Genomic DNA, 144,179 nt, shown 5'->3' with positions numbered 1-144,179 from the left:
TGATACCATACAAACTGATTTGGTTCCAAATATAAAGTTGCAATACGTACCTTTTGTGTGCTTTTCACATTATTGAGATCAAGAATTGCTCCATTTTTAATATTTATGTTGCGGGATTCTTGCCATAAAACTTCCTCATATCGATTTTTGGAATATGGTGGGTCTTCGATCCAACATTAGAGTCTATGAAATCATGATTAACATTTCTTTTATTCGCATCATGAGTTTCCTTTACTACCTTTTCACCATTAGTAATTATTTCTTATAGAAAATTTGTCAAATATGTCTTCAAATCTATCTTCAAATTGTCAATCTTAGTTTCCACGCCCTTTATCTTAGATTCCACACCATTTATCTTAGCTTCTGTTAGCTTTTGTGAGAGTGAAATTTGTTGCACTTTGTCTTGTTTGATATATCATGTAGCATTTCTTCCTCTTCTTCATGAGTCATGCTAGAGCTTTTAGGTTGCTTGCTAGGTGTTTGCATTTCCTTTCCTTGGGGCATCAATTACCAATAATAATGCTCTACTATGCCCTTTGAGTTACTTCAAAATAATTTTTCAAACTAAGCTTAAGAAAAAATTTAAAAAAATCTACACACTTTTTTTCACTTTGTAGGAGCTCGATATTGCCTCTAATGTATCTCTGTAATTTCCGGTCATCCAGTTCTGAAATTGCAACCTGCAGTAGCCCTCTATTTCCTCTTTCCAATGCCACCATTCTGATCCGATTTAGATTCTCCAAGGAAGAGTTATCCCAAATCTCCCACAGTGACCTGATTATAGACTAGTTCAGTAGAGCGAACTTGTACAACGTGCCACATGTCCCTGTTTCAACCTTTGGCTTTGAAAAATATATACAAGAAACTACAGTCCATCCTCTTTCTATACCTTCTTACGAAATTTCAATCCACTACTCAGAGAGAAAGTTATGACAATTTTCCTCAGGTCACCTGTTTGGAATGTAATTCAGGAGTCTGCAAGAAGACCAACTTCCTCGGATCATATCTCCGCAAATATAGCACGAAAATCTCTGAAATTCGGTCCCGAGGTTCAATACAATTTTATCTTAAATGAGTTTTTTTTCGCTTTTGAAACGTCGCAGAAAAAATTTATAGTGAAAATTCCACGGTGACATATTTGGAGCAGCGAAACCCTAGAATCTAAAGATCTGATACCAAATGTTATGAAACCAGCTCACAAAAAGATAGAAAAGATAGATCAACGCCTTAGAATTTAGTCTCTTTGAGTGGGAAACCTCCTTTACATCACACAAATGAATTATTCTTTCATGATTCAAATGACAAAACCTCCTTTCTATATAGAGGAGTCTAAGGAGTCACAATATAACACTGCCGACCTAACAATAATATAAAGGCACAAAAATAACAATAGAGGGATTCTATGGGGCACAATAATAACAATATGGGGACAATAGGGGCACAACAATATTAATAAGGCATACAACTACAATAGTAATGGGGTAATCATTAGTATTATAGGGACCTAACATAGTTGTGTCCAGAGGATTCTCTCATGTGGAGGGAATTGATTATGAGGAGATATTTTCTCTAGTAGCAAGTTACTCTTCAATCAGATCTATTTTGCCACTGTCAATGCAAGTGGGATGAAAGATACATCAAATGGATGTGAAGACATTATTGCTCAATGGTATGGTTGAGGAAGAGGCCTATATTGAGTAGTTGGGAGGATTTGAGACCTTCAATAGAGAATCACATGTGTGTAGACTCAATTAAGCATTCTGTGGACTAAAACTAGCAACACGTACTTGGTACCCCATAATTGACAACTATTTTCACTAGGTTGGGCTTCACAAAAAGTGAAACAGATGAAAACCTTTACCATATTGTGGTTGAATGTAAATTGTTGATTATAGTATTATATGTCGATGATTTTATTCTAACAAGTGATCAGAAGCTGATAAAATCTTGTAAAGATGATCTTGCAATAGAATTCAAGATGAAGGACGTAGGGCTCATGCGTTACTTTCTTGGTATGGAAGTATGGAAATGAGATGAGGAACTGTTTCTCTCTCAAGGAAAGTATGCCAACGAGATATTGAAGAAGTTCCACAGCGAGAGAAACAAACCCATGGAGACTCCTCTAGCAGGTAATTACAGGAAGGAAAATGTTACTTTAGGTGAGGTAGTGGAGGCTACAATTTATAGACAACTTATGGGTTCACTTATGTCTTTTGTGAAGACACGACTGAACATGTATTTTGTAGTTAACTAGCTTAGTCAAGCCATGGTTAATCCAACAAAACTTTATTGGAAGACAATTAAACATGTGTTGAGATACCTCACAGGCACCACTCAGTTTGTTTTTTGGTATAGACAGACTGGTGGAGTGAAGATTCAAGGTTTCACAAATGAAAATTGGGCAAGGATTCCATCCAACATGAGGAGAACATCAAGGGGAATATTCATTTTTGGGCCAGTAGTCATTTCTTGATACAAAGGAAGCAGAGATCAGTTGCAATCAATTCAGTAGAAGAAGAGTACGTAGCTGCTAGTCAAGCATCTTGTGAGGCTATCTGGATGAGAATCCTTGCCGGGTTATTTGGTCAATAGATGGATCCTACAGTGATTTACAATGACAATCAAATCTATATCAAACTCTCTAAGAATCCTTTTTTTCATGATCAGTCAAAACATATTGAAATTCAATATCACCATCTACGAGATTGGGTTCAGAGGAGAATCATGTCACTAGAGTAAATTCCTACAGGATCAAGATGCAAATATTTTGACAAAGGCATTGTCAAGATGAAAATTTGAGTTTCCCAGAGGTGGGATCAAGGTAGCAGACAATACCTTTCTTGTTGAGAGAGTGTGTTGAAAATGCAACAAGAAAATCCTAATTTAATTTTTTCCTTGAATTAAATTAGGAATTAAATTGTAATTCCACATCTCATGAAAACTTGTAATAGTTAACCAGGTTAATCGACTTAGTTGGCTCAACTAGTTTGAGTTGGGAGTCTAACTAAAGTCATGTAAAGTGTCTCCTATTTTTTAGGAGACCTGGTTAAGTTTATTTTGAGTTGTAATTATTTAATTCAATTTAACTAATTTAAAGTTGGTTAAACTAGTTCCAACTGATGGAGGAATTAGTGGGAGATCTAGTAGTGGGGCATAACTTGCAGTATACGGGTGTAATCAGCACTGATCAACAATTAAAATAAATATTCACTCATAATTAACTCATGCATGTAAAATGAGAAAAAGACCCAGTTCAGAATGGAGTTGGGGGACAGTGTACTATCAGTTGTATAATCATCCAAATTGTACAAATGGTGCATGAAATCAGAGGAATATCTATGTGGATTGCGCACTTCATATTTGTAGAATTTCCCAATTAAATATGGGCTAATTCCCAAGGGAATAGCATAAGGAAATAGGATCTTGGAAGGTAGAAGAATTGTCTAAGAATTGGCTTGAGATTGTCTGGGAAGTAGTGAGATAGATAGAGATAGTGCAGAGGTTGCTCTAGCTTGAGAAAAGCATTGTAATCTTCTCATATTTTCTTATGAATGCAATATATAGATAGCAGGGGTTTTTAGCTGTGGGTTTCCCCAGCAAATTATTATGTTATGTGTGAGTGAATTATTTCTCTTTTATTCTACATGATTTCATCGATTGTTTATTGTTTCTGCTAATGAGTACAGTAGATTCAAGTCAATTGTTTTAGCATATTACAATATGAAGTTTGAATCTACAAGGAATTTCTACAATAATGTCTATTGGAAGGCTCCTTGATCTCTTACATGGTTTATGATTGAATATTTGATATATTTTATGCTTTGATCTCTTGTTTTCATTTTTCTTTGTATGCCTCCTCTTGGGGCATCAAGGGAGGAAGGTTGAAAGTTGGAAAGGACAACAACGAGGATCATCATCAAGCATTTCATGAAAAATTATGATCTTTGCATCCTTTTTGTATCTATGATTCAGTCATAACATAGGGAATTTTTTCATTTATTCGTTTGTTTGTTTCTAATATTAGTTTATGAGCCTAGGGAGATTTGTCTTGTCTGTAGGATGAGATTTTTCCACTAAACATGGTGTCTAAAAATTTCAATCTTTTTTGACTTGTTCAAAACCTTAAATAAATAATATAGTTGTGTTCATCTCATCAAGATGATTCGAATGATATAAATTTTTTCTTGATCCAACCTCTAGATTGAAACTTACAACCACTTAAAATTTAATGTCACATCATCAAGCCACCATGTGGCATCCACATGGTCCCCAAGTGGCTCCGACGTGGTCATCCTAGTCAGCCTCTCACTACCACTTGGCATTCTAGTATTAGCTATCGACCCATTCATCTCCCAAGGTGATAACTCTTCACCACTCATAAATCGTTGACCTATTAATGGTTGCATGTGCACATTATCGCATAAGCTAGGCATGAGGGCCAACGAGTGTGGGCCCTTAGTAGGCCACATCACCTTGGACAATACAGCCTCAGTAGAAACCATGGCCACGAGACCTCCACAACTTGGATAAACTTTATGTTTCTAAAGGTGAGTGGTTGAAACTGATTAGGGAAGCCCATACCTGCAAGGTTGTAGGGAATCGTTTTGTTGAGAACATAGTTACTAGCTTACAAAGGTATTTTTACAAACCTAGAATGTAATAATGTGTAGAAGGCTCATTAGAGGATTTATACTTTGTTGTATCAACAAGCCTAACAACAAGAAACAGGGTCTATAACATTCCTTACATCTACCCAATCATCCTTGGGAATAATTTCAATGGACCTTGTGGTAGGTTTACCAATAACCACAAAGGGACCTGACTATCGATTTGTGGTAGTTGACAAGTTTAACAATAGGTGCATTCTCATGCCTTGTAAAAAAGACCATGAGAGGGTAAGAAACAACAACCTTCTTCTTTGAATAAGCCTGGGTGTACTTTGGGATACGAAGGAGCATCAATTCAAATAGGGACACCATATTTCTTAGTGTGTTTTGGACTACATTATGGGAGAAGATGGACACGAAGTTAAATAAATATACAACAATCCATGTGATAGATAGATGGTCAAATAGAAGTTACAATCAATAAGAAGTTAATACGGCTTTTGAGCGGCCAAAATCAAATGCATTTGAAGGCATAGGATGGAAATCTAGTCTATATACAACACTCTTATGACATATTGCTCCGCAACATTTATTAACTGTGAAAAAAACACATTGAACAATTTACACAACTCATGAACTTCACACTTAGATTACTTCATAAATGAGGCATAAATACATATAAGATAATTATACTATTGAATAGTCTTTTGGAAAGAAATGCATGAAAAATTTATCTAGATGTAATGTCTAAAAGAATGTATATGTAACTAAAATGTCAACCCAAGTACTATGAATATAGCGGGTAAACATTTGTAAATGGGAAACACTCTAGCTTACTTTTGACATAGAAAATTGTGAATTTTTATGTTATTTCAACTTCAGCTATGAGAAACTCATATTTTCTTTTAGAATTTTGGTTTGCAATAAAAAATATATATTTCTAGGGAATTGTCCTGCCTTTGTAATCATTTTTGTTTTTTATGGACATATAGCTAGAGAAAGTTGGTAGATACTAAATGCATATACATGAAAATTTCAAGCAAGTATAATGAATGACCTTAGTATCCATCATGGTTTGTAGAGATGGTAATTGATTTGGGGAAAAACATTATGTCATCACAATCTATACAGGTTTCACTCAAACTTGGACTATTTTTGGTGAATTTTCAGACTGAATCACTATGTTTAATCATTTAGTGAAATAGGGTAAGACAAAAGAAATAGTGATTTCTCAACACTTTCAGCCATCCACCAATTTTCATTTTAATGTGATCATTAATGAGTTTTCTAAAAATATAATTTTGAAGAGGATGCAAAGATGAAGTATTAAATGATTTTTCAAATGATTTGGCATTTCGATTTTGAAGTTATTGATTTTTCAATTCAGGTAATTTTTCATAAGTCTAAAAATAAGCAGTGACACATTTTAGTATAAAATTATTAATAAATATCATTTCTTCATGAAAACGAATAAAAGTTATATCATTCAAACCCGGATTCAAATTTCAATCCAATGGTACTAAAGGAGTTAGCTAACTCCTAAATTTTGCATCAATTTGACTCCTATGAAGTAGCTATTTCTTGAAAATCGCCAGATTTTTTATAATTTGTGTTGACTGACAACTCTTGGCTGAAGAAATATTTTGGCTGAGAGTTGTGAAAAAACTCTCCGGAAAGAAAATTAAAACTCTTGGCTGATAGTTTTTGCAAATATGGTTTGTGTTAATTTTACAAGTTTAACAATTTAAAAACTCTCATCCAAGAGATTCTAAAACTCTAGCCGAGAGTTTTAGCAGAGAATCTTCCCTTTCACAGACTCTCAATCGAGAGTTTGGGCAGAGAATATTTCCTTTCCCATAATCTTGGCTGAGAGCTATATAAACCCTCCAAGAAAATTCTTAGTTGAAATATTTATAAACATCGTCCGAGAGTTTGGGTGGAGAATCTTTTCTTCAACCGTCGAGATTATTTTATCAATCGATGCACTTTTTAATGTACAATTATTTCAATCAAGAGGTGTATAAATACTCAGCCAATATTTTCAATGGAGACCAAAACAATCAGATTGTGAAGTGGAAAGTGTGAAACACCAGGTTCACCAAGTTCATCTTTGGACAACAACACCAAGTTCATATTTGGAGAAAATTTCTATTGAAGGTAATAGAAACAGTTTTTTTTGTATGGGGAAAAAGGAGATGACTATTTTTTCTTTTTGATTGAAAGAAAGGGCCTTTTTTTGTTGTTTTCCTATGAAAAATAAATATTGTTAGTAAAATTGATAAAGCCTTATGAGGAGGGGGTAAATCTAAGATTATTTTAAGAGAGCTTGTGTTTCCTTTCATTTTAGAAGTGAACCGTTGAATGAGTTGATAGTTACACCTGTATCCGAGAAGATATATAGAAATTTATTTTAGATTAAATTATGAATCACCATAAAAAATTATGTTTTGAGATATTTTGATTTGTCTTGAATCATGTGTAGTATTAAAAGCTTGAACTAACTTGTGTGTTTTTGGAATTAGATTTTATATTTCTAAATTTAGGAACATGGGAAACTAAAAGAATTGTAAATGAAGGTATGATTGCATTAGAACTAATTCAAAGGAAAAAAATGAGAAAGTAAAATAAAAGAGGAGAGCACTAAGGAAAAATAGAAAGACCAAACAGAATGTGGATATATCAAATAGAGAGCTGAAAGCATATGTGGAGGTACCAAATAGAGAACTTGAAGAATATTTAAGGGTACAAAATAGGTAGTTTGAGAGAAATGTGGATTTATATAGAAATGATGACGAAATGAGAGATGTCAAGGAATTTGTTAACGATAATATTGATACTACTGGTGAGTCAACTAATGTTTTACATTTTGAATAAATTGTTATATTTAGATTAAATCATATTTCAAGGTCATCATTATGATTTATTTTATTAATGTTCAATGTACATACACATTAAGTAATGAATACAAATTTATATGTTTAATATGCAAGTACAACGTCCAACCCGCAACAAGATCCTACCACATCCAGAAAAACACAAAAATTAATTGGAAGATATAAAATAAATGTCTTTGATGAAAATTTTCTAGAGAATATGGATCCAACTAAAATGGAAGAAATTGGGCCATCAATGAAAGAACAAACAATTCGAAATAAAGAGAATAAGGTGATCAAAATGTTTTTTCAAGGTAAATGTATCACAGAACAAGCTAAAATGTTACATATACTTTTCAAACACAAATCTTTAAGAGATATAGTTCAATTACTTGGTATTAATGATTCCAAAAAGGTGTGGGTAAATGAGTTGGCATTGAAAAATATAACATCATCCCTTGGAACACCTGCAAAAAAACGATCTCGAGATGGAAAAGCTTCTCATAGAGAATTGATAACTGGTATTGTTAGAAAAGGAACTGCATCACATTAGTTGTCATCGGTGGCAGAAAGAATATACAAAAAATTAACAAAAAGTTTGTGGAGGAATAAAAATTTTAGGATTCGAGTAAATGATAAAGATGATCTTCCATGTTGGTCTAATATGTGTAGGAAATCCTATCAATACAGACTTTCATATAATGTGAGAGTAAGGGTGAAAGAGTTTTTGAAATTTAATTTTTGTGTGTTACCAAATAAAACAAGATGTTGTGCAACATCGTATATCTATAGTGCATTATGAAGATCATCCCAAATAAATAACAAAGGTTAGTCAAGTGGAGCTATTTTAGAATTTTATGGAAATTAAAAATGGCATGAATATTTCCCTTGGGCCTTACCACATTTGTGAAGCTTAAACCATGGTATGAAATCCTATGACTATTTGTGACACATTTTTTTGTTGATACCATGTACTGTTCCAATAATATTATGATGAATTTCTAAAATTTGGTGTAAATAATTGGTCCAATGATCTCCTTCCTCAAGTGTTCGTGAATTTGTCTCTAATATATTATGTGGTCGAGAAAATGACCAATTATTTTATAAGAAAGAATGTGTTAGTCTAAGAAAATTCAAATATTATTCTCATTTGGAACTCTTTGATGCTAAGTATCCCATTGATTTGAATGATTTGCAATTTTCAAATATCATTGTGAAGTGGGGAAGATATGAATATATTACATTTGTTGTCCTTGTAGATTCAATGTTAACATCAAGAAAGATTAGTTTACTTGAAGATAAGATTTCTATGACATGTTTTATGGAGAATTTTAGGGATAAAATATATAAATATATTAAGCACTCTCATACAGTAAAATGGCACGAGTTACATTTCAAACAATCACGTGATTTGTTCCCAAAGGGAACAATATTTTCGGTTGCTTATTTTGCTAAGAATTACACATTCGCTCCACAAATGGAAATACAAAGTGAATATTATCATTAAGACCCGGTCTTTATACTCTTTTAAATTTTGTATAGGCATGCAAAGCTTGGTATCGATGGATCTGATAGTAATGAAGATAATCATGAAGTGATTAAAAAGTATCATTTCTGCATCAATGATGATCATATACATGATACATGTTTTATTCAACATTGTCTTGATGTTCTTTATAGAAATTTAAAGGAATGACAGATCGCTTTTAAAGAACATTGGGTATGGGTAGATGGATTTGTTGGTCAATTTAAATAATTGTGATCATTCCTCTAATTGTCTCACCTTCATAGAAAAATTAGCATTCGTTATACATGGAACTTATGTAACAACCCTGGTGAAAATTTCACGTAATAAATGTTAAAAACAATAACCACATATGAATGGGACACTTATTCCATGTTGAATGTTGGAAAAGACATCCTAGCGGTGTTCATTTGGTTGTTTATGGCTAAGGAAATTGGCAAAGACAAAGGCTAAGGCATTAAATGGCATTTTGGCACAATTATTTATGAAAACAATGGAAATTAGGATAAAAAGGAGGTGAAAGGTCACATGTTTCATGTGAGGAGGAAAATGAAGGAAACTAATGGAAAATGAAGAAAATAGAGGCCTCATTCATAAAAGGGCTTATGAGGATCAGTTGGTAACCTTTTGTTAGTTCAGTGTTGGAGCTCTCTCTCATACTCTTGAATACTTAGAGTTTTTCTTCGAGCACTCTTGGAGGGTGTGACATACTTGGAGTCTTAGAGAAAGAAGGCAAAGGAAGAGTACAAAAGGATAAGAAGGCATTGACATCAGCAGCTACATTAGATTTTCTTGCAGGTACTGAGTTGCATGTATGACTTTTTAACTAGTTTGGACATGCATGGCATATGCATGTGGATTGTTGGTCGGGATCTCTCATTGGCTTCGAGGATTTCCTGGATTGCCTAGCCTTCCCATTTCTAGGATAACCATGGTGATTGTGGGTTTATTTTCATTCTTTTGTTTTGGTTGGTTCTCATGATTCCTTATATTGGGTTGAGTTATTAGTTCGTGGAATACCTGGTTGGATAAACGCTCTAGAAGCCCTGTAACAACTTGGGTTGAATTACTAGATCTGGAAGCCTTGGTTGGATAAATAGTCTAGAATCCCTTGTGGGTTGAGTTACTAGCCTTGGAAGACTTGTTTGGACAAATGCTCTGGAAGAATGAAGACAGTTGTGGGTTGAGTTACTAGTCCTGCAAGACTTGGTTGGAACGAACACTTTGGAAGCCCTGGAAGGCTTGGATGGAGACAAATCTGATGATGGTTTTGTGATATATGACCATGAGGTGAAATCCGTTTTTGATGGGTTGAGGTGGATGGCATCTGGAAGCCCTAGATGAGTTTTGATTGATGTGGTCTATGAGATCCCACATTCATGCTTGGAATATGGCACGAGGGTGAATGGTTGAAGAGATATTTGGCTCAGCCATTCTACGATCGGGTGGAACGTGGTAGTCCCATCTCTGGCTGGTTCATTGCATTCATTAATGAGAAATAATTTCCCTTGATTTCCATGTATAAATGTAGTGATGTATTTATGGATTTGATGGTTTTTATGTTTATTCTATTTCTGGTCATATTATGTTGATTATTATATTCATATTTTATGACAGTAGCTATGTATGGCTCTTAGCATGTTTTTACTTGTATGTGAATGGATAATGTGTCTATGACCTAATAGATGTTTTTACTTGTATGATATCTCTACACTTAGCTCTGTTATTTAAACCTTTAGATTACATGTCAATGAAATGTTTGACGAAATATCTATCGTGGATACTAGGGATCCAGTCAAGGTCTTAAATAGGTATTTGATTTAGTACTTGAGTTTCCATGTTACTTCACTAATTTGAAGAGATGGATCAGTTTTGGGTAGTTTCCTAGGATCTGAGCCTAAAAAAGGCTTAAATCCTGGGGTTGTTGGCACAAAACTGACAATTTTGGTCCACAGTCATTGGAAGGCAGGCCTGTGAGAGAAACTTTAGGTTTCTTGTTGCTCCCTTGTCCATAGCATGAGAGCGAATATGGCCCAAGAGACCTAAACTAGCAGTGGCACCCAGGGACAGCCTGTTTGAGTCGCTGACTTATCCTCTAACGGTTCTTTTGATGATGTTGGATGTCTGTATAGTGTGTTTCCATCAGTTCCACTTCCTTAAGGTGACTTAGGAGTTCAAACCATATCATAGTGGCCCCTTGTCGCATGTTTACCCTTGTTTTCCAATGGCTTGGGTAGATGTGGGAGGAGGGGTTTACTGAGTGGCACCATAGCATGGTTCACCCCTCGGATTGGATGGACTATGTGATTGTCATGCATGCATGTTAGTTGCATGTTTTTCTCTTACACTTATATGATTATTGCAATTGCTTGATGTCGAATTAAGGTTGTAGTATGGTTATCATGGAGAATTTGTTATTGATTTAATGAAATGTATTTGAAGTGAGTATGTGACTCATTGTGTATGGATTATATGTCTCTTACATATTGCTTTCATGGTAACTACTTACATCCTTGTATGTTAGGTTACATTTTTTAATATTTGGACTACATATATCAATCTTGTAGGTTGATTACAAATGTTCGACTACATGAATTTATGTGTAGGTGTTGTTGATTTGGCATTGCTGATGCATACTATTTGTTGCATGTGGAAATGGGTACAACAGAGCAATTATTGTTGTCATGCCTGAGGTCATAGCATGCATTGTTGATATGGCCTTGCATTGATGACTGGATCCTAGCTAGAGTGATGTTTATGACTTGATACATTTAATTGTGTATGTCTATATGTTGTTATGATTATGATATACATGTATCATGCTAATTTGGTAATCTTGCAGACAATGTATCCTCCCCAATTTATGCTAAGGTATGTGATTTATTGTGATTGGTTTATCTAACATACTATTCCTCGCATGAAGAAATATCAAATTGCTAGCAAGATGATTGACTACAGAGACTCTCCCTACGAATCAAAAGAAAATTATGGTGTCAGGAACCCCTCTGACTTGGTAGTTACATTGAGAATTTTAAAGGAGGATATAAGGAGTTCTAAGGTAGATAATGACATAATCATGTAGTCATAAGAAAAGTTAGTAGAGGTAAATGTTGTCATACTTCACATCTTGTTGTATTTGCAGTGACAAGGACCAATTTTGATCAGTCATGAGCAAGAGGAAAAAACCAATGGGGCATGTGGCAGCAGGTCTCGTACTAGACACAGGTTAGATATATCTTACACCATCCAAGATGTTAGATTGTTGGAAAATGTGGAGAGAAGAAGGGATAGACACATGTATGATTCTAGTTCTGATTCAGATAGGCACTATGATCGTCATCGGTATGATCCTTACAGGAGATGTGATAAGGGTTATTTTCCATATGAAATTAAGAAATCAAAGCCACCTACTTTTGATGGGGAAATGAAGAAACCACAAGATGCAGAGGCATGGCTACTTGGCATGAGGAAGTTCTTAAGGTTGCATGATTATTTAGAGAACATGAAATCTATAGTGGCTACCTTCAGTCCCAAAGGTAAAAGAGGACATATGGTGGGAAGATGTGAAGAATGTCAGGTTTATTCATGGGGAATATTTTCCTTGGAGTGAGTTTAAGCAGCTATTTAAGAAGAAATATTTGTAAGGAAGGTACTTTGATGATAGAGAAAAAATAAATTATGAACGAAATATCAGTTCTATGACAGATGATGAGTACACTAGCAGGTTACTAGAGTTACTAAGGTATGTGCCTTACCTCACATAGGAGAAGGATAAGATTTAAATATTGATTATTGGACTGCTGATTGCATTCAAAGACAAGATTGAATTCGATGAGCCTAGATCATTGGAGGAGGCCATTCAAAATTTAGAGCATTGCTATTAGCAATCAAAGTGTAGAACTGAGACTAAGCCAGATTGGAGAGATAATGAAAATAACAAAGGAAAATGGGATAAAAAGTGAGCAAGGTCACACGGTACATATAACAAGGAGAATGTTACACCTCCTAAGAGGTTCAATGCACAAAATAGAGGACAGGGACATCGAGCTGAAGAGAACAACAAGGATGGAAGCTAGAAGCCTATAGAGTGTTGGAATTGCGGCAAAGACCATTGCAAGAGAGATTATCTACAGAATTAGGGTGGTAGACCCTAGATATACAATGTGCAGGAGGCGCAGACTGTTGGAGATGTAGGCTAGAGTATTCCTCGTATCTATGTAGTCGTGGACAATGGGAAAGCAAAACACAGGCATCTATCATTGAGGTGGATGGTAAGACTTTTTATCAAGTTATTTCTATTTTGATTGACTTTGGATCTAATTATAACTATGTTATTCCTAACTTGGTGGATAAGTGTGCATTGAATAAGGATCTGCATGCAGAGTCCCGGTTAGTGTAGTTGGCTATAATTACGAAGAAGTGATTTCATCATTGAGTAAGAGCTTGCGTATTTGGCTTAAATGGTATGCATACAGTGACCTCAGGAAGGTGATCTTTAGGGAGTTTCATACAAAACCATATTTTAGGTCATCTAGGTTACCAGAAGACACTCACAGTAGTGAAGAGATATTTATATTAGCAAAATATGAAGAGGGATATAGCATATTTTGTGGCTAGATGTTTTGATTCATCAACAAGCGAAGGTAGAGTGCAAACATCTAGGTGGACTTCTTGTTACACTAAAAAATGTCACCATGGCTATTTACAGTTAGTATGGCTCTATCAACAATCATGCTATCCTCTTAGGCAAGTCTTATGCCTCTGCTCTCCATGTCAAACTCCAAAAAGAGAGAAAGTCTTTATAAATGTATTTATCTCTGGGTACGCAGGTTCTTTCAACCTTACCTGCGGGTACGCACCCAATGTTCACAAAAGCTGCGTCCTTGCACGCTTTGTATGTAAAGGGGCAGGTGCGTCCCCCTGTAAAGGTAAAAATGCGCAAGTTTCATCTTTAAAAAGTTACTTGTGGTCATTTCTAGAGCATTCTAGAAGGTTGTTCGACGTGTATTGAGCGCCTCCAGATGGTTCATGTACCCCTACCAAAGAGGAACTTATCCCATCAATAAGGGAGCTATCCCATCCAAAGAGGGGATTATCCCATTGATGGTGGACCTGTATAACTTCCTCTAGATCACTATAAATACAGGCATTGGGCCAGAAGGAGGAGAGGTTGAAAGCTAAACATTTCTAAGGGTAGATGCTGCAGGAATTAGGACTCCCATTTAGAAGCTTGTGAGGAGAGATTTCCATCTTTGCTTGTTCTAATTGGAAGTGGGTGAGCTTTTTCAAAGTAAAGGAGAACTCTTGATGGACCCTGGGAGGGACTTGCACAACACCAAGGCTCAGGTTGTAAATGTTCCTTTTGTTTCCTATTAATGCAAATGAGTCCATTCTTCTCAATAACTTGTTATTTATGAGTTGTTTCATGTACTCCTTGGGCTATGTGTTAAATATGTTTTATTCTATGAGATTATCAAGTGCTATTTAATCGTTTGATTGTTAGTGGATGCAGGTTTCAAAGAGAAGGAGGAGCTCATCCGGATCAGCGGGGCTGGACTGCTACAACAACGTTGGACTACAGGTAGGATCTAAACACTTGATTTCTTATATAGTAAATGCATGTTTAGAGAAGGATTGCTCTTGTTTGTCTTGTTTGTCACTAGAGAGTCTTAGGCTCCTAGGGAGGTTGGTTGTGTCCGCCTGACAAATTGGCGACTCCACTGGGGATGAAATCCGAACTTACAGAAGATGAAATCCGAACTTACAAGGCCCTATTCCAAGAATTCCGCGATGTGTTTGCCTGGTCTTACGAGGAAATGCCAGGAATCGACCCTGCCATTGTTGTTCATGAAATAAAGACCTACCCGGATGCTAAACCCGTCCGGCAACGGTTGCGTCAGATTCACCCTCGGAAAGCGGCTGCGATTAAAGCAAAAGTCGAGAAGCTGTTGAAAGCAGGTTTCATTTATCCAATCCCGTTAACGGATTGGGTATCGAATATTGTTTCGGTCAATAAGAAAGAAGGAACAATAAGAATCTGTATCAACTATAGGGATATAAATCGAGCTTGTCCAAAAGACAACTATCATACGCCTTATATCGATCAAATTATTGATGATTGTGCCGGAAGTGAAATGTTTTCCTTCATGGATGGTTTTTCGGGCTATAATCAAATCAATATTCTACCTGCCGACTACAGCCAAAAACGACATTCATTTGTCCATGGGGGACATTTGCTTATTGCAAATTACCTTTTGGACTTAAGAATGTCGGGGCCACTTTTCAACGGGCGATGTCTTATGCATTTCATGACATCAAGCACATTGTGCAACCGTACCTCGATGATTTTCCTGCTCATTCTTTACATCGAGCTGATCACCTTGTCCACTTATGAGCAATCTTTATGAGGTGTAGGCATTATCGAATTCGGTTGAATCCCCACAAGTGTGTTTTCTGTATAGAGACGGGTCGATTGCTGGGATTTGTTGTTTCAAAAGCCGGCATTCGCGTCGATCCCTCGAAAGTCGAAGCTATCATCAAATTGCCTCCTCCTTCGATTTTGCGCCAACTCCAAAGTTTGCAAGGGAAAGCGAACTTTTTACGCCGATTCATTCCAAATTACGCCGAGGTCACTAAAGGTTTTACACGGTTGTTGAAATAGAACACTCAATTCTTTTGGGATGAGATTTCCCAACAATCTTTTGATGCACTTAAACACGCGTTGACCCATGCACCGTTGTTGCATCCTCCCAACTACAACCAGGACTACTTCCTATACCTCGCAGCCTCGCATTCCACCATTGGAATGGTGTTAGTTCAAGAAGATGAATTCAGAGCGGAACATGTGATATATTATCTTAGTAGGACATTGAACCCCACTGAGCTAAAATATTCGCATGTGGAGAAATTGGCCCTGGCAGCCGTTCAAGCTGTCCAGCGTTTTCGTCACTACATTCTTCTCCGTAAAACTACAGTCATTTCGGATTGCAACCCTATGATTTATATCTTGAAAAAACAACTGCTAGGGGGCAAGTACTCTAAATGGATCGTTATCCTGCAAGAGTTCGACTTGGAGTTTGAGAAGTCCAAGTCTAAGAAATCCTTAGTTTTTTGCGGAATTGATGTGTGATTTCCCGCATGCTGACACAGAAACTGTGGCAGAGGAGTCCATTGCGGACGAATATTTGTTTCTTATCAGTACTTTAGATCCGTGGTACGGGGATATAATCATCTATCTCCAAACCCAAACCTTTCAGCCTGAAGCTTCAAAGTCGGAATGTCGAAAAATTCGGTTTCAATCCCAGGAATACAAGATTATTGGAGATACACTTTATCGTCGGGGGGCAGACTTAGTTTTTCGACGTTGCTTAACTCACGAAGAGGCTGAGAAGGTTTTGAATGATTGTCACTCTGGAGCATGTGGCGGTCATATGTCTGGGTATGCCACAGCTCAGAAGGTGTTGCGCGCTGGCTATTTCTGGCCATCTATGTTTAAAGATTGTATCATTGCAGTCCGGAAGTGCCACAACTGTCAAGTGTTTGATCGCAAGATGCGCGCACCACCTGCTCCTCTCCACCCTATAATTGCCGTTGGTCCATTCGCCAAATGGGGTATCGATTTTATTGCTTGTAACCCTCACTCGGCCGGGGGGCATGCGTATATCATCCTCGCGGTTGATTATTTTACTAAATGGGCCGAAGCGATGCCTACATTCGACGCAAGCGGCAAAACAGCTGCAGTTTTCGTATTCAATCATATTATAACTAGGTTTGGTGTCCCAGAAGAAATCATCACTGACCATGGAAGCCATTTTAGAAACATCATGATGACTGAGCTTACAAGCCAGCTTGGTTTGCGCCACGATAGCTCTACTCCTTATTATCCGCAAGCCAACGATTTGGTTGAGTCTATCAACAAAGTTCTGGTTATCATGATCCGACGAACCATTGGTATTCATCGGTCGAATTGGCATAACATGTTATTTTCAGCGCTATGGGCATACCGAACCTCAGTGAAAACTTCAACAGGGTTCACTCCTTTCCAGCTAGTTTATGGCTTGGAAGCTGTGTTACCCATTGAATGCGAAATCCCATCACTTCAAATGGCTGTCGAATTACTTCCAGCTACTTCCGAAGAGGAGAAGCGTTTATTATACTTAGCTAAATTAGATGAGACTCGACGTGACGTTGCATTGGCAATCGAGACTCACGCGAAGCGAATGAAAGCTCAGTATGATAGAAATGTGACCCCTCGAAGTTTTTCGGAGGGAGACCTAGTGCTCTTATATGATCAAGCTAACGATAAGCTAGGTGCTGGAAAATTCGTTCCTATGTGGCATGGACCCTACATTGTAAAGCGAAAGCTAGCAAAAGGGGCTTATGAGCTGGTAGATTTTGATGGGGACTCTTTGGGTAAACCCAGAAATGGACTTTACCTAAAGAGGTATTATGCTTAAATGGTGGGTATGGAGAATTTTTAGTTAGGTTAGGTTTTCTTTCTAGCTAGTATGTTTGTTAGTTTAGTTAGTGTGCTTAGCTTAGAGAGTGTGTTTTTCGTCGTTATTCTGGCTTATCTTGGTTTTACTCTTGATATTGCAGATGTCGACGCCTCTCCAAACATACATTGGATTTGCTGATGGTGCTTGTCGTAGTACACGGAATATCTCTTCCGCAGCTTGGGTTATCTATTCGCCCTCTGACGAGTTAGTTTCTATGCATGGGGTAAGCCTCAGTCAAACAACAATCAACATTGCAGAATACAGTGCAGTGGTTGAATTATTATCCGAATCTATTTCATTTGGAATTCGATGTTTGATAGTGAGGTTAGATTCTGAACTTGTTGTATTACAGCTTAATAGAGTATATGCCATTAGAAATCCTGTGTTATTAAGGTTGTTTTTGAGAGTGCGTCTCTTGGAACGTGAATTTGATTACATTGAATATCAGCATATTCCAAGGTCTTTAAATACATTAGCAGATGCAATTGCTTCTCGAATGTTGGACAGACATTTACGATAATCATGCAAGTAAATTTAAAAACATTTCATCACATATGTTAAACAAGATAAGCCGGTAATAATGATATATATATAGATAGGAGTGTGTCAAAAAATATACATCGTCTTCGATCATAGGTTTAAAAACACCTTATGATCAGCAAAATGATAAGCACAAAAAGTCAAAAATGTCACATGTGTCTACAAAAGTGACCATCCAATCACTGGTGGTGCTCCCTATACGACACCACTGCACGGGCTACCTTACACAAGAACCTCCTAAACGGCCCAGGGACTGCAACTACATAGCGCTGAAGTCTGATAGGAATATCATCTATGGTAGTCTCAGGTATATCCACCGTCAGACGCTCTAGATCCTGCTCCAACTCAGCTACTGACTCTGCAGCCGCGTCCTGTGGAGCCGGTACCGGTGCAACTGGATGTCTCCTCTCAAAAGGCCGGAGGTTGGCTGGGCGCTGTGGACCAACATCTGCATTTTGAAAATTTTTACTGTCAGTTTTGAGACGATATATATAAAAAACAAAGAAAAAAACATATAATTTGAAAACTTGTGAAAAGTAAAGTACCTTTGTCGTCCCATTGTTCTCCTGTCGAAGAACCATGTCCGGATCACCTTGAAAATCTACTCTGGCATACGGAAAGTCCTGGATCGAAAAAACCTGGTCCTCTAACCAGTGAAAGTAACTATCAGGGAATCGAACAACCGCGGCGCCCTCGTCAGGATGCCGGGCCATCACCGTAACCCATCGTATCAGCTTTGGCTCCCGAGGACCCAAGATATCAACAGTGAGTTGCTGAGGGATCAGCATCGGAACTCTCTCTAAGGCAAAGCTCACAACTAGAGGCCCATATCCAAAGGTCTTCAGTTGTCCGTTCTTTGCCCTAGTCAGTTGGCCCTTCATATTGGCCGACACAGCATCACACCAGTTGAAAATGGTGCCTTGGAAACAGTCAATCGCCATCCGCATTTGGGACCCGATGGCAATATGTAAAGCGGCTGCACCGCAAATTCTGGTAACCGTGAAAGCTATAACCTTGAGTTCACGCAGAGAGATGTGTTTGATTTCTACGCCTTTCGCATGATGTTGATTGGGTATGCACCAATCTGCCCGGAGACTAGCAAGGGATTGGCCACTCGGCCTAGTCCCGGCTAGATTGAGTTGCTCACCCCTATTTGGCAAGCCAATGAGAAAGTATATGTCAGAGGGCTCTATCTCGAGCTGGTGCCCTCCGATGTAAAAGCATTGCTCATGAATGTTCCATCTCTCAACCAGCCACTCCAAGAATCTCACCTGAGCCCTCATGCCAGGTATGGCCCAGTATTTATATAGTCCGCATGCTTTTAGGGCATCAATGGAAGGTTGATGATTAATAGCAGCTAAATCAACGTCCTCGTGCTCTCTTTCTCTCCAATCCAACATGGTGAGTGCCCTACACACCAAGAAACAAAGATTAGAATTAGTTTGGGAAAATTCAAATGGTTATTTTTGGGGTTTGGGGTTTCAAATTCCGCCCTTCGCGGGGGACGCACCCCGCGTTTAGGACACAGAGCGTCGGGACGCAGCTGGCCTGAAGGTGGGCTGCGTACCCCGACCTTTTTCCTGTGTGGGAAAAAGTCGGGGGACGCAGGTCACCCTTAGGGCACCTGCGTACCCCGCAGAGCGGATTTTAAAACCCAAAACCCCCCAAAAACCAAAACTAAAACCTAAAACAAAATTTTAATCGGATGAAATTGAAGAGGAGGATGTTGTGAAATACCTGGAAGAGACGGCATTCGATTCTGACGGTCGGATTCTCCGCAGCGACCACGGGAAGTTTCTTGCCAAAAGCCCTTTTTTCAACCTCAACAGTAAAATGGTAAAAATGACATGGTAAAAAGTCTTTTTATAGGTTTTTTGGATGAATGAATGCTAGGTTTGTTCATTTTTCACCATGGAAGGATATTTTTCAATGCATTTTTGCCTATCTTAAACAGGTATGAGTAATGTGTCGTTTTTGTGCAGGACAAAGGGATTTAGAGGGAAAATCGTCATTTTTCACGAACCAAAATATCAGAGTCATCTTTTAAGCCCTTTTCTGACTCCTAAAATATGAAAAGATTGCCGAGCGTTTCTTTTATACTCGTTAAAACGGAATTAAAAGACGGTCCCCTTATAGCTCTTTTCTAACCGTAAAATCAGGAAAAGATTGTCGGGTTTTTGTCGTTTCAAACTCGATACTGGAAATAAAACGACGTGTCCTTGATCGCTTTTTACTTTTCAGGTCAGTGACACTAATTATGAAAGTATTCCTTGGTCGCAAGATCAAGCGGTTCCCCCAGGAATTATTTTATACTTTTTCGGGCTTGAGGGACACAAATCTACGAAAAAGTTCAACTTGGAGTCTTCTTAAGTTTTTCAGACTCTCTAAAATTGAAAAACGCCGAGTTTCTCCTATACTGGACTCGTTAAACATTTCACAGTAAAGGACCTGTTCAATTACAAACAGGAACGAACCACTCCTTCCTAGGGTTCGAATCAAAACTAGGTTGGACTCATCCGAAGGATGAGCTTATAATCAAGCATATGTTATCCTCCTCAAGCTTGTTAAAAATAAAGAGGTACTTGCCAGAAATGGTGGGGGAAAAGAGAGAAGAATGAGCCTATTTGTTATCTTTTGTCTCAGAAGAAATTTTATTACCACTCTTGAACACGACACTTTTCATTCACCTGGGTTGGGAAATCCTTTACCTCACAGTTGATCAAACCACTTTGAAAGTCTTCAGCCGGGTTCCGGGGATTAACTTTGAGTCGTTTATCACCAAACCATCTGTCGTGTCGTTATGTGTTCAAGAGGTCTGCAAGAAAAACTTTCATCTGCAAAATACTTGTCATCCATTTGACCATCCCTGAGTCAGTCCTTACAGCAACATTTCTTCAACTTGAACAATGATTTCGTGTTGTGGGCTTGCCTGCAACGTGTCGCTTTCTATCGACATCAACACATTATCTAGAGAGATGACTTAGAAATCGTCAGTACCTTGAAGTCTGCATGCATCAATGGCAGGTTTCTCGCCTTTGACGTCAGTTTACATCATTGACTTTCGATCAAAGGACTCCGTGAAATGTTCGACATCAACTCATCTATTCACATATCATGGATTGTACTGGGTACTTTGAGAACCATTGACATTACTGGTGGTCTCTCTCACACTTGTTAACAGTTTACATCATCGACTGGTAATCAAGTGGTTTTTACCATGTTCGACATCAACTCATTTATTCGCATGGCTAGGATCGTACCAATTCGGGAAGTAGAAATGAAGACCCTGGATCTAGTTTCCACCATCCAGGCTGCGAGGAGTTTTGTATTCATTATCTAAGTAGACTAATCATAAACAGATGGTTGCGCCCATACTGTGTCTACAAAAGTCTATGATTATGATGTACTGCAAGATCATTCCTATATCAGAATAGTTAGTCTGTTAGTTAAAGTTTTGATCTGAGTATGGGAATGCCTACCTCAGTGATGATATAATATTATACATGTATTTTGTGTTGAAAATTACAGGTTCTGACCAGGCTCTCCACGAGATAATCCTTGAAATGATAAAGCGCTTCACCCTTCCTAGATAATACAAAACCCTAATCTATTTCAGACTTCGCACTTTAGGGGGCAATCTGTTACACTAAAAAATGTCACCATGGCTATTTACAGTTAGTATGGCTCTATCAACAGTCATGCTATCCTCTTAGGCAAGTCTTATGCCTCTGCTCTCCATGTCAAACTCCAAAAAGAGAGAAAGTCTTTATAAATGTATTTATCTCTGGGTACGCAGGTTCTCTCAACCTTACCTGCGGGTACGCACCCAATGTTCACAAAAGCTGCATCCTTGCATGCTCTGTATGTGAAGGGGCAGGTGCGTCCCCCTGTAAAGGTCAAAATGCGCAAGTTTCATCTTTAAAAAGCTACTTGTGGTCATTTCTAGAGCATTCTAGAAGGTTGTTCGACATGTATTGAGCGCCTCCAGATGGTTCATGTACCCCTACCAAAGAAGAACTTATCCCATCAATAAGGGAGCTATCCCATCCAAAGAGGGGATTATCCCATTGATGGTGGACCTGAATAACTTCCTCTAGATCACTATAAATACAGGCATTGGGCCAGAAGGAGGAGAGGTTGAAAGCTAAACATTTCTAAGGGTAGATGCTGCAGGAATTAGGACTCCCATTTAGAAGCTTGTGAGGAGAGATTGCCATCTTTGCTTGTTCTATTTGGAAGTGGGTGAGCTTTGTCAAACTAAAGGAGAACTCTTGATGGACCCTGGGAGGGACTTGCACAACACCAAGGCTCAGGTTGTAATTGTTCCTTTTGTTTCCTATTAATGCAAATGAGTCCATTCTTCTCAATAACTTGTTATTTATGAGTTGTTTCATGTACTCCTTGTTCTATGTGTTAAATATGTTTTATTCTATGAGATTATCAAGTGCTATTTAATCGTTTGATTGTTAGTGGATGCAGGTTTCAAAGTGAAGGAGGAGCTCATCCGGATCAGCGGGGCTGGACTGCTACAACAGCGTTGGACTACAGGTAGGATCTAAACACTTGATTTCTTATATAGTAAATGCATGTTTAGAGAAGGATTGCTCTTGTTTGTCTTGTTTGTCACTAGAGAGTCTTAGGCTCCTAGGGAGGTTGGTTGTGTCCGCACAATCGACTCTTTCCGCCTGACACTTCTACAACTGATCGTTATCCCAAAATGGAAATGGGAGGTCATTTCCATGGATTTCATCACAGGGTTGCAAAAGACAATGAAGTAACATGATTCCATCATGGTCATTGTGGACAAGTTAAAAAAGGTTGCACACTTCATTCCATTGAAGTTTACATTCTCAGCTAGTGATGTGGCATAGGTATTTATCACAGATGTGGTTAGACTACATGGTGTCCCAAAGAAGGTTGTGTCAAATAGGGATGCGAAGCTCACTTCCAAGTTTTGGAAGGAGTTATTTGCAGGTTTGGGCATATATTTGGTCTTCATCATAGCTTATCATCCACGGACGAATGGAGAGATAGAGAGGGTCAACAAGATTTTAGAGGACATGTTGAGGATGTATGTGACACATCAGCAATGGAAGTGGGAAGAGTATCTCCCTTTGGTGGAGTTTGCATAGAACAATAGTTATCAGGAGTCATTAAGGATGAGTCCTTTTGAGGCATTGTGTGGGCGGAGTTGTAACACTCCCATTGGTTGGAGTGATCTAGTTAGCAGGGTATTGATTGGACCAGATATGTTGGCAGACATGGAACAGGAGATGCAGGTGATCAAGAAGAATCTCGAGGCAGCATAGGATAGGTAGAAGAGTTATGCAGAGAGGAAAATGTTGTTCAAGGAGTTCCAAGTTGGGGAATAGGTGTACTTGTGCATGAAACCGGAGAAAATGTCCTTGTGGATTGGCTCATGTGCCAAGTTGGCACAATGGTTTTTTGGCCCCTTCAATATTATTGAGCAGATTGGGTCAATAGCTTATCGACTTATATTTCCTCCCACATTGAAATTCCATGATGTTTTCCATGTCTCTTTTCCTAAGAAGTATGTTAAATATGTTGATCATGTAATTGAATGGCATGTATTGCAGGTGGAACCAGATGGAGAATTCCATCCGAAGCCTCAGTGTATATTGTATAAAACGTTGCTCGTGCTCTGGAACCAAGAAATAGATCAATTTAAAGTTAAATGGAAGCACTTTGGACCTGATGAAGCTACATGGGAGATGGCGGATCAGCTACGAGCCATGTATCCTTGTTTTCTAGTGGAGGCAAAGAAACTTGACATGGTTGTTTGGTATTTTCTTATGCTGGTTTGGTATTTTCTTATGGTGGTTTGGCATTTTCTTATGGTGGTTTGGTATTTGCTTTATGGTGGTTTAGTATAGGCTTATGCTAGTTTAGTATATGCTTTATGGTGATTGATATATTCTTTATGATATTGATATATGTTTTATGATTTTTTGATATATGCTTACACATGGTGTTTAGTATATGTTTTGATATATGCTTTGGTATATGATTTGCAATATGTTTTTGTATCTATATTTCGATCATGTTGTTATATGCACACCCGTGCGTGGATGTAAATACAGTAACGAGTTGTGTTCTAAAGCTCGACTCTGTAGCATGGGTAACATGTTATTATGCTATCATGTGGTTATTTTATCATGATGTTATGATGTCATATGAGTTGGCACTCAATAGGAATTTAATTATAAATACGGTAATGAGTTGTGTTATAAAGCTCCATGAATTGTAAGTCTTCTTTCAGCAGGTTTCTAAGGTATGTGTGTGATTGAACATCGAGGATGGTGTCCCCTAAAGGGGAGGGTTCTGCAATAGCCTCAATGAAAATTCCATGTAATAAATGTTAAAACAATAACCACGGTTGGCTGGGACACTTATTCCAAGCTGAATGTTATGAAAGACATCCTAGGAGGTGTTCATTTGGTTGTTTATGGCTAAGGAAATTGGAAAAGGCAAAGGATAAGGCATTAAAATACATTTTGGCACAATTATTTATGAAAATAATGGAAATTAGAAGAAAAATGAGGTGAAAGGTCACAAGTTCATGTGAGGAGGAAAATGAAGGAAAATAATGGAAAATGAAGAAATTAGAGGCCTCATTAAGGGTTCTAAGTATCAATTGGTAACCTTTCGTCAGTTCAGTGTTAGAGCTCTCTCTTAATATTCTCTCTCTCATACTCTTGGATACATAAAGATTTCCTTGGAGCACTCTTGGAGGGTGTGACATACTTTGAGTCTTAGAGGAAGAGGGCAAAGGAAGAGCAGGAAAGTGCAAGAAGGTATTGGCATCAACAAATATATCAGATTTGCTTGCAGGTACTAAGTTGCATGTGTGATTTCTTCACTAGTTTGGACATGCATAGCATATGCATGTGGATCTTGGTCAGGATCTGTCATTGGCATGCAGAATTTCCTGGATTGATAGTGGATTGCCTAGCCTTTCCATTTCCTGGATAGCCATGGTGAGTGTGGGTTTATTTTCATTGATTTTTTTGTTGGTTCTCATGATTCCTTAGGTTGGGTTGAGTTATTAGTTCCTGGAAGCCTTGGTTGGACAAACGCTTTGGAAGCCTTGTAATAGCTTAGGTTGAGTTACTATTCCTGGAAGCCTTGGTTAGACAAACGCTCTGGAATCCCTTGGTGGGTTGAGTTACTAGTCCTGGAAGCCTTGGTTGGACAAACACTCTGGAAGCCCTTGGTGGGTTGAGTTACTAGTCCTAGAAGCCTTGGTTGGAACAAAGGATCTAGAAGCCTTAGAAGGTTTCGATGGAGACCAATCTAATGATGGTTTTGTGATGTCCAACCATGAGGTGGAATCATTGTTTTATGTGTTGATGTTGACATCCTCTGGAAGCGCTAGATGAGTTTTGATTAATGTGTTCTACGAGATCCCACATTCATGCTTGGAATATGGCACGAGGGAATCGCTGAAGAGAGATTTGGCTCATACATTCTACGGTCGAGTGGAACATGGTAGTCACATCTTCAGTTGGTTCATTACATTCATTAATGAGAAATAATTTCCCTTGATTTACAAAAGCTATTGATGTAATTATGGATTTGATGGTTGTTATGTTTATTGTACTTATGTTCCTATTATGCTGGTTATATGAACATTTTATGACAGCAACTATGTATGGATCTCAACATCTTTTTACTTATATGTGAATGGATAATGTATCTATGGCCTAATAGATGATAAGGTAGCAAATGGCATAATGGAACAATGGTTCACATCCATTCTCAAATAAGTATGAGATCCCTACACTTAACTCTGTTATTTACACCTATAGATTACATATTAATGATTATATGTTTGACAAAATGCCTGTAGGGCTAATAGGGATCCAGTCAAGATCTTGGATAAGTATTTTCTTTATTGCTTTCATTTCCATGTGTTGTTGTTTAGGTATGAACGATTTATTCACCCTATTCTGACATTAATTTATCAATCCGGGTGCATATCCTTTCAAGGCAATCCACAAGGTATATGCAGGGGCAAAGCGCAATCTATTCCGACCAAGGGTTCACAGTTAAGATTCAAAGCATGGCTGTAAGATTAAATTAACTACAGAATTCTAGAAATAATCATAAACAGTAAAAAACTGTAACAGCAAGCATAAACTAGTAAATAATATACACAAAAAGATGCAGAACCTGATCAGAAGAGCGGGCCCAACTCTCTAATCAGGGTTGCATTAGTCACAGAGAAGATTGAAACAGCAAAACAGGTGATACTTTATTAATCTGTAACAGGTGATTACAATATCGATGGGAGAACCCCCATTTACAGGAACAATCTCTCTTTTACACACAGCACGGGAGAATAACATGTCTCCCTGAAACATGGTAATCGCATATTCATAAATATACATCAGTTGGAACAGCACCAACACCAGATAGTCGAGATAGAAAAAAAGGCCCAAGAATAGTTCCAGGGAATCGTGACTCCAGCTACGTGGCCTCCTTAGGGCTGGCCGTTACCAAATCTGTTGCGAAATGCTCAATCGAGGGTTCCTGTTCTCCAAGCTGTGGTCAAACAAGTGTTGTGAATAGATAAGAATCTGTGAATTTACTTCATTAATTAAAATATTCCAGTCGGACAAGTCAGGAGTATTTACCTTATAAGTTTAGCATGGCAAAATGGGTAAATAAGTACAAAAGGGGTTAAAAATGATGATAAAGATGGATAAAAAGATAGCTAGATTCGGTGCCCAACATCTCCCCCCAACTAGTCTTTTTCATGTCCTCATGTAGTCTGTCGTCTCCGCAGGTCTGGATTCTGCAGACTGTAAGTTTCATGAAGCTAGGAGAGATCATATTCAAAGGTCGTCTCTGTTCATGGAACTTTAAACCCATCCGAAAGGAGAAATTTCGTCCCCAAATCCGTTGGAACATCATATGATGGAGTGTAAATTTCTGCAAGCAACCAAATAATAGGAAACTGCAACCAAATCCCCATCCACCGGACCCCACATGTTTGGACACATGCCACATATCTGGGTACTCTGGTGAGCACTTGTGCAAAATTTGGTGCCCGAAAAGGTTCCCTGTTCTGGACAGCTATAGGTGACATCATCCACCTTTTCTGATAGCAATCAAGGGCCTCATTTTGAAATGTAGTTAATTGTTTGACACAAAGCTCAAGGCACCATCTTTGTGTCCTCAACATCCTATCCCTGTTCCCCTTGATTCCCAAAAAGGTGTTGTGTTTAGTGAACATTGTGATTGTCCTCTCATGTTCTCCTCTTACTACAAATCGCTTTGTAACTTGATTGGATTCAAAAGTGTTAAAAGCCTTCTGCCAATGGATCTGATTGAAAGCATAAGAGGTGAGGGCCCTTAAATGAATGTCCCCTACATATGGAACTGGGTTGAAATCTCTGTCCAAATGCAGTAGATACCCATGCAGGTAAAACTCACACATCAAGTGTTGAGTTGGCACGTCATGATTCCTCATTATTTGGAGGAATTGTACACCATCTTCTATCTCATAACTAATCTCGTTTTTGATGTTTTCCATGCAGAATAAAAGAAAACGTTCATGCAAGAATAGAGAATAATAAGAAGCGGGGGGATGACATACCATCACCTCTTGCACCAGATTGAACATCTGCTCCTTATCAGCCTTTATTTTTTCCACTTGCTTTTCCAGCTGCTCCATCTTGAGCTGCTGCTTCGCATGCCTTAATCTCATAATATCTATGTTCTCCACGTATCCAAAGATGGTTGTGGAGGTTCTTTCCTTAGTTATCTTGATCTCATTTTTATAGTGGGCTATAATATATTTCCAATTCTATACCTTAGTTGTTAAGGCATACTCTCGGTCTTCAAACAATCTTTCAATCGGGTCTATTTGAGTGGCAGTCAAGGTTGTGACTATCTGTTCCACCTGAGTTCCTACTTCAACCCTTACGGCCTTGGACTTCCTAGCTTGCATCTTGTATTTCTTTATTTGTTTCTACATTTTGTGAACCTGCTTTCTCAATTTCCTGACTTTCATTTTGAGCCGCATTGTCTCCTTAAACTACAGCTCATATCTTTGTTTGACAGGGAGTCTTTGATGTTCACACAACTCTTCCCATTGCTACTTCACCTGTACTTCCTCCGTTTCGGTAGCTAGAGGTAAATCCTTCGAGACAACTTTTGTTGTGCCAACTGTCAAGATTTCATCCACTGCCTGCTTTTCTTCAATTATTTCATGCTCCACTTCCTTCTCGCCTAGATATTTCGTTGGCTCAATCTTCGAGACCGCTTCGCTTGGTCCCTCCTCTTCGCCAATGGCTATTTCTTCTTCATGCGTGCTTTCTGTGACCGGTTACTGTTATAGACATTTTTGTGCCGTGTAGCTCCAAGCATGAAATGTCCATAAACCAAGGGCTCCTAAGTCCCTAAAAGCGTTGTTCCAACCCCTAAAGGAACAAGGTCGACAAATTACAGCTTCTCCCAGAAGTTCTCTACCAGAAACTGCTCAGAATAAGTCAAAACGGGATCATTTCAGTTGCTCCACTGGCTAGCTGCGTTGCATAGCACCTAAACACACTAGCCGGGTGTGTTGCAATGCACCTAAATGCACTATGAGGGTGCGTTGAGCGTGAAATGACAAATGGCAGTGCCATTCCGCGAGGTGGAAAGACAATGGAAGCTTCCAGAATCTTCTCCTATGACACTTGCCTCACTAAATTCGACCAAGGATGAGTAAGAGGCTTTCAGTCTCCAAGTGGAAGCAAGAACTGACAGAGAGAAGACACTAATCAAATCACAGGCTGACTCATCCTCCTTGCATACATCTATATATGGATCCCTCATCCCAGAGACCCAAGAGGCTGGAATTTTGTACATTGCAAGGAATTGCTGTTGGTTTTGAGATAGATATCAGAGTATTGGGTGATTTATGCTTTGTTGGAGGTGAAGAGGGGCTTCTTTGCTGGGAGGTTGATACTGGGTCAGGAATCATCGGTTGTAACTCCTCCTGGATCTTCTTGTATATCAATAAAAACTATTTGAGTTTTTCCTACATGCTTGTGTATCATTGATGCTTGTTACATTTGTATGGTTAGCTTAAATCTGATCCTAAGCTGTTTATGAATATAGATCCATGTCTTTGTATAGTTTTCTTCTTCTGTGATCTTACAGGAACTTGGTGAAGCTGGGAAAGTAAGGGAGCAGGTAGCTGGAAGCTGTCAAAGAAGAGAGGGATTGGATCAAGGGATTAGCGCAAGACACAGGTCGGTTCTTTCTATCCCCCTCTATCTTTAATTAATAAAGGAAATACAAAAGTAGTTTTCTCTATTTGTTTCTAAGGCAGCTGTCACACCTTAGTGGGATAGAGCAGTTCTAAATAGACACTTTTCCTGATAACAAAATGGCGACTCCACTGGGGACGATTGTCTAATTAGTTTGTTTGTGTATCTTTTGTTGTTTGTTTCATAAACTTATAAGTAGCATTCGAACTGCATTTGCCATAAGAAATGCAAAGCAGACATCTACTGCTTCAATCCATTCACTGGATCTATTTATGATTTGAACAGTTGATTCACAAATGATCTGATTGCCCTTTGTGATAGCTCTTAGACCCTCCTTAGATCTACCCTCTGATTGTGCATTACTGATTGCTTTTACTCGGCCAAAAACCAAAGACTAAACTGCAAACCGTGACCCAGAACCCAGACAGATTCTTGTTTCTGGCCCAGTGCAGGTACTGTTAAGAGTTCCTGCATTTCAGCGCACTTCCCGAAAGGGCAACCTGCGCTGCAATCCAGTTTCTCTATGTTACAGGTGCGCTGATCAGACTAGCCCTGTGCAGCTGAGGTTCTTGTGCTTCATTCTTTCCAGTTTTGTCTCTGTTTTTTGCAGCCTGTGATCAGTATATGCCTGTTTAAAAACCTCTTTTCCTTGCTGTTATTCCACCTCCTTTGTAAAAAAGAACTATAGATGTTTTTGTGTGTTTGTTGAGTCGTTTACAGTTTTCCATTGCAAAAGTAAAATAGTCGTACTGTCGTCCTCTAATTTAGATCTGTCGCAAGTGTCGATTTCGATCATAGGAGAAAGTTTGATTGCTGTTGATGGTCGATTATACTTTTACTTTTGCCTTTGTTCTGAATTTGTGTTTTTCTAGTGTCAAAAATGAGTGTTCATTTAAAAATCATAAAGTGTCATAATCATCTTTATATTTTGATTTCGAAAAGAATCTTGTTTGTGTTTGTCGCTTGAAAGAAAATTCAGATTTGTACATCAACTTTCTTTTTAGCATCAATACTAAGAAAGTCAAAAACAAATAAATGCATGTGCATTTGCATATTGATAGTCTGTTTGGCTTGATTTAGGAAAGTTCATTTACAGTGTGCTCTTTGCTCTTTGTGAAAAGATTGTGTCTTTCTTTTCCCCTAGTAGCTAGAATTTTCATTGCAGAAAAGAGATAAAAGTTTGTTTATCATCTTTAGATTGCATTTTAGGAATCACATCTACATCTCGTGGTGAACCCAAAAGGCAAACTTCATAATAAAGATCAAATTAAAATAAATTCAATGAATCTAACAACGCTTTGGAACTTAACGCACAACATTTAGAGGTCTAGGCTAGAGACGTATTCCGGCGTCGTAAAGCCTGGTAACTGTTGTCCTCACTGATGGTTGGGTGATTCCTCCACTATGAGACGATAAGTGCCAGTACGGACTTATGCTCCCACGTACCGTCGAGTATATTTTGGGAGACCCCTATAGGCTTAAATCCTTTATCCATAGGAAGCCGTGTCTGCCGCCCTATCGATCGCAATGCACTGAACACAACATTCGGGAAGATTGACTACCGTACCATAAAACGTATTCTAGAGTTTTGCGATTGGTTTGGTACTCCCTCTACCTAGATCTCTAGAGCAGTCCCTTTCGTTCCTTTTCAGACTCCTTAACGGAAAAGGTCCATCTGAGCACTTGTCACTTCAGGCTCATTAAAAATCGAAGGAGACTACAGTCATCTTTTGTTTTTTCTCGACTCTTAAAAACTGAAAAAACAAGTTGTGTCAAAGCATCTAAAAATTTATTTTAAACGGAATATTCATTACCCCTTTCCTACGTTGATCTTGGGTTGAGAACATGGAGTCTACCAACCAAGGAATTCCCCTTGGAGGAAATCCTAGTCCCTTCTCCTCTTGGGGAGATGTTGGTGCACCCCATATGGCCACATTGTCGCTTCCAGGACTGACAATTGGTTTGCCTGTATGGCTCTTCTCAACCTCTGTCGTTCAGAACACCACTATTCCTGAACAATCGAATCAGCAATTAGACAAGTCCAGAGTTGCCCACCAGCCTTTACTTCCTCTGATTCTTCTTCTCCTCCTTCCTCTTCGCTTGATGGGGCTGGTAAAGATAAAGTCAAGTTCCTAAGGAGAAGAAGAAAAAGAAGAAGAAAGAGAAGAAGAAGAAGGAGCCAAAGGCGAATGGGGAAAACGAGTGTCGTCTAACGAAAATCCACACACTGCACCGACCAGGCCTAAATCACCATGTGTCATTTGCAAAGGAGACCACTTTCATAGAGATTGTCCTTGCATCCCTCGGATATTAAGGGACTGGTCTCCTAGATTGCACAACCTGGTGTCATCAACCTCTGATGATCATGTTGAAAGCACACCGTCGACTAATGAAAGTGAAGTCCCAGGACAAAAAGGAAAATATAGATTTCCTTGTAACTGTGTGAAGGCGATCATGCCGTCCACTGTTGTCCCTTCTTAGACGAAGCTAAAAGAGTTTTGGATGATCGTCTAGTTTCACCGTTACGACTTCCTCCTGGATATAAAAAACTCTTGCCGAGTCCGTCACTAGTTGAAAATCTGGCTGGCCCGCTCAGGTGGTCGGCTGAAGCACCTATCATTAAAGATAAACAATCTGGATCCATACCAGAAGAAAGTCAAAAGGTCGAGGTGGCAGTTGACCCGGTCTTGCCTCCAGAGGTTTCATCTTCAGATGATACAATCACTGAAGAGAACAAGGATGACACCGTCCAAATTCTTTTCGTAAGCACAGACTCCAACGAACATGGGGGAAATTTACCCGTTCCTTTACCGCAGGAAGGAAGTTCGTCAGATTCGTACTCAGCCGTCTATTCGGTCCCACCTCCGAGCAACCTAGTTGTCTCCTTCGACTGGAATCAACTAGGCAGACCCCGTTTACTAGCTAGCATACCATTCCGAATTATCGTCCAAATATATAGAATGGTTATGGCTGGTACCATCATAGATGAGGGGGCTTCTGTGAGTATCCTTTCCTCGACTGCTTGGAAAGTGCTTGGTTCGCCATCGCTTTTGCCTGAGATGAGAAATCTGCTAGGCTTTGATAAAGGAACTAGTCGACCTTTAGGGATCCTTCCCGATGTGCCCATAACATTGAGAGGGAAAACCGTTCACCTGAACGTAATGGTAGTTCAAGGACCCCTAGATTACAATCTACTCCTTGGACGAGACTATATTTATTGCATGGGAGCCATTGTCTCCTCACTCTTTAGAGTAATGTGTTTTCTGCACGAAGGAAGAGTGGTCAAGCTCGTGGACAAGCTTTCATTTCCCGGATCATACAGAGCAAATAGTCATATACCATCCCTGAATGGTATTTTCACGCAAGAAATGTCTCAATCTCCAGTCCGTCCTCCCGATGAGCACGAGTAATTCGGAAGGATATGACTGAAACCCAGGGGGCATGCATCCTGGTCTACTTCGGCAGGAAAACTTCGGGTATAGAGTACTTTTCCGCGGGAGAATATGCCTAGTCTGTACCCCCGTCCATGAGTGGAAGAGGGGGTTATTCTAGTACAAGATTCTCTTGTCAAAATTATGAGAGTTGGCGAGCGCCGCCACTCACCTTTGTTTATCTCGGTAGACATCGCCGAAGAAGTGTTTTGTTTGCGCCGCGAATAAAACAATCTTTGGGTAACCTGTAAGAGGTAGGCCTCTCTCGGTAAAACAAATGTTTTAACGGACTAAAGAAGGGGTAACCTTGAAACTTTGTTTTATACCTGGGGGCACGCAAACCTTTTGGAGTGCAAGAAAAGAGCGACTATTTATTTTTTAAATTTTTAGGACCTCTAAACCTTTAAACTCGTAGGATTGGTCATATCCTAACTTGCATAAAGAAAGGATGTGGGGCAAAACTCTAAAAGTTGTTGTTTTTATATGAGACATTCTTATCATACGACTGGATTAATCGAGCAGTGTTACCGTGAGGTTCAAGCTCGTTAAAAAATAAACCCGGACCGAGCAAATGTTTCCACCCGCGTTTAAGCTCGTTAAAAAATGAACTATTCCCCGATAAATAACCACCGTGAATGTAGTACTTCAGCCATTAAATCCTTGGTCGTGTTTGCACCGTCACCTCCACTTTTACACTGGCCGATCATTCACCTCCATTTGATTGTTTACCCATTTTGAGGAACAGCTGCGAAGAGTGATTTCACTAGCCATCCTTGTGACACTGCCATGATTGAAAAATTCCAAACCTTACCTGGAATCAGTTGCTACCCATTTTATCACTCGTTCCTCAAAAGACGAGTCTCCTTTAAGCTCTTTTCAACTGACTCGTAAAATATGAAAAGATTGCCGAGCCATTGGCCTCTCCAGCTCGTTAAAGGGACAGGAAGTGCTATCCCTCCTCTAGATTTTAATCTTTTTGGACCTGAGGGATGATTACACAAAAATATCGAGCGCTTGTTTTGTTCGGCTCGTTAAAACTATCGAAAATTCATCCCTTCTGTATTGTTTTATACTTTTTCGGACTTAAGGGATTAGATGACGAAAAAGGAATTTTGGAGTTACCTTTACGTACCTTTTCAGACTCTCTAAAAATGAAAAGGACCGATTTATATTTGTCGTTGAACTCGTTAAAACGATTAATAGCGACAAACTTGTCTTTAGACGAGAACGAGTTTCACTATCGCTAGGCTCGTTAAAACATAGCGATGGGTTTGCCCGAAGGGAAAATTATAGAACAAGCATATGTTATCCTCCTCAAGCTTGACAAAAATAAAGAGGTACTGGTCAGCAATGACTGGGGAAAAATTGGGAAGAAAACTCAAAGAATCTTTGTTGGTAGCAAGTCGCTCTTGAACATAACCCTTTCACTCCGTGTCCGAGTCGGGTTGGGTTGTTTCATTCACCGGTCACATCACCATGGTCACACCATACCATCCACAATTGGGGTTAATGCTACCAATCCATCACATAAGTGTCACGGACATGTTCAAGAGAAGTCATCCAGAGAAGTCACCTGTGTCCCACCCACTACCATACATTATACTCCATTCTTTCATGACCGTCATCCTGAACCGTATATCATCAGATTGTTTTCACCTCCATCAAAATCATTTGCTCCGTTCCGTGTCATTGATGTGGGATTCATTAAGGCCCTCCTTTGACGGATCACTTCTTGTCGACATCAGCTCATTATCCAAGAAGTTGATCTAGGAACACCCCATTCAGTACTTTGAAACTTGCATGCCTTAATGGCAAGTTTCTCACTTCCGGCGACATGTTTACATCAATGGCCTTCGACCGAAAGATTTTGCGTGGTGTTCGACGTCAAGTCCTTTATTCACACCACGTGAATTGTACTGTAGTACCTTGAGGGTCATTATCATTATCGGTGATTCCTCTCGTGCTTGTTAACAGTTTACATCGTTGACTGGTAATCAAGTGATGTCTTTCCATGTTCGACTTCAGAACATTTCTCACATGGATCGACTTGTACTTCGAGTGAAGATTGGACGAGATTGAAGACCCCGGATCTAGTTTCATCCATCCGGGCTGCGATATATATTCAGGAAAATAAAGACATTAAATGTACAGCATTGCAGCATAGATAATCATCCTACCAAAAGGATGGTGGCTCTATCAGAATCATCAGTCTACAATCAGATGATTGTCTGTCCTATGTACATGAAAATGAATTTATAAAGTTGAGCATGGGAATGCCCGCCTCAGCTAGATCATGAAAAACAGTATGAAGATAATGTATTGTATTGTATCTTATTACAGGTCTCCTCCCAGCATTGAAAGAACTTCGGATCCTCATAATAAAGCATTTCACCCGATTAACGGCCTCATACTTTAGGTGGCAACTGTTATAGACATTTTTGTGCCTTGCAGCTCCAAGCATGAAATGTCCATAAACCAAGGGCTCCTAAGTCCCTAAAAGCGGTTTTCCAACCCCTAAAGGAACAAGGTCAACAAATTACAGCTTCTCCCAGAAGTTCTCCACCAGAAACTGCTCAGAATAAGTCAAAACAGGATCATTTCAGCTGCTCCACTAGCTAGCTGCGTTGCATAGCACCTAAACACACTAGCTGGGTGCGTTGCAACGCACCTAAATGCACTATGAGGGCGCGTTGAGCGGGAAATGACAAATGGCAGTGCCATTCCGCGAGGTGGAAAGACAATGGAAGCTTCCAGAATCTTCTCCTATGACACTTGCCTCACTGAATTCGACCAAGGATGAGTAAGAGCCTTTCAGTCTCCAAGTGGAAGCAAGAACTGATAGAGAGAAGACACTAATCAAATCACAGGCTGACTCATCCTCCTTGCATACATCTATATATGGATCCCTCATCCTAGAGATCCAAGAGGCTGGAATTTTGTACATTGCAAGGAATTGTTGTTGGTTTTGAGATAGATATCAGAGTATTGGGTGATTTATGCTTTGTTGGAGGTGAAGAGGGGCTTCTTTGCTGGGAGGTTGATGCTGGGTGAGGAATCATCGGTTGTAACTCCTCCTGGATCTTCTTGTATATCAATAAAAACTATTTGAGTTTTTCCTACATGCTTGTGTATCATTGATGCTTGTTACATTTGTATGGTTAGCTTAAATCTGATCCTAAGCTGTTTATGAATATATATCCATGTCTTTGTATAGTTTTCTTCTTCTGTGATCTTACAGGAACTTGGTGAAGCTGGGCAAGTAAGGGAGCAGGTAGCTGGAAGCTGTCAAAGAAGAGAGGGATTGGATAAAGGGATTAGCGCAAGACGTAGGTCGGTTCTTTCTATCCCCCTCTATCTTTAATTCATAAAGGAAATACAAAAGTAGTTTTCTCTGTTTGTTTCTAAGGCAGCTGTCACACCTTAGTGGGATAGAGCAGTTCTAAATAGACACTTTTCCCGGTAACAGTTATGCCCTAGTGATATGCTCTCCTGCTAATGTGCCTGTTGGAGTCCCTTCCGGTTCCCTAGCCTCAGGAACCTCTATCTCTTCTCTCCTCTCAGGCTCTGAAGTGCCTGTCACCTGAGTAACATCCACCCCGCATAGTTGTGGCCTCTGCGCTAAATTCGAAGCCATAGGAATGGCAAAATCTTCTTCTTCTTTTTGTCGAGGGGAATGAGTTACCCTCGCTCCTCTTGGAATAGAGGAGAAGGAGAACTGGAATGAATCCTCAACGTTTGGTCTCGAAGTCGACGTTGGTTCTTGTGGATCAGCGCTGACCTCACACCCTAGTTCTCCTGGTGCTTTCACCACGGGTCCCCTGGTTTCCTCAGCTCTAGGCCCTTCTTGTCCTTATTCCTCTTCTTCCATGGTTTCTCTAATTAGAGTGGTCATGACCTCTTCTTCAATCGGATTATCCTCCTCCATCAGCTCCATGGTGGTAGGAGATCCCTATGGGGTACCCTCAGTCGCAATATCGACCAAGTCACCCATTGTCACATGGAATGAGTCGTTAGTGCGGACACAACTGACCTCCCTAGAATCCTAAGACTTTCTAGTGACAAACAAGACAAATAAGAGCAATCCTTCACTAAATATGCCTTTACAATATGAGAAATCAAGTGTTTAGATCCTACCTGTAACCCAACGTTATTGTAGTAGTCCAGCTTCGTCGATCCGGATGAGCTCCTCCTCCTCTTCGAAACCTGCATTCACTAACAACCAAACGATTAAATAGCACTTGAATATCACATAAAATAAAACATATTTAACATATAGACCAAGGAGTATATGAAACAACTCATAAATAACAAATTGTTGAGAAGAATGGACTAATTTGTATTAAAAGGTAAAAAAAAGAACCATTACAACCTGAGCCTTGGTGTTGTGCAGGTCCTTCCCAGGGTCCACAAGAGTTCTCCTTTACTCTGATCAGCTCACCCACTTCCAAATGAAACAAGCAAAGATGGTAATCTCTCCTCACAAGCTTCTACAAGGAAGTCCTAATTCCAGCAGCATCTACCCTTAGGAATGTTGAGCTTTCAACCTCCCCTCCCTTTGGCCCAATGCCTGTATTTATAGTGCTCTAGAGGAAGTTATTCAGGTCCACCATCAATGGGATAAGCCCCTCTTTGGATGGGATAGCTCCCCTCTTGATGGGATAAGTTCCTCTTTGGTAGGGATACATGAACCATCTGGAGGCGCTTCATACACGTCAAACAAGCTTCTTGAATGCTCTAGAAATGACCACAAGTAACTTTTTTAGGATGAAACTCGCGCCTTTTGACCTTTACAGGGGTACGCACCCACCCCTTTACATACAGAGCGTACAAGTACGCAGGTATTGTGAACTTGGGTTGCGTACATGCAGGTAAGGATAAGAGAAACTGCGTACCAGAGATAATTGACTTTAAATGACTTTTCTCTCTTTCTTGAAGTTTGACATGAAGAGCAGAGGTATGAGACTTGCCAAGGAGGATAATATGACCATGGATGGAGCCATACTAACTGCAAATAGTCATGGTGACATTTTTTAGTGTAACAGAGTGCCCCCTAAAGTGCGAAGCCTGTAGTAGATTAGGGTTTTATATGATCTAGGAAGGGTGAAGTACTTTATCATTTCAAGGAGTATCTTGCGGAGGGCCCGGTCAGAACCTGCAAATATTCAACACAAAATACATATATAAGATGATATTATCGCTGAGGTAGGCATTCCCATACTCAGATTGAAAACTTTAACTAACAATCTAACTACTACTCTGATACAAGAATGATTTTGCAGTACATCACAATCGTAGACTTTTGTAGTCACAGTATGGATGCAACCATCTGTTTATGGTTAGTCTACTATATAATGAATACAAAACTCCTCGCAGCCTGGATGGTGGAAACTAGATCCAGGGTCTTCATCTCTACTTCCTGAATTGGTACGATTCTATCCATGCGAATAAATGAGTTGATGTCGAACATGGTAGAAACCACTTGATTACCAGTCGATGATGTAAACTGTTAACAAGTGTGAGAGAGAGCACTAGTGATGTCAATGGTTCTCAAAGTACCCAGTACAATCCATGAAATGTGAATGAATGGGTTGATGTCGAACACGTCACGGAATCCTTTGATCGAAAGTCAATGATGTAAATTGTCGTCAAAGGCGAGAAACCTGCCATTGATGCATGCAGACTTCAAGGTACTGACGATTTCTAAGTCATCTTTCTAGATAATGTGCTGATGTCGATAGAAAGCGACCCGTTGCAGGCAAGCCCACAACACGAAATCATTGTTCAAGTTGAAGAAATGTTGCTGTAAGGACTGACTCAGGGATGGTCAAATGGATGACAAGTATTTTGCATATGAATGGTTTATTTGCAGAGACCTCTTGAACACATAACGACACGACAGATGGCTTGGTGACGATTGGCCCAAAGTTAATACCCAGAAACAGTTGAAGACTTTCAAAGTGGTTTTATCAGCTTTAAGGCAAAGGATTTCCCAACCCAGGTGAATGAAACGTGTCGTGTTCAAGAGCGGTGATAAGGTTCTTCTGTAACAAAGGATAACAAATAGGTTCATTCTTCTCTCTTTTCCCCCACCATTTCTGGCAAGTACCTCTTTATTTTTTACAAGCTTGAGGAGGATAACATATGCTTGATTATAAGCTCATCCTTCGGATGAGTCCAACTTAGTTTAGATTCGGACCCTAAGAAGGAGTGGTCCGTTCCTGTTTGTAATCGAACAGGTCCTTTACTGTGAAATTTTAACGAGTCCAGTATAGGATAAACTCGGCGTTTTTCAATTTTAGAGTCTGAAAAAACTAAAGAAGACTCCAAGGTGAACTTTTTCGTAAATTTGTGTCTCCCAAGCCCGAAAAAGTATAAAATAATACCTGAGAGAACCGCTTGACCTTGCGACCAAGGAGTACTTTCATGATTAATGCCTTTGACCTGAAAAGTAAAAAGCGATCAGAGGCATGTCGTTTTATTTCCAGTATCGAATTTGAAACGACAAAAATCCGACGATCTTTTCCTGTTTTTACGGTCAGAAAAGAGCTATAAGGGGACCGTCTTTTAATTCCATTTTAACGAGTGTAAAAGAAACGCTCGACAATCTTTTCATGTTTTAGGAGTCAGAAAAGGGCTTAAAAGATGACTCTGATGTCTTGGTTCGTGAAAAATGATGATTTTACCCTAAAGTCCTTTTTTCCTGCACAAAAACAACACATTACTCATACCTGTTTAAGATGGGCAAAAATACATTGAAAAATATCCCTTCATGGTGAAAAATAAACAAACTTAGCATTCATTTATCCAAAAAACCTATAAAAAGACTTTTTACCATGTCATTTTTACCATTTTACTGTTGAGGGTGAGGAAAGGGCTTTTGACAAGAAACTTCCCGTGGACTTTGCGGAGAATCTGACCGTCAGAATCAAGTGTCGTCTCTTTCAGGTATTTCACAACATCCTCCTCTTCAATTTCATCCATTTAGAATTCCATTTTAAGTTTTAGTTTGATTTTTTGGAGGGTTTGGGGTTTTAGGGTATGCTTTTCGGGGGACGCAGGTGCCCCATGGGTGACCTGCGTACCCCGACATTTTCGTATATGGGAAAATGGTCGGAGTACGCAGCCCACCTTCAGAACAGCTGCGTACCCACGCTCTGTTTTCTGAACGCGGGGTGCATACTCCGCGCAAAGTGGATTTTCATAACCCAAACTCAAAACCTAACCATCAAAATTTGATTTAATGAATTCTAATCAATATTTTTTGGTGTGTAGATTTCCCACCATGCTAGATTGGCATGAAAGAGAACACGAAGATGTTGATTTGGCCGCAATAGGTCATCAACCTTCCACTGATGCTTTAAAGGCATGCGGTCTCTACAAGTACTGGGCCATACCTGGCATGAGGGCCCAGGTGCCATTCTTAGAGTGGCTGGTTGAAAGGTGGAATATTCAGGATCAATGTTTTTACATCGGAGAACACCAGCTCGAGATAGAGCCCTCCGACATTTATTTTCTCACTGGCTTGCCTAACAAGGGCGAGCAACTGTCTCTATTCGGGACTAGGCCGGATGGCCAATCCCTTGCTAGTCTCCGACTAGAGTGGTGCAACAATCAAAACCAGGAGAAGGGGATAGAAATCAAATACATATCCCGACCTGAACTTATGGTAATTGCCTTTACAATTACCAGACTTTGCGGTGCTGCCGCTTTGCACATAGCCACTGGTTCCCAAATGCGGATGGCTATAGATTGCTTCCGAGGCACCATTTTCAACAGGTGCGATGCTGTGTTGGCCAATATGAAGGGCCAACTGACTAGGGCAAAGAACGGACAATTGAAGACCTTTGGATATGGGCCTTTAGTTGTGAGCTTTGCCCTAGAGAGAGTTCCAATGCTGATCCCCCAGCATCTTACTATTCCAGTTGGGCCTCCTCGGGAGCCTAAGTTGACGCGGTGGGTTTTAGTAATGGCCTGGCATCCTGATGAGGGAGCGGGAGTTGTCCGATTTCCTGCGGGTTACTTTCACTGGTTGGAGAGCCAAGTCTTTGCGATTCAGGATTTTCCTTATGCCGGAGTAGATTTTCGCAATGATCCAGACATGGTTCTTCCACAGGGAGAACAATGGGACGACAGAGGTACTTCATTTTTCACAAGTTTTTAAATTATCTATTTTTTTTTTGTTTTTTATATATCGTCTCAAAACTGACAGCAAAAATTTTCAAAATGCAGATGTAGGCCCACGGCGTCCGACCAATCTCCGGGCTTTTGAGAGAAGAGTACCAGCTGTACCAGCACCAGCCCCACAGGATGCGGCCGCAGAGACCTTAGCCGAGCTGCAACAGGACTTAGAGCGTCTCACGGTGGACATACCAGAGACGACTATAGACGATATTCCTATCCAACTTCAGCACTATGTGTTCGCAGTCCTAGGACCTTTCAGGAGGTTCCTGTGTAGGGTGGCGCGGGCAGTGGTCTCATATAGAGAGCACCACCAGTGATTTTCTAGTCACTTTTTGTAGACACATGTGACATTTTTGGTTTTTTGTACTTATCATTTTTGTCGATCATAAGGTGTTTTTCAACCTATGATCGAAGACGATGTATATTTTTGACACACTCCTATCTATATATATCATTATTACTGGCTTATTTTGTTAAACATGTGTGATGAAATGTTTGTAAATTTACATTTATGATTGTTACAAATGTCTATTTAACATTCGAGATGCCATTGCATCTGCTAATGTATTTAAAGACCTTGGAATATGCTGATATTCAATGTAATCAAATTCACGTTCCAAGAGACGCACCCTCAAAAACAATCTTAATAACACTGGATTTCTAATGGCATAGACTCTATTAAGCTGTAGTACAACGAGTTCAGAATCTAACCTCACTATCAAACTCCGAATCCCAAATGAAATAGATTCAGATAATAATTCAATCACTGCACTGTATTCTGCAATGTTGTTTGTTGTTTGACCGAGGCTCACCCCATGCATAGAAACTAACTCGTCAGAGGGCGAATAGATAACCCAAGCTGCGGAAGAGATATTCCGTGTACTACGACAAGCACCATCAGCAAATCCAATGTATGTTTGGAGAGGCGTCGACATCTGCAATATCAAGAGTAAAACCAAGATAAGCCAGAATAACGACGAAAAACACACTCTCTAAGCTAAGCACACTGTCTAAACTAAGTACACTATCTAAACTAAGCAAACATACCAGCTAGAAAGAAAAATTATCCTAACTAACCTAACTGAATCTCCATACCCACCATTTAAGCATAATACCTCTTTAGGTAAAGTCCATTTCTGGGCTTACCCAAAGAGTCCCCATCAAAATCTACCAGCTCATAGGCCCCTTTTGCTAGCTTTCGCTTGACAATGTAGGGCCCATGCCACATAGGAACGAATTTTCCAGCACCTAATTTATCGTTAGCTTGATCATATAATAGCACTAGGTCTCCTTCCGAAAAATTACGAGGGGTCACGTTGCGATCATACTGAGCTTTCATCCTTTTTGCGTGAGTCTCGATTGCCAAAACAGCGTCACGACGAGTCTCATCTAATTTAGCTAAGTATAACAGACGCTTCTCCTCTTCGGAAGTAGCTGGGAGTAATTCGATAGCCATTTGAAGTGATGGGATTTCGCATTCAATGGGCAACACTACTTCCAAACCATAAACTAGTTGGAAAGGAGTGAACCATGTTGATGTTTTCACTGAGGTTCGGTATGCCCAAAGCGCTGAAAATAACATGTTGTGCCAATTCGACCGATGAATGCCAATGATTCGTCGGATCATGATAACTAGAACTTTGTTGATGGATTCAACCAAACCGTTTGCTTGGGGATAATAAGGAGTAGAACTATCATGGTGTAAACCAAGCTGGCTTGTAAGTTCTGTCATCATAATGTTTCGAAATGGCGCCCATGGTCAGTGATTATCGCTTGTGGGATACCAAACCTAGCAATAATATGATTGAATACGAAAATCGCAGCTGTCTTGCCATCTGCCTCGAATGTAGGCATCGCCTCGGCCCACTTAGTAAAATAATCAACCGCAAGGATGATATACGCATGCCCCCCGGCTGAGTGAGGGTACATGTAATAAAATCGATACCCCATTTAGCAAAAGGACCAACGACAATTATAGGGTGGAGAGGAGCAGGTGGTGCGCGCATCTTGCGATCAAACACTTGACAGTTGTGGCATTTCCGGACCGCAATGATACAATCTTTAAACATGGACGGCCAAAAATAGCCAGCACGCAACACCTTCTGAGCTGTGGCATACCCAGACATATGACTGCCACATGCTCCAGAATGACAGTCATTCAGAACCCTTTCTGCCTCTTCATGAGTTAAGCAACGACGAGAAACCAAGTCCGCCCCACGACGATAAAGAGTATCTCCAATAATTGTGTACTGTTGGGACTGGAATCGAATTTTCCGACGTTCCGACTTTGAAGCTTCGGGCCGAAAGGATTGGGTTTGGAGATAGACGATTATATCCCCATACCACGGATCTAAAGTGCTGATGAGAAACAGAGATTCGTCCGCAATGGGTTCTTCTGCCACAGTTTCCGTGTCAGCACGCGGGAAGTCACACATCAATTCCGCAAAAACTAAGGATTTCTTAGACTTAGATTTTTCAAACTCCAAGTCGAACTCTTGCAGGATAACAATCCATTTGGAGTACTTGCCCCCTAGCAATTGGTTAGTCAGAATATAGATCATAGGGTTGCAATCCGAAATCACTGTAGTTTTACGGAGAAGAATGTAATGACGAAAATGCTGGACAACCTGAACAGCTGCCAGGGCCAATTTCTCCACATGCGTATATTTTAGCTCAGTGGGATTTAACGTCCTACTAAGATAATATATCACATGTTCCGTTCCGAATTCGTCTTCCTGAACTAAGACCATTCCATTGGTGGAGTGGGAGGCGGCGAGATACAAAAAGTATTCCTGGTTGTAGTTGGGAGGATGCAGCAACGGTGCATGGGACAACGCGTGCTTAAGTGCATCAAAAGATTTCTGAGCTATCTCATCCCAAGAGAATTGTGCATTTTGTTTCAACAACCGGGTGAAACCTTTTGTAATCTCGGCGTAGTTAGGAATGAATTGACGTAAAAAGTTTGCTTTCCCTTGCAAACTTTGGAGTTGGCGCAAACTCGAAGGAGGAGGCAATTTGATGATAGCTTCGACCTTCGAGAGATCGACGCGGATGCCGGCTTTTGAAACGACAAATCCTAGCAATCGCCCCACTTCTATGCAGAAGACACATTTGTGTGGGTTCAACCGAATTCGATAATGCCGACACCTCATAAAAATAGCGCGTAAGTGAACAAGGTGATCAGCTCGATGTAAAGAATGAGCAGGAAAATCATTGAGATACGGTTGCACAATGTGCTTGATGTCGTGAAACGCGTAAGACATTGCCCGTTGGAAAGTGGCTTCCGGCGTTCTTAAGTCCAAAAGGTAATTTGCAGTAAGAAAATGTCCCTCAGGGACAAATGAAAGCCGTTTTTCGTTGATCGGCAGGTAGAATATTGATTTGGTTGTAACCGAAAAAACCGTCCATAAAGGAAAATATTTCACTGCCGGCACAATCATCAATTATTTGATCGATATAGGGCGTAGGATAGTTGTCTTTTGGACAAGCACGATTTATATCCCTATAGTCGATGCATATTCTTATTGTTCCTTATTTCTTGTTAACCGGAACAATATTCGATACCCAATCCGTTAACGGGATCGGATAAATGAAACCTGCTTTCAACAGCTTCTCGACTTCTACTTTAATCGCAGCCGCTTTCCTAGGGTGTATCTGACGCAGACGTTGCCGAACGGGTTTAGCGTCCGGGTAGGTCTTGATTTCATGAACAACAATGGAGGGATCAATTCCTGGCATTTCCTCATAGGACCAGGCAAACACGTCGCGGAATTCTTGAAATAGGACCTTGTAAGTTTGAATTTCGTCATCTGTACACGAGGCACCTATATGAATGTTCTCAATAATTCCGGTTTTGACTGAAATGTCAATGGCAATAGTTTGGGAAATTTTTCCCAAATTCAACTCTGAATCAGGATGCTTCATGGGATTCTAAGCGTCCTTGACATATTCAGCTGTAAAAATTGATGAAAAATCATTTTCAAAGTCATCACCCTCAGGTAAAAACGAAGATCTATGATGACGATCTTCCCATGGTAGATCGTCTACACTTAGGATTTCGCGAAGTTGTTCGTCAAATGACACAACTTCAGGAAACGTTATCCGTTCTGAGGTCGATGTCAAAAGTGATTCCTCACGGACCACATTCATTTGGTCGATTTGGGTTGAACTTGAGTCGGAAAAGACTGCATGGCATCATAAGCAATTTCATATGGACTCAAAGGCATTGCACTACCGAATGAGTCTATCTCAGATTCAGATGGGACAATCCAAGGATCATCATAGATAATAGTGTCTGAAGTAATCATATGAATGGTTGCGAATGAAGGGTCTGCGTTGATTGGAGGGAAAGGAAAAGTTCCCAGTAAACCGGAATCTTTAACTAATCCTACACCAACATCCTTGTAAGGGATAGTCGTTTTACCGACATGCTGGATACTCTCTGAAGAGGCTGGGTCGGATGAAAAGTAAGCCAGCTAGTCTATCGTCACGATCTTACCATTGTGTGGAAACTTTATAACTCTGAAAACCGATGAAACGACCGCTGTCATAGCGTAAAACCAACTTCGACCCAAAAGAAGGTTGTAGTCCAGAGGGGTATCAACCACCTCCACATCTAGACTAACGGTTTTTCCTTCAACCCCTATAGGCAAATCCTGTAGAATGTCAAACGGATGGAACCCACGGCCATCAAAGGCCTTAAGAATCATCGAGGATTGGTTCAGTGAAGGAGAACCAAGAGATCTCCAACACTGAATCGACATAATACACGTGGAAGCTCCCTCATCAATTACAGTGCGATGAATAGGCCTGTTTTTGACTATCACTGGAATCTGGAAAGCCATCTGATGAGGGAGACGCGGTGTACTATTTTCTAGATCAAAGATTATCAGGTTCGGATCCTGAACATCAACAACTCCTATAGCCGACAAAAGTAATTTTCTCTGTGCTGGGCATGATTGCAACACTTCTAAAGCCGACATTGCTGAGGGTGAAACAGCTAAATCCTCAACAATGTTGTAATTCTGGGCCACTCTCGCATGTGGATTGAAAGCAGACCTTCGAATTACACCCTTGGCGGGCGGTTTTATTACTAAGTCAGGGTTAGGTTTCTCGATTTGTAGTGGATCGGAACCAGGGGCTGAGGTTGATGGATTTGAACGAGAAGATTCTGCTTCTTTCGATCCATCAACAGGACTTTTACTACCATAATCTTGTGATCGAGTTGCAATCCGTACATGAGACATCATCAATATGGGTTCTTCACTGGCACTCAAGAAGAACCTATCATTTTACTCTCCTGCTTTGGAAATGGATCTTTCAAAACAGCAGGAGTTGGGGAACCTTTAACGATTTTCACAACCTCTGCCCGATGAGGGCAATCTCTTGTGAAATGATCTTCCTCACAAATTAAACAAGGATAGCGACGTTTGCGCTTTTCGTCGTTAGATTCCGACTTCTCTTTTTTCCCCTTTGGAGCCTTGTCTGCTTTATCCTTCTTCTTGCCTTTCTTTTTACCACCGTTTTTTGATTTAGCCGTAGATGACTCTACAGCGTGAATGTCGGCGGTAATTTCAGGAGAAGACTCTCCTGTCGGGGAGTCTGGTAAGGTTATCATTGGAGAAGAATTCTTTGAGGATTTCTTCTTACTTTTAGTATTCACCGTACCAATCATGCCATCAACAGCATGAGACCTCGAAGGAGCAGTAGCGATTTGATTCGACTTAGGAAGATCTGGGATCTTCTCGTGCAACGTACCCGACTGAGTGTAAACTAAGTCAAGGTACTGGGCTTGAGCAATGACTTGCTCCTCAGTAACTACACCGGCCTTAGCTACGTCTTTAGTAATATTCGGTAATAATGATTTTACAAACCATTCAGCTAAGATTTGGTCCGGAATAAAAACTTTCACTAATCGCCGTCGACGTCTCCATTCATGGATATGATCGGAAATATAAGTGGAGGTCGACTGTTTTAATGATGTTAATAGTTCCGTGCCGTTATCGTATCTGACCGGCAACTGAAAATGAGTTAGGAACGCGGTAGCTAACTGACTAAAATTGTAAAAAGAGGCCCGTGGTAACTCAATGTACCACTTGGCCACGAGACCAATGAGCGTACGCTAGAAAAGACGTAAGCGGATCGAATCATCCGAGATGGAATTTGAAGCACACCAGAGGTGGTAAGTCATCACGTGATTGGACGGATCCTCTCCAGACTTACCTTCGAACTTGGGCATATCACTGGGCAACTTATTTGGCATTGGCGGCCAGAACGGAAGATATTGTATTGGATCATTCGTTAGGCGCGTCAAGTCTGGTAAATCCAAAGTTGCGATAAACGGTAATTGTCGATTAGGATCCCTAAAACTTTGGGTCACAAGACCAGTCCTAGAAGGAGGATATCCAGGATAACTTGGAACAAGAATCGCATTCAGGATATTATATCCTCCTGGAAAACCAAGATTAACCGGACCGTACTAGGGTTGTTGAGGTTGTTGATAAGTGTACCCAGGATACGGTTGATACTGGTAAACTGGTTGTTGGATAGCAGGACCGAATTGGTACTGTCCCTGGTACTGCTGATAGGTAAATTGAGGTTGACTTGTTACAACAGTACTTAAACCAGGCTGACCTACAGGCATCTGGACCATGGTTTGAATCGTAGATCCGGACAACGGTAAAGATGTCTGAGGAGTGGTTGCAGAGACAGTAGAAACCGGAGCTGTCGATACTCCAGAAGTAAGTGCGGTAGATGTTGCGGTAGTTGCAGCAGTCGTTTGAGATGGAGTACTAGGTGAAATTGGCGGCTGAGTAACTACCGAAGTTACAGAAGTTTGAATATTTGACTGGACAGGTTGCGGTTGCTGGGGTGAACCAGAAACTACGGGTTTTCCAGTGTGAGGTAACAACTGTATACTTGGCTGCAACACCTGTTGACCTTGTGATGGATCCCACACTATCATTCCGGGGTATTAACCCATAACAGGTTGAGGATACTGAGATCCATAACTGGATTGAGGATAGGATTGATAACTGAAAGGCACAGTTCCCATACCTTGAACATATGACTGACCTTGAGGTGGTTGATAAACTTGACTCGAGTATTGACCTTGAGGTTGATAACCTTGGGGTAAATACTGATACTGGGGTTGACCTTGACCTTGAGGTTGATACCCTTGAGGTAAATATTGATACTGAGGTTGACCCTGGGGTACATATTGAGGCTGGGGTTGACCTTGAGGCATGTATTGTACTATGGGTACATACTGTCCTTGAGGTTGCCCCCCAGACGCAATTTGTGTACCTTGAGGTTGCCCCCCAGGCGTTAATTGAGGCTTCCCCCCAGGCGGTAATTGGCCACCTTGAGGTTGAGAACCGGGAGCTGAACCTGACATCATGTAAATGTCCCCTACGCCCAACGGTTTATTACCATTGTTTCCAGCTAATAACCCATGATCAATGGGTTAAGGAGATGCTCCCGCAAAAGTACCAGAAAGTGACTGATACCCGGAAGGAACAGAAGGACCGCCGTACAAGTAAGATTCAGGAGATTGAGTGAACACGGACAACTGACCAGACATATTTACAGGACTATAAATACCTCCAGGTGGAAAAGGAGTACGAGGTGGAGAAAAACTTATCCCTGAGTTGTCTAAATAATTGGTTAACGAAAGGTACCAAGTAGTACTTCTAGGAGGACTGTAAAAGATAGATTCACGCTCCCTTAGATCAATAGTAGGTTGATCTTCAAGGATAGATACGCCTAATTCTTCCTCTGGAGCAAGTTCTTCAATAGCTATCAAACCAGCAGGAAGATTTTCGGTGATGACTCTTTCTATCCTAGGTGAATTTGGTGCACTAGAAGTTGGAGTAACAGGTTCAGATACTTCAGGTTCTTCGCCTATATCACTAGTATATGAAAAACTACCAGCAAGCTCGGAAACAGCAACTACCTTAGGATTATAACCTGTTTCTAGACCTTGGTAATCTGGATGGACTACCAATGACGATTCTCCTTCTTCAGGTGAACCTACTTTACTGCCACTAGGAGTTACAAGGACCTTTAAACCTTCGTAATGACTTGGGACGTCTTGAGGAGGCTCACCCCGAAGTCTACGGGATTTCCTCAACAATTCGGCCACAGAAACAACCTCAGGAGACTTGCCCCGAAGTTGACGGGACTGTCTCGGTAATTCCGCCACAGTTAAAAACTTTTAACTACTGCACACGCAAACAAAGTAAAATCTCAAAGCAAACCACCTAAAGTCTCTAAAGAACCAAACAAATTTGAATCACACACCTAAAGAATCTAGGGCGTCAAACCAAGCACAAATAGTATCCTTCCGGACCAAAAAAGCTAGTTGGAGATGAAACCCAACATCGCCGGATTCAGTATAGAAGTGGCGGGTGGAACAGTTACCCCGACAACCTGCTTAATGAATAGACCGGCACAAGTCCCTCCACTTTAACCGTCTCGAGTGAAGTGAACCCCCTGGAAAATCCTAGTGAGTCTAGCCGACGTCTGCTCCAGGTACAGTGGGATATTCCCTCCACCGTCACCTCGGTAGAATCCTAAAGATAATGGTCACTAAGGTTACCAACAGCAACAAATGCACCTGGGGGAACAGTCTACACTCCGACACCACGCAAGGGCAGAGTATCAAGCTCAATCCCCTTGCTGGCTCCTTGACAATAATCCAAGGTTTACCGACAAGTGACCCCTGGCTCCTCGACAATGGTTAATCCGAGGTTTACCGTTTGTAATACGTGCGTGTCTGGCATCGTTCCCAACGAGGGAGGATTGATCCCCTCACTGGTTCGGACACGAGCTCGTGCTTCTCCTTTAAGAGGAGCTTTCCCATAGTACAAATGAAACAATTGGATTTATTCTATCACAAGATAAGCTACTTGTTTGGTTTTGTTGTCTTGGAGAGTTAATTACTCTCCTACTCCAAGACACTAGCCTGATCTAAATTGGTGTTTCAGAGCCCTAGTAAATAAAAGTTACTAAGTTGATTTTACTTTAAGCGTTAATTTTATGGTTTTTCTTAAAGACAAAAAGGTAGTGGAGATGAAACTGGTGGTGTGTAGACTCGACTCGCAACCACTACAAAAATGCACCTAGGATGATTTACACTACTTTTCTTTTTCAATGAATCTCCTAGCTAAGAGAGTTGGAAAATGCAAATTTTATAGAAAACAACTTTCTTGGCAAAGACAATCAAAGAAACAATTTCTTTATCTTTTCAAAACATATAAATCATGACAACTAATTACCTCACAAGATTTTCTTTTCTCTCCCAAAAGACCACAAATGCTACCAAAGCAAACTTTTTTCCAAAAGAATTTTTGTGTTTTTTCTATATTAATAACGCATGTAAAACTATTTATCAAATCAAATTTAACAAATCTAAGACAATCAAACCAAATTCACTCAAAAGCAAATTAAAAGGAAATTTACCTAAAAGCAAAAAATAATGAGGACAAAAGCCTACAAGGATAATTCCCGATGTTTTACTCAGTCAAAATGCAACTAAGGATCAGTTCATGCAGAATCATAAACTAATCAAAAAACAAAATCGAAATCTTTTTGTTCTTTTTTCTCAAAAATGGAATTCAAAGCTTTATCAAACAAACTTTTCGAGATTCGCAAAGAGAAGACACAAAGGTAGGTCTCTCACAAGGGTGACTTCTATGACAGGCCCGACTCCTAAGAGGACTGATCAAAACCAAGGAGATCCAAAGTTTGACAACCTCTAACGCCAAAGTCACTACAGGACCAGTTAAAAATCAAACCCTAAGGCAAAATCCCTATGAATTCCACCAAAACCCTCGACACTAACGGGACAAGTTCAGGTGAAGATCTCTGATAGTAAACCAATGGATCTGGGCAGTAAAAACAATTTAAAAACAAAATCTAAAGAGCAAAAAGAGGAAAAATGAAATTTTCTCAAATTTGATAGGGGTACGCCCTGTGCATAAAGACGTAGTGCGTACAAGTACGCATTGTGCCTAACTCAGAGGCTGCGTACTGCTGGCAAATTTAAGAAAAATAAAAATCTAATTTGACTCTAAGCTAACCCACCCAAATACACAGTTAGACAGCCAAAAATCAGAAAACAAGCGAGTTTTCTCAGACCAAAATATCAAATCAAAAAGAACTCAAACACATTCATGGAGTCCCCAGCGGAGTCGCCATTTTGTCACACAGAAAGAGTTGTTAGTGCGGACACAACCGACCTCCCTAGAAGCCTAAGACTTTCTAGTGACAAACAAGACAAATAAGAGCAATCCTTCACTAAATATGCCTTTACAATATGAGAAATCAAGTGTTTAGATCCTACCTGTAACCCAACGCTGTTGTAGTAGTCCAGCTTCGTCGATCCGGATGAGCTCCTCCTTCTCTTCGAAACCTGCATTCACTAACAATCAAACGATTAAATAGCACCTGAATATCACATAAAATAAAACATATTTAACATATAGACCAAGGAGTATATGAAACAACTCATAAATAACAAATTGTTGAGAAGAATGGACTAATTTGTATTAAAAGGTAACAAAAAGAACCATTACAACCTGAGCCTTGGTGTTGTGCAGGTCCTTCCCAGGGTCCACAAGAGTTCTCCTTTACTCTGATCAGCTCACCCACTTCCAAATGAAACAAGCAAAGATGGTAATCTCTCCTCACAAGCTTCTACAAGGAAGTCCTAATTCCAGCAGCATCTACCCTTAGGAATGTTCAGCTTTCAACCTCCCCTCCCTTTGGCCCAATGCCTGTATTTATAGTGCTCTAGAAGAAGTTATTCAGGTCCACCATCAATGGGATAAGCCCCTCTTTGGATGGGATAGCTCCCCTCTTGATGGGATAAGTTCCTCTTTGGTAGGGATACATGAACCATCTGGAGGTGCTTCATACACGTCAAACAAGCTTCTAGAATTCTCTAGAAATGACCACAAGTAGCTTTTTTAAGATGAAACTCGCGCCTTTTGACCTTTACAAGGGTACGCACCCACCCCTTTACATACAGAGCGTACAAGTACGCAGGTATTGTGAACTTGGGTTGCGTACACGCAGGTAAGGCTAAGAGAAACTACGTACCAGAGATAATTGACTTTAAATGACTTTTCTCTCTTTCTTGAAGTTTGACATGAAGAGCAGAGGTATGAGACTTTCCAAGGAGGTTAGTATGACCATGGATGGAGCCATACTAACTGCAAATAGTCATGGTTACATTTTTTAGTGTAACACCCACTCTTGCCTGTTGTGGGTTCGCCTCCGTGGTAATCATGCTATCAAATTGCTCTGCTAGTTCCACAGACAGGGCTAGTTCTTGTGGGACAGCCTCGACTATGGTACTAGTAGGCATATCTTTGTCAACCTCTGTATCTTCCATTGACTCCATAGTTTCGGCTTGCTCTTGGAGAGCCGTCTCTTCTTCAAGTTCTTAAGTTTCCATGTCCATCTCTTCTGGCTCCTCATGGTCAACATACTCATCATCTCCTGCATCTTCCACCATGGCTTCAGGTACATTTGCCCTGGCAGCCACACTAGCTGCTATGTCTTCCTCTGTGGAATCCCAAAACAGTTCCCATGGAATCGGGATCCGTCTGATGGCATTCATTACTAACAGTTGAACCAACCCATGGTGAGTGATGACCACCAATACCTTTCATGACCCCTGAGCTGAATGCACCATTAAGTGAAGGCTCCTTAATAGAAAATAGGGCACATTCATTAAAAAAGCCTCTACCTGTGGAAATCATAGGTGAGCTAGTATGCGGATGTGGTATTTGAAGATGGTGGAGTATCTTCCTTCACAAGTCATATATTTTATGACCAACTCTGTGACTCCTCCCCATGGATGTGGTAGGGAAGTTTTGTCATATCCCTGACCCTTGTATGCGATACTTTCTCCTACTTGTACAAAGGCCTCGGGGAATTCTGGAAGAGCAGTCCTCCTCAAAAACCATCGTTGCCCGACTTGAGGGAGCCCTTTGTCTTCCGCGATGGTTTCCTCTGTTACAGGGATCTCAATTCTGTGGACCCGAGAGACTCCTTCTCCCAACTTCAATGCAAATTCCACCGTGATTTCTTCATTCGACCCTCTTTGTTTTTCGAAATAAACATCCCAACTTGTGTTCTCAAACACTTGCCACACCTTCTGATTACTCTGAGCTCTCGTTGTATCCTCGGGTTCATGTTGCACAAATTGACCACCCATTGTTACAGAGGCGGAATCAATGTGACGACTATAGTTGGCTGGCAGGGGAGAGTGACAGGGCTCCAAACCATTTCCAACTGGAATAACATCATGGCCACTTTTGGGTACAACGGATGAAACAATACTGGTACACTCGAAAATGATGACAGATTATGGTGGTACTGTTAGATATTTCAGGAATTTAATGCAGCGTGTTGGAAGGGTGACTGATATGACTCTGTGCATACGAATACGCATTCCAACACATAAAGGTATGATTACGGAGTACCAAAATCATTAGATTCTATTAGGTGAGAATCGTTGTTATGAAACCAGCTCACGCTATTGTACCCAGGGATTGTAGCCATTGGACTCCTAGTACAACATCAGCACCTCCCATTGGAATGGAAAGCATTGGGCTAGTCAATACATATTCTCCCATGGATAGCTTGATATTATGGCACTTTCTAGAGCAATTTATTGTTCCTCCATTTGCAATCATCTCTTGACAATCTGGTGCTAGATATAGGAAGCAATTCAATTCTTTTGCTACCCTACAATGAATAAAATTGTGGGTGCTTCCTGAATCAATCGACACTATTTCAAAGGCAATATCAATCTCCTACAAAATGAAAAAAGGTGTGTAGATTTTTTTAAATTTTTGCTTAAGCTTGGTTTGAAAATTTATTTTGAAGGAATTCAAAGGGCATAGTAGAGCATTATTAGCGGTAACTGATGCCCCGAGGAAAGAAAATGCAAACACTTAGTAAGGAACTTGAAAGCTCTGATACCAAATGTTATGGAACCAGCTCAAGAAAAAATAGAAAAGATAGATCAACGCCTTATAATTCAGCCTCTTCGAGGGGGCAACCTCCTTTACATTACATAAATTAACAATTCTTGGATGATACAAATGAGAATACCTATTCTCTATATATAGGAGTCTAAGGGGTCATAACATAATCAGAGCCGACATAACAATAATAATGTAAGGGCACAATAATAACAATAGTGGGCTTCTATGGGGTACAAGAGTAACAATATGGGCACTACATGGGTACATCAATATAATAAGTGGGTTTTACTAATAACAATAAGGGGTTACACTAGTAGTATAGGGGCCTAACATGCCCCTCTCCTTCAAAAAACGTTGTCCTCAACGCTTGAGTAGTTCTTGATGCTTCTGTATAAAATTCTTGTCCTCCCATGTGGAATCTTCAGCAGGTAGGTTCTTCCACTTGATGAGATACTCTGAAATTGATCGATTTTGTAGCTATCGGGTTCTTGTTTCTGTGACTACTCCAGGTTCCAATATGATTTTTCCTTCCTCTTCAATTTCTGGCAATATTGTTTGAATTGGGATCTTTTGCAACTTTTGAATAAGTGGCCATACTTCTTTGTCCTTCCTCCATTCATCCCTTGCTTCATTTATCCAATCTGTTTGGATAATAGAAATAGCACAAAATAATGCTTCCACATCCTCATCCTTGAAGAGTCTTCCCATTCGGTAAGGTCGCCATTTTTTAAGTGCATGTAGTATTACCAACATTTCCTTCTCATAAATAGCTTGCTTTAGATGTAGTAGTAAAAATACCCAATCGCCTACATCAAAACATTTTTCACTATGATGTTGATATACCTATTTTTTCATTTGATTTTGCACAGAAGTGGCATTATCCTTTAAAAGTTGGAGAGCTTGTTGTTGATGTTCAATGTGATCTTTCACTGCTTGAACCTTTTTCTTCTTGATATGTCCTTCTATCTTTAGAGTTTGAGGCGTGGTAATTTCTTCCAATCCTTTACAATATATGGTCGGATTCATTTCTTGACGCTCGATGTGATATTTCACTTCTTGAACATTTTTCTTCTTGATATGTCCTTCTATCTTGATAGTTTGAGGAGTGGTAATTCTGACCAGTGAATTACAAGATATGGTTGGATTCATTTCTTCTTTCTTTATGTGATCTTTCACTTCTTGCACCTTTTTCTTCTTGATATTTCCTTTTATCTTGAGAGTTTGAGTGGTCATTCTTGCCAATAGTTTACAAGATATGTTCTAATTCATTTCTTCTTTCTCTGGGGTCGGGTTCTGGCATATATCCTCTTCTTTTGATGTTTCTTGATCCTTTTCTTCCTCCTCTTCATACTCTATGTAAAATAATTTCTTCTCAGTACACTTATGACCTTTAGTGCATTTGCTATCACAATTGTAACAAAGCCCTTTTTCTCTTTTTTCTTCCAATTGTTGTGGTGTAACCCTTGTAGGTTGTGGAAGGCTAGGAGAAACAACGCGTCCATCTTTATAGTTGTGAGGGGTAGACTTCCTTGTTGCCATAATTTTACTTTCAAATATGTCACAAAGCCTTTTTACTCTTTCCAATTGTTGTGGTGTTGCTCTAAAGAAGGTGTTGCTCTTTGTATCCTCATAATGTGCTATCATTTCCTCCGTGAGAATTGACCACGTAGCAAGTTGTTTACAAGAACAAAGCCCTTTATACCATAAAAATTGATCCAATTCTAAATATGAAGATGCAATACATACCTTTTGTAACAGTGGTACACCATGTAGATCAAAATATTGCTCCATCTGAAGTATCCAATTTACCGGATCCTTGCCATCAAACTTCCTCATCTTGCTTTTTCTTGATTTTAGGACCTCGATCTTGAAACAGCTGTAACTTTGTACTTTCAGATATTTAAGTTCTGAAATTGCTATATGTAGTAGCACTCTGTGTCCTCTTTCCAATGCCACTAGTCTGATCCCAATTGGATTCTCCAAGGAAGAGTTATGCACAATCTCCCAAGATGACCTGATTATAGACCTTTCCAGAAGAGTGAACTTCTATGAAGTGCCACGTGTCAATTTTTCGACCTTTAGCTCTGAAAAAGATATAATAGAAACTACAGTCTGTCCTCTTTCTGTACCTTCTTACAAAATTTCAATCCAATACTCAGAGAGAAAGTTATGACGATTTTCCCTAGGTCACATGTTTGGAATGTAATTCAGGAGTCTGCAAAAATACCAACTTCCTCAGATCATATCTCCACAAATATAGAACGAAAAGCTCTGAACTTTGGACCCAAGGTTCAGCGCGATCTCTTCTCAAATGGGTTTTTGTTTGCAACGTCTAAAACATTTCATAAAAAAGTTATAGCGAAAATGCCACAATGACCTGTTTGGAGCAGCGAAACCCTAGAATCCAAATCTCTGATACTAAATGTTATGAAACCAGCTCAGGAAAAGATAGAAAAGATAGATCAACGCCTTAGAATTCAGCCTCTTCGAGGGGGAAACTTCCTTTACATTACATAAATGAACAATTCTTGGATGATACAAATGAAAATACCTCCTTTCTATATATAGGAGTCTAAGGGGTCATAACATAATCAGCGCCGACATAAGAATAATAATGTAAGGGCACAATAATAACAATAGTGGGCTTCTATGGGGTACAAGAGTAACAATATGGGCACTACATGGGTACATCAATATAATAAGTGGGTTTTACTAATAACAATAAGGGGTTACACTAGTAGTATAGGGGCCTAACAATCGTGTTTCTTGAATACTTTTTCGAGGTACGTTGTCATTTATTATGACGGTTTCCCCCTCCAGCTTAATGACGGACGTCCTCGGCATGTTTTAATGTCCTTTTTGGAATATTTAGTTAAATCCATAAAATTGATGGAGACATACCTATGGACCTACCTTATGGTGGAGTAGCACCAAAAATATCTGACGGAGTAACAGCATAGCGAGTAACAGCAACAAGGAGTAACAGCACAACGAGTAACAGCACAATGAGTAACAACACAACGAGTAACAACACAATGAGTAATAGCATAGTGAGTAATGAAAACAGTGAGTAACAACAACAACAAGTAACGACAGTTACAGAGTAATGGTACCGGCGAAGTAATGGCAACGACAGAGTAACAACAGTTACAAAGTAACGGAAATGGCGAAGTAACAGCAGTTATGGAGTAACGACACCAGCGGAGTAACGGAAACATTGGAGTAATGGCACTTGCAGAGTAATGGCACCGAGGGAGTAACAGCAGTTGCGGAGTAACAACACCGGCGAAGTAACAGCAATTACAGAGTAATAGCATCGGCAGTGTAATGGCAGTTGCGGAGTAACAGCAGCTACGGAGTAAAAGCAGTTACAGAGTAACAACACTTAGTGGAGTAACAACACTTCATGTAGTAACAACATTTAGTGGAGTAACAACACTTAGTGGCACCACCAGTGAAATAACAGCAACATATTAATAGCAACACTGGTGGAGTAACAACATTGAGTGTTACCTTTCTCCTCGCCATATTTCTTTGTTGTTCCTACAAAACACAAACAAATAAGTAATAACTACATATTTTTATATTTTATTTTATTTTTATTTATTTTTCATTTTTTTTTTAGAGCAGAGTGATAGTATCTTTTATTCCAATAACCATTAGACCAGATGAATCAGAAAGGTGTTTGACAAAGGCATCTTTAGAGTCTAGACTATGGTATAGTTTTAGATGGTGCCCATTTACTAAGAACAAGGTTTGATTCTCATCTATTGTAATTAGTCTAACTATTCCATTGTTGAACACTGTGTCTACTTGGTATGGTCCCATCCAGCGAGTGCAAAGCTTGCCTTTAAAATCCTTAAATCGGGAGTCATACAGTAATGCCCAATCCCCCACATGAAACACCTTCGTTTTGATAAATTTATCGTGCCATTTCATTCTCTGCTATTTAACAACAGTAGTCTTTAGGACAGCTACTGATCGAATATTGTCTAACTCATTCAGTTGTTCCATTCGGTTTTTCTCTGCCTCTGATAGATCTAGGCCTACTTCTAGAGCTATTCTGAGTGTACTGATTTCAAATTCTAGGGAGACAAGGGGGATTTCCCATAGACTAATTCGAATGGAGAAAACCCAGTTGTGTTCCACCATGTTGTTATGTATGCCCATAAAGCTTCTAGAAGTTTCTATGCCCAGTCCCAGCGATGGCTTGCTACTGTCTTTGTCAAGATATTCTCCAATACCTTTTTTGCGCTCTCTACTTGCCCATTCGCCTATGGGTGATAGGGAGTTGTCACTCTATGTTTGACCCCATATTTCTACATCAACTTTCCTATCATATGAGATGTGAAATATGATCCTCCATCTGATACAATTTCCCTTGGAGTATGGTACCGGGAAAAAATTTCTTCAAAAAGAAAGTCTGCCACTACTTGCTCTATTCCTCTCGTGACCGCTCTGGCTTCCACCCATTTAGTTACATAATCGGTGTAGACCAAGAGGTAAGATTTCTGATGAGAAGGTGGTTTAAAGGGTCTAATAAAGTTGATGGCCCATTTATAAAATGGTTCAAGGACTATCTGGGGTTGAAGACGCATTTCATCTGCTTTCCCAAGTTGTCCCATTTGCTGACAACTATCACACCTTCGAACATAATCTCGAGCGTCATGAAAGGTGGAGGGATTGTAATATACCATTTGAAACACTTTGTGACCTATTCTTTTATCTGCAAAACGTCCTCCATAGGGTCCATCATGTGCAGCCTTTAAGATCTCATAAATATCATCCTCTGCCACACAACGCTGAATTTGTTGGTCAACCCCTGTATGGAAGAGATATCCTACCATTTATGAATATCAGTTACTCTGGTGAATTATCTTCCTTTGCTCCTTATATGACAGATGACGAGGCACCTTTCTTGTAGCAAGATAGTTAGCAATATATGCATACCACGGAGTTTTAGAAGAAACTGCAAAAATATGCTCATCTGGAAAATAATCTTCAATTGGTGTGTTCTTACCATCATGTTCTATCCTAGATAAGAAATCTGCAACCACATTGTCCTTCCCTAGTTTATCTACTATAGTAATATGAAATTCATTTAGTAGCAACAACCATATTTTAATGCGACCAGGGGTAATAGGTTTGTTCATTAAATACATGATAGTTGCATGATCAATGTGCACTAAAGTAGGATACTGGGTAATGTAGTGTCGAATTTTGTTGATGGCATAAATGACAGAAAGGAACTCTTTCTCAGTCACCGTGTACTTTAATTCAGCAGAAACCAAATTCTTACTAACATAGTAGACTACGTAAGGTACTTTATCCTCTTGTTGTCCCAATACTGCACTAATTTCTATTTGAAAGGCATCCATATGAACGTGGAAAGGTAATGCCCAGTCTGGTCCTCTAAGGATTGGAGCACTGTAGACGAATTCTTTAATCTTCGTAAATGTTGCATCACATTCACCTGACCACACAAATTCTGAATTCTTTGTTAGTAATTGAAAGAGTGGGTCTGCTACTTTTGCAAAATTTTCTATGAAACGCCTATAATAACCAGCACAACCAATAAAATTGTGTACTTGTGTCGGCATTTTGGCTGTTGGGAAGTGTAGAATTACCTTTATTTTTGCTAGGTCCATTCTGATTCCTTCAGCTGAGAGAAAATGCCCCAGAATGATTCCTTCTTCCATCATCATATGGCATTTGACTGTACACAGAGAAACACGCACTTGTATACATATTTCAAGAACTTTTTCTAAATTTTTCAGCCCTTCCAAAAATGAGTCCCCATATGGAATAAAGTTGTCCATATAAATTTCAACAAGTCATCTATCAAGTTAGAGAATATCCGTAGAATTTCCCTCTGGAATGTTGTAGGAGCATTACACAGGCCAAAAGTAAGGACCCGGTATGCAAATGTTCCCCAGGGGCATGTGAAAGTGGTCTTATCCTGATCCTCTAGAGATATCTGGATCTGGTTATATCCACTAAACCAGCCTAGAAAAGAGAAAAACTTCTTACCAGCCAATGTGTCCAAAACCTTTTCAATAAATGGCAAAGGAAAATGATCCTTCTATGTTTCTTTATTTAACTTGTGATAATCTACGCAACTCCGCCATTTACCATTCTTCTTAGGGACCATTACTAATGGTGAGACCCATCGGCTATCTGAGATAGGGTAGTTAAAACCTACGTCCAGTAGTTTCTAAAGCTCCTCTTTCACTACATTTTTCAATGCAGGGTTAATTCTTCTCTAAGGTTGTCTTACAGGACGACAAACCTCCTTGATATATATGTGATGGGTACATAAGTTGGCAAGAATCCCCTTCATATCTGAATAATCCTAGGTGAAGGCTTCTTTATGCTTCTGAGGGACATCTACAAGTTGCTTCTTCTGGGATTCTGACAGATTCGGATTAATATTCATGGTTTTTCTTGGCTCTAACTCTACTTGAACGCTTTCATGAGGTGCATCAACAGGTGGCTCTTCTAATCCTTCTATTGTTTAAATAGTTTCCTAAGTTTCACAGCTTAGGATAGATTTTAGGATCTGCTGGTTTGGCTCTGAAACGGAGCAAGGATCATCCATGAAGGAAGTGAATACATCATCTTCTGATTCCATTTTCAACTGAAGGGCCTATCCAATAGTGAGGACTGGTCTCACTTCTTCATTTTTTGTTTCAGCCTCTACCCTAGATACAACTTTCTTGCCACTTGCTGGTTTTATGGGTGAATTTGGTTCTGCAGATGGATATAGCACTAAATTCTTAGTGTTATGCCCATTAGAAATAACCATATTTCCTAAACGACAGCCAATGTAAGCGTCTGCAATAGCTAGCCATGGTCTACCCAAAATCAAAGGATGACCGCCCACTGAAGATTGTGTATCTAATACTGGGAAATCTATGGGGTAGTGCCATGAGTCCACTGAAATTATTACATCTTCTAGCTTCCCTACCGGTTTGACTGTAGATCAGTATGCCAATTCCAATATTGTCGATGTGTGCTTCAAATTGCAAAGACCTAGTGCATGCATGGACTCAGTGGTGATGACATTTATGGCAACACCCAAGTCTACTAGCACATTTGGAATATCTACCCCATTAATCTACACTGTCAAAATCGGGTTCCCTGGATCTCCATATTTCACTGGCATTGATTTTCCCTTCATGAAGTCTGATAATTTTCCAATAACATGTATAGTGAGGGGGTCTTTAGTTTTCTTTGTAGGTTTCTTTGAAAAATATTACCTAAGAGTCTTTGCATATATTGGCACATCCTTCATAGCTTGTAACAAGGGAATTTTAACAAATAAATTCTAAAATTCTCCTAATAAATCAAATTTAGCTTGAGGGCTTGGTTTACTCATAATTAGTCTCTTTGGGTAAGGTGGTTCAAATTGATGTTGTTTCACAAGAGGCACCTGGTTTCTATCAATTTGTTTTGGCTCTTTACTAATTGGTTCTACCACCTTACCTTCACAATCAAGTTGTTCAATGATAACTAGAGGAGGTTGGGCATTAACTTTCCATCCTGATCACAGATTCATTTCATACAACTCTGCAGTGGAGATACTATATGAAGGTAGGTTAATAACATCAGCTTTATGAGCTCCCTTATTGTTAGGGTTAGGCTTAGGTTGCATTTGAAGCTGAGGATGGACGGTCGGATTACCAGTAAGCACATTGGAGGGCAGTTGGAGCTATTGTTGTGGCATCTGTTGAGGAAACTATCCAGAAGAGGGTCCTCGCCAAGTTGGTACCCATGCAAAGCTCATACTAGCTTGAGGGTTCCACTACTGGCAAGGTGGGAACTCGCATTGCAGCCACATGGGGTGATAAGGCATGGTCTGAGGATTCATGTTACAATTATTGAAATACTAAGATGGATATGGGTACATACCTTGATTTCCCATTGGTGGTCAAGTCTACCATGGCTTCCTAGATCCCATGAGTTACAGTTGCTCTGTGTCCTCCCTCGTTCCTTGAAATACTACTTTCAAGCCTAGCAAGGAGGGGCATGAGCTTGTCACATGGTTGAGCTCAAAGATCGCACATTCCTCTATGGAGTTTAGTGGACATTCCCTTTCTGGGTGCTTCTTTCTACACTTCAGGTAGAATATTGCCATGGTCTTGTCAAGCTTTAGTTGCTTTTGTTTTACTTGCAGAGTGTCCATCTGTGCTAATAGGGTACTATGGATATATGTCCTTAAGTTGTCTAGCAGGTTTCTGATTTCTGCTTTTGTAACACCCCTGCTAGACCCCTTTATTGAGTGGTTCCCTAGCATGTTTCTTACAAGCCCCCTAGAGCATTGAATACATAAATTGCAAATATCTTCGAATGTCTCCTTGGAGATGTCTCCCTTTCCCACAATGTTCAATAGTTCCATTGAGTCCTCTCGAAAGGATTGAAGGAGGATAATCTTTAAAATTTCCTTATCCAGGTCAGAATGACCTAACCTCTGTAAGGTGTACTTGAACCTTTCCACACAATCTTCCAAACTCTCATCTTATTTTTGTGTGAACTTGAAAAGTTCCTCCTTGATGTTCCAAGATTTACAGTAATCCTGGTATTTCTCCAGAAAAGCTGTCTGCATATCATCCCATGTGGAAATGGATTTTCCTCCAAGGCTCATGAACCATCGCAGAGCCATTCCTTTTAATGTAGAAGGGAAAATATTTAACTTCTGGGCATTTTTTGTGTAGTCGTACCCCCGACACACTATGTCGAACTCAAATAGAAATGTGTCGGGGTCTTCTGAAACAAGCCCATGAAAGTTTGGTAAGGCTGCCAATGGAATAGGCTTTGTAGGCACACTGGCCAGATCCCCAATCAAAAAATCGATGGTGGAGGTTGTGGGAGCCATAAATATCTTCCAATAGTCACTAGGGATTTCAGTAGGCTCTTTGGAGGATGGCTGAGGATTCCTTACTACTGGGACTCGAGTCACTTTAGTAGAACTTCCAGGTCCCTTGGTGATGCAAGTATCTACTCGTTTCCTTCTCCTATGTCTTGATGGCTTGATCCCTCTGCTACAACCTCCTTTCCCTTACTATAGTAGTCTGACCCTGTCGATGTTCTCCTTGCGATTTCCTCCTCTGCTATCACCAACACAAGATTCTCCTAGTCAAGTCTACTGCTGGATATTTCTTCCACCACTAGAGGAATGTGTTGTGTTGAATCATCGAAGAATGCCATAGACAGCACTGATTGCTCTACTAACTATGCTTCAAACTTCACTCTCCTTGCCCCTGGTCTCACAATTGTGCAAGAGGATGCTTCTAATTTAGCCTTTTCTATGATCTGCTGGATATAGGTTTTTCTTCCCAGATCTAGTCCTCCCCTCTTTGGGGCTCTCCCTCTGCCCCTCTTATTTGGTTCTTTGTTCATACAAAAGTTGGTATGATGGAAGGTCTTGGTATGAACCTAAAATGCTTCAATCTTGGAGTAAGGTTTCCAAGGATTATTCCTTCCCAAATATAAAAGAACTCGCAAAAAGAAAAGCAGCTAAAAAAAAAAAATCTATGGTTTCAGGCCTAGAGCAGGGCATTAAAGGACTCTTCCTGCCCTGTGGCAAGAACCAGAAACAAAAACAAACCATGGGAAGACCTAATACTTCCAGATGTGAAGCAAGGCATCAAAAGACTCCTCCCTCCCAAGGGTAAAAGCTACGGTTTTTCCCAAAAAGAAAACATACAAGGATTAAAAGAAATAAATCTAACATGGGGCCTGGAGTAGGGAATCAAAAGACTCTTCCCTTCCCAGGACAAGAGGATGGCCGAAAATCAATAGAAAGGCAAAAATAAACAAGCAGAAAGAACACATACGCTTAGGACCTGAAGCATAATGAGAAAACTCGCTCTCTCCCCAGGACGAGAGATTCACCCTCTGATTGGTCCAGATCATTATTTGCACCTTGTTAGCCTCCCCGGAAACGGAGCCAAAATGTTGGTGTCCAAGTATGAACGATTTATTCACCTATTCCAACATTAATTTATCAATCCAGGTATGTATCCTTTCAAGGAAATGCGTAAGGTATATGCAAGGGCAAAGTGCAATCCGTTCTGACCAAGGGTTCAAAGTTAATATTCAAATCATGGTTGTAAGATTAAATTAACTACAAAATTCCAACAATAATCATAAACAATAAAGAACTATAACAGCAAGCATAAACTAGTAAATAATATACACACAAAGATGCAACATCTGATCAGAAGAGTGGTCCCAACTCTCTTATCAGAGCTGCGTTAATCACGGAGAAGATTGAAACAAAAAAAACAGTTGATACTTTACTAATCTGTAATAGGTGATTACAATATCTATTGGAGAACCCCCATTTACACGAACAATCTCTATTTTAGACACAACACAGGAGAATAACATGTCTCCCTGAAACATGGTAACGGCATATTCAGAAATATACATCAATTGGAACAACACCAACACCAGATAACCAAGCTAGCAAAAAGGCCCAAGAATAGTTCTAGGGAATCATGACTCTAGCTGCATGACCTCCTTAGGGCTAGCCATTACCAAATCTATTACGAAATGCTGAAGTGAGGGTTCCTATTCTCCAAGCTGCGGTCAAACATCCAATTCAGTGCTGCGAATAAATAAGACTCAGTGAATTGACCTTATTAATTAAAATATTCCAATCAGATAAGTCAGGGGTATTTACCTTATAAGTTTAGCATGGCAACATGGGTAAATAAGTACGCAAAGGGTTAAAAACGATGATAAAAATGGATAGAAAGATAGCCAGATTCGGTACCCAACACCATGTTACTTCACTGATTTGAAGAGATTGACCTGTTCTGGGTAGTGTCCTGAGATTTAATCCTGAAAAAGTGGCTTAAATCCAGAGGTTGCTGGCACAACACTGACAATTTTGGTCCACAATCGCTAGCAGGCAGGCCTGTGAGAGAGACTTTAGGCCCAAGAGACCTAAAACAACAGTGGGACCTAGGGACAAGTTGTCTGAGTGGCTGAATTGTCCTCTGAGGGTTCTGTTGATGATGTTGGATGTATGTATGGTGTGTTTCCATCGATTCCACTTCCTTAAGGTGACTTATGAGGTCGAATCATATCATAGTGGTCTCTCGCTGCATGTTTACCTCGGCTGGTCAGTTGCTTTGGCAGATGTGGGAGGAGGGGGCTACAATTTCTCTCAGATGAGGCATGGAAAAGGAGAGCATTATGGTGTTGGGGCATGAGTAAAACGTGCATTTAGGAGGCATCAATTGAATCAAGAGGCTTCCTGACTTATGGATTCAAATGATGTTGCTAATTGGTTCAATCAAAATTTAAGCCATGTATCGAACCCAAGGATGGCTTATGTGCATAGGTGTTGGATTGATGGGCCCTGATCCAGGTTCAGCATTAGTCAACCAAGAAAATCCCTATACTACTGGCCCATTCAGCATCAACCCATGGAGCGCATACTGAAGTCTCACCCAAACCAGTATGGGAGGATACAAGAACCAAGTTTCCGGACCTTGAGATGGTTGTGATGTCGGTTTTACTTTTTAACTCTACCTTTGCGAAGATCGATAAGGCTTATCGATGTACTTCTTTATTACTCTTTCAAAACCTCCTCGAATATCTGCGATCATCCTCCGTGTAACCCTAATAAGCAATCTCAGCACTTATGCACCTCTGTAACTACTTTGTTGTATAGTTTCTCGAATTATCTTAAGTGTTCGCCAATTCTATCATGCCATTAAGATTGTCTTCATGTAAACAGATATCTCTACTTGCATTCATATAACAAAGGAAAACATGTATATTCGCGCATCAAATTAGCAATAAAACATAAATCCAATACTTAAAATAACATAATCGCATGCAATCGACAGAGGTAAACTGCACAGTAATTTCAAAATACTTCTCTTTATTAGTGGTTCAAATTTTCCAGTACAGACTCTGACTGCCCTACGCACACAGCTGTATGGGTGTGTGCACTCATCTATAGAATTCTACCCTAGGCCTCTGCGCACTCAGGTGTAGAGCCTCTTTCCTACGCTAAGACTCTCACTCTTAGCTTTTTAAAGACTCATCAATGACTCTATATATCAACCCAACTATCTTAGACTCCTCTAAGACCTCCTTTTTATAAAATCCCATGGTTTGCAAACCAAGGGCTGATCTCATCAAGTCAACACAACCTATCTAAACTAAGGGCAGAAACCCTTTTTTACTCTTGATATCTTCGTGCTCTGTGATCACAAAATGTGGAGACTTTACATTTCTTTATACAAAATTTGGGCTTTTTACCCCAAAACTTGGGCTTTTAACCCCAAAATTGACCCCAAGCGACCCATTCCCAACAGGCCCCCAACAAAAACATGGTGACTCACCCTCGAGTCACTCGGCTGGTGCAGAAATCTTGTCATTAATACCTCCCAGCTCCACTTGGACTACTGCAACTTCGACAGTGCACTATGTTGCCACCTGCTTCATCTCCTCAACCAGCTGCTCTGTCGTTGGCCATGTACTATCTGACTATATCTTCTGTTGAGTCACCTACAGACCAACCAACTTTCCTTTGATGGTGGTTGTGAGTGCATGGGCTTCATCAAGCCAAGGCCCTATTTTGGCCTTGAGGATGCGCTGCATCCACCTGCTCCTTAAGTACCTTTGCCTCTTGCAATTTTGCTAACCTCTATGTAAGGGCGATGGTGTGCATCATCTCTTTCACTTCACCATATCTTTTTTGTAACTCCCAGGCCTCTGTTTCCAGCCTTTGCAAGGTGGGATCTTCCTAAAAATTGGTAACCACTTTGAGTGCCTGCTCAAAGAGCACAGTTCACTCCTTCATTGCATTGTTCACTGCTGCCACGGCATCTTTCACAACCATCTTGCGTTGCTCTCTGACTTCTGGTGAGGTTGAAGGCTTGGCCTTCAACTGCAGTTCTACAATCTTCAGGTTCAAATCAAACTGAACCTTTGCCAACTTTGTTCTCGTGTCACGCACTCTGGCAGCGAGCTTCTGAATCCGCACATCTACTGGCTCATCATCAGGAATGTCCAGCTCTGGTACAAACCTACATGCCTAAGTCACTACCTTGGTCGTGTGCTCATTTTTGTCTGTGATGGCTTTGACAAGATTAACAGCGGGATCTCTTTGTACATTCATCTGAGCATTGTTGAATTTCTTTTCACTGATCACCTGTAACACATGTTGTTTTTGGGCCTGAAGTTTTGCGATCACACCATCCTGCAAATTGTGAAGCGCCTCATTGGGAAGTGCGGCCGAATTGAGCCCAACTCCTTTGAGGGCATTAACAATGAGCCTACTAGCTTCAATCTCTATGGTTAGTGCTCCCTTCGGTAGCATTATTGCCTAGGCATCCAGTGTGCGTACCATCCCTATTGCTTCTGATGTGTCGGGTGCCAAACTATTTAACATCATGTTACTTAATCCCATGCTGGTCTAGACCTCTGACACCTAGACCTGTAGCTCGTGAAGACCCATCTGAATGGCACCCAAGGCCTGCTTCTATTATAGCTCGAACTACTGCAGCAGTTCCACAGTGGCATCCCTTACCGTATCACCGATATCATTTAAATGACCTTCTGTTAAGGTGATCGGATCGAGAGAAGTCTTGTTGGCCTTATAATTCTTTCATGACCCTACCTTCACTAGATATCTATTGCACTTAACGTGAAATGGAGTAGTCTCTGGGTCAACTTCTCCTTGTTCCAATTGCTGGTCCTCCTCCTCTATCTCTGGGGAAGGTGATTTCTAACTCCTGTCAAAGTCGCGCTCCTCTTCGTCTACCTGTCCTCCCATGTACTTCACAGTGGCATGCTCTACCTTGGGCTTGTCCCCAACCTCCTTTTTTCTCTTTACGGCCAACTGTTCCATCTTCTACTTGGCCTCTTCCTTTTTCTTCTGCACTGCGGTCCTTCTAGGCCCACCTGTCAATTCTGAGGTAGTGCACCAATTTGTCGACCAGCAGTCAAGGACCATTGTTATCATGTCGTCTGTGGCTAAGTATGGTAGGTCATACCATTTCTTCTCAAGATCCTTTTGCGTGCATATTGAGACATGGTGGAATTCGGCCTTGAACTCCACATACTCTTGCAACTTCTCAAAAATGGTTGACGACAGCCACAGTTTGTGGTTGATGGCCATATGGATACTCATCTCCATCAAGATCCAAAAGACCTTATTGTCCTTGACCCTTTGAGGGTCCTTCATAGCCCATAGTGAAGTGAACTTCGCTCCTTCTGGGAGGTCGCACATGACCGAAGGAAACTGGCTACCCTCTGGTAACTCCCACGTGACCAGCACTATGGACAACAACAGTCAGACATAGTGGAATTTTTTGTTGTGATCCTACACCTCTGTGCAGTTTGCAAGGAACTCCTTGCAGAGGTAGCATGCCAGTTAAATTGTATGCCCTCTGCATACTGGGTCGTTAAGGCTACTATTGGTGCTGACACTTCATCTTCGCGACACTTTCGCATAATTATTCTTTCCAAGGTTTGCGTTGCTAGTTTGACTGCAGGTTCAGTTCTACTTGTGATGGCATAGCCACACAACTTCTTAGCGAGTTTGAATTTTTCCTTCATTGCTTCAGCGAGGTCACGCTCACCTATCTTTCCAACAAACTCCATGGCCAGATTTTCTCCTGAGTGCAGCAGCCGAGTGATCCTATGGATCAGCATGTCAGTGATGGGTATCGTCTCTTCTAGCTACATACACCCATTGTGCACCAAGCACGGTAGCTTCTTGATCACTACCATGGTTATGGGTGTGCTAATAGACCCGCCTTATCCACCCCTTTTACCCACTTCCTTGGCTCCAGTGTGGTCACACCAGAGTCTTTGTAGAAGACGCAGTGCATGAGTTGGTCCATCATTAAATGGGGAAAGAATTCCACATCAGCCAAATCCCAGTCCTCCAATTTTAAAAGGGGGATGTGTTTCAGGCATAGTCCTTTAAAGATGATTTGGTCCGGTAGTAAGGGTGTGTGTAGTGTGACCTTACTTTCATCAATATCCTTCAGAACCTTCGTCTTGCCTCTGTGTGGAAGAATGTACTCGGGCAATTTAGAAATGAGGTCAAAGCCCTCCACATCAATGTCCTTCACCCCCTCCATATTGATGTTTTCCATGCCCACATGGAGTTATTCAACATCGGCTTCAGGCTCTAGGCCAATCACCTTACCCTTCTCTTGCACAATGGGCTTTCCTATCTGTGGGTGCTTTCTAGGTGATGTGTGCACTGACTGTTGTGCTTTCTGCTTATCCTTCTTTGATTTTGGACCCTCCTTGGTCAGTGTAGGCCTTGACCTGGGTTTCCTTGGTGATTTGAGCACTTTTGTCGGTACTTCAATGGTGTTAACCTCTGGAGTAGCTCCCTCAGCTTTCATTACTATCTCCGGGGTAGTTCCTTCTATTGCCATTTCTTCTCTTGCACTCACGATTTATGCAGGATCCGACATAATGCTAGACAACAACACCTATGTCTATGTTGGAAACTTCTCAAACACTGAACTCGCTATCAGGGCTTCAAATATCTCAGGGTTCATTTGCACCTGATAGCTTAATATCTCAATTCTCAAAATGCCAAGTGTTTTTCGCTAGGTAGCCACCTGTAATTTATAAGCATTTTCGAATTCAAATCCGACTGTTCCGCCCTAATTCATTCATAAATGCTAGATTGGTGATAGATCTTCATGGATATTGATCTAAATTCTGACTTACATGTCAGCCCCCACTCCATTTGGTCATTTTCCCACTATCACGTCATGAACAGTGACCATAATGGTCACTTTCTGGCTGCCCTATGTGATCTGTTCTTAGATAGCGTAGCTCCTTGAGTGTTTCTGCTTACATTGTGATATTCCTTTATTCCGCGCAGTTCCCCAATCATGCAGCTCCCCAACTTGGGCATTGTATTTTATATTTCCATGCCTCCGTCCAGCTGCCTGGAGCGCTAAGACTGTGCTTCCATCATGTAGTCATCTAGCTAGATCATTGATGTACGGCTTCAATTAGCTACCATTCACCCATCCTGGAAATGGTTCTCCATTCATTTTTACCAACTAAACTTCTCCACCATCGGTAATCTCCTTGATGACATAGGGCCCCAACCAATGCATCCTAAACTTCCCTGGAAATTTATCAAAATTTTTGTCATATAAAAAAACTAGATCATTTACCTTGAAGGTGTGCAGTTTGATGTGTCGATCATGCCATGCCTTTTCGTGCCCCTTTTGAACCTGTTGATGGAATCCAACTAGAAATCTATCTTCTTCAAGCTCTGTTAGTTGTGTGAGCCTCTCCTCCAGGGCTCCATGATCTGCCATTCCTATGACTGCCGCTATGCACAAACTAGTTACAATGTACTCCATTAGCATCACAGCTTCCACGCCATAAACCAGTTTGAACGGTGTTTGTCTAGTCAACTTCTTGCAAGTCATTCTATAAGCCCATATGACCGCGAGTATGTGAACATCCGAGCTGTTTCTTTGAGCATTGCAAACCTTCATGAGAGTACTCTCCAATATTTTATTAAACACTTCCACCATCCCATTATCCTACAGATGATAGGGTGTGCTCTTATAATGGTAAACCTAAAACTCCTCCGTCATTGTATTGATCGTCTCATTGAGAAAGTGTGCACTGCGATCGCTCATTAGGATTTTTGGACAAACAAACTTTGTCAGCATGTACTCAAAGATAAATTTTGATTTGTCACGCTTTTATAGTCCTTCACAGGCTATGCCTCTACCCATATGGTTAAATAGTGAGTCACGGTGATGATGTACCATGCACCCATCTTGTTACCTGGAGGCTGAATTTTTCCTACAAAGTCAATCTCCCACTTCTTGAAGGGTTGTAGTGATATTTGTGCATTTAGTGGTAGCTCATCCTTGCGCGAGGTTCTACCCATCCTTTAGCATGCATCGCATGCCCTACAATGCACTTTTGAATCCTTATGCAAGGTTGACCACCATAACCTGGTGTGTAGAATCTTTTACATTGTTGCTTTTCCTGCAAAATGACCTCTCGTGGCTCCATCATGAGCCTCAGGGAGGATTTTGTTTCATTCAATCTCTAGGACATAACATCGCAATATTTCATTTGATCCCATTTTGTACAAGTGCCCTACAATAACAGAAAATTTTGTCGCGCGCACCACTAGTTCCTTCTTCTGTTGGCTTGTATATCCTTCCAGAGCCATACCGATCGTCAGGAAATGTATAATATCTTCAAAGTGACTATCCGTGATGCACACTGCCAAGAACTATGCATCAGGTAGCCCCTCCTCCAAATTAGTAGGTTCCTCTCCTATTTCGATGCACAACAGATGAGCTGGTCCAACATTCAAGCATCTTAGTTTCACAATAACTTCAAAATCATACTCCTAGAACAACAACAACCACCTGCATATCTTTCGTGATAACACAGGCTTGTTGACTAGGTATTTCAACGCAGAATGGTCTGTATACATCTTAAGTTGGCCACCAAAAAATAGTGCCTAAACTTCTGGAGTGCGTATACCATAGATAATCCTTTACGCTCTGTTGTGGAATAAATTTTCTCTTCTTTGGATAGCTTCCTACTTGCAAATGCTACAGGATGATCCAAGTCCCCTTCATCGACCTATGTTAGTACTTCTCCCATCGTAATACATGACGCATTCACATGCACATGAAATTCCTTCTTCCAATCTGGGAAGACTAGGATTGGCATGGTGACCATCTTCTCCTTCAGCACATCCAAGCTCTTGTGGCATTCTTCATTCCAACAGAATGTAACATCATTTTTTAACAATTTTTCCATTGGTGCAGTAATCTAGGCATAGCTCTTGATGAATTTCCTATAGTATCTTGTATGCCCCAGTGTTACATGCGGCTGTTTAACACTCCTTGGCGCATCTAAATTGATTATGACCATGATCTTAGCTAGGTCTACCATCAAGCCTTATCTGCATACCACATGCCCCAACAAGATCCCAAAAGGGAAACAAAACAAGCATTTCTTCAGATTGAGCATGATCTGGTACCTCTGACATGTATCTAGCATCAAGCGCAGACTTGCCACATGGCACTTCTCCAGTCTGAACACTGTCCAATCATCAAAGTATACTTCCATAAATTTATGAATAAAATCCTTGAACGTCACGATGACTACGCGTGAAAAGATCTTCGGCGCATTCTTCAGCCCAAAAGGGATCATTGTATATTGGAAGCATCCCCATTCAGTCATGAAGGACATCTTACTTCTATCCTTCGGCACGATCTTGATTTGATGGTACTCAGAGAAGCCATCAGTGAATGAATACACTTCTTGGCCGCCCATTATCCAGAACCTTTTCAGCGAATGGGGTTTGGAAGGGATCATGCATGTAGGCATCATTTAACTTCCTGAGGTCTACACATATCCTTATTTCATCCTTCTGCTTCTTTTGTTGAATGACTATTGGGCTTACCCAATCATATTCTTCCACCGGTTCAATAATACATGTCGCGAGCATCTTATCTAACTCAACCCAGACTCTTTCATTATACTTCGGATTGAGGTGGTAAGGACTTTGTTTCACAGGTTTCATGTCTAGTTTCATGACACCCAGGTCTCCTATTATTCCTTTCAGATCAGAAAAAAATGTGGGGAACAAGTCTTGATATTCACGGAGTAGTTCAGCAACCTTATCTACTATCACGTAGTCCCAATAGTCACCAACCTTTGCAATCTTCGGCTCTGCCTCCATGCCAATGTTGACCTGTCTAATTTTGATCATCTTTGTTATGTCAGGTTTCTCTAGTTGTGCTCCTTCAACTCTGCGGTGACCTTTAGTCTCTGGGATATTAATATTTCTCGAGTCTTCGTCTTCTTCTTCCATTGTTACATTGTAACATTCCAAGCCGTGGCTCAACAGGGTAGTCTAATCAGGTCTACAGGATCCTATCGTATCCTAAATATGGCTATCTTCACCTCCTTTAACGTTTCATCAATATATTCAAATCCATCCTCAAAACTGAATGTCATCAGAAATTCTTGGTGCAAAATATCCCATTCTTCAGTGCCATGACAGAGTTCTGTCTACAAGTACCAATTCATTGGTATAACATCCAAGGTATGATAAAACAAATGGACCCACTATGGCTGAGGCTTCACTCCATATTCTTCAGTCGCTTTGGCCAAATGATCACGCGAATCATTTCTTCCATCATACTTTTTTGTTAGTCGTACCTTCGGGTTGCAAAAGTGTATCCTCATCATCCTACTATATTCGCACCAATCCTCAAAATTTTCCTTGTGCCTACCCCACCATCTTGCGGGTGTAGCGCACAACACCCAATCTAATGGTTGGAACCGATGCTTCTCGAGTACTTCCTTTTCGAATGCATTCAAAAAGTGATCAATTTCAGTTAACACGTCATAGTGAGGCATATTCCTAACCTATCATGATACGTAGTGTGACAACTTGGTCATGATATTACAGCGCAGCGTAGATACTTCATGCAGTTGATTCTATGAGTGCTCCAGTTCTTTGTCTGAATCTGACATATAGAAGCTCTCGCGGTCCCATGTAATACATCCATCTGTTGTCGGATTCACCCAATCCTGGTCTCACAATGTTATCTTGTAAATATGGTCTAAATCATCATCACTTTCATAATCGCGGATCAGTTCTGTATAGCTTGGTCCTTCTACAGGATCCAGTGGCATCACTATGCGGAGCGATTTCTTCTCAAATATCATCTTTCTCTTCTTCAGGTTGATTACCCCATTCATGTTAGTGGCCCAATCAATCCCAAGGAGAGTGGGGTAGGGATTTTTATCATCAACAATCTCTATTAATTCAAAATCCGCTAGTGCGCTTGTGCCTTCAATGTCAACTATTACCCACTGCAACCTCCCCATTGGGATTATTTTTGGTTTATTCGCCATCCTTAACTAGATCGGATACCATTGTAGTGCAGGTCTCCCCATTCCTTCCCATGTTTTTTTTGGGCAAAACATTCATGTCGGACCCCAGATCCAAGATAACTTGGTCCATTTCATATTCTCCTATTACGTGGTTAGTCTCAACTCACATCCATTCCTTCCCTTATGATTACCAATCTTTCTGACTATGTGCATTTCACTAGTAGTGTTGTCCTTTCCAGTGCACCGATTTATCAGTTTCTACAATCCCTTCACAGCCTTACTATCGCGGAGCAGTTTCATGCAGGTCTCCAAGAACGTGGTAATCATGGTGGGATAATTTCTTCAACTCATTTCTCCTGACTTCTTGACGTAGAGGCCTTAGTGAAACTTTTCTTCGCTTCCTTAAATGTTTCTTTTGCGCATTCCAAATCAAACCCGATCTCCTTTTTTGGTGCTTTGTGGAACCACTCACCTTCTGCAAGCTGCTTCCCCTTATCCTCACCAGTAGTCATTCCACTTCGGAGCATAAGTTTTACCTTAGGGTCTTCCTCGCAAGGCTCAGCCCTCATAATCTATTAGTTCTAAGTCAGCTATGGAGGTTGCGCCCCCTTTTCATGAATCTGATCCAACAATATATGGAAATCATCAGTCACATGGTCAAACTAAGTACAATAGCGGCATGATAGTCACGTTGAATTGAAGTAATCTCTCACTTAGAGTCTTGGTCCTCCACAATTGTAACAAATAAGCTTCCCTCCACCTATATCAGGTACTCCTCCACCTCAGCCTCAGCCTCGCCCCTGATACTTACCTCGCGCTCCTCTAGCACCTTCGTTTCGAGGTCTTGTTTCTGTATGCAAGTGTCATTTCCATCATTAATTCATAACTACGACAATTACGCTTGTCATGACCCACTGATTAACAAAAATTGCAGAAGAGTTTTTGTGGCGTCTGTATGAAATTTTCCAGCAAATGACAATTGTCAGTCACATGTTTCCTAGCTACCTGGCAGATAGAACACCATAGCATGGGCCTTGTACTTAGCCCTACTATAGCCTCTGGCCTCAAAAGCATCGGTCCCCCTACTGCAACATAATTTGCAAAGACTGGATAGTGATCCTTGTCATGCCCAAGACCTTTGCATTTCAAGCACCATACTTCTTCGCGCACCTCTGGCCAAGTTGTTATGTCTATGTTCAATCTTTGCATTTCGAGGCAAAGGTTCTACAACTACGCATGAATCCATTGAACCCCCAAATTAGCATCTTGCATTGGTGTCTCATGAAATCTCATCACGATTTCCAAAGCTTCCACTTGGGTCCTGATCAAAAACCCTCCTATGATATGGTTGAGCCAATGATCGAAAATGTGTGTGATCTTACCTTCAGAGGCTTCCAATTTCTGTACTGACTCCAGGATCCAAAAAATCGGACCGTCAAGCCTCCACCTCCCTTAGTTGTCTTCCAACTTCGCGATCCACTCGTATAGTTCAACTCGGAGGGAACAAAAGATGATCTCATGTATCTCTGTGTACAAATATTTGTCCAACCACTATTCTTTCATCAATCATGGATTCATGTTTTCTTGCGCCATGAATTCATGGATCTTTCTATCCAACCACTCTTCAATCTCCTTCTTAGTTGGATTCCAATGATGCGACATCACACATCTCGTTATGCAGATCCCGATCCTAGAAACGGAACCATTTGTTGGCTTCATGGGCCCTGAAATAGGTTCAGCATTATTCAACCAAGCAAATCCCTACAATATTGGCCTTTTCAGCATCAGCCCATGGAGCGTGCACTGAAGTCTCACCCAACGCAGTATGGTGGGATGCAGGAACCAATTTTCTACACCCTGAGATGGTTGTGATGTCAGTTTTACGCTTTAACTCTACTTTCCCACTGATAAATAAGCCTTTAGGGCTTATCAGTGTACTTCTTTATTATTCTTTCAGAACCTTCGCGAAGTTCTGCGATCGTCCTTCACGTAACCTTAACAAGCAATCTTGGCACTTATGGGCCTTTGTAACTACTTTCTTGAATAGTTTCTCGAATTATCTTAAGTGTTTGCTAATTCTATCATGCAATGAATATTGTCTTCGCATAAATAGATATCTCCACTTGCATTCATATAACAGAGGAAAACATATATAATCGTGCATCAAATTAACAATAAAGCATAAACCCAATGCTTAACATAACATAATCGCATGCAATTGACAAAAGTAAAATGCACAGTAATTTCAGAATACTTCTCTTTATTAATGGTTCATATTTTCTAGTACAGACTCTAACTTCGCTACGCGCACAGCTGTATGGGTCTGCACACTCAGCTATGGAATTCTACCCTAGGCCTCTACGCACTCAGCTGCAAAGCCTCTTTCCTACTCTAAGACTCTCACTCTTAGCTTTTCACAGACTCCTCAATGACTCTATCTATCAACTCAACTATCTTAGACTCCTCTAGCCCTCCTTTTTATACATTCCCATGGTCCGCGGACCAAGGGTGATCTCAGCAAGCCAACACAACCTATCTAAACTAAGGGTGGAAACCCTTTTTGACTCTTGATATCTTTGTGCTCCACGACCACCAAATGCAAAGATTTTACATTTCTTTATACAAAATTCGGGCTTTCTGCCCCAAAACTTGGGTTTTTAACCCCAAAATTGACTCCATCGGACATGTTTCCAACAATAGGTATGTGTGTGTGTGTGTTTGTTACATGCTTTTTTCTAGCCAAATGATATATTTAAAAATCACTAAAGTCCACTGACATGAGATTTTTTTCAAGCAAGTACTTTTGGAATATTCCATTGGGTGATGTTAATAGATTGATGCCATATAATTGTCAAAAAATCCATGGAACAAGAGGTTTTCACTCAATTAGAAGTGAGAAGATGATAAATATAGTCTCAATTTGTAAACAAAATTACTCTTGCTTTTGCTTGCATGTATTGATGATATCAAATCTGCCATTGAGTTTGTAAAGTACAATAACAAATATGTAAAACCATGGATACACAGAGAACTGATACATTTTGCCCCACTTCCAAATTTTGTTGATGTGGAGATTGACAATGAAGTTGTTGTTATTGACAATGATTTTGATCATCTTTCTGATATGGTTAGAGAAGGTGATTCATTTGTTGTAATTGCACCATAAGATAATCCAAAGAAAGCGCATTATTATTTATCGTGATGCACTAAGTCGAAAAGCACATTGTTATGAGAGTATATAAATCCTTCAAATTATACATATTGAGTTGATTTAATGGTGTTATTGGGGCATTTATTTGAAGAAGTAAAAGAATGTAAAGACCACATTATTTTTCAAGGCTATGAGCCAAATGTTATATGTGCCCAATATAGTCATTTGGCCACAACAGCTCAGTTGCAGTTGAAAGAAGTAAATAGTAGGAAAAAAGCTACGATAATCAAAATTATCAATAAAAGATGATAATACCATTTTTGAAAATTTTCCACTAACACATTTCATGTGAATGGAACACATGAAATTATATTAAATGTAGTTATTTTTTCCTAGATAGTTACAATATTGGACCATAAATTTATAGCCTATGTATTATGTTATCTTGAATTTAAGGAAATAAAGACTTGTACTTTTTTTAATTTTTATCTGTATGTGTATCAATTCCATTATATATATATATATATATATATATATATATATCTGTGTGTGTGTGTGTGTGTGTGTGTGTGTGTGTGTGTGTGTATATACACATATATATATACACATATATATATATATATATATATATATATATATATATATATATATATATATATATATATATATATATATATATATATGGTTAATTAAGCTATTTTAGACTAGCAATTGCCCCTAAAGGTGCAAAGATACACCAAAGGATAGAAGAATTGGGAAGACCATCTTAAAAAATAAAATCAATATATATTATAAACTCTTATTTTTTATAGAAAAAATATTATATAAAAGTCATTTTGAAAAAAAAATGAGAAAACTCTATTTTCAGATTTTCAAAGACTACAGAATTTATAGAATTCCTTATTTAATACTTTGAGTATTGAGGAAATTTTTAGCTCAATAAGGAAAACTGTAGACACAAAATTGATCAGTTTTCACACTGTTGCTTACACTAGTTGTGGTAATACAACTCAGAGGACAACTTCAAATAGCTAGAAAAAAAATTAACAAGGTAGATATTGCCTAGGGGATGTTGGAGCCACCCTTAACTTTCCAAATCATGATTATAGATCTCACCAAATTTCCCATTTCCAACACTTCTCTTCTCAATGAAAGGATTGTTGCAGTAAAATCCATGTCGATTCAGGTAGGCACCCTTGATATGAAGGTCCTGAAGATTGTTTCGAAGTATTTTTTTTACACTAATTCCAAGGATCAAGCTCAGACAACTAGGAGGTGGGCTTCGAAGAAGCCATCCTTCGAAGAAAGCATATGCCTACCTTGGAATTGGAATATGTGTGTCCCTTTGGATTGAGAGTAGGGTTCATTAGGAAAAGTTGGATTAGGTGTATAGTTCTTCCATAATCTACCTTCTCTTAAAGAATATCCATCAATAGTTTGTTTTTTTCTTTATCGAAATATCTCCTCACATCGGCAATTTTTGTAGCTCTTTTTAAAGGTGGTCCTAAGAGGGAAGAGGGTTAGAAGGCATGGTCCTTGAAACTAAGGTTTTCTTGCCAACTCAATGACATATTTTCCAACTTCAATAGTAGAACCTTATAGTTAAATTGATGGGTGTGTCTAACAAACTTTGAACACAAGATTAATATCATATAATCTAACAAACACTATAATATCATTCACAAACAAAAACATAACCACCATCAGCATCTTACCATCTAAAATGACAAAGTCATACAATAAACAAAAAAAAGAAATATCATCCTCTCATAATACCACCAAAAAAATACAATCATACAATTTAAAAATAAAACAATATCATTAGTATCTCCTATCATCTAATAAACACAATCATATAATATAGCAAACAATTATCTTTATCATTAATCTCAAATATATTTTTTTTTTTCTAACAACCAAGTTTTTCTTATTATATGTAATATCATTTAAAAATACATTAAAAATCAAGATATTCATATTACACATAATATCATTTAGAAATACATAAAAACAAAAACAAAATTATAGAAAAAACACAATAATAATAAAAAAACACATACATAGACCCAAACTAACATGCACATTAAGTAAGGCAAATGTTAATAATATCCTTGTACATTTTAAAAATATCCTTGTAAGTTTCAAAAGTGTTTTCCCTACACCATTTTACATTATACTATATTTGAATAAATGACCAAATATGAAGACATCAATATTTAAATTTTAAATAAAGAAAATAAATACACTTTAATATACAATATACAAATCAAAGAAATAACCAATGTACATCCCTGCAAAAGGTCAAATTATTATAAAAACATAAAAAATAACTAATAAGAACATGAGAAAACACTAATAAAGAAGCATACAGAGATGTTATTTATGCAGCCCGTCTAATTTCTAACAATTTCAACAAAATTATGTGATCTTGGAATGCTTCTCTTAATGCTTTTTGAGCATAGAAATAAAATTCTAAAGAATTCTCACTAATCCCTTACTTTCTTAAAGTCTGAAAAACCATAGTTGTCTAAATGGATTTAATTATCATCATCATCCTAGTATGACAAAAATGTGTAAGTTCATATGTTAATAACAAAACAAAAGAATGTCTACGCATATAATCAATGTTCTTATGTAAAATGCCCTCGTGTGTGTGTGTGAAAGAGAGAGAGAAGAACAAATAAAAGTAAACATTTCTTATATTTAAAACATTTCAATTGTGTGTTTGTTTAGTATAAGGGTATTTGTAAGTCATTTTTTGCTATAATGTGGTGGTAATTAATGCATCATTCTAAAAGTGCAAAACTCGAGGAAAGTTTTTTTCTTAGGGGATTTGATCCCTTTTGCTACATGATAGATCATGAGTTAAAATGGATCTTAAATAAAATATTCTAATTGCATGTTTCTTATTATTAGGTAAATGTGTAATTCTTTCCATTCTCAACATGGAGTTAGTTAGTAACATCCTGAGCTATGCAGACCTAGCTGCCTCCTCAACCTCGCAGGCCTCTCTCGGCAGCCTCCTGTTGCTGAGTCTTTCCCTAACCATGCTCCCCTATGAGGAGGGTGTTCCTCCCTCATCCAACGACCAAGAAATTGAAGAAAATGAAGAAGCATTCGCATCCCTGATTTTAGTGAATGGAGTTCCATAGAATAGGCCATCAATCAACAAATTCGTTAAGGAGCTCGAGGAAATTCTAGAGATCCCTCTCCCACCTGCTCTCCCTTGAAGAGCAGCTATTTCTCTGGTAGAACACGGACTTGTTGGACAGTTCACGGGGTTATGGTCATCACCCAAGTTAGTTCAAAAATGGGTTGAAAGTAACTGGAATGCAACCACCTAGGCAAAGATAGCAATACGATTTTGTGGAAGGGGGTATTACACTTTCCTTTTCGAATCAAAGGAAGACAAAGATCTGGTATTAAGAAATGGTCCATACTTCATGTATTCCAAAGGTTTATATCTAAATAGGTGGACACCAGATTTCGACCTAGAAATGGATGTCCCAAGCGTAGTCCCAATTTGGGTCAGACTTCCACACCTTCCACTACATTGTTGGGAAGATGATTTGGTCAAGGCTATAGGAAATGCAGTGGGAAAGTATATAGACAGATGCGAACCAATGGATAATATGCACGCATGCGCCAGAATATGTTTGGAAGTATATCTTGGAAAAGGTCTTCCAGAAGCAATAAAGATCAAGGTCGATCAATGGACGCATATACAACAACTGAACTACGAGCAGATACCATTTAAATGCAAGGTATGTCATGAGTATTGTCATTTTGCTAATAGATTTCTTAAAAAAAAGAGCATGAAAATGTAGAAGAACAAAAGAACACATGGGAACAAGTAAAAAGGAAAAAACCCATCAATAAGAAAACAATACCAAATGCCTCACAGCTCCAAGAATCAAATGAAACCACTCCTCAGCCCTCATTGAATGTTATCCCCCCTATTCACACATCTCTGAACCCCTTTGGGCCCTTGGAAGACCCTATTGATCCACCGTCTCCCATATCCCCAACATCGAACCTCGTCTCCCTTGCTCTCATACCCTCCTCCTCCATCCCTATTTCCTTCCCACCCCATCCCTTAGTTCACCGCATTCTAACCAAAAATCAAGCTAAAGAAAGCCCCCAAACTTGGGATCAACTAAAAAAGGTGGGAAGAAAATCCAATAAGGGAATCAGAGATGAGGTAGCCACTAAAGAAATGGAACTAGGAACTCAAAAACCAATGGAATCCTTCCTTGGGAAAAATACAGGAAACAATGAAAAAAATCAGCAAAGAGGAAAGGGACGATCACATCAACACAACAGTAAATAATGATAGTGGTCTCTTGGAATTGTCGTGGCCTTGGCACCACTTTCAAAGTCAATGCAACTAGAGATATTTCAGTCAATGAAAATCCGAACATTTATATGATCTAAGAGACCAAAACAAGCAAGAAAGAAAATCAAAAACTGATTCAAAAATTAAGAAATCATGAAGGAACAGTGCTAGAGGCTACAGGAGCATCACGAGGAATATGCACCATATGAGACAAAAGGAAATGGGAACTAATAAATCAAAAAATCAGCAATCACTGGATTAGAACAGATTTGAGAGATCTCAACACAAAGGAGTTGTATAGCATTATGAATGTATATTCCCCAAATCACTACAGAGAAAAAGAACAATGTTGGAACTCGATTAAAGAAGAACTAGCAGAAAGACAAAAAGGGAAATTAATCCTTGGAGGAGACTTAAATCTGATAAGGAACACTGAAGAAAAATTTGGCGGGAATTATCATTCAGATTCGTCAAGAGAAGCTCTTGAAGAAATAATGGAACAACATAGATTAATCGACATTCCACCAAGCAATGGGAAGTACACTTGGAGTAATAAGAGAATAGGCAAGAATCCTAGAATCCTAGTACAAGAAAACATAGCAGCTACATTGACTCTTGTGAAAAGCAAGATTGTCCACACAACGGCTTCAGATCACAAGCCTGAGGATTTAAACATGGGTAATTTGGAAAATCAAGGTCCACTCCCCTTCATATATAATTCGAGTTGGGATAGCAAGGAAGAATTTGGAAAACAAATAAAAGAGAGTTGGAAAAAAATAGTCATTGGGTCTCCTCAATACATTTCGGATCCAAAGCTAAAGAACCTAAGGTTGCATTTAAAAATTTGGGCAAGAGAAAATGATACTTGAGACAAAGCGTGGTCGTCCATTTTCATATTGCTTAGTTGGTGTTTGACTAAGAATGTGGGTCGACTGGATTGGCAGAAGAACTCCCCGTTGGACTGGACTGTCGGACATCACGTGGCGAAAGAACGTGTTTGCTTTTCTACGAAACAACCAATTTAAAACCACAAGTGGTATATCGGGTGGGTTCCGAATGGTTTCTGGTTTTTTGAGGTTGGCCCCCGATTCCACTCTCCATGCGACATGTTGCGGCGAGAGGTGAGAGAAAACTGCCCTCTTCAAGCGGTTAACTCTCGCGCTTCTCATCCTCCGATATTCATAAAGGTCATTGGATCTAAGTCGGGTGATCAATGGTGGCGATTTTTTGTGTTAGTTGGTCGGACCCGAAAAAGTTTAGAGTGCTATGCTTATAATTTTTGTCGAGTCCGTTTGGAAGTTTTGAGTGTGGTTTGTGGTGGGACCTCTTGTGGACCCTCGACGGGTCATTTGTGGCTTTTTTGTGGCCCCCGGTTCGATGGACTCGTCTTCCAAGGAGTTCAGGGTTCATTTGGTGAACATCAGCACTACCAGATGGTCTTTTGCCCTAATTGCTTGGCGTTTTCTCCCTAGTTTTTACTGATTAGGCTTCTCATGGTTTTGGGTGAGTGGTTTTGTTTCTACCTGCCCTGCTGACTATTGAACTATCATAGAGTTGGTGCGGCTTCATGTAAATTATGTATAATTGGCTAGCTTAATAGAAGGTCCTACTCTTAGTTGATCAAAAAAGAAAAGAAACTTGAGACAAAGCTAGGAAAATAGAATTACAAAAAAAATAGACAGCATTTATAAGGAAAAAGAAAACAAAGAAGAAAGAAAACAAGATTATCTACAAGAAAAGGAAACCTTTAATTTATAATCAAAATAGGAAAGAAGAAGAATAAAGCTGAATGAAATCCAGATGTCTTTGGCTGAAATCAGGAGATAAAAACACAACCTTTTTTCATAACTCAATGAAAATAAGGAGGGCAAGAAATCAGATTGAATAGATTCAAGTAGATGGGCATGATATAAAAGGAGTTGAAGAAATAAAAATAGCAGCTCACAACTACTTCAAAGATCAACTTACAACAAGAAACCAGTAGGCAGTTAATGACGAATTTTTGTAGCACATTAAAAAAAAAAAAAAGTGATGAGAAAAACACAGAAATAAATAAAAATATCATTGAGAATGAAGTTAGAGAAGTGGTTTGGAGCCTTCACCCTGATAAAGCACCAGGGCTAGATGGGTTTACAATGGCTTTTTACCGACAACATTTGGATATTATCAAAAAATATCTTATGAGAATGATAAAAAATGCCTTTCAAACAAAATTGGAGGAAACACAAAATCTTCTTGTTTGGAACTCATACCCAAAGAGTCCAATCTAGTAACCTTCAACAGATATAGACCAATTTCTCTTTGCAATTCTTCTTATAATATAATCACCAAAATTCTATCAAATAGAATCAAGAAATTTCTTCTGGAAATCATATATGAAAACCAAGGTGGATTTGTACCTAAGCGGCAAATCACAGATAATGTGATCATCATACAGGAAGATATTCACAATAGTATTCAAAGGAAAGATAAAGGAATGATAGTAAAACTTGATATGGAAAATGCATTTGACAAATTTAATCATAATTATCTTGCAGCAGTTCTCAAAAAAATTGGATTTTCAATAGATATTATAGAAACCATCCAGGCATGCATATCAACTCCATGGATAGCCCCTCTAGTAAATGGAAGGCCGAGTAATTTTTTTTAGAGCACAAGAGGGCTACGACAAGGTTGTCCCCTCTCTCCATTCCTCTACATCATCATGGAAGAAACACTAAGTGCAGCATTGGAAAGTCAGAGAAGGGGACAAAATAACATGCATTCAGATAGCAAGAGGGGTCAAAGACATAAATCACTCACTTTTTACAGATGATACCCTTCTTATGGGAGGGGCATCAAGCATAATAGCTAGAAGATTTAAAAGCTGGATGTTTTTCTCGAAGCCTCTAGAGGAATGTTAAATAACACCAAATGCAGAATATATATCTGGAACACTTCTCCAAGAGTAATGCAGCATATACCACAAATACTGGAAATTCCAATACAAATAAGATGGACCCAATTTACTTATCTTGGGCTTCCCCTAGCAATGGAAAATGTAAAAGTAGAATTATGGAGAAATCAAGTGGAAAAAATGAAGGATAAACTTCATTATTGGGGAGTGATGTGGCTTAATTTGGCAGGAAGAGTGATCATGATTAAGGAACTCATCTCGGCCCTTCCCACTTATCAATATGCGATTATTCTGGCCCCTGAAAGCACCCACAAGAAAATGGAAATAATAATAAGAAGCTTCCTATCGCGGGGAAAACAAGAAAACAAAAAATTTAGCTTAGTCCGTTGGGAGCAAGTCACCCTTCCCTATGAAAAAGGAGGTATAGCAATTCTCTTACCAGGCCAAATGAACATCGCTTTAGGGACAAAAATAACTTGGAGAATGATAAGTGGAAAAGAGCACTGGTGGGAAAAAGTTATAGCAATGAAATATTTAAATCATCATGGAACAAAACTAATAATTGAATCTATTTTAAACAGGCCATGTACACAAGTTTGGAAACTTGTAAAAAAGATAATTCCACTTATTAGAGATCAAATTTCTAAAAACCCAGGGAATGGAAAAACATTAGCAATCTGGGAGGACAGAATAATGGGAAGAGATCCTCTAAAACTTCAGTGGAATCTAAGAGGACTTCATTTTTGGAAGGAAGAGAAAAGGATAAATACTTTATATTCAATTTCTATGTGGAATCAGGATAATTGGCTTGGCTGGAAAATACCAACAATTCCAAAAATATTAAAAAGTTAGTGGGAGAAATTAAAATCGCTTCTATCAGGGAAGCTCCCATAAACAGAGAGGATCATGATGAATTTGTATGGGACCAAAATGGAGGGGAATACACAGTGAAATCAGGATATAATCTCCTCCAAGAACAGCAAAATCAACAAGATTGGAGTCTATCGAAGGCAACCTGGAAAACAAAATGTCTTCCCAAAATCAAAAGTTTCATTTGGACTCTACTCAAAGGTAAAATTCTAACCTCTAAAAATTAAATTAATACAAGGGCCTTCTAGGTGTGTTATGTCCCAAATGGAGAAAGAGACAATCCAACACCTTTTCATGAATTGTAGTGTGGCTAGAGAATGTTGGACCCAAATAACAAGTCCATTGGAAATAAATATAAATTTCTCAAATCAACTATCAGCACTTCATAAAAACTAGGAGAAAAGCTACCCGTATACAAAGAGAAACAAGGCCACAATAAGCAAGATCTAGAATTGCCTCCCTTCAATCTTGTGCTGGCAGATTTGGTTAGACAGAAACAAATGTATATTCAAAGAACAAAAACCAAGTATAAGCAAGATGCTTATGGAGCCTAGTATCAGAGATAATAAGCACCAATGGAATATCAAATATGGATCAGAATAACCTACATCAAGAAGGAAAAGATTGGTATAGCAAAGCAATACTAGGAAAAAAAATAGAAGCTACAGCAAGAAAGAAAAAATCTTCCACAGCCAAGAGTAAGATACACCATTTTTTTCGATGGGGCTTCGAAAAATAACTCATGAAGAGCATGGACAGGCGGAGTAATAATAGATCCAAATGGGAAAAAAATTATAACATATGAGTGGAGTCTTGGAGAAATGACAAACAACAGGGTGGAAGCATACAACCTTCTATTAGGCACAAGGCTATTAAAAAAACTTGCAATCAAGGATCCTATAATTATAGGAGACTCGGCAATCATCATAGCAGCAATGGAAAATGAAAAGGATTTCAATAGTATCGCCATTAATAAAATTTGTCAGAGGATCAGATCAAACATAAAAAGTTTGGGAAACATAACACTCAAGCATGTGTTGAGAAATCAAAACAAGGAAGCAGATAACTATGCCAACAAAGCACTTGAAAGACTAGTTGGGACTGTAAAAGAAAACAATGAAGTCTATGTTGAAAACATACCATGAATTCCATAATTATGATGAGGACTGAGAAAGGGAAAAATGGAAAGAAGCATAGCAAAAGGAAAAAAAGGATGATCAAAACTTCACTCCAAGAGTAAGATTGTCTGCAGAACACAATGAAGATTTGATAACAGTTGATCTCAATTGCAATCTACATGGCTCAGAGCACAAAATCTACTCAATCCCAAAAAATCTACAAATCACGTATGATCAAGAACATAGGCGTCCTTTACTACTGAGAAAAGATGGTAATGGTCATATCAATTACAAGCAGCAGGATCGAAATTGTCACACAAGATCAAGGTTTGTTGCAACGGGCAATTGTGCAAGCACAAGGTCAATTCGCATCATGACTTTTACCTACAGCAACAGGTTATCCCTCCGCCCTGAGTTCAATAAATTGGTAGCAGAGCTTAGTAATCTCCACTACCTAGAAAAATCAGTCTATCCATACTTAGGCCTTCTCATAAGTGATCCCATCGCCTGCAGTCAGCCTAAAGCATTTAGCAGTCTGTGCTCCAAAGTGCTCTCCCTCAGCTGTCTGCTCCTCTGGTTCCCTTTAGGCCTATAATTCAAACACCCAGAATTCCATAACAGTCTCTCCCCATATCAGTGTTGCCTTCACCTGTTTAATTCATAGGTTGTCTCATATCCCCAGCATCCTCATGCCTCATTTTCTTCATCTAAGAAGCACACTCATACTGAAAGAAGTCTCTCCTCCTCATCGTCCTCAAGCCTCAAATGTTTAGGAGCCAAACTCTCCATCTACGTTTTACATTTCACCAATCCATCATCTCTCAGCCATCATGAAAGATCAATACCACTCAACAGATTGACTTTGGAACACAAAGCAGGGTCATAGATACATAGTTTCTCCCAGAGATTTGGAGATTTTCTACAAGAGGTTAATAAACAGAACTTCACCATCAACAATAGAGGAGCAAACAAAACATATCAAAGTAAGAGGGCCATCACTAGGACCAAAAAAGACACAGCCTCTATAGCAAATCAAAGAAACATAATGGCTTGTAATCCACTAGATATAGCAGAAAAGAACGACAATTTCCCAATTTGCAAGGACAATAGATTTATGATTGGAAGGTTTAACCAAGCTTTAAAGGACCTCAAGGCAGAGTTGAAGACAGCCAACGTGTACAAGAAAAGAGACATATATTTGCAGATAGCTGAAATAGAAGATCTAAAAGACAAATGCAAACACTTGGAAGAAATAGTCGAGTACATCCAGACCCTCAATCAAAGATAGCAAGGGGAAACATCCTCCAGGTACAGCAAGAAGCGCTGCCCCAGCATGAGGAATCAGTAAATCAGTTCTGGTGATCTTGTCTTTTCTATTAATGCAGTGCAAATATAGTTTGTCTCTAGGACAGTATGTAAGTCAATATTCCACTTTAGTTTTTGAATTTTATAGAATCAAAGTTGAAAGTGTAGATCCGGGGACTGCGCTCCCATTTTGTGCACTACATTTGAATTAGTCTTCTTCTGAATGTACAAGGAGCTCGCTCCTTTTCTTTTTTGCGATATAAAAACAAAATACCCGATTGTGTTAAAAAAACATGGAATTAGTTAGTGTTGTGTGCACACACACACATATAAGGGATATGTGTATTTCCTTCACACAGAAACACACACATAGAGAGATGGAAATAAATATTCAATGTGAAGTTATCATGTGATGCCTTTCAATCCATGTTAGATTCCAGGTTAACATGTTGAAATTTTGTTTTGTTATTAATATATTTTTCAAATGCCATATATCAACTTCATGTTTCACTATGCAAAAAGAAAATGCCTTTCAACACTTTAACCTCAAAAATAATAATAATAACTCATAGTTAAGAGCATGTGTTTCCTCCTAAGAGGTCATAGGTTCAAAACAAGAGGGGGTAGATTATCTATAACTTTATAGATTTAGCAGTCAATTCATTGTCTGGAGGTGGGTCCCCTGTTCCACAAACAAGTGGATCTTATACACCAATTTGGTGTATGGCTTGGTAGTGACGTTAAAAATAAATAATTATTATTATTATTATTATTATTTTAACAATTCTAATAATAAAAAATATCATTTTTTAAATTCTATTTAGATTAAAATAATTTTAAATATTGAAATAAAACCTAAACGTACTTATTCTTATTATTATAACAAATTGCAATTGAATATTGATCAAAAAGTTTAATGAAAAAGTTTTTAAAAAACTCAATTAACATGTCAAAGTTCATTAAATATTTATCTTGAATATCATTTTTATTTAGAATACTTTTTCTTTATATGGTTTTCATGTAGTTTCACATGCCACATAGGTAACAGAACAACCCATCAATATTTTTACTTCTTAATTTCATAGGGCACATATGTGAAGATACCATATCATAATGAAACATACAATTTTTTTTACTTCTCATATTTCGACTGCTCTCTGTGATGCATTTATCGGTTATGTTATCCTTCTAGGTGATAAAAAGTTGTTCGATTATATTTATATTTACTAAACATAGTTTTGCATCACATGCTTACAAATTGAATCATCATGACTATAAAGATAAACCGCATAAATGATAACACCGGGAACACAAGAAGAATTTAACTCAATTTTTTTGGACCTAATCTGATACCTTCCCTGTCATGGGATTGATGCCTATCATAGTGGAAATATCTAAGAAAGTGATACAATTCAACCAGCACAAAGGGAAAAATGGGCATGGAACAACAATTTTCTCACTTCACTGTAGTAAAATCGCTGATAGCAATTTCCGTACACATACTAACATGAAATTATTTGTCATTGCATACTAATAAATAAGCATACATGGATGGTTTGGAAGCTAAGTTCATACCCAAATTAATTTTCATGCTTTGTCCACATCTCCATTAGTGGAGGAGTGGGGCAATTCTACAACAAGTGATTAAAAACGTGATAAAAATGATTGGACGAAGCAGGACGAAAATGGACCTCTGGGATTGGTTGGAATGTATAGTGTTTGCTTAGCCAACTCCATAGAATGGCTAGAATGAATAGTGTTTGCTTAGCCACCTCCATATAGGAACACCTTTTGTGTAATTATATTTCTCGCTATATTTGTTGGAATATTAATTCCTACTTGTCTCAGTTGTGACTTTATATGTAAAGAGTTTATTCTTATTCTATAGGAGTGGTTTCCCTAGTTTGGTGTGTGGTTGAGATATTCTCTCAACCAAAAGATCGTATGTCCAATATAGTTTTCCTATCTTGAGACAATACTCATGTACATATGTAATATGATATTTGATTAATGAATGCGAAGATAGTTTGCAATATCAAATTCTATCATGGTATTGGATCCCCTGAGGGCTTGGCCTATCCTCGGCTGAGGAACCTTGGCCCCTCCTAGGCTGAGGGAAATAAGAGATTATATTTGTAATATTTTATTTTTTTAGTTTGTCCATTCATTCTAGCAGAGCTTGGTTGAGCGTGGACGAATGTTTCCACTGTGTGTTTTGTGGAAGATCAGAATCGTTGTAGTTGACTCCAGTGTTGAGGTTCCACTATAACAAGGCCGAAAACAACCCTTTCACTGTCATGTTTGAATTTTTTGTTTTCTGTCCATTACGGGTTTGTTTGGTGTGTTTGTTGAATATTGGTGTGTGATAGATGAAACTACTAGAGGGCTAGTCTGGAGGAGATCTCTTTGGTGGACCTGACTCTGTTTAAAGAGTGACATGCATCCTGACCTAACTGCATGTTCTGAAATCCCTCATACCATCATCATCGCCACACGGACAGTGGCCTAGCACCTGGATTTCCAGAAGGCTTGTGAGGAGAACTCGAATTCTAATTCTGATGCCTTTGATGCAGGCTATACGAATGAGCTTAAGAAGGCGAATGTTATTTTTTTTAATCTGGGAACTTTTTTTTTATCCATGCACTGTAATCATATTTGGAATTTTTTTTTATGGAAGAGGAATTTTTTTTATTAATTGGCAGAAGGCAGGACAAATTTCTCTGCATCTAGGCTCCCTACAGGTCGTAAACCCTTGGCCCTTACATCCATGTTTGGCTTCAATCCATGGTTCTGCACTTAACATTTTAGGGTTTTAAGGGGTTTAATACTTAATTCTAAACGTATAAGGGTTTTATGAGTGTTTATGCTTAATTTTAAGGCGAAATCTGTGCAAATCGGAGATCTCCGGCAGCAGATCTGGAGTTTCCTGGAGTTCAAATGAATGGAGAGTTGGTTGTCATGTTATTGTTTTATTTGTAAATGACGCATGCATCATGTCCAAAGTCATGTTGGGCAGAGATAGAGAAATATAGTGTCCGGTTAATATGAAAGTTATGTTTATGTCTTGGAATTATGGATAAAATTATTGTGCCTTATTGAGCCTAGATAACTCAATTTAGGTAAAGTTATTTTGTTAGAATTTGTGACTCTCACAAATGATGACAGGTTAAGCATGGAGTTCCAAGATTTAGTTGAAAAAGAAAAATATTTCCAAGATGTGAAATGAGCAGCAACAAAGATTAAATGATGATGAACAACTAGGTGAAGGTTAGTGTGAGTTTGTTTGTGTTTGTGGAATAGACTCTATTATGTTGTAATGTGAATCACATGTGTAAGCAAGTCTAGGATGCTTTGTAGTGGTATTTGTAATGTATGTACCTTGTAACTCCAAAATTTGGAGTTGTGCTGTAAGCCTTGTAAGGCATGTGTACCCCCATATAGTTCGTGGTAATCTAAAAACCACTTTGTATTTGCAGTGTCAGTTTGTGGTAAGCCAAAAACCACATGTAAGAGTGAAGTGGGACATAGATTCTTGTTGGCATGGTTTAGGGTTAGCCAAGAAAACCCTCGGCCTCATTAAGTCATGTCTTTGGTAAGCCTTAGTAGTTGGAGTGCCCTAGTGGCAGGTTTGTAGCCTAGAGTGGTTGGAGTGCCTGGTGGCAGATTTGTTGTCCAGAGCAGTTGTGGTGAGCCTTCGTGGCTATCTTGAGCCTTTGTGGCTAAGTTGAGCCTTCATGGTCGTGTTTAGCCTTGGTGGCTGAGAGCCCTTGGAGGCATGGTTGAGGGTGATCTGATAAAAACCTAGAGCATGGTTACGGGTAATCCAATAAAACCCATGATGATATTGGAGGGGGTTTACAGGTATAGGTACATGTGTGTAGTTATAATGGTTGAAAAAAACATGTATGTGAAGGACATCTTACAAGACTATTGATTGCAGTGGTTAGTACTCATGCATTCAGTGGATGGTTGCTCCATTATATGGATATCAACATATTCTTTTATGTTTGACCACAACTGGATGTTGCAGATTGATATTGAGACAAGTACTCATTAAGGGGGTGTGTTGGAATATTAATTACTACCTGTCTCAGTTGTGACTTTTTATGTAAAGAGTTTGTTCCTATTCTATAGGAGTAGTTTCCCTAGTTTGGTGTGTGGTTGAGATATTCTCTCAACCAACAAATTGTATGTCCAAGATAGTTTTCCTATCTTGAGACAATACTCTTGTATATATGTAATATGATATTTGATTAATGAATGTGAAGATAGTATGCACTATCAAGTTTTATTAATATTCTTGTATTGTTAGTGTTATATGTGTTGTTAAATTGTTATATGTTATATTTCTTATATGAACTAGATGTTAAATGTTATATTATATTTCTTATTATGTTGTTATATTTCTTCACAATATGGTCCTATATTTCTTATATTACATTATGTTCTTTCTTATTGTTATATGTTATTGTTAAATGTTATATACTTCCTATATTTCTTATTGTTATGTTATTTTTATTTTAGGAACTATATATTTTTATGTTATACTATGCTATATTGAACTATGTTAAATTGTTTTTTTTTTTTGATATCTAGCTGAATCGTCAACGATGGTGGTATCGTACTCGTGTTACACGGGGTCGAATATCACCGGCTGCCACTATAACAGCTAGAAGGAACTGCCCAACCCACAAGGAACGGCCCCTCAGGGTAAGACGAGATTTGAACCCGTGACCTACACAGCGGCACGAACGACTTACCAGACTGTTCGCTGACCATGAGACCAACCCTGCAGGCAAACTATGTTAAATTGTTATGTTATATATTCTTATGTATATATATATATATATATATATATATATATATATATATATATATATATATATATATATATATATATATATATATATATATATATATATATATAGTTTTCTTAATGAACTATTGTTATATTATTGTTATTGTTATATAATGGTGTGGTTTTTAATGAACTATTAGAAAATTCCAACCTTGTCATTACAACTATATGGATTTTATCTTTTATGTTATATATTTTTTATGTTACATGTTATTTTTATGTTGTATATTTTTTATATTGTTATTTTATTGAACTATTGGTATGTTATATTGTTATATTATTATTATATATTGTTATATATTGTTATGTTGCTTAATAAACTATTAGAAAATTCCAACCTTATCATTACAACTATATGAATTTGGCTATATAAAATTGGCTAATGTACTTAAGGAATCATATTTATAATTTAGTTATTCTTTACGATCCAAACTTAATTCTAACTAATTCAAAAATCATTCATACTACCACTTTTTTAGAATGCAAATATCTAAATAAGAATGTTATAGCACTAAAAAACAAAAAATAAGTTGAATTTTACAATAATATTTTGTTTGACTCATTAGTTAAAATGTTCAATACAAAAATATCCAATGTACAATTTCATTAAAGTATAAGCGGGTCCCCCCAAACTCTCTTCGAGTTGAGATTTTTTGTTGGAGAAAGAGAGTGATGTTCCAATGATCAATGAATTTTGAGGTTAATTGGTTAATGAACCTACACGCATATATAAAACAATAATACCTATTATTTTATGGTTGGCTTGCCATTGTCAATTTTATTCAACCAATTCAAGGATAATGTAGCCATATATAAAGAAATATTTCAAATTATTTATTGCAAGATGGTAATTGTGTTAAATTAGCATAGATACAAAATTCTATTTGTTGATGGATGCATTCCATAATAAAGAAAAAAATTCCTCCAAACATGTTGAATTTTCTACCTCATGGTTCAATTCATCGACATTAAAAAAAAACTAAATGTTGAATATAATACAATGTTATTTAAAAGATAAAACACAATTTATTCAAAAAAAATAAACCATAAGAAAAGTTATTTTGTGTCCAAAAATAGAACTATATGAAGTCAAAATTATCCAGCAATCCATTCTTCCAAAAATGGCAGTACATGGTACTAAACATATATATAATGGAAACTTGGGACCAAAACTAGAAAATAATGGCACCTCATGCCCAAGGTACATAATAGTACATGTACCCAAATTAGTATATCCTAGCCAAGATGTATAATGGATTAATCATAAAAACATATGTTGTCTACAAAAAAAAAACTGTCATTTTTAGGTGCAAGACACAGTGTTGTTCCATGCATACGAATATAAAAAATAAAAAATAAAAATAAAAATCATATGATGTATGCATACAAATATAAGAAATCATATTAGTATTTGTAAAATCTAAAAGGTATAACAATATTAAAATCATATTAGTACTAGTACAACCTACATGGTAAACAATAATAAGAAATAAAATATAATGTAAGGAGTGGGGACGTTGATGTAGTTTTGAATTCAAATTAGTTTTTATCTAGGAAATATGTATTCTGTTGTAACCACCAAAACAAACAACCACCATTGTTTGAAGCGAGCACTAGAATCACAACCTGGAGATTGGATAAAAATGTGTTAAAACATATCCTTATATACAAAAAAAAGAAAAAAAACATATTCAAGCAGAGATATAAGAAAAAGAGTATAAGTAAATGGCAGCTCAATATCTAAAAGAGTAGTGAAATATCTAGAATCCATTTAGATCAAATTTGCATTTACAAGTAAATTTCAGAAAAGGAGCAACTCTACTTTTATAGAATTCAAAAACTTTGTGAGGGAAAGGCTTATTCACAAGACTAAAGGTCAGAATTGTTTTAGAATGGGAAAGTAGATAATGCATGAAACTTGTTTGGCAGAATTCTATGATTATGGGATATATATGCAGAATGGGCTCGTAGATATATAAGAGATATAGAACATAATGACTATTTTTCAAAAGGCTCCATTAGGATCTACTCATATGATGCTTTCAATTTGAAATGGGAGTGTCCCCTTCTTTTTCAAACCCATTTGCTAGGATTGAAACTTGATTTGACTTCTTAACCAAATTATTTTCCTCACTTACAGAGAAATTGAAACTTGTTGAAGTGCTTAGAAATGGACCTTGCGCTCCTGAAACTAGAGCTTGACCAGTAGAAAATGAAAATGGATTTTCTAGAGTAATGATTGATTCTTTGAATGGTTGTGAAACAATTGATACCTTTAATTATGTAGATGAAAATGATGGAGCAAGAGTAGTTGTTGATGATCTTACTAGATAAGGAGAAATTAACATATATGCTAGTTAATATGCAGATGAGTTGTAACCCAAAGTACCCATAGTATGGTAAAATTTACAAGTTGCTTGATATTTGAAAAATCATTGAAGAGCATAGAGAGAACATATTGTGGCCCACAAATGAAATGGTAAAAAAGAAGGCTAAGAGTAGATCTTGTCAATGGAACAATCTTGTCCATTTGATGATGATACTTAGATGTTGAACTATGTTTATAGTACCATGTTCTCATGTAGAATTGACATTCTTGAAATGTATGCTTCATTTTTATAGTGGTCGATGGAATCCCAATAGAACCAGATCAACATGAATATGCCCCCTAAAATTAAATATTGTGAATGCGAAAGCATGAATTTTGTGTTGAAAAATTCATGCATCATACTGCATGGTTAAACCAAAATTCTATTTGTAGAGATCTCAGATGGGTTGTTCTAGGGAGAGATTTCAGTGGTACATTCGAGTTTAACTACTGGTAGACCAGTATCTTTGTTACAAAATTAGTTATTGAAAATTGAAGGAAATAATTTGATGTAGTTTATCATCATGAAGAAATAAACTCTAACTTGTGTGTCCAACTATGTGATTCACATTGCAAACATAAGGTAGAGTGGCAGCCCTAGAGTAGAGATGTATAAAATTAATCACAAACCACTTGTCAAGGCCCTTGGTGTAAACATTTGAATGTGTATGTGTAAGCTAATGCAAAACCATATATGTTAAGCATGGATGTCAAGCTTTGCAAGTTCCACTCCTTTTGTTAAATTTTATTGGAATGCCTCGTCGATCCAACCTCCTATTGTTTGTCCTCCCAATATTTTGTGTTTTTATCCCCAAAGACTTTGGAAGATTGGAAATTGTTTAACATTTGATTTTACGACTTAATTGTGTCTAAGAATATCTTTATTCTCTTTATCATTAGGCACATCGAATGTACTTATCCTAATATATATTCAACTTGTTGTTCTTCAAGTTATCTGAGTTTTTTCACCAACTAGAATAGTTGACAACATCATTGAAAAGGAACCTTCTGATACAACATATTAAATATTTGTGGTAATATTTTGGTTGTACATCACATATATTAGTGTTGTAAATCCTTAATGGAAGCAACAATAAAAAAATGTGCACATCTTGTTGAAATAACCCTTATGTCTCAAATAGACAAAAAAGGAGTCTAATAGAATGATGGTGTCTTCAATGTTCTTCTCAATATCTATGGAAATATGGGTATTGTAATGGAGATTATTAACCTATGATCAAATGAAGCAACTTATTTCATACTCTCATCATATTTCCCCAAAAATAAATAATAAGCAATATTTTCTTCACATGGACGACTACACTAAAATTGTAATGGCCATGAACTCAAGTAAGGAACTCCTTCCAATAGAACTCACGAAGGAGAATTTTAAGTAGCACCAAATACCTTCCATGTTGCATAAGTTGATGTTTTGGCTAGTAGTTTGAAGGATTCCCCTTACTTCTAACCTCAAAGTGTAACATCCAAGAAATTAAGCTATTAACATATGCAATAAAAATGTAAAGAGTCACGCATAAGTGGGGAGTGAAGATTTCTTAATAAGGTTTACATTGTTGTGACATGATTTCATTGATCTGAAACTACTATATGTAACAAGGATTTGGGGATGACTCTCCACCCAACCGTAGGCTTAGCTGCTCAATATATATATCAACGGCTAGCTACCCTCGATCCCTCAACCACTTACTACTGACAATGATCTATTCCCTCCATAATTTCCTTCCTCAAGAATGAGTGAATGAATGCTTTCCTCTTCTTCCCCCTTCTCCATGATTAAATAGAACAAATGGGTCTAAAAATTATAAGGGGTTGGAAAGGGATCTGCATGTACACCATCCCTGTGTCCATGCCAGCTTTTATTTTATTTATTTATTATCACATTTCTTCGTTATTTGGTATTTTATTTATTTATTCATATATTTTCTCTTTGTTAATTGATAGTTTATCTATTCTTCGTTAATGGTTATTCTATCTATATTAATTCATTTTATTTACTATTATTATTATTATTATTATTATTATGGGATACTACATATTCCCCCTCTTTAAGGAACTTCATCTCGAAGTTAAATTTATTTATTATTATTTTTACCCCATGATTTCCAAACACCCTATACTCAACTAGTATACTGAAAAGCATCGAAAGTTCCACAACAACCGAGAAATACTAAGGAATCTCAAGTCCCTTTCCCAAATTTTTGAACCAAGCATATAGCCTCCTCTGTCTATACCATAGCCCCAAGTCTTTCCCTAGGGATTGAACCTCATCTACCCTAAGGCAGGGATTCGATCCTAGTACTCAATGACTTTGGGCATCTTGCAAGGCCAACCCAAATTCCTCCACAACTGACTAAGGTGCATAGCCCTAGGCATTGAATTCCTACGCCCCCTCTGGACTTCGGCATAAAAGTCCTTATGCCCCCTCTATACTTCCACATCGAAGTCCATACACCCCCTCTAGACTTCAGCATCCCAATCTAATATGAGGCACTTGACCTCCTCAAGATGGTCCTGTAGCTCTTCAAGAGCTATACAAGGCAATATATACACTGTCATATGTAGTGTTGAAGAGATATACATGACAATGGATACACTAGCATATGTAGTGTTGGTTGAGTTTGTCCTCAGCCCATATGATATTACATATTCTCCCTCGTAGGTATGGATTCAACCAGATCATCAAATAAACTGGCCTTCTTAGCCTGATTATTGTTTTCCTGTCAATCACCACATCTCAACATGCAACCCATGCATTAGTTATCATCATAACCTCATATAAATAATCCTTATTCCATATCATATAAGATACTTGACATGTCAACTCTTACATGCCATCATGAGAACATAACATTGTTGTTAAATGATTCTATGTTCATGCACATCATGAAACCTGCAAGTTATAGATACATGCTCCATATGCCATCAACTTCTTTGTAACAAAGAGATATTATGTCATCACATAATAAATGAAATCATATCTTCATATTGTAACATTCTAACTATGAGAACCATACATATAGAGCAATAATACACTATATAATTCTTATCATCATTTGTCAATTTCAAAATTAACATTTCATGATCACTATGCATATTATTCTTATCCCTTATAGTACCATTCTACTCAATGGCACACAAACCATTTATCACCAAATCATTTTTGGAATACACACTTATACTTGTAAACAAGGACTTATAATTTTCAACTATAATTTGGAAATTTCTAAAGGTATAACTATTGATCATTGGGAGAAACAAATAACACTCAAAAACTACACAAACTCAATAAGAAAAAGACATCAAGCTACAACACCCCTCTTTCCCCATAACAACAGAAGACTTAAGAATGGAATTCATATTAAACTTTAAACCAAGAACTAAAACATACTTATCTATAATTAACAACAAAAAATGTGTTAACCAACTCACAAGGAATTAAAAAAATAATTGGCTTAATCACACCAATTACTAATATCCAAAACATCATTTCCATTTTACTCATTTCAATATCCATCTTGGCAATAAAAATGATCATCCATAGTGATTTTGAAGATATTAGAAGTCAACATGTAACATGCAATGTAGAAAAATCCATCTATTTATTGAACTCAATTTTTTTCTAAACGACTCTTTTGAAGAATGCCTGGTCTAATTTCCTCCAAATAAGTGACCATTGGTCTAGAATTGATGCTAATTTCTTTGCCACCATTTGAATAGATATTGAAGGTTGAAAGTGACATGGTTTTTTTTTTCAAATCAAGATACCAGTATCATGCTAAGTTATTTCATCATGACTATTTCCTAAATCCTAAATCTTTCATCATATTCTAGGATAGGATACTACTATTCTCTCAATTATCATGTATCCATCGTTCTCGAATAGCTAGTGTCAACGAATTTCGTATATCTAATTGCCCATTGAGTTCATGGTATCAAACACTTAATGATACTTAAGACACATCTTGACTAAATAATAACTCCATTATCTCCTTACTTGATTGCAAACTTACGACATCCTATAATAAATGTATAAAGCTTTCTATGATCTCCTTTAAGCTAATTATAAGTTGCTTCCTTTTTCCTGATATATGAAATTCCTATCCATATATTCAATAAATACTAAAATATTAATATGTCTATTAATAATAATATTACTTCACGATATTATTATTTCCTTGCTACCTAAAACCTATAAAACGTCATTTTTTACTTTATCTTACAAAAGTCTCAATGCAATAAATATATTTAATTCTATTTAAATATGCTTTCTATACAATTATTTTTATAATATCAATTCCAAATTACATTCTATTATAGTTTTTCAACTCTTCAAAATTGTAATATAAATAATTTGAATATTTAAATTTTTTGAAATAATGATATCACAAATATATGGATTCAAATTTATATAATATCATTCTCAAAAATATATTTTACCCTTTTTTTTTTGTACCCATCAAAATTAACAAATTTCAATAAACCCAGATACCACGAAATATATAGATTTAATGGTATTGTATTAAGGCTTATTTACATGGTAAGGATTTTTGTGATAAAGTGACATTGAATTTCCATATATATATATATATATATATATCACATTTCTTTGCTTAATTGTTTTTTCTCTCTCTATGTCTACTTTTATTTAGTTCATTATCCTTATCTTATTCATGTTATTTTGTCTTATTGACCTTATTATATCTTTCCATAATTCTTTGTATATACTTAAATTTTTTACATTTTCACTTGTTTTTATCTTTTACTTGTTATATTGTCTCACTCTTCTTCCTTCCCTAATTACTTTATCTATAGTTTATTTTATTGTTTTTATTGTTTTTTCTTTATCAATATCTTTTTCATTATTTTATTTTCCTTATCCCATTTCCCTTATTTTTTTTCACATCCTACATTTCCTTTTCTTCTTTGACTTTCATTAGTTTTACTTTTTTTTTTTAAATATTTAATACTTTTTACTTTTCTATATGATCACTAGTATTTTTTTTACTGTGTAAGTAACTAGTATGTCAATTTAGTGATTGTAAAAGTAAACATAAATGTAAATGTAAATGTAAATGTAAATGTGAATGTAATGTAAATGTAAATGTAATGCTTTACATTTAACATTTCCCTATTTAAAAATCAATATAATTATTAGTATGTATAAACATAACATAAATTTAAAATATAAAGAGGTTTACGAACACTCAAAAAAGATGTATGGTAAATAAATAAATAAACAAGAGGCATGGTAAATAAATAAAACCTTTTTTTATATTTACTCCAGAGGTATATTAAAAAAATATAAATATAAATAAACTAGAGATATGGTAAATAAATAAAACCTTCTTTTATATTTACAAAAGCTCAAAAAATATGTTTTATTTAGGTGAATTCTATGTCCCAAATACCATGGGACAAATAACTAATAATACCATAAGCCAAATACCATATTTATGAAAGAGGTATGGTAAATAAATAAATATAAAAGAGGTATAAAGAGGACTGACCAATAAATAAAAATATATTAAATAAGATTAGTAATCAACATCTAATTATATACCAATCCTATGGGACAAATACCATGGTAAATAAAAGAGATATTATAAATAAATAAATCTTCTTTCTATATTTATTCCATAAACCTTTTTATACTTACTAACACTCAAAAAAGGTTTTATTTAGGTGAAGCCTATGGGTCAAACACCATGGGCCAAATTACTATTAATACCATGCAAAAAAACAGTATTAACCCTAATATTATTATTATTATTATTATTATTATTAGTAAATCTAATATTCATATTAAAATATCATGATATTAATATTATTAAATTTAATAACTCTATATTAATACAATATTAAATTTGTTATATTATAATATATATTAATATATCATGATATATATTAACTCTAGATATATATGGGAGGGAAGAACAAAGAGACAATATTTAATTTGTTATATTGTTATATTGTAATATATATTAACTCTAGAAATATATGGGAGGGAAGACCAAAGACATAGAGTGATAGAGGTGGAGAGATAGGGGGAGTGACAAGTGGTAAAAGGAGATAAACTTAAGGATATGGGAGAGGAGGAATGAAGAGAGAGAGAAAGGGAGATGGATGTGAGGTAGAGAAGGGTAAGAGAGGGAGAGGGAGACACAAATATGGAGGGGGGCGAGAGAATGACAGAGGGAGGGAGATAGTGAGAGGATTGAGAGAGAGAGAGAGAGAGAGAGAGAGAGAGAGAGAGAGAGAGAGACGGGGGGAAAGAGAGGACTTGCAAGAGAGGATGAGAGACGGAAGGAAGAATAAATACATAGAGAGTGAGAAGTGGAGAGAGAGGGAGTTGCAAGGGAGGTATGGAAAGAGAGAGTATATGTTTAGGAATGATGAGACAAATAAAGATATATAGAGAGAAGGGGGGAGAGAAGGAGAGAGAAGGAGAGAAGGAGGGAAATTGTAACATAGTTGGAGAGAGAGAGAGAGAGAGAGAGAGAGGACTTGAGAGAGAGGAGGAGAGTGATGGGGGAAGAGAGAGGAGGAGAGTGATGGGGGAAGAGAGAGGGAGGTAGGAGAGAAAGGGAGAGGGAGGAAGTATGAGAGAGCAGACTTGAGAGAGAGGAGGCGAGAGGGAGGGAGAGAGGAGGGGAGATGGAGGGAAGAAGAAACAGATAGACAATGAGAAGTGGAGAGAGAGAGAGAGGGTGTGATAAGGGTGAGATGGAGAGAGTGTGTGTATGGTTCAAGGTGAGATAAAGAGACAAAGAAGGATAAATGGAGAGAATGGGGGGAATAAGGAGAGAGGAGAGAGGGAAGGATATGGTAATAGAGTTGGAAGGTGAAGAGAGAGAGTGTGTGAGAGCGAGAGAGAGAGGAGGAGGGAGGGATAGATAGATATATTGGATAAAGAGAGTGTATGTTTATGGGGTGATATAGAGAGACAAAGGGATATAGAGATATAGATGGAAATTTAAGAGAGGGAAGAAGAGAGAGATGGAGGGAAATAGTGAGAGTATTAGAGGGCCGAGAGAGAGAGAGAGATACAGATGGGGGAAGGGAGAGGAAGGTAAGAGATAAAGGGATAGAGTGGACTTGTAAGAGAGGAGTAGAGGGAAGGAAGAATAAATACATGGAGAGTGAGAAGTGGAGAGATAGGGAGTTAAAAGGGAGAGATGGAGACAGAGAGTGTGTGTTTAGGGGTGAGATAAACAAAAAAACAAAGAGATATGGAGGGAAGGGGGGAGATAAGGAGGGAGAAGGAGAGAGGGAGGGATATAGTAACATAGTTAGAGAGAGATATAGAGAGATATAGAGAGAGAGAAGACTTGAGATAGAGGAGGAGAGTAATGGGGGAAGAGAGAGGATTGGAGGGGGGGAGAGAGAGAGAGATGGGGGAAGAGAGAGGGAGGTATGAGAGAAAGGGAGAGAGAGGACTTGAGGGAGAGGAGGGGAGAGGGAGGGAGAGAGGAGGAGAGATGGAGGGAAAAAGAAATACATAGAGAGTGAGAAGTGGAGAGAGAGAGAGAGGAAGTGACAAGGGTGAGATGGAGAGAGTGTGTGTATGTTTTGGGGTGATATAAAGAGACAAAGAAGGAGAGATGGAGATAACAGGGGAGAGAAAGAGAGGAGAGAGGGAAGGATATAGTAACAGAGTTGGAGAGAGAGAGAGATGGAGGTAAAGAGAGATGGAGTTGGAGAGGGAGAGAGGGGGATAAGAATAAATAATTAGAGAGATAAAGGTGGAGAGAGAAATAGGGAGTGATAAAGAACATGGAGAGAGAGGGAGAGAGGACAAGAGGGGAGAGAGATAGAAGAACGGGAGAGGGAGAGAAGGGGAAGAGAGAGAGAGAGAGGGAGAGGAGGAGGGAGGGATAGATAGATATATTGGAGAAAGAGAGTCTATGTTTATGGGGTGATATAGAGAGACAAAGGGAGATAGAGATATAGATGGAAAGTGAAGAGAGGGAAGATGAGAGAGATGGAGAGCGAGGGAGAGACAAAGAGATTGATAGATATGGAGTGAGAGAGTGACTATGTTTAGGGGATTGAGATAGAGAGAAAAATAAGGAGAGATGGAGGGAGATATAGATATAGATGGAGTGGGAGAGAGGGAAGAAGATTTATTGCACTAGATGCATTGATTTCAGTTTAGATGGTGATTTCTAATCCTATTTCATTGATTTCACTAGATGCATTGATTTTAGTGTAGATGTTGGTTTCTAATGATATTTGATTGCTTGCACTAGATGCGTTGATTTCAACGTAGATTATTTCTAATCCTCTATGATTGATTTCACTAAATGCATTGGTTTCAGTGTAGATGGTTATTTATAATCCTATTTGATTGCTTGCACTAGATGCATTGATTTAAATGTAGATGTTGATTTCTAATAATATTTTATTGCTTGCACTAGATGCATTGACTTCAACATAGATGGTGATTTATAATCCTATTTGATTGCTTGCACTAGATGCATTGATTTTAGTGTAGATGTTGATTTACAGTGCTATTTGCTTACTTGCACTAGATGCATTGATTTCAGTGTAGATGTTGGTTTATAAACCTATTTTCTTACTTACACTAGATGCATTTATTTGAGTGTAAATGTTGATTTCTAATCATATTTGATTGTTTGCATTAGATTCATTGATTTCAGTGTCAATGTTGTTTCCTATTCTTATTTGATTTCTTGAATTAGATGCATTGATTTCATTGTAGATGTTGATTTCTGATTTGATGTAAATGGATGTATGATGGTGCATTAATTTAAAGTGATTGGATTAATATTTTGCATTGATTTCAATGTAAGCATAAAAAATTATTCAGAATGTACATCGATTTTTGTTTTATAGTAATTAAACCTATTAATATTGGAGAGAAAGAAAGACAAGGTATGATGTTTTCTAAAGTATCTCGAGCTAAATATTAAAATGGTTTATGGTTTATGGCCATATAATCGATATGAAAAGATGACAAAAGTAACAAGAGTGACAATAAGAATAAGAGTAGTAGAAGAAAATAGTTTGAGATTAATCACAATGAATACTATTTGTAATTTACGATATTATTATTCACATTTTCTATCATTCAACACTATTACATTGTCACTTTACATTCAAAATATATATTTTATCATTTTTCATAATTAAATTTATTCACAATATTTATCACTTAACAAATTGAGGTAACTAAGAAAATTTAAAATTAAAATGATAGGATTAATGTGAGACATATTTAGCGTATTTAAAATGATTATTACATATTTTTTATTAAATTAATCATATTTGATTAAGATGGACCTAGGCTGGTCATATTAAAATCAACTTTTAAAACAAAATATTTGGCATCCACCATATTTATTAAGATCCATACTTTACCATGATATAATTTATTGGTGCTTCTCAAATTCTACAATAAATACAACCAACACATAGTTTCTGGTGCTTCTCAAATTATACAATAAATACAACCAACACATAGTTTCATAAAACCTCCAATAATTTCTACACAATATATACTAGCCAACGACCTTGTTATCGGGAAATCTAGTGTCCACTCGGAGCTGCTAGTCCTACTAAGACTGGTAGCTATCTTAGAAACAAACAAACTAAAACTACTTTTGTTTTCCTTTATGAGAAGTAGATAAGAGGGGAATGAAGGACACCAACCTCAGTCTTGCGCTTGGTTCCTTGCTCGGTTCCTCTCCTTTCTGATAGATCTTTGTTGCTTCTCCTCTGTCTACCCAGTTTCAAAGAGCACTTGTGGAATCAAAGTAGCATAATACTATCGAAGAACAGAGATCTAAAATCATAAACAATATAGGACCAGATATATATTAACCACACAAATGCATATATCATCAAACATACAAGAATGTGGAGGAAAAATTGAATAGCTTTATTAATATCAAGAATAAGCAAAGAGGATTACAACCAATTGTTCTGACCCAGTGTCATCCTCCAGCATGAAAGCCCTTCTTTCACCTCATGAAAAGCTTAGATCACCCAACATTATGGTGTTCCACCAAGAAGCCAATAGCACTTCCTTACAAAATAAAAAATTCCAGCCTCTGGATCTCTGGGATGAGGGATCCATATATAGATGATTGCAGGGGGGTGAGTCAGCTTCTGGGATTTTGATTAGTGTCCTCTCTAATAGTCCTTGATTCCACTTGGAGATTGATGATCTCTTACTCATCCCTAGGCGAATTCAGAGAGGCAAGTGTCACAGGAGAAGTTTTTGGAAGATTCCATGATCATCCACCTCGCAAATTATCTCTGCCATTTGTACACTTTCATCCATTGCACCCTACAGAAGGGCTTTTCAGTATGCAACACACCCTTTTCACTGGTTAGGTGGGATGCATCACACCCTTAGCACTGAGCAACCTGTATGGTCCAGTTTTGACCAGTTTTGAGTAGTTGCCTATGGAGAACTTCTGGGAGATGATGTAATCAGCTGACCTTGTTCCTTTAGGGTATGAAACAACACTTTTAGGGACTTAGGAGCCCTTGGTTTATGGACATGTATGATTGGGGTTGCAGAGCCCAAAAATGCCTATAACAGTTGCCCCCTAAAGCATGAGGTCGTTAATCTTTTGATGTCGGGTGAAATGCTTTATCATGAGGATCTGAAGTTTTCTCGAGCTGGGAGGCAGCCTATAATAAGATACAATACAATACATTATCTTCATAATATTTTTCATGATCTAGCTGAGGCAGGCATTCCCATTCTCAGCTTTATAAATTCATTTTCATGTACATAAGACAGACAACCATCTGTACAGGACACTGATGATTCTGATAGAGTCATCATCCTTTGATTCAGATGATCATCTGTGCAGCAACAATGTACATTTCGTGTTTTTATTTTCCTAAATATATCGCAACCCGGATGGATGAAACTAGATCTGGGGCCTTCAAACTTGTTCAATCTTCACTCGGAGTACAAGTCGATCCATGTGAAAGATGTTCTGGAGTCGAACATGGAAAGACATCGCCTGATTACCAGCCAACGATGTAAGTTGTTAACAGGCGCAAGAGGAATCACCGATAATGATGATGACCCTCAAGGTTCTAAAGTAAAATTCGCGTGGTGTGAATAAGGGACTTGGTGGCGAACACCATGCAAAATCTTCGGTCGAAGGCCATTGATGTAAACCTGTCACCGGAAGTGAGAAAATTGTCATTGAGGCATGCAAGCTTCAAAGTACTAAAATGGTTGTTCTTAAGTCGACTTCTTGGATAATGAGTTGATGTCGACAAGAAGCGACCCGTCATAGGAGGGCCTTAATGAATCCCACATCTACGACACAGAACAGAGTAAATGATTTTGGAGGTGAAAACGATCTGATGATACAGGGTTCAAGGTGGCAGTCATGAAAGAATGGAGCGTGAATGTATTGCAGTGGATGAGACACAGGTGAATTCTCTGAGAGACTTCTGTTGAACATACCGGTGACAGTGACATGGATTGTTAGCGTTAACCCCAAATATGGATGGTACGATGGACCAATGGTGATATGACCAGTGAACGGAACAACCCAACCCGACTCGGATGCGGATCGAAAGTGTCATGTTCAAGAGCGACTTGCTACCAATAAAGTTTCTTCAAGTTTTCTTCCCAATTTTTCCCCAGTCATTGCTGACCAGTACCTTTTTATTTTTTTCAAGTTTAAGGAGGATAACATATGTTTGTTTTATAATTTTCCCTTCAGGCAAACCCGTCAATATATTTTAACAAGCCTAGTGACAGTGAAACTCGTTCTTGTCTGTATGGACAAGTTTGTCGCTATTCGGTTTTAACGAGTTTATTGACAAAGATAACTCGGTCCTTTTCAATTTTAGAGAGTCTGAAAGGGACATAAAGGAAACTCCAATAATCTTTTTTCGTCATATATTCCCCTAAGTCCGAAAAAGTATAAAATAATACGAAAGGGATGAATTTTCGGCAATTTTAACGAGCTGAACAAAACAAGCACCCGATCTTTTTGTGTAATAATCCCTCAGGTCCAAAAAAATTAAAATCTAGAGGAGGGATAGCACTTCCGGTCACTTTAACGAGCTGGAGAGGCCAATCGCTTGGCAATATTTTCATATTTTACGAGTCAGGTGAAAAGAGCTTAAAGGAGACTCGTTTTTTAGGAACGAGCGATAATTTCGGGTAGCATCTAATTCCAAGTAAGGTTTGGAATTTTCCAGTCACGACAGTGTCACAAGGATAGCTAACAGGATCACTCTTCGCATTTGTTCCTCAAAAGTGGTAAACAATCAAATGGAGGTGAATGATCGGCTAAAACAGAGTGGAGGTGATGGTAAGAACACGACCAGGGCTCAAACGCTGATGATAATGCATTCACAATGGTTATTTACTGGAAATTGGTTCATTCTTTTTTTAATGAGCTTAAACTCTGGGGGAACGTTTGCTCATTGCTTATTTATAATTTTTAACGAGCTTGAACTCCACATAAAAACTGCTCGTGCCAGTCGTATAATAAGGATGTCTCATTGATAGGTTCAATTTTTAGGGAGCTTGCACCATTCGAAACTTTGCTCCGGATCCTTTCTTTATGAAAGCAAGGAACGACCAATCCTACGAGTTTAAAGGGTTGAGAAACTACAAACTAAGAAAATAAATGGTCGCTCTTCGCTTGCATGCAAAAAGGTTTGCATGCCCCCAGGTATAGCGAATTAGTTTGTAGGTTACCATATGAAATCTCTCCATCTGCATTGCAGACAAAATGCTTCCTTGGCGATGTCTACTGAAATAGACAAAGGTGAGTGGCGCGGTTGCCTCCACTCACATAACTTTGACGAGGGAATCTTATTCCAGTCTAATCCCATTTTCCTAAACGGATGGGTGTGTCAAAATAGCCATATATCCTTCACAGAAACCTACCTTATACCCAAGGTTTTCCTGCTGAAACAGTCCAGGGTGTATGCCCCCTGGGTTTCAGTCATGTCCTCCCAAATCACTCGCGCTCTTCAGGTGGACGGACTGGAGATTGATGAGACATTCTTTGCGTGAAAAGACCATTTAGGGATGGCATTTTACTATTAGCTATGTGTGAGCGGGGGAACGAAAGCTGGTCTACGAGCTTGACCACTTGGCCTTCATGTGGAAAACACATTACTGTAAGAGTGAGGAGACAATGGATCCCATGCTATAAATATAGTCACGTCCAAGGAGTAGATTATAATCTAGAGGCCCTCGGACTACCATTACGTTCACGTAAATGGTTTTCCTTCTCAATGTTATGGGCACATTGGGAAGGATCGCTAACGGTCGACTGGTTCCTTTGTCGAAGCCTGTCAGATTTCTCATCTCAGGCAGAAGCGATGGCGAACCAAGCGCTTCCCAAGCAGTTGAGGAAAGGATACTCACAGAAGCCCCTTCTTCTATGATGGTATCGACCATGATCATTTTGTAAGCTTTTACAATGATTCGGAATGGTACATTAGCCGGTACACGGGGTATCCCTAGTAGATTCCAATCGAAGGAAACGACTAGGTTGCTTGGAGTTGGGACCGGATAGATGGCCAGATATGACTCTGACGAACTTCCTTCCTGCGGTAAAGGAATGGGTAGACTGCCCCCATGTTCATCGGAGTCCGTGTTTATGAAAAGAATTTGAACGGTGTCATTCTCATTCTCTTCAGTGATTGTATCATCTAAAGATGGACCTTCTGAAGACAAGACCAGGTCGACTACCGCCTCAACCTTTTGACTTTTGTCTGGTATGGATTCAGCAAGTTTATCTTCAATGATAGATGCTTCGACCGACCATAACGGCATGTCAGTCAGATTTTCAACTAGTGATGGACTCGGTGAGAGTTTCTTGTAACCAAGAGGGAGCTGTAGCGGTGAAGCAGGACGGTGATCCAAAACTCTTTTAGCTTCATCTAGGAAGGGACAACGATGGACAGTGTGATCACCTTCACACATTACAAGGAAATTTACATTTCCTTTTCTATCCAAATGCTTCGCTTTCACTAGTTAATGGTGTACTTTCAACATCATCTTCAGAGGTTGATGACACTGGATTGTGCAATCGAGGAGACCAGTCCCTTAAGATCCACGGGATGCAAGGACAATCTCGATGATAGTGGTCTCCATTGCAAATGACACATGGAGATTTAGGCTTGGACGGTACAGTGTGCAGATTTTCACTAGACGATGCCCGGTTATCCCTTTTTTCCTTTGGCTCCTTCTTCTTCTTCTCTTTCTTCTCCTTCCCCTTCTTCTCCTTCTTAGTTACTTGATTTTTTGCCTTACCAGCTTTATCAAGCGAAGAGGAAGGAGGAGAGGGAGAATCGAATGAAGTAGAAGTTTGGGGGGTAACTTTAGTATCATCCAGTTTTTAACTCAATTGTTCAGGAATCACGGTGTTCTAAACAACGGAGGTCGAGAAGAGCCATATTGGCAAGCCAATCGTCAACCTTGGAAGTGACAATGTGGCCATATGAGGTGCACCAACATCTCCCCAAGAGGAGAAAGGACTAGGATTTCCTCCAAGGGGAAATCCTTGGCTGGTGGACTCCATTTTTCTCAACCTAAGACCAACGCGGGGATGGTGATATTATTCCGATTAAAATAAATTTTAGACGCTTTAACACAACTTGTTTTTTCAATTTTTAAGAGTCAAGAAAAAACAAAATATGACTCTAGTCGCCTTCGATTTTTAATGAGCTTAAAGTGAAAAGTGCTCAGATGGACCTTTTCCTTTAAGGATTCTGAAAAGGAATGAAAGAGACTACTCTAGAAATCTAGACAGAGGGATTACTAAACCAATCGAAAAAATACAGAATACTTTTTACGGTACGGCAGTCAATCTTCCTGAATGTTATGTTCAGTGCATTGCGATCAATAGGTTGGCGGACACGGCTTCCTATGGATAAAGGATATAGCCTATTGTGGTCTCCCAATATATACTCGACGGTACGTGGGAGCACGAGTCCATACTGGCACTTGTCGTCTCAAAGAGTAGGAACCACCCAACCAACAGTGAAATCGACAGTTACCAGGCTTTACAACGTTGGAATACGTCTCTAGCCTAGACTTCTAGATGTTGTGAATTAGGTTCCAAAGCATTTTTAGGTTCATTAAATTTATTTTACAGTTGATCTTTCTTAAGAAATTTGTCTTTCAGGTTCACCGCGTGATGTAGATATAATTCCTAAAATACAATCTAAGATGATAAACAATCGTTTAATCTTCTTTTTGCAATGAAAATCCTAGCTACTAAAGAAAGAGAGATAATATTCTTTCAACATAGAACAGAGAGCACACACTAGATGCACTATCCTAAATCAAACCAACAAGCAGTCTAAATGAAAATGCACATGCATGTATTTGTTTTCAACTTTCTTAATGTGTGAATGACAAGAAGAATGCCAAGTACAAAGCTGAATTATCTTTCCAAAGCGACAGTACTAACAAATTTCTCTTCAAAAACGAAAGGAAGATAATGATGACACTTTGCTATTTTGAATTGAAAATTGCTTTCGACACTTGAAAAACTACTGATTCAAATCAAATACAAGAGTAACTATATAATCAATTATCAAGAACAATGGAATCCTTCTCTTTGACTGAAAACGACACTTGCGACACTTTCAAATCAAAATATGACAGTTTGATTATGCTACTTCTTTGTAAAAGAGAACTGAAAATGGCGCACAATACATAAAAACATTCACAGTTCTTTGCACAATGGAGGCAGAATGACGGAAAGGAAGGGGGTTTCCACAGCGGTATACTGATCACAAACAGCAAAACTCCTTAATAGGGCTAAAGAGAGTGAACACATAAACCAAAATCTGATGGAAAAAGAGGTCTTGTCTTATCAGCGCACCTGAAACAAAGGGAAAGTGCAATGCAATGCACATACTGCACACAGGAAGTGTGATGCATACAGATTCCCGAGAGTAGAAGGTGCGATGGTCCAAGGACGAGACTTCAACTAGGTTCCGGGTCATAGTTTACAGCTCAGTTCTGGGATTTAGGCCGAGCAAGTGATGTACAGTAAATAGAAATCATAGGAGTTGATCTAATGAGGTTACTAGAGCCACCACTAGGGCAATTAGAAAGTTTGCAAATCGATTGTTCAGTTTATAAACAAAACCTAGAGATAGATTGCAGCAGCATTGATCTACTTTTTACTTGCATATCAAATGTAGTTTGAAGGCTAGCTGGCTTGACTTCAGGCTCCGTCTGTAAGTTTATAAATCAAACAAACACAGACAAACAAACAATCTATTCTCTCCCCAGTGGAGTTGCCATTTTGTTATCGGGAAATCTAGTGTCCACTCGGAGCTGCTAGTCCTACTAAGACTGGTAGCTATCTTAGAAACAAACAAATTAAAACTAATTTCGTTTTCCTTTATGAGAAGTAGATAAGAGGGGAATGAAGGACACCAACCTCAGTCTTGCGCTTGGTTCCTTGCCCGGTTCCTCTCCTTTCTGATAGATCTTTGCCACTTCTCCTCTGTCTACCCAGCTTCAAAGAGCACCTGTGGAATCAAAGCAGCATAATACTATTGAAGAACAGAGATCTACAATCATAAACAATATACGACCAAATATATATTGACCACACAAATGCATATATCATCAAACATACAAGAATGTGGAGGAAAACTTGAATAGCTTTATTAATATCAAGAATAAGCAAAGAGGATTACAACCAATTGTTCTGACCCAGTGTCATCCTCCAGCATTGAAGCCCTTCTTTCACCTCATGAAAAGCTTAGATCACCCAACACTATGGTGTTCCACCAAGAAACCAACAGCACTTCCTTACAAAATACAAAATTCCAGCCTCTGGATCTCTGGGATGAGGGATCCATATATAGATGATTGCAGGAGGGTGAGTCAGCTTCTGGGATTTTGATTAGTGTCCTCTCTCTTATAGTCCTTGATTCCACTTGGAGATTGATGATCTCTTACTCATCCCTAGGCGAATTCAGAGAGGCAAGTGTCACAGGAGAAGTTTCTGGAAGATTCCATGATCATCCACCTCGCAAACTGTCTCTGCCATTTGTCCACTTTCTCCCATTGCACCCTACAGAAGGGCTTTTTAGTATGCATCACACCCTTTTCACTGGGCAAGTGGGATGCATCGTACCCTTAGCACTTAGCAAGTTGTATGGTCCAGTTTTGACCAGTTCTGAGCAATTTCCTGTGGAGAAATTCTGGGAGATGATGTAATCAGCTGACCTTGTTCCTTTAGGGTATGAAACAACACTTTTAGGGACTTAGGAGCCCTTGGTTTATGGACATGTATGATTGGGGTTGCAGAGCCCAAAAATGTCTATAACAGACCTCCACATCGTTCTCCAATGAATAGATAAAAACATTAAAATTGCTCCAAATTAATATATAACCATCCACCAATAAATCTTTAGGTATAAAAACCCATGTATTTTAAATACTTTCCATGGTTCCAAGAACCCATGGCTCTACACTTCAACGTTTACCATTCACCATTCCAGCCCATGGTTTTCAAAACCACCATTCTACAAGTGTTTCTCACTGTTTTGACAAAAAAAATCAGCTAATTTTTAATTCTCGCTCACGGTTTTGACAAAAAAAAATATTGCTAGTTTTCACAATTAATATCACTCACATCAACTATTAAATTTAAATATGTGTCAATTTAATTCATTCCAACTGAATTTAATGAATGAGAGTGTTTTAACCCAATTTTATCCAACGACTGTAAATAATATCAAGGGCTAGCAATTAGATTATTAATATTGGGCGAAGTTAATCGACACAAATCTGATTCATACACAAAATTTTAGCATAATTTAAATACTAAGGTATAATATTAATCTCATATTTTGGAATTTTGATATAGGATGGTTGTTTAATGTGCTCTTAATTATTGAATTTGGTGGTCTCAAATTTAATTGCATATGCTTAATTTCTTTGCTAAAATAATGCATTTATCATTTATTTATTTTGAGCAATAATTTAAATAATTTTGAATAAGATAACAAAAATCTTATTCTAAATGTAAAAAGAATAAAGTCTAATTCCATAAGCTCATTTTTACTAAAGGATATCGACCTTTTGAGAATACTGTTTCAACATAGAGGAGGTTAAAAATTTTAATCAATATATATTAAATAGTTCATTTTTACCAAAGGATATTCAAGTTTTGAGAATAAAGTTTCAACATAGAGGAGGTTAAAGCATTTAATCAATATATATTAAATAAAGACCAAGTGAGGAAGAAATTAATAGGAAGTATTGAAAAAAACAATTGAATGGTTGGGAATTCGTGAATTTGAGTGAGAGATTTTGAAAAACACGCCTAAAGTAGAACTATAAACACATAATCACTAAATTAAAAAAAAAAAAAATGTTTCTCAACAAATGTTAGCTAAATTCCCACTCAATAGGATCCGAGCCTAGTTTCTTTCAAAATTGATATTTTGTGAAATGTCAACTACTTTAAAATTATTTATTTATTTTTACCAGATCTATGTCATCAAATAAATAAATATCTATCGATATAAAATGACAATATTAGATCTAAACTTTTATCTAAAATGATAATGTTAGATCTAAATTTTGATAATGCTTTTGAGTAAATCTAATTAGATCTAAGTAATTCTAAAATAGCAATAATAGATGTAATTAGATTTTGCAGTAATAATTTAAAATTTTATTCCAAACGTACCTAGGGTTTGAACCAATTTAAAATGTTATTCCCAAATGTACCTAGGGTTTGAACCTTGCTCTGATATGTAACATCCCAGAAATTAAGCATAAAACAAAATATAATAACAAAGTTATTAACATTTGTAATTTGATACCACATGTAACATCTGAGAAATTAAGCATAAAACAAAACACAATAGAAAAGTTATTAACATATGTAATCTGATACCATATGTAACATCCTAGAAACTAAGCATAAAAAAAAATACAATAAGAAAGTTGTTAACGTATGTAATAAAAAATTAAACAATAATGAGTACCTAAGGTGTGAAGATTTCTTACTGAGGTTTAGAGTGTTGTGACATGATTGCATTGATCCGAAACTTCTATCTACAACAAGTATTTGTAGATGACTCTCCATCTAACCGTAGGCTTAGCTGCTCAATATATTTCAATAGCTAGCCACCCTTGAGCCCTCAACCAACTTACTGTTTCCAATTATTTATTCTCTTCGGCATTTCCTTCCACAAGAATGAGTGAATTAATGCTTGTCTCTTCTTCCCCTTTCTCCATGACTAACTAGAACAAATGGCTCTAAAAATCATAAGGGGATTGGAAAGGGATATGCATGTACACTTGTGTGAATGCGTCCTTGCCTCTTCTTCCCCTTTATTCATGACTAACTAGAACAATGGCTGTAAAAATAATAAGGGGGTTGGAAAGGGATATGCATGTACATCATCCATGTGTCCATGCCAACTTTTATTTTGTTTATTTATTATTACATTTTCTTCATTATTTGGTTTTTTATTTATTTATTCATATATTTTTCTTTGTTAATTGTTACTTTATTAATTCTTTGTTAATTGTTAAAGTATTTATATTAATAGTATTTACTTTTATTATTATTATTATTATTATTATTATTATGGGATATTAGACAAAGCCACATTGACATAAAAATTTGTGCTCATGAAGATCTGCCAATCTTATAGTTTCAATTTGAGAATAATGCTAAAATATAATTACTCTCAAGTATGTGTGTTATTCTCTTGACCTACGAGAAATCTAGAATACCAAAAATACGAAGAAATGTAGCCCAGAACACCGAATTATCACATGAAATGAGAAAAACTGCAAAGTATTTGATTATTTAGAAACAGATTCAATGTTCACTTGCCTCTTCGAGCGAGAAACATGCAACAGAGAAGAGCTCAATTACAATAAGACTCGATGATATTTACCATACTAACTAAGGCTATTGATAGCTAAATGACATACAAACCCCTAAATACTAGTGGTCCCTTACAGAACAGGTGTTAACCACCTTATTTATTAACTATGGACCTTTTACAACTAATTGTGGTCCTTTTTCTCTAATGTGGGTCAACCACTTACAATTATTAATGCAGGCTTTATTGACTCTCTAACTAACAATGACTCTGACTTGGCCCATTGGGCTTAGAACATAAATAAAGGGGTTAGGGTTAGACCCTAACATATTCTCCCCCATCAAAAGCAGCCTTGTCCTCAAGGCTAAGCTATGGAAACTACTAAACAGTAGTGGTTTGTTCCAAGATCACATCTTCAGGAGAGGCATCTTTCCACTTGATGAGCACTTCCTTGATCATGTGGCTACAAAGATGTCTTTCATGAGCATTGAGGGTCTATTCTTGTCGGAACCAAAGTGAGGCTTCCTCATCCAATTCGGGTAGACTTGTTTGAACTCTGCAATTTTCCCTACCATTTTCTTGAGGTACAATACATGGAAGACTGGATCGATTTTTGAAGTAGGTGGCAAGGCCAGTTTGTAGGTGACTGCTCCTATGTGTTGAAGTATCTGGTAAGTCCCATTGAATTTTGGTGCTAGTTTCTGGTTCCCTTTTCTTTGAGAGAGTTTTCTTATATGGTTGGAGTCACAGGAATACCTAATCCCCTTCTTGAAATGCGCACTTGGAACGATGTTGGTATTCCTGTTGCTTCATTCAGTTTTGAGCTTGATGTAGATTATGTTTGAGATGAGATATCATGGCGTCCTGGTTCTCTAAGAGTTGATCAACTTCCTGTACTTTAGAACATCTAGGGATATAATAATTAAGTGAAGGTGGGAGTTGGCCATACACTACCTCATATGGAGTCATATTGGTGGCTTCATGATAGTTAGTATTATACCACCATTTAGCTAAAGGTAGCCACTATACCCATTGATTCTTCTTTTATAAATTTAAGCACCTCAGATATGTCTCCAAACATTTTTTGACTGCTTATGTTTGACTGTGGTTTGGTGATGATAGGTGGTACTTAATTGGAGTTGTGTGCCTTGTAGCTTTAAAATCTATTGCCAAAATTTCCTTGTGAAAGTGGGTTGAAATTAGACAAAATGGAAGTCAGCATGCCATTCAATTTGAATATATGGTCCAAGAAAACTTGAGCCACCAAAGTGGGGTAAATGGATGTGATAGAGCACAAAAATGAGCATATTTAGAAAGTTCATCCACAACCACCATGATGATTGATTTGTTTCTTGAATTTGGGAGATAAATGATGAAATCCATGGAAACATCCATCCAGATAGAGGCATGGATTGGCAATGGTTGTTAGGTTCCCAGTAACTTCATTGTGTCCTCTTTGTTGCGTTGGCATAGATAACATTCATCTACAAAAGTAAGAATGTCATTTTTCATGCTAGTCCAAAAGAAAGAATGTCATGCATGAGCATGAGTCTTTTGAAAGCCTGAATTTCCTCCAATTGGATATGATTGTAGCTCACCCAAGATATAGGTTTTGAGGGGGCGGTGATATAACAACTCAATCCTTGTAACGAAGAATCTCATCGTTCTAAGAATATTTTTTTGAGGAATTAGGATCTTCTCTTAAGTTATTAATGAATTTGGAAAGAGAGGAGTGGGTGAACCATTCCTTGTGGGTCTCTTCAATCCAATCTGGTATGGGTATAGATATTGATAGCAGGGTTCTCTCAACCTCAAATTAGCATCAACTACTACATATTCATGACCTTTCTTGTAAATTTTCTCATAATCATAAACTAGCATTTTGGCCAGCCATTTATTTTGTTGTGGTGATGATAGACATTGCTCTAGAAAAATATTTTAGGCTTTGATGGTCCATGCAGAGTTGGAAACGTCACCCCAATAAGTATGATCACCTAGTGTCTACTACATGTAAGATGGCCAACACTTCTTTCTCATAAGTATATTAACCCAGATGTTTGCCACTAAGTTCTTGGTTGGTGTTATAGACATATTTGGGCACTTCAACCCCAATCTTATATGTCAATAAACTAGGGCTTTTCAACCCCTAAAAGTGTTGTTTTATACCCTAAGAGATTATGGTCAACTGATTATATCATTCCCCAAAAGTTCCACCTAAAAAACTGTCCAAAATTGGCCTAAACTGGACCATACTGACTGCTCCACTGTCAGGGTGCGATGCATACTGACTTCTACACTAGCAAAGTGTGATGCATACTAATGAGGCCTTCTGTAGGATGTGATGAGCGAGCATGGACAAATGTTCGAGACAGTTTTCTAAGTGGATGCTCATGGAATCTTCTGGAAACTTCTCCTATGACACTTGCCTCTCTAAATTCGCCTAGGGATGAGTAAGAGATCCAATAAATCTCCAAGTGGAACCAAATGCAACAAGTGGAATGACACTAATCAAAAAACCCAGAGATGACTCACACCCTTGCACACATCTATAAATGGATCCCTCATCTAAGAGATCCAGAGGCTGGAATATTGTGAATTACAAGGAAGTGATGATAGTTTGTATTTCAGAAAGAGCATTGTATTGTTGGGTGATCTTGCTATTTCATGAGGTGAAGAAGGCTTTGATGTTGGGAGGATGATGCTAGATCAGACAACTGGGTTGTAATTCTCCCTTCTATTTTAATAAAGTTCTTCGAGTTTTCTTCCATATAAATGTGCAATTGTGAATGTTATTATTTGTGAATGCCATTATATGTTCATTATATTTCTGATTCTGTAATGATTATGATATAATAGATCAAGATGCTTGGACGGTTCTTTTTTACTCTGTTTCTACAGGTACTCTCCAAGCGGGATAAGTACAGAGAGGAGTTGCAAGCTCTGTCAAGGGGGGGAGAGATCAAGAAAGGAGTTAAGCGGAAGATCCAGGTTGGTTCCTTTGTATTTCTCTTGTCTATTATACATAGAAGAAATCACTAGTTTCTTTGAACTGTTTTTTCTAGGGTAGTTGCCAAACCTAGAGGGCTAGTCGATTGAAAAGACACTAGTTTTCCCAGAAACAAATTGGCGACTCCACTGGGGAACAAATAGATGTTTGTTTTTTTTATTGTTTGTTTTATAAACTATAGACGGAGCCTAAAGTCATCTAGGTAGCTTTTGAACTGCTCTTGCTTTTCAATTGCATAGTATATGAATGTTGCCTCAGTCAATCTCTCGTTTAGTTTATGAATTAAACATTTGACTTACAAGCATTCTAGATTCCCTTTTGGTAGCTCAGTAACCTCTCAAGAAAATTCCTCTATACTTTTCTCTTTACTGTCCATCATATCTCAGTTTAACTCATTGAAATCAGCTACAAATTTGAGCCAAAACCCACTTTAGTTGCACTCATTGGCCCATCGCACTGTCTGTTATTGTCTACCAGTATGGATCGCACCTCTTGAGTCTGAAAAGTGTGATGCATCCCTGTTTCTGTGAAGCCTAGGTGTGATGACTAACTGAACCTATTTCCATTCTTGAAATTTGGGGTTTTTGTCCTTGTTTTCGGCTCTGTTTAGTAGTTTTTGCTACTTATGAACAATACCTCATTACTGAATCCTGCTTGCATCACATAAATCAGCCTCTAATGATTAGGATTAGTAAAGTTTTTTATGTATTTTTCCACCATTTACAATCCTTTGTCGAAAATTTTCTTGAATCGATCTGTCGTTTTGGTACAAAAAGTGTCGTAACTGTCGTTTTGTGTCAAAAAGAGAAGTGTCGTTGAGTCTTCCTTCCCTGGATAGTCAATTGAACTTTTTGTCATGCATTTGATTTGATTTATTGATATTTGAAGTGTCAAAAGAATTTTCTATTCGAAATTGAAAAGTGTCATTTAGTCTTCCTTTCTATTTTGAAAAAGAAATTGTCGAAATGTCGCTTTGAGTAAAATATTTCAGATCTTTGTCATACCTAGTTTTCCTTTTTGGCATTTTTCACATTAAGAGAAATGAAAAACAAATGCATGCATTTGCATTTGCAATTAGTTTTTGTGTGAAAATGATTTAGGAAAATGCACTAGTGTGTGCTCTTTGCTCTTTGTTTGAAAGAATTGTAATCTTCTTTCCCTAATAGCTAGGATTTTCATTGATCAAAATAAACAACGATTGTTCATCATTGTAGATTGCATTTTTAGGAATTTAAATCAACATCATGTGGTGAACCATTGAAAGGAAAAATTTAAACAAGATCAACTTTAAAATAAATTTCAATGAACTTAACAATGCTTTGGAACTTAACACAACACATCTAGAGGTCTAGGCTAGAGACGTGTCCTAGCGTCGTAAAATCTAGTAACTATCATTTTCATTGAAGGTTGGGTGATTCCTCCTCCTTGATACAACAAGTGCTAGCACGGATTTGTGCTCCCCGTACCGTCGAGTATATATTGGGAGACCACAATAGGCTTATATCCTTTATCCATAGGAAGTTGAGTCTGTCGCCCTATTGCTCGCAATCCATTAAACACAGCATTCGGGAAGATTGACTGTCGTACATAAGTCCTTGGTAATTTCTCTTTAATTTATCACTAAGGTGTATTTTGCAGTTTGCGATTGGTTTGGTAATCCCTCTGTCTAGATTTCCATAGTAGTCACTTTCGTTCCTTTTCAACTCTTTAAAGACAAGGTCCATCTCAACACTTGTCACTTCAGGCTTATTAAAAATCGAAGTGGAATAGAGTCATCTTTAGCTTTTTCTCGACTATTAAAAATTGAAAAAGAAAATTTGTGTCAAAGCACCAATAAAATTTATTAAATATGGAATAACATCCCTATTCCTTAGTTGATCTTAAGTTGAGATATATGGAGTCCACCAATCAAGGAATCCCTCTCGAAGGGAATCCTAGTCCTATTACTTCTTGGGGAAATATTTGTGCTCCTCATATGGCCACTTTGTCCCTTCCGGGACTTACCATTGGCCTACCAGTATGGCTGTTCTCAACCTCTGTAGTTCAAAATAACATGATTCCTGAGCAATCAAATCAGAATCCGGTTGATACTAAAGTTGACCCTTCGCCTTCTTCTTCGTTTGTTTCTCCCTCCCCTTCTTCCTCTTTGCTTGGTGAAAATAGTGATGCTAATAACTAGGTGGCTAAGAAGAAGAAGAAAGGTAAGGAGAAGAAGAAGAAGCCAATTCAACAAGGAGGCAACCAAGCAACCATTACTTTGGATGTTTCAACTGGTGAAAATTTGCACATTAAAGCTCCTAAACCCAGTGTTACCTTCAGAAGATCATACCCTTCCTGAAGAGAGTAAGAACGATACCGTTCAAATTCGTTTTGTTACTTCAGAGTCAGATGAACTTGGGGGAAATCTGCCCATTCCTTCACAACACGAGGAAAATCCCCTAGTTCCCACTAATCAAGGGGTTAATTCAACTATTTATTCGGTACCCCCTCCAAGAAATCTAGTCACTTCCTTTGATTGGAATCGACTAGCAAGATCCCGCCTTCCATCTTACGTGCCTTTCCGGATCATAGTACAAATTTACAAAATGATCATGTCTGGCACTATCATAGATGAAGGTGCACCAGTGAGTATCCTTTCCTCAACTACTTGGAAAGCGCTTGGTTCACCATCGCTAATGCCTGTTACACAAAACTTGTCAGGCTTTAACAAAGGAACCAACCGACCGTCAGGGATCCTTCCTAAGTTACCAATAACTTTGGGAAGGAAAATCGTTCACCTGAATGTGATGGTAGTCCCAAGACCATTATATTACAATCTACTCCTTGGACGTAATTATGTTTATAACATGGAAGTTATTGTTTCAACACTCTTCCAAATGATATGTTTCCCGCATGAAGGCAAAATTGTCACCATTAACCAACTTTCATTTCCCGGTTCAAGCATAGCTCCAAGTCGATCATCATCCTTGAATGGTCCTTGTACATCAGCATTGTCTCTTCAACCTTCATTTCATCCACCTAATTACCGCTAGTAGTCTAGTGAGTGTAACGAAGCTTAGGGGGCATGCACCCTTGTCTATTTGGCAGACGAACCCAGCTGAAAAGATAAGTTTCCTTGTAGAGATAAGTTTCCCTGTAGGTTATGTGATTGGTTGGACACACCATTCACCTCTGTCTATTTGGTGGACAAAGTCAAGGAAGTGTTTTGTCTACTCTGCAAACGAAACCATCCTCTATAACCACAATAAGTTTCCATATAGCTACTGGAGACTTTCCTTTTCACCATGCTGGGGGCATGTGAACTTTTCATTTCTTTTTTCATTTTCTATCTTTTTAGCTTTTCCATTTCTAGTTTTTTTAGCTTTGTTGTTTCTATCTTTTTAGTTTTGAGCTTGTGTAGAAATAGAAACTAGATTGAGCATATGTTATTACATGGTTCAAGCTTGTTAAAAATAAACCTACCACCGAGCATAGTTTCCACAAGGTTCAAGCTTTTTAGAAAAATGAACATGCCTCCATACCGAGCATATTTTCCGCAAAGTTCAAGCTCGTTAAAAAAAATGAACCTGCCTCCATACCAAGCATAGTTTCCACAAGGTTCAAGATCGTTAAAAAATGAACCTACCTCCTATAAATAACCTCTGTGATTTCCATGCTATCAGCCTTTTGAGCCTTGGTTGTGTACCGCCCATCACCTCCATCGTTCTAGTCGATCATACGCTTCCACTTGGTTGTTTACCCTTTTAAGGAACAGTTGCGACGAGTGGTCTTGTTAGCCAACCTCTTCACATCACCATGTTTTGAGAAGTTCCAAACTTACCTGGAACCAGTTGCTACCCTAGACACCACTCGTTCCTAAAAAATAAGCCTTCTTTAAACCCTTTTCAAACTTGTTAAATATGAAAATATTGTCGAGCAATTGGCCTTTCCAGCTCGTTAAAGTAATGGGAAATGCCATCCCTCCTATATATTTAATCTTTTTTGGACATGAGGGATTATCTCACGAAAAAGTTCGATCGCTTGTCTTTTTCGGCTCATTAAAGTGATCGAAAAGTCATCACTTTTGTATTATTTTAATCTTCTTCGGACCAAATTGATTATTCTACGAAAAATAACTTTTGGAGTTTCCTTTTCGTCCCTTTTCAAACTCTCTAAACATGAAAGGACCGAGTTATCCTTGTCATTAAACTCGTTAAAACAATAGCGAAAAACTCATCCTAGACAAGACAGAGTTTCCTTTCCTTCCTTTTTCAAACTCTTTAAACATGAAAAAGACCGAGTTATCTTTGTCGTTAAACTTGTTAAAAAAATAGCAACAAACTTGTCCACCCAGACAAGAATGAGTTTCACTCTCACTAGACTCGCTAAAACATAGTGAAAGGTTTTCCCGAAGGGCAAATTATAGAACAAGCATATGTTATCCTCCTCAAGCTTGACAAAAATAAAGAGGTATTGGTTAGCAATGACTGGGGAAAAAGGGAAGAAAACTTGAAAACTTTATGGTAGCAGGTTGCTCTTGAACATGACACTTTCACTTTGTCTCCATGATTGAGTTGGGTTGGGTTATTCCATTAACCGGTTGTCTCACCATTGGTCTTTCACACCATCCATCTTTTGGGGTTAATGCTACCAATTCATCTCAGTGTCGCCAATATGTTCAAGAGAAGTCATTCAGTTGAGAATTCACCATCTAGTTAATGTCTCATCCACTGCAATACCTTCAACCTCCATTTTTCATTACCGACATTCCTGAACCTTGTGTCGTTGATCGTTTTCACCTCTAGAAAACCATTTGCTTCGTTTCGTGTTGTAGATGTGGGATACATTAGGGCCCTCCTATGACGAGTCACTTCTTGTCGACATCAGCTCATTATCTAAGAATTTGACTTAGAAACAACCCTTTCAGTACTTTGAAGCTTGCATGCCTCAACGGCAAGTTTCTCACTTACAACGATAGGCTGACATCAATGGCCTTCGACTGAAAGATTTTGCGTGGTTTTCAACATCAGATTATATATTCACACCACGTGAATCGTACTATAGTACCTTAAGGGCCATTATCATTATCGGTGATTCCTCTCGCATTTGTTAACAACTTACATTATTTGCTGGTAATCAGGTGATTTCTTTCCATGTTCGACTTCAGAAAATATTTTCACATGGATCAACTTGTACATCGGGCAAAGATTGAACGAGTTTGAAGACCCCGGATCTAGTTTCATCCATCCGGGCTATGATATATTCAGGGATATAAAGACATAAAATGTACATAGGAGCTGGACAGATGGTCATCTAAGCCAGGGAGGATGACTCTATAAATGAAGAATCACCAGTCTGCAACTACAGACGATTATCTATTCCATGTACATGAAATGAATCTATAAAGTTGAGCATGGGAATGCCCACCTCAACTAGATCATGAAAATTATATTGTGATGATTTATTGTATTGTATCTTATACAGATCACCTTCCAATTTCGAAACCTCGGATCCTCATGTTAAAGCATTTCACCCGACATCAAGATTTACGACTTCATGCTTTAGGGGGCAACTGTTATAGACATATTTGGGCACTTAAACCCCAATCATATATGTCAATAAACTAGGGATTTTCAACCCCTAAAAGTGTTGTTTCATACCCTAAAAGATCATGGTCAACTAATTACATCATTCCCCAAGAGTTCCACCTGAAAAACCATCCAGAATTGGCCTAAACTAGACCATACTGATTGTTGCACTGTCAGGGTGCGATGCATACTAACTTCTACACTAGCCAGGTGTGATGCATACTGATGAGGCCTTCTGTAGGGTATGATGGGCAAGGATGGAAAAATGTATGAGGCAGTTTTCTAAGTGGATGCTCATGGAATCTTCTAGAAACTTCTCTTATGACACTTGCCTCTCTAAATTCACCCAGGGATGAGTGAGAGATCCAAGAAATCTCCAAGTGGAACCAAATGCAACAAGTGGATTGACACTAATAAAAAAACATAGAGATGACTCACACCCTTCCACACATCTATAAATGGATCCCTCATCTAAGAGATCCAGAGGCTGGAATATTGTGAATTGCAAGGAAGTGCTGATAGTTTTTATTTGAGAAAGAGCATTGTATTGTTAGGTGATCTTGCTATTTCATGAGGTGAAGAGGGCTTTGATGTTGGGAGGATGATGTCGAATAAGACAACTGGGTTGTAATTCTCCCTTCTATTTTAATAAAGTTCTTCGAGTTTTCTTCCATATAATTGTGCATTTGTGAATGTTATTATTTGTGAATGCCATTATATGTTCATTATATTTCTAATTCCGTAATAATTATGATATAATAGATCAAGATGCTTGGACAGTTCTTTGTTAATGTGTTTCTACAGGTACTCTCCAAGTGGGATAAGTACGGAGAGGAGTTGCAAGCTCTGTCAAGGGGGAGAGAGATCAAGCAAGGAGTTAAGCGGAAGATCCATGTTGGTTCCTTTGTCTTTCTCTTGTTTATTATACATAGAAGAAATCACGAATTGCTTTGAACTGTTGTTTCTAGGGTAGCTGCCAAACCTAGAGGGCTACTCGATCGAAAAGACACTAATTTTCCCAGAAAATGTTGGTGAAAGTCAATGGTCTCCCTTCCTGCATTAATATAGTGACAATACCAATATAGGAAGCATCACATTCAATCACAAAAGATTTGGTGAATTTTTGTATGGCCAATACGGGAGTGGAGCACATGGCTTGTTTGAGAGCCAAGAAGGCCTGCTAAGCTACATCAATCTGGAGAAATGAATTTTTTTTTAGAAGATTAGTGAGGGGTCTATCAATGCGACCATATTTGCGGGCAAATTTGTGATAGTAAACAGTGAGACCCAAGAATCCCTTTAAACTCTTCAAGGTTTTTAGTTGGGGACAATCTTACATCGCCTGAATCGTTTTCAGTTCAACCCTTACTCCTTCACATCCCATAATGTGTCCCAAATACTTGACTTATTCCACTGCAAAAGAGCACTTGGATAATTTGACAAATAATTTGGGATCTCGAAGTAGTTGCAATATTTTGTATACATGCTCAAAATCTTTATCCCAGATTATGCTATAGATGAGAATCTCATCAAAGAATACCAGGACAAATTTTCAGAGATGTGGTTTCAGCAGGTGGTTAATGATGCTTTGAAAAGTATATGGAGCATTACAAAGACCAAATGGAATGAACAGGAATTCATAATGGCCTTCATGAGTTCGGAAGGCAGTCTTGGAAATGTCTACTTCCTTCATGTGTATTTGGTGATAGTCGAGCATATGTCTAGCTTGGTAAATAATTGAGCACCATGCAGTTCATCAAGAAAATCATCAACAACCAGAATAGGAAATTTTTTCTTGATAGTGAGCTTGTTGAGGGCCTGAAAGTCCAGACACATGCACCATTCTCCATCTTTCTTTAGAACTACAACCACTAGAGATGAATAAGGGTTGATGTTGGGATGGATAAAACTGGCTTCAAGGAGTTCCTTGGTGATTTTTTCAATTTCAATCTTTTGGGAAAAAGGATATCGATATGGCCAAACATTAGGTGGTTGGGCACCCGGGACCAAAGGGATGCTGAGATCATGTTCACCCCTAAAGGATGGAAGCTCTTTAGGTTTGTAAAAGACCCGCTAGTGGAGATCTAATGCTAGTTGCATCTCAAGATAAATATGAGGAGTAGTGGATTCAATGGCCTAAATGGCATTAAATTGGGTGACAACTCCATGTGAGTTGATGATAGTAGGTGCACCTACCTAGAGTCCCCTTAATGTATGGATGTGGTCGTTCTGCTTAAATATCATATATAACTCCTGGAAATCCATTGTGATAGGGCTCAATGTGTGAAGCCATGCAACACCTAGGAGAATGTCACAACCACCCATTTCAATAGAAAACATGTGGGTTTTTAGGTTGTATTCTCCCATCTAAAGCTTAATATTTTCATAGTGGCCTTCACATTTCATGGTTCCCCTATTAGTGATAAGTGCTTGGAAATTAGATATTGACTACACAAAGAAATGAATAGTTTCTACAACTCTGTTATGGATAAAGTTATCATTGATGCCACTATCAATCAATACCAGTATTGGTGGATGTTTATTAAAGCCTCAGATTTTTAGAGTCTGAGGCGAAGAAATGCCATCCAAGTTATGTAGTGATATAACTAGCTCATCTGTCGTATCTGTGAGATGATTGTCAATTTGGGCTTTCCCTGCTTCTTCCTTGAGCACTTCAAGGGATGGATCTTCATCTAATGAGCTGTTATCTGTAGCATCAGTTTGAAATGATTTTGGTTCTTCATATGTATGTCCACGGGAGTACTTATCGTCAAAGTGGTAGCACAGACCTTGTTTTCGTCTTTCGGCCATTTCTACAGGTGACAACTTTTGAACCTTAATTTTTTGGGTGAGGCCCTAAGCCTGGGTGGGACACACCTTGGCAATGAAGTTTGGATGATTGGACTGGCCATTTAAGGCGATTTCCACATCTATGGCCTCGTGGCATGCATCCAACCAAGTAAATGGGTGGTTCATTTAGACATGGGCTTAAATGGCTTCTTTTAGGCCACCAATGAAACATTCCAAGTAGAAGTCATCTCCTAGACTATTAATTCTGATGGCCAATTACTTAAAGGCTACAATGTAGTCCTCTACTATACTTTTTCGTTAGAGCTTTGTGAGATGACCCAAAAAGTTAGATTCTTGATCAAAGTGATCACATATGGATTTTAAGAGCATGTTCCAAGTTGCTCTCCGTGGATAACATTTCTGATGCCACTTCAACCACTACCATCTCTCTTGGTCCAAGTAAAGGGCTCCTAGATGTATTTTAGTTTCGTCTTTGTGGATATCATTAAGGGAGAAAGATTGTTCCATTTGTGCTACCCATAATATAGGGTTAGAGACATCAAATTTGTACATGTCCATATTGGGTATTCGGTGGTTGGAAGAGTGGTTATTTCCATGGAAGTGAATGTCATGGCTAGATTATTGTTCTATTTGTGCATCAACACTAGGTTCCTCCATCTGAGGCATTCTTATAAGAGTTTCTATTTCTTATACTTGTTTGGTAACCTTGGCCTTGAATGCCTTGAATCTATCTTCAAGGTCAGTGAACCTCTTCACTACCTTTTCCATGGCCATAAATTGAGATCTGGTACCCAAAATACACTAATCCTGACCAGTTTTTTTTGGGGCTTACTTAGGGGTAGTCTACTTGGAAAGAGGGAAATCTCGGGAGTCTAATGACGTGGGTCACTTGAAGATGCATCGAAAAAAAATTGGGACTACTGAAAAATGTTGGAAATAATACTGAGAGGGGGGGGGGGGTGAATCAGTATTATTAGATCAGTATTTCTTTTTCAATACTCAGAAACATATACGCTACTTCAGTTAAGTGAACCAGCGTGTACACGCTACTGTGTCTAAAGCAACCAGCGTATAACCAGAAATCTTATGATTCAGTTAGTTTATCTTCAGTAAATGCATCATGACATTATTAACCATATTAAAAGTAAACAGGTGCAGTATAATAGAACAGATCATCACACAAAAGCCACACACATGAACACCATGATATAAGGTGGAAACCCAATGTGGGTGAAAACCACCTGCTACAAGTCGTCTCTATCTTTATTTAATAAGAAACTTCAGTTTACAATCTTTTGTACTGGTGCAGTCTTATACAAGTACGTAGGCTACAACCTGCAGAAGGCTACAACCTTCTCTCGTTTTCCAAACTCTCCTAGAAGGGAGCTCCAACCCCCTTTGCTCTTGTACTAGCTAAGATACTAGTACGTAGGTGCTGGCATACAATCTTCTTTCCTTCAGGTACCACTTTTCATCAATTTTCAGACTGGATACTCCTGAAGCACAACATTTCAATCTGAAGACCACGATTCATTCACTTTTCATAGCAAATCATAGAAGCACAAAACAACCAATACTAGCATCATCAAACTTTGAATCACTGAACAACTGAAACCCTGTCAGCACCCAGTCACTAGAACACAGAGCAGACTACAGAACCCTGCAATAACAGACAGACCCAACTGCAACCCAAAAATTAAGCTTGAAAAGATATACGCTAATTCAATGAAACAAACCTGCGTATACACGCGCTTTTACCGAAGCCAACCTGCATACAGATCTAAAAATAATTTCTCATAACTTGCAGTTGTACCAGTCATCAGTCATACTCAGAATATAACATTGCGTCAGTATGCAAATCTAAAAATATGCGTAATCAACCATATGCCGATGGTTCATTTCAAACAATTTGATCCCGATCTATCCTTCCATCAACCGATGTGATCTCTCCTTAGCTCAGATCAAGCAATGTATCATCAACCCAGAACCTGCATACTAGATCTCTTTCTTCATTAGATATTCAAGACTTTTTCCATACAATAGCCTAATGATCTTCTTCTCCTTATATACCATTAGGCCCTCCTCAATACCACGGGCCAAAACCATAGTAATACAATACCATCAACTTCAAAACTCGGGATCAACACGACTGTCGAGATACCTTGGTCCAAAAACATAGGCTCAAGTACCGAGGACTAACTACCACAGACCAAAGGGAAGCTTCTCGACATGTACGCTCTTTTCTGTTCATGAAACTGCGTGTATACGCGACTTCGTATATAGCAAACCTGCGTATCCGCGACTTAGTATATAGCGTACCAACGTGTATATGTATCTTGGGCTTAATGAACCTGCGTATATGAAATTTCTCTTCATTCTTGTAGTCTGGACTGAGATCTGTCATCAAAGAGAGTTGCCATCAAGGACAACACCTGTACCGTAGCGCCACACCTGTGCCAAAATGCCAACAATCTCCCCCTTTGGACTTGATGGAAACCCCAAGATCCTTAGAATCATTCTCCCCCTTTGTCATCAAGGGCAAAGGGCTGTGCTCCCCCTATGAATGTGCTGCTCTGCTGTGTTGAACATGCTCCCCCTGACTGTAGGCAAGATCTGCAAAAATCTCTGCTCTGATGTGCTGAACATGCTCCTCCTGACTGTAGGCAAGATCTGCAAAAGATGTTATTCAAAAAGAACCAAGACTTATACATCACAAAGGACCTTCCTATCACCAAAAGACTCAATACATACATCCATACTCCCAACCAAGAGGGGATACATCAGAAATTTACATATAACAACCAATTACATTACATCATTCATCCCAGGCATAGTGGGGAAACCAACATAGGCCGTTACATGACCTTGACACCATAGAAGAGATATCACAAAAGAGATACATGACATAGAGACGAAAGAACTAGACCAAGACTTATGAAAGTCACCAGCAGCATCTGATAATCATCTTTTAAAAGTCAGCAGCATCTGATAGACCAAGATTTCCTTCTGTGCTCCTTCTTCAACAATAGTTGTGAACTAGGACCAAAAGCATCTAAATGCCAACAATGCTTTATTAGACTTTAAGCTGCTCCCCCTGAAACTGTGCCTGCTGCTCTGTCATACCCATCTCAGACCTTCTCCAATCAGAATCTGCCCTTGCTGTTCAGAACTCCATATACGCGACTTCACCTGCATAAATCAGCGTATGTACGCGGATATCCCTTATACAACACGCGTACACCAACTTTTCTTTAGAACAGACAAGCTTCAACAGCAGGATGAAGCATCAACTACTCCCAGCTTCTGTCTGAGATATTCAAAAGTCTCCCTGGGCAGTGGTTTTGTGAGAATATCAGCAACTTGTTCTTTAGAAGGAACATACTCCAACTTGACCTTTTGTTCAAGCACTTGTTCCCGGAGGAAGTGATACTTGATTGGTATGTGCTTGGTCTTTGAATGCATGACTGGATTCTTTGAAATGCTGATTGCACTTGTATTATCACATAAGATAGAGACAGGTGGAGTGCAAGTGATTTGAAAATCCTGCAAGGTCTGCATCATCCAAAAAAGTTGTGTGCAACAAGATGCCGCGGCCACATATTCTGCTTCAGCTGTAGATAAATCAATCGAACTTTGTTTCTTGCTGAACCAAGATACTAATCTGGAACCCATGAAGAATGCACCACCACTTGTGCTTTTCCTGTCATCCACACTTCCGGCCCAATCTGCATCTGTGTAAGCATGAAGAGTGAGATCTGTATCTCTAGGATACCATAGGCCATAGTTTTGAGTCCCTTGAAGATACTTGAAGATTCTTTTTACTGCCTGAAGATGAGTTTCCTTTGGGTTGGCTTGAAATCTTCCAACAATTCCTACTGCATGCATAATGTCTGGTCGAGTACCTGTCAAATAAAGCAAACTCCCAATCATGGATCTATAAGTTGGTTGATGAACTGCTGCTGATTCATCATTTGTACTGAGGCTGCATCCTGTAACCATGGGGGTACATACTGGCTTTGAATCTTCCATGCCATACTTCTTCAAGATCTGCTTGAGGTACTTGGTTTGAGACAAGAAAATACCTCCTTCATTTTGTTGGATTTGCAATCCAAGAAAGTATGTCAATTCTCTAAGTAATGACATTTCAAATTCTTTCTGCATAACCAAGGCAAAGTTTTGACTCATAGCCTCTTCATTGCTGCCAAATATAATATCATCTACATACACAACAAGTATTAGCAATTTGTTATTTTCAACTTTCATATAGAGATTGCTATCTGCTGATCCTTTTGAAAAGCCTTGTTGGTGAAGATATTTGTCCAACCGATAGTACCAAGCCCTTGGAGCTTGTTTGAGACCATAGAGAGCCTTTTTCAATCTGCATACAAGGTTTGGATCATTCCCAAGAATGAAACCATCTGGCTGCTCAATGTATACTTCTTCTTCTAAGTCTCCATTCAGAAAGGCTGATTTCACGTCCATTTGAAATACCTTGAAGTTTTGAAAACTTGAGAGAGCAAGGAACATTCGGATGGCCTCAAGTCTTGCAACAGGAGCAAAGGTCTCTTCAAAATCTATTCCTTCTTGCCGTGCATACCCTTTACAAACAAGTCTAGCCTTGTTTCTAATTACTTCTCCATTTTCATTCAATTTATTTTTGAAGACCCATTTTGAAGAAAAATTGGGACTACCGAAAAATGTTGGAAATAATACTGAGAGGGGGGGTGAATCAGTATTATCAGATCAATAATTCTTTTTCAATACTCAGAAACATATACGCTACTTCAGTTAAGTGAACCAGCGTGTACATGCTACTGTGTCTAAAGCAACCAGCGTATAACCAGAAATCTTATGATTCAGTTAGTTTATCTTCAGTAAATGCATCATGACATTATTAACCATATTAAAAGTAAACAGGTGCAGTATAACAGAACAGATCATCACACAAAAGCCACACACATGAACACCATGATATAAGTTGGAAACCCAATGTGGGTGAAAACCACCTGCTGCAAGTCGTCTCTATCTTTCTTTAATAAGAAACTTCAGTTTACAATCTTTTGTACTGGTGCAGTCTTATACCAGTACGCAGGCTACAACCTGCAGAAGGCTACAACCTTCTCTCGTTTTCCAAACTCTCCTGGAAGGGAGCTCCAACCCCCTTTTCTCTTGTACTAGCTAAGATACTAGTACGTAGGTGCTGGCCTACAATCTTCTTTCCTTCAGGTACCACTTTTCATCAATTTTCAGACTGGATACTCCTGAAGCACAACATTTCAATCTGAAGACCACGATTCATTCACTTTTCATAGCAAATCATAGAAGCACAAAACAACCAATACTAGCATCATCAAACTTTGAATCACTGAACCACTGAAACCCTGTCAGCACCCAGTCACCAGAACACAGAGCAGACTACAGAACCCTGCAATAACAGACAGACCCAACTGCAACCCAAAAATTAAGCTTCAAAAGATATATGCTACTTCAATGAAACAAACCCGCGTATACACGCGCTTTTATCGAAGCCAACCTGCGTACAGATCTAAAAATAATTTCTCATAACTTGCAGTTGTACCAGTCATCAGTCATACTCAGAACATAACATTGCGTCAGTATGCAGATCTAAAAATATGCGTAATCAACCATATACCGATGGTTCATTTCAAACAATTTGATCCCGATCTATCCTTCCATCAACCGATGTGATCTCTCCTTAGCTCAGATCAAGCAATGTATCATCAACCCAGAACCTGCATACTAGATCTCTTTCTTCATTAGATATTCAAGACTTTTTCGATACAATAGCCTAATGATCTTCTTCTCCTTATATAGCATTAGGCCCTCCTCAATACCACGGGCCAAAACCATAGTAATACAATACCATCAACTTCAAAACTCGGGATCAACACGACTGTCGAGATACCTTGGTCCAAAAACATAGGCTCAAGTACCGAGGACTAACTACCACGGACCAAAGGGAAGCTTCTCGACATGTATGCTCTTTTCTGTTCATGAAACTGCGTGTATACGCGACTTCGTATATAGCAAACCTGCGTATCCGCGACTTAGTATATAGTGTACCAGCGTGTATACGCATCTTGGGCTTAATGAACCTGCATATATGAAATTTCTCTTCATTCTTGTAGTCTGGACTGAGATCTGTCATCAAAGAGAGTTGCCATCAAGGACAACACCTGTACCGTAGCGCCACACCTGTGCCAAAATGCCAACAAAAAATTGGGGGATTACAGGTGAATGGTACCACCGCAACCAGGTTGTCATCCGACATCTTATGGGTTAAGTCTCTTACAAGTTTCTTGGGATTGTCTCTAACTTTTTTTTTTTGCTCCAAAAAGATGTTTATTGCCACTAATCAATAGTGTAGTGGTCGAATCCTAGAAAGCTTAATACTTCCCAATGTCTTGCAAAAATTGGTCCCAGCCTCTAGTAACAGAAACCGCAAGGTCTTGGTCATGTTGAATGTGCTACGACAATCTAATCTAGACTATGGCAGCCAAAACTCCCACTACACAAACAATCTGATTTGCACTATGAAAAATCCAACTGCAAAATCTGATTTGTACAATAGCGGCAGAACCCAAACTGTTGGATCTAATCTGGAAGATAAGGTAGAGGGCAATCTTCATATAGTACAGGGAACTATGGTCACAAATCAGTGTCAAATGCTATATATCGTGATATAACTAAGGGTTCACCAATAGTACTCGGGGAAATCTTTTAGGGCAGTAACTAAGGAGGATCAACTGTACCCTTAGTCGTACTACCCGACTACCCTATTATATGTGTGAGTACTCTCCTCGAGTGTTGTTCTCAGTGTAATGTAGTAGCAAGATAGATGACAAATTATCTAAGGTTAGGTTTCAAGTGAGCCTGTGGGGCTTTTGATATATCCAAGGGTACATGAAAGTGCAATCTATGCATGGTTTTGTCTAATGTGCTACTACTCAAAAGGGCACCCACATGGGTTTCAAGGGATACCAACAAGCATGACCACCTCTTGTAGTTCCAACGTGCATGCCTCCACAAATCTGCAGGCTTATGCACTCAATGACAGATCTCGTGGTTTAAATACATTGGAACATGTCTCTAGCCTAAAACAAAATCTCTGAAAATTGTCGATACAGTTGGATCTGCAAATTTCTCTGATACCATATGTTATGCTCTTGACCTACGAGAAATCCAAAATACTAGAAAGATGAATAAATATAAGCCAAAAAAAAAACTATCACATGAAATGAGAAAAACTGCAAAGTATTTTATTATTTAGAAACAGATTCAATGTTCACTTGCCTCCTCAATGGGGAAACCTCCAACATAGTAGAGCTCAATTACAATAAAACTCGATGATATTTCCCTTAGTAACTAATACTATTTATAGCTAAATGACATCCAAAACCCTAACTACTAGTGTTCCCTTGCATAGGATGGGTTAACCACTTTATTTATTAAATATGGCATGTTTACAACTAACTGTGGTCCCTTTTCTCTAATGTGGGTCAACCACTTACAATTATTAATGTGGGCTTTATTGACTCTCTAGCTAACTATGACTTTCACTTGGCCCATTGGGCGTATTACATAAATAAATGTGTTAGGGTTGGTCCCTAACAAAGTGACAACATAGTTTTCATATAAAATGATAAGGTGGCACATGAAACATCCGTCTTCCAGTGGTAGCAATGTTTTCCATTAGATATACCGTAAATGGAATGTTAATGCTAGAAAGCATAGACTTGGACAAAATCTCAAGGGAAATCAAAGGTCCCTCTCCATCAACATATTTTTTTGAGAGGAATGTATCTATGCTCATGTTGAAGCATCATTTTTCCTATAAATTATTCTGTAGAGTATCATAGGATCATAAGATTTTGCAAAAAATATATATTCTTTTCTTTGAAACATACCTTGCAAAACCATATAAAAGAGTGCAAGGGTTGATTAGTTCATCATTAAGATCAAATCAAGTTATTTTTATCATAGAGGGTAGGAAAACGTACTTTGTAAAGAGAATTGGGTACTTCTTGGCTATTGGATAACATGCTAGTCATTTTGCATTAGAGCTAGATATAAGGGTTATGGTGTTTAAGTTAATAAGCAAGAAGGACAAATCTATCATGGGAAAGAACTCCTTCTATTTCCAACATTGACCTTTACCAATACAAATAAATGTCATCTCTTTTATATGGTTTCACTAGATTAACTGCATTTCAATGTTTCAAAAGTTGCTATGGAGATGTCAAATTTTCTTGTGTGTGTGTGTGCGCGTGCGCGTGCATGTGTGTGTGTGTGTGTGTGTGTGTGTGTGTGTGCGTGTGTGCGTGCATGCGTGTGTGCGTGTGTGTGTGTGTGTGTGTGAGCGCTACCTCTTAAGGAATAGAGACCATTTACCACAATAGTTATAAACTAATGCAAAAAATGTTAATATTGTGAGTTGGATTGCAGTGATGAAAATAAAACTTGAATGAATATCAAGCACCTTTAAATGAGATTCAAATTTGCCACGTTTTTTCTTTTCTTTTATTTTTATGAAAACAATCAAGAATATTTTGGGTCTACAACTAAAACATAGATACTATGGTTTCTCTTTTCCATAACTCACTTGAAAATTGATATAGTCCAGAGGATTTTCAAATCCAAATCTCAATATTGTACTTGAAGCTTTGATTGCGCCAGATTGGCACATACATTTATTTCCATTGGCCTATGTACAATCAATCTTTAGGTGATTTATGATTCCATAGGAACTAATCCATTATAAAGGTAGGATAAAACTTTACACTTTAAGGCAATCACTACCTCAAATCCTTAAAACATGATACGTATCATGCTTGTGGAAAAAATATGATTTGATAGTAGTTTCTAACTCAAAAAATAAAAGGACCTATCATAGCCCACATTCAATATGAGAGTTGAAATTCAATAGTATTGATTGAATGTTTAGGTCTGTGGTAAGGATGTACATCAAAAAGAACTTGTTTATATAGCCCACTCCAATATGAGTACTTAGAGTCACTAGTTCAAGACCTATCTCACAACTAAATCTATGTTTGTCATTGCATAGAAAGTTTCGTTAATTATCATTACAGATTCCTTCGTTTAAAATTTTATGTTAACTAGAAATCATTATACATTCTATTAGATTTATAATTTCAATGATAAATAATTTTCCATTCATATAGCTACAAATGGATATATACAATGACCATTCTCTTGCCGGTAATCTGCAGTTGCTGCTACAACACCCTCCAAAATTTTGGCCTACATCTAAATTTTGAAGCCTACATTGCACTTGCATGTTGTCATTACTTTAGTAAGCATATTCCATGTGTTTTCTCTAAGATTTCAAGTCTTGTTTGGAAGAAAACCAAAATTTTGTCTTTTGGCATGGGAAGTGTCGCATATCACACAAGGGTAGTTGTGGTTCAATTTCAACGGGTAACTTTGATGCCAATGAGTCATGTTTATCATATTGACGTGTGTTACACTCGTTCCCAAATATTTATGCATTGTCACACAAGTTTCGTCACTATCATCGCAAAGTGTATCTTAAGTGTCACACTTGGAGGATGTTGTCATATTTCATCGCACTGAGGGGATCATGTTGCTCGTGTTTTCTGCCTCATCAATGTTATGTCAATGATTGTTTTGAGTGTGTGAACATGTTCATGTTTTATCCTTGCTCACTTTGACCTCACTAACCTCACACTTAGCCAAATTCTTAAAAGTTCCTTCCTGAGTAGCACTCCTTAACTTGGCCTTTTGAAAATGCACACTACATAGTCTCAACCCTCAAGCTCAGCCCTTGCCTCTTAGAACTTTGCAATTCACAATTCCTTCCTCCTTGAATTGTGCATTGTACAATATCAATGCTTAACCCTCGCCCCTTGAGCTCTACAACTGCGCAGTTCAACCTCCCAATTAACCTCCTTCTATGCACCACGTAGTGTCAAGCCTCAATCTTCCATCCTACCTCCTTGAACTATGAAACTACGCAATCCCTTGGCCTCTCTCTCTAGAACTATGTAGTAGGAAACTTCAAACCTTAAGGCTGCCTCCTTGAACTCCTCAATTGTGCATTCACCATGCCTTGGCCTTCCTAAACTGTGCACTACACAGTCTCAAGCCTAAATCCTCCCTCATGACCTTTGAAACTATGCACTATAAAATCTCTAAGCCAGTCTCTCAGTCTAGCACCCAATTCCAACTTAGTTAGTGATTTTCATGAAGCATGTTAGACTAGGAGTTTTTATACTAATGTTTCCATGTCATGAGTGGATTTTAGTTGCAGGTACTATGTCTTCTCATGATAAAATGATGAAGAAGGATATCATGCTAGAATACACCTTTGCAGTTGCAAAGACAAGATGATTATTGAACGGGAAGATGAAGGGACACCTGATTGTGGAAGCAGCTAAATATCAATATCATAGTGAAGACTGCCTACCTTCAAGCCTTATGGAGGAGGATGAATAATAACATGTATCATCTTTAAAGACGACAAAAATATAGCATTAGAAAGAATGGCTTGACAATTCCATATCATCATTTAGTCCATGTCATCAATTTCATGTCATGTCTTGTCAATGTGTCATGTCAAAGTGTTATATGACTCATAATTTTCCACATCATTTGTGGATATGATTATGTAATTTTAAATGTATGATAATCTAACATAAAGTGGAAGTCCAAGATTCATCTATAGAATGTGAAAAGTCATGAAGGAAGCAAAAGGACGCATCGAAGTTAAAGAGTCATGAGGGTAGTCCAATATTCATAAGGTAGGTGAAGAGTCGCACATTTGTTATATATGCACCTTCATATCTCATGCAAAGGAATTTTCACCTTGGCTCCTCCTACTAGGAATTAGAGAGGAAGATAGTTCTTTTGGAGGAGAAATTGGGTGCTCTAATGCTTCACTATTAGAGCTACTGATTTTTATTATACTAATGTATCTTGGAACTTTTGCTTAATACATGAAGCTTGTTGAGCCAACACACTTTCCTGTGTATGTCATAAATGTTGTAAGACTATTCATTGAAAATTTGCGATATATGTTGTTTTCCTATGTACTAAAGAAATTGAACTATTTTAGTGGCTTTGGTGCTTATCTTATTGAAGGTGTGTTGTATTTTTTTTAACAAGCATTGCTTCTATGTGAACTATTTCACTAACTGATCAACGGTTCTTTCATATACATATTCTTGTGTGTCTTTATTAGATCAATACTAGTACTCCTCTCTTAAAGGCTCACTTATATTTCCCTTTGGTAGAAGAACCCTAATATATTCTTCAATTGAACATTCCACAAGGCATATTCACTTGTTCATCTAAAAGTACATGTACGTTAATCTCTTGTGTTTATCATCGTAACCATGAAATCTTGGAAATAATTATTACATTCTGCAAATTATTTTCAAAAGTTCAAAGAAATATATAAATAAATAAATAATAAATATATATATATATATATATATATATATGAAACAAAAGAAAAGAATTAAAAAAAAAATCCCTTATAGCGAGCCAACCACAATGTTGCTTTACATAAATAAAAATGTCAATTGCATATAGTTTTAAACTTTGGTTATAAAGTATTTTCTTTTGAAATAATATGACATAGTTCATTTGTTGTTTGCAGGAAAATTGTGCACTCAAACCGATGCCCTAGATCAACTGCGCCAATATCAACGATGGAGGGATGTTTTCGCCCCCACCCGCCTCACTCCCAACGGTTAACATGAGGGGGGGGAGGGAACGAAAAATGGTTTCACCGAAATGACTTGGGGTGGCGTGGCAACTCTTGGATCATTTCAGGGGATCACCTCCTGAAACTACTTACCATTTGCACCACCCCCCCCCCCCCCTAAATACCGCCATATCCCACAAGCTATCCATTACATCTGCCACTCCACTCTTGCCATATATCTGTTACATCCATCACTCCACTCCCACCACTTGTCCTCTGATCTGCCACTCTGCTCCAGTTGACTAGGGTTCCCCTAGGTCTAATTTTTCTCCAAAGTGTGTAAAGATACGCATTATGAGGAGTTGAGCACGATTAGCTTAGCATTCTAAGATTCAGAGTGAATTTAGGGTGTGTCAAGTCCCCTTCTTTTGTAAAGGGATGGGATTTCTTAGAGGATTTTGAGCTCCACCCATGATTTGTGAACCATGGTACTGTAAGGTTAGAAGCATAAATAAAGGGATGATTTTTCAAGTCTAAGTCATTATACAATTGAATTGAGGAAACACTTTTGAGTATGTTTTGTAAGATCTTTCTATAGTCATGTGAAGGGGAAGGCTCCTGCAGCTATGTGTGCGGAGACCTTGGTAACTTTGCAAACACTTCATTAATAAAGAATGGTTTTGAGACAAATCTGTGTAATTTTTGTACATTCACATAGTTTTTGTGTTTTTGACTGTTTATGGTTCATTTTATATATATCTTCTACAATCGCATCGCAAAGGTTCATATAATGTTTTATATGATAAATAATGCATGTTAGTCTAGTTTTTTGTATTTCTCTAATCTATTAAAGTAGAAAACGCTTTACGATTGTAAGAATAAGGTTAAGAGTTTGTGAACGTCAAATTAATCCCTAAACTATTAAAATCCTTACAGCCACACAGTATAGTCCCTCTGGATGAAAAAACATGGTTCTATCATCCCCCAATATCGCCTTGGGTGAGACTACAGTCTGCACAAGCAAGTCACTGCCGAAAGGGCCAGTGGTATAGGGTTTTGTTGGTTAACGCAGTTTAACTCTAAACCTGGATCTAGCCCCTGAAGCCAACAAATGGTTTCGTTCTCAGGACTACGATCTATCTGAGGGATGTGTGATGTGGCATCCAACTAGAAAAGAGATTGAAAACTGGATAGATCGAAAGTTGAATGAATTTGCAGCTAATGAAAGAAGAGATTTGTGCCAGTTGAAAGAATGGTGATTACAAAGGTATATGTATATATATACATAACAATACAAGGACTTTTTCGCATCGTTCACTAACAAGCTGCACAAGTGGATTTCAAAGCTCACGGACAATGAACCCACTTGGAAACACAATGATCCTATTATGTGGAACCCATAGATGATTAAGTGACTTAAGGAGTCTGAATATAAGGTCACAAGATTTTTGATTACTGGGTTAATAATATCCTTAAAGGATTTATCACTAAAATTTAAATTGACACAAAAGTATCCTAAAGTGAAGCCGGGAACAGATTTTTCAAAGGTCTACGAGGTAAGTATTTGAATTCCTTGAAGTTCTAGATTAAAATGTTGTTATGTGAAAAGGGTGTTATGCCTATAGATTGAGTTTAAAAGAGTTCAGACCAGATATATGTGAAGCAGAAAAAGATTCATGACCACTCGCAACAAGTATAGTGAGGGTGAGTACTGTCCATTATTTGGTGAATCAGACAAAAAAGAAGAAAGGAGCAACCCTATTACACCTAGAGGTGTGGCATAGTTAGAAACCCAAGGCACTTCTGGGATTCCTCACCCATCCACTCCACGTCCCCCTTCACCTCCACCTCGTATACCTACACCTCTACCTCCACTATTCAACATGGCTAACACAACAAATATGCCTACATTTAAGGGTCAGGGATCAAAGGATCCTGATCAATTTTGGTTTGTCACATAAGATATGTGCAAATCGTAGTAGATCAATGACGATGATATTAAGAAATCACAGCTTGTAACAATGTTGCAAGACAGAGCATTTTCATGGTATATCAAGTACAGTACAATGAATCCAGCTGCTTCACTAGATGAGAAGAAGAATGCACTAAACATGGAGTTTAAGAAGCCCAAGTCATAGTTGGAGTGTATTAATGAAATAAAAGAGATTAATCAAGTTGCAAATGAAACTTCCTGGGATCTAGATTAGTGGTTGAAATGTTTGGTGGGACAAGCCAACTTCAATATCTTTGATGAATTGCACAAAGAGTGGTATATAGTTGCGCTATATCCAAACCTTAGATTACCACCAATGCAACAAAATATTGGGATGCATGTGGAAGCATTAGAAGTCGCGATGAAATTAGAAGCTTCGTTGGTACAAGTCACTCATATAGGGGTTTACAAGATACCATTTGGGTGCAAACCATTTGGGCAAAAAATGGTTTCCGCCCAAATTACTTGGGGTGACATGGCATCTCTTGGATCATTTCAGGGGGTCATCTCGTTAAACTACTTACCATCTGCACCCCCTGCCGGGCCCGAAATACCGCTATATCCAACAAGATATCCATTACATCCACCACTCCACTCCTGCCATCTATCTGTTACATCCATCACTCTAGTCCTGCCACTTGTCTTCTCATCTGCCACTCTACTCCTCTTGGGTAGGGGTCCCCTAGGTCTAAGTTTTGTCCAAAGTATGTAAAGATACACATTCTTAGGAGTTGAACACGATTTTTTTAGCATTCTAAGAGTCATAGGGGCTTTAGGGTGGGTCAAAGCCCCTTCTTTTGTAAAGGGATAGGATTGCTTAGAAGATTTTGAGCTCCGCCCATGATTTGCAAACCAAGGTATTATAAGGTTAGAAGCATATATAAAGGGATGATTTTGCAAGTCTAAGACATGATAAAATTGAATTGAGGAAACACTTTTGAGTATGTTTTGTAAGATCTTTCAGTAGTCAAGCGAAGGGGAAGGCTCATGCAGCTATGTGCGCAGAGACCTTGGTAAGTCTGCAACTGAGTGCACAAGCCCCTGCAGTTGTATGCGTAGGGTCATAAAGACTGTATTTGAAAAGACTTGATTAATAAAGAAGAGTTTTGAGACAAATCTGTGTAATTTTTGTATGTTCACATAGTTTTTGTGTTTTTGACTGTTTCTGGTTCATTTTATATAGATCTTTTGCAATCACATTGCAAAGGTTCATACACTGTTTTTTATGATAAATAATGCATGTTAGTTTAGTTTTGTGTAGTACTCTAATATATTAAAGTAGAAAACACTTTACGATTGTAAGAGTAACGTTAAGAGTTTTGCAAATTTCAAATTAATCCCTAAACTCTTAAAATCCTTCCAACCACACTATATAGTCCCTCTGGATGAAAAAACCTGGTTATAGCATCCCCCAATATCGCCTCAGGTGGGAATGCAGTCTGTGCAAGCAAGTCATTAACGAAAGGGCCAGTGGTATAGGGTTTTGCTAGTTAATGCAACTAACTCTGAACCTATATCTAAGCCCCTGAAGCCAACAAATGGTTTCGTTGTGAGGACCGGGATCTATCTAAGGGATGTGTGATGTGGCATCTGACTAGAAAAAGAGATTAAAAAATGGATAGATCGAAAGTTACACGAATTTGCAGGTCATGAAAGAAGAGATTTGCGCCAGTTGAAAGAATGGTGGTTACAGAGGTATACATATATATATATATATATATATATATATATATATATACATATATATATATATATAGAGAGAGAGAGAGAGAGAAGAAAAAAAGAACTTTTTCGCATCATTCGCTAACGAGCTGCATGAGCGGATTTCAAAGCTCACGAACAATGAACCCACTTGGAAACACAATGATTCTATTGTGTGGACCCCATAGATGATTAAGTGACTTAAGGAGTCTAATATAAGGTCACAAGAGTTGTTCATTACTAGGTTAATAATATCCTTAAAGGTTTTATCACTAAAATTGCAGTTGACACAACAATATCCTATAGTGAAGCTGAGAACATATTTTTCAAAGGTCTGTGAGGTAAGTATATGAATTCCTTGAAGCTCTTGATTAAAATATTGTTAAGTGAAAATGGTGTTATGCCTATATATTTATGTTTAAAAGAGTTTATACCAGATATATGTGAAGCAAAAAAGGATTCAGAATCGCTCACGACAAGTACAGTGAGGGTGAGTGCAGTCCATTATTGGGTGAATCAGATAGCAAAGAAGAAAGGAGAAACTTGAGTACAACTAGAGGTGCGGCACAGTTAGAAACCCAAGGCACTTCTGGGATTCCTCACCCATCCACTCCACCTCCACCTTATACACCTACACCTCCACGTCCACTATTCAACATGGCTAACACAGCGTAGATGCCTATCTTTAAGCATCAGGGATCGGAGGATCCTAATCAATTTTGGTTTGTCACATAACCTATTTGCAAAACATAGCAAATCAATGATGATGATATGAATAAGTCATAGCTTGTCACACCACTGCAGTACAGAGCGTTGGTGTGGTATATCGAGTACAGTACGCTGAATCTAACTGCTTCACTAGCTACGATGAAGAATGCACTAAACATGGAGTTTAAGAAGCCTAAGTCGCAGTTGGAGTGTATTACTGAAATAAAAGAGATTAAGAAAGTTGCAAATGAAACTACCTAGGATCTAGATCAGTGGTTAAAATGTTTGATGTGACAAGCCAACTTCGATATCTCTAATGAATTGCACAAAGAGTGGTATATAGCTATGTTATTGCCACACCTTAGATTACCACTATCATAGCAAAAGATTGGGACACAGTCAAAAGCATTAGAAATCGTGATGAAATTAGAAGCTTCATTGGTACAAGACACTCACATTGGGGTTTACAAGATACCATTTAGGCAGAAACCACTAGGGAAAAAAATGTTTTCCACCCAAATGATTTGGGGTGACATGGTGGCTCTTCGGTCATTTCGGGGGCTCACCTCCTGAAACTACTTACCATTTGCAACACCCCCCCCCCCCTCCCCGAAATAAATCCATATCCCACAAGCTATATGTTACATCCACCACTACACTCTCTCCATCTATCTGTTACATCCATCACTCCACTCCCGCCACCTGTCTTCTCATTTGCCACTCTGCCCCTGTTGGGTAGGGGTCCCCCAGGTCTAATTTTCATCCAAAGTATGTAAAGATAAGCCTTATAAGGAGTTGAGCACAATTAGCATAACATTCTAAGAGTCAAAGGGGGTTTAGGGTGGTCAAAGCCCCTTCTTTTGTAAAGGGATAGGATTGCTTAGGCGATTTTGAGCTTCGCCCATGATTTGCGAACAATGGTATTGTAAGGTTATAAGCATATATAAAGGGATGATTTTGCAAGTCTAAGACATTCTAGAATTGAATTGAGGAAATAATTTGGAGTATGTTTTGTAGGATCTTCCTATAGTTAGGCGAAGGCTCCTGCATCTATGTTCGCGGAGACCTTGTTAAGTCTATAGCTCAGTGCACAAGCCCCTACAAGTGTGTGCTTAGGGTTAGAAAGACTCTATTTGAAAAGACTTGATTAATAAAGAATAGTTTTGAGACAAATCTGTGTAATTTTTTTACGTTCACATAGTTTTTGTGTTTTTAACTGTTTATGGTTCATTTTATATATATCTTCTGCAATCGCATCACAAACGTTCATATACTATTTTATATGATAAATAATGCATGTCAGTCTAGTTTTGCGTAATTCTCTAATCTATTAAAGTAGAAAATTCTTTATGATTGTAAGAATAAGGTTAAGAGTTTGTGAAGGTCAAATTAAGCCCTAAACTATTAAAATCCTTATGTAACCACACTGTATAGTTCCTCTGGATGTAAAAACCTAGTTCTAACATCCCTCAATATCGCCTCAGGTGAGACTTCAGTCTGTGCAAGAAAGTCTTTGTTCAAAGGGCCAGCATTATAGGGTTTGTTTGGTTAACACAGCTAACTCTGAACATGGGTCTAAGCCCCTGAAGCCAACAAATGGTTTTGTTATCAGGACCGGGATCTATCTGAGGGATGTGTGATGTGGCATCCGACTAGAAAAGAGATTGAAAATTGGATAGATCGAAATTTACACGAATTTGCAGCTCATGAAAGAAAATATTTGTGCCTGTTGAAAGAACAGTGGTTACAGAGGTATATATATATATATATATATATATATATATATATATACAGAAGAAAAACAAAAAAGAAAAAAAAAACAAAAACAAAAACAAAAACATAAAACAAAAACAAAAAACAAAAACAAAAAACAAAAAAAAACAAAAAAAAACAAAAAACAACAAAAACAACAAAAAACAAAAAACAAAAAACAAACAAAAAACAAAAAACAAAAAACAAAAAACAAAAAACAAAAAAAACAAAAAACAAAAACAAAAAACAACAACAACAAAACAAAAAAGCAAAACAAAACAAAACAAAACCAAACAAAAACAAAAACAAAAAAACAAAACAAAAC

The sequence above is a fragment of the Pinus tabuliformis genome, chromosome 2_2 (genome assembly GCF_031772625.1).
Source record: "Pinus tabuliformis cultivar Carrire ecotype Pingquan chromosome 2_2, CPIR1, whole genome shotgun sequence".
NCBI classification, from domain to species: Eukaryota; Viridiplantae; Streptophyta; class Pinopsida; order Pinales; family Pinaceae; genus Pinus; species Pinus tabuliformis.
Note: the sequence above shows the minus strand (reverse complement) of the source record.